Source organism: Salvelinus namaycush, chromosome 1 (genome assembly GCF_016432855.1).
Source record: "Salvelinus namaycush isolate Seneca chromosome 1, SaNama_1.0, whole genome shotgun sequence".
Lineage (NCBI taxonomy): Eukaryota > Metazoa > Chordata > Actinopteri > Salmoniformes > Salmonidae > Salvelinus > Salvelinus namaycush.
In genome coordinates this window covers 68,562,573-68,705,750 of record NC_052307.1, presented here as the reverse complement: position 1 = coordinate 68,705,750, position 143,178 = coordinate 68,562,573, and the positions used below count along the sequence as shown (strand labels likewise).

Sequence of the window (143,178 nt, the reverse complement as noted above, 5' to 3'; positions counted from 1 at the left end):
GATTTCTCTGGAACCTCCCCTGTCACATCAACAACACCTTCAACACTGCAACGATGCAGATATCTGACCATTGATGAGATCTTGTTATGTGGTGGACCACCAGAGGTTTTGGTAGCTGTCATAAAAAATAATCTCTCTTTCAAGTTTCTAGTACAGTTGTAGTATTCCTTTGCTGTTTGACTTTCAGGCAGAGGTGAATGCTCAGAAGGCGACCAACGATGCTCACCGCAGCACCAGACAACTGGAGGAGACCATCAGTGACTTCCAGAGACAGAAACTGGAGGACATCAAGGTTGGTCTTAAACCACAACACACATATGAACACAACACACACACACTCACTCGCACGTGTTCCAGCCATCCCCAGGCATGTCCATCCTCTTACAGTGACAATAATACTAGGTCTTCTTCCAGAGGATCTTCACAGACTTCATCACAGTGGAGATGGTGTTCCATGCCAAGGCTCTTGAGGTCTACACACACACCTTCCAGAACCTGGACAGCATGGACATAGACAAGGACCTGGAGGTTAGACACACACACACACGCACACGCACACACCTTCCAGAACCTGGACAGCATGACTGAGAGGTGAGAGTTCCAGTTATGGGGCTACAGGGCTGATCATCTCCCCGGTCTCAACAGCTGTTCACTGGGAGGATCAGGGTGTCTGAAGGTCCTCTGGACAACCAGACCCTGCTGCCCTCCTCTATGGCCCACCAGCCTAGTCCCACCCTGGGCTCCAGCCTCAAACACACTGCTGAATCAGCCAAGAAGGTAAGATTGCATCTGCTGCTAGCATTACAGACAAAAACATAGACCCCCACAATAATGAATGAAAGAGAGAAACATACACTGATAAAGTTAACAGTCATTACTGTCCTGTACAGACAGGTATATTTAGTTTCCTTTACAAGACTGTTCCAAGTCTTTAACCCATCTCCTGTTCACAGTCCCGTAGCAGCATCCTACAGCGCCAGAGGGTTGTAGAGGAGGAGGAGGAGGATGAAGAGGAGGAGTATGAGTCAGAGATAGAGGCTCAGCAGAGCAGGCAATCCTACGCCTCTCAATACACCCAAATACTCAGACAGAAGAACTGATAGATTGGGGGTACACAATAGATCTGTTGATGACTGTGCAGACGTGTTCCTATACAGGGTTTGCAGTAAATTGTTCTGCAAATAATGCTTTGTCAATGGAGGCATTTGGCACTTAAGACAGACTGCAATCATTTGTAATCAGCCATATCTGAGGTATAGCTGAGGAGTGATAATGTGTTCACATTTTATAATGAAAAACACATCCATGTTCAGTAATGGTTGTTATTTCCGTTGTGTTAGAAAGGGAAAGTGAAGGATACATTCTATTCCTAGATATAAATGTAGACATATGAAATAAATTGACCCATTTGCATTAAACCTGAATGAGAACTCTCATCATCATCTTGTTTCCATGGAAATGAGCTCATTGGTAATAGCCTACTGACTTCCATTGACTGTGAACAATATTGTTTTCTCAGATGAATGCAATAACAGCTTGGCAGTGGGATCACACTCTGCAAGCCCAATGAAGGATTACTGCTGTGCACCCTGCAGCTAAACCACTGACATGCTAGATAGGATAACACTGTTGGGCTTTCACCAATGGGTTTCTTTATCACACTCAGGCATTCTGTTGTGTTCAGGCTGTTGAGTTTGTCATAAAGCATGGCCCTGGTTCATTTACCTCTGTGCTGACTGAGATTGACTCTCACAGGAGTTATACGCTTGATAAACTGTTGGGGGGTGAATACAGTTGGAAGCAACCAATCATTGGGCTTGGTTGGTTGGATAACAGACATGAATGCTTGAGATATCAATGTCGCCTGGGTAGTTTGCCTGTGGAATCAGGAAGATGGTGAAACTACGTTTAGAGAGCTGCAGTTATGAATGAGCAGCTGTTTGGTGATGTTGAGGTTATTCACTGTAAGCTAAAGGGTCAAACAGGGAGTGGGGGAGAAGACATGGTTTTTCCATTTGCAGATGTAACTCAGAGTCTCTGTTTCACAACAGTGTGACAGAGCAGCATGCCGGGCAATGAGCTCAGGGTGAAACCTCCCCTTACCCCCCCAGAATAATTGATGCAGTCCATTGTACACTATACTCAAACACAAACACACATGAGGACAGGGCAGAGGCATCACCTGCACCTCCTCGTGAGCTTTGTGCAGCTTGGGCATCACTCTGAGATACACACACTCTATCATATTCTTTGGAGGAAATTGGCATCATGAAGCACATTGATGCCACTGTTGCAATATTACATCTGCTTCTACTGGTCACAGCATACTTATCAAGTACCTAGTGATGCTGTCACAGCAATTACAATTATTACTGCCACTCACAGTACTCTGCTATACCTCAGAACAGTTATCAGATGTAACATTCGTAAACATCAAAGATCTGCAGTTACCACCATTAACACTCACTGTTCTAAGATCAGTGGTACTCTGCAAAGAGCTAGACCAAGGCTGTGGTGTTCTGTCACTCTCTGCACCATGATATATCTGGAGCCCCCTGTCTGCCAGTCTTAGCCTCTGGGCTCAGGTGCTGGGTGTGATTACAGAGATATCCTCCTGTCTGATCTGTCTGTTCCCTCCCTAGGGCAGGCCAGCTGAAATAACACTGTACACAGACCACGCTATAGCCATCCTGTATCCCCATAAAGACACCGGGGCCAAAATCAGAAGCTCAGCATTCATCTCTAGCCAAAGACCATTCCCAAGTACTTCTAGCTCACATATAAGGTTCTAGGAACTACATTTTGTATTTTGTGAATTTGATAAGGCTATGCAGATAAGTAATACCATGCACATAATACTCTCACTGGCTAAAAGTGTAGCATTGCATGTGCTATTTAAAATGCCCAGGCTGTATCCCATCTGCTCCTTGTGATGGAGAGGTGACGGGCATTACATAACCAGATAGTATGAGAGCTAAGCTGCCAGCATGACCCTCCATTGACCCTCTTACTGAATATAGATTCATAGATATGGAGGAGGTTACCATAGCAACAGTGTCATGCATTTAGCGAGAGAGAGAAAGAGTGAGAGAAAGAGCGAGAGAGGGAGATTATCTGTGTGTGTTCGCGTGTGCGTGACCGTTCATGTATGACATGAGTGTGTATGTGTATTGGTATCAAAGATGTGACACCACTGTGGCTGTTGCCATTGGAGATGCACCTGGGGACCTCTCGGGTTCAGTCCCCACAGTGAGAGGGAGAGACAGCAGTGCTCTGATTGTAAAAGACACCTGACCTGTGGACGTCTGTGTGATCTCTCCATGTACTGTGAATATCAGAGGACTAATCATCATATCTCTGACCTCTAGCAGGTAAGTGTCTCTGCAGTATTGCTATTATGGTCATCATGTCCTACTGTTCATTGCTGCTCAATCAAGGACAAATGAGCATCAAAAGGTTTACCAAAAATAAATACAGAAATGGGTTTTATAGTTTTATATGACCAGGGAAACTAACCAGGGAAACTGACCGGGGAAACTGACCAGGGAAACTGACCGGGGAAACTGACCAGGGAAACTGACCAGGGAAACCTCAGAGTCCTAGTGATCTGGCAGCTCAGGTGTTGTACAGTAAGTGTGAAGTTGGATGTGTGATGTGTTCAGGGACATAAACCTATCTCTATGGTGATGTCACCACCATTCACAGCCCTGCCCCACAAGACTTGTTAAGTTTGAAGAGAACAGAGAGGAAATGGAGCCACAGTAGGCAGGGAGAGAGAGAGAGGAGAGAGAGAGAGAAGGGTGGGGAAAAAAGAGGTTCGGAGAAGACATTTGGTGGCAGTGATGACTAAGCCCAAGAGACCAGGGCTCTCGCCTGCTCCTCTCCCGCCCTCAGGCACACATTCCTGGCTATAATGTTCTCCAATCCACTGACTGCTTAAGCATCTGAGACCCAAGGTACATTGCCACACTGGTGTGACATACAGTGCCTTCAGAAAGTATTCACACCCCTTCACTTTTTCCACATTTTGTTGTGTTACATTCTGAATTTAAAATGTAGATTTTTGGGGGTCACTGGCCTGCACACAATACCTGATAATGTCAAAGTGGAATTATGTTTTTTGCAATTTTTATAAATTATTTAAACATTTTAAGCTGAAATGTCTTGAGTTAATAAGTATTCAACCCCTTTGTAAGGGCAAGCCTAAATAAGTTCAGGAGTAAAAATGTGCATAACAAGTCACATAATAAGTTGCATGGACTCACTCTGTGTGCAATAATAGTATTTAACATGATTTTTGAATGACTACCTCATCTCTGTAACCCACACATATCTGTAAGGTCCCTCAGTCGAGCAGTGAATTTCAAACACAGATTGAACCACAAAGACCAGGGAGGTTTTCCAATGCCTCGCAAAGAAGGGAACCTATTGGTAGATGGGTAAAAAAACAAAAGTCACTACAAAGATACAGGCGTCCCTCCTAAAGTTGCCGGAGAGGAAGGGAACCGCTGAGGGATTGTCACGCCCTGACCTTAGAGAGCCGTTTTATTTCTCTATTTGGTTAGGTCAGGGTGTGATGTGGGGTGGGCATTCTATGTTTTGGCCGGGTATGGTTCTCAATCAGGGACAGCTGTCTATCGTTGTCTCTGATTGGGAATCATACTTAGGCAGCCTTTTTTCCTTTGTATTTTGTGGGTAGTTGTCTGTGTTAGTGGCCTGTATAGCCCTAGTAAGCTTCACATTTGTTTTTGTTGTTTCTTGTTTTGTTGGCGACATTTATAACATTAAAAGAATATGTACGCTCACCATGCTGCACCTTGGTCCGGTCATTTCCCTGACGACGTTAGTGACAGGGATTTCATCATGAAACAGTTACAGAGTTTAATGGCTGTGATAGGAGAAAACTAAGGATGGATCAACAACATTGCAGCTACTCCACAATACTAACTTAATTGACAGAGTGAAAAGAAGGAAGGCTGTACAGAATGAAAAATATTCCAAAACATGCATCTAGTTTGCAAAAAGACACTAAAGTAATACTGCAAAAAAATGTGGCAAAGCTTTTTGTGTTATGCTTGGGGCAAATCTAATACAACACATTACTGAGTACCACTCTCCATATTTTCAAGCATAGTGGTGGCTGTAATCTTGTAATCGTTAAGGACTAGGAAGTTTTTCAGGATGAAAATGAAACGGAATGGCGCTAAGCAAAGGCTAAATCCTAGAGGGAAACCTGGTTCAGTCCATTTTCCACCAGACACTGGGAGATGAATTCAGAACAATAATCCAAAACACAAGGCCAAATCTACACTGGAGTTGCTTACCAAGAAGACAGTGAATGTTCCTGAGTGTCCGAGTTCCAATTTCGACTTAAATCTACTGTCAAGACAAATCTATGTCAAGACTTGAAATGGTTGTCTAGCAATGATTGACAACCAATTTGACAGAGCATGAAAAATTCTGGAAATAATAATATGCAAATATTGTAGAAACCAAGTGTGCAAATCTCTTAGAGACTTACCCAGAAAGACTCACAGCTGTAGTCGCTGCTAAAGGTGATTCTAACATGTATTGACTCGGGGGAGTGAATACTTATCTAAATGAGATATTTATGTATTTCATTTTTAAATAAATGTGCAAACATTTCTAAAAACATGTTTTTACTTTGTCTTTATGGGCTGTAGATGGGTGACAAAAACATGTATTTAATCCATCTTGAATTCAGGCTGTAACATAACAAAATGTTGAATAAGTCAAGGGGTATGAATACTTTCTGAAGGCACTGTATGAACAATGGTGACATTTTTTTTATTTAACCTTTATTTAACTAGGCAAGTCAGTTAAGAACAAATTCTTATTTACAATGACGGCCTACCAAAAGGCAAAAGGCCTCCTGCGGGGACGGGGGTCTGGGATTGAAAATTTTTAAAACAATATAGATATAGGACAAAACACACATCACAACAAGAGAGACACAACACTACATAAAGAGAGACCTAATAAGCTAGCATTCTCAGGCTAACATTCTTCAAGAGTCATCCACAGGAGGTTGGCGGCACTTTAATTGGAGAGGACGGGCTTGTGGTAATGGCTGGAGCAGAATAGGTTAAATGGTATCAAATACATCAAACACGTGTTTTTTATATATTTGATGCCATTCCATTTGCTCCATTACAGCCATTATTATGAGTTGTCCTCCACTGAAGTCATCACAGGGACCTTAGAAGGACAGGATCTACATCCGAATGACATTTGACACATTAAAAAGAAAGAAGTTTAAGTTGCTTGCCACTCTAATACTGTATATTTGGTTTTTCTTTGAATCAGGTAAACAACATCTACTAGCCATTCACATTGAACCCCAGTGAACAGAGTGGATTGTGAATGAACATATTTTACCAGGAGAGGGCAGCAGAGAGTCAACATCAGCATGTTAACCCTGGAGAATACTGTGACACACACGTGCAGGAACACACACTCACATTGACATACGTTTCATACTGACACAGACTTGTACTCACACGCACCTAAAGCAACAGAGAGTCTCAGACCAATGAGTCGCTCTTTCCCTTTTAATAGATTACATCCTTTACCTGAACAGATGGCATCAGGTTAACCATCTGATCTGCAGCCAAGTCAGTATTCACCATCCATGTCTGAGGACGTCGGGAGATGATGTTGAAACCTGTCACTAGGGGCAACAGTGAGCGCTGTTACCTTCAAGTAGGTTTCGGGTTTGCTAGGGCGTTGTGAACGGGGATGGGGGATGGGCGTTAGCATCTGCCTCTGATTCCAAAGGTTGCAAGTTTGAATGCAAAGTTGACGTTTGGAATAACTTCGTAATGTTAGATTTGTGAAACAAGGATGACTGTCTAACTCTTACGTGAGACTGTGAGAGCTGGTAGCTGTTTCATTACTGTTTCATGAGAACTGTTCTGAGTGCTCTGGACCTCAAGGCAACATGGGTCTCACAGATCACTGCCTTCCAGCATAGGAGTGATACCAATAACACATGCAAGCACACAAACACACACAATGAAATGCATGCATACACAAGTACACACACGTGCGCACCATCAAACATTCTCACACGCTAAGTCACACCAAGTACTTTCCATGTTCTTCACGCACTGTTAGTGATCAGCGCATGATGAATAATTTCATGAGCATCAAGATGGAGGAGGGAATAAAGATATGAGTGTCCGTGGTGACAGCAGTCACGTTTTGCTGAGTCACTCACGACTCATGCCCCAGACAGAAGATGGGGGGGGGGGGGGGGGGGCACTGGAGATTATGTCATCAACAAGATCTAGACTGAAGCAGACGTCTCAGACTCACACGCACACTCACGTGCGCACACACACGCAAAACACACACAAACACCACAGGAGACGTATAGCGTCAGGCCAGATGGTGTGCTCTGTTACAGTATGCAGAATACAGCAGGCAACGCCAACACAGCAAGCAGAGAACTGCCGAGAACTGGAACACCCCAGAGCCCAATGCCTAGTCTGCAACATCAGCACAGAGAGGGAGAGCAAGGTTATCTGTGTGATCTGTCATACTCACACACTCAGACAAACATGGTCACATTGTCTCACCTTCACACCAACACACACCTATGCCTTGACCTTAGTGACATTTCATCACAGCACAGCAACTGAGGAGTCAGAGAAACACACCGAAACACATGATGATGAACTGTTGTTGTTGTACACTTTCAAATTAAATCAATCAAATCAAAGGGGGTAATGTAAATAGTCCGGGTGGCCATTTGAAGCTCATCCAGAAGTGGAGCTCCTATTGGCCGGGGACTTTACAGCAGGCAAACTTGCAGGCAAAATTAGTTTAACCTAATTTCTACCAGGATGTCACATGTGCAACCAGTGGGGAAAAAAACCTAGCCCACCTTTACTCCACACACAGAGACGCATACAAAGCTCTCCACCGCCCTCCATTTGGCAAATCTGACGATAATTATATCCTCCTGATTCCTGCTTACAAGCAAAAACTAAAGCAGGAAGTACCAGTGACTCACTCAATACGGAAGAGGTCAGTACGTGTATAAGTGCACTCAACTACGTACCTATGTGCAGGCGTACGTGTGTCTGGAAGGACCAGGAGGATGTGAGAATAGTCTGGATCAATTCATTATTTATGAGTGTGACTCCAGCACTGTTCCTCCAGTGCAGTGTGCCAGGCCCAGTTATTTACAACGTCTGCTGATGTCTGGATACACAGTCGCACTGGAGAGTTCTACCAACACTGAGGGATAGGAAGAGAGAGAGAGAGAGAGTGAGAGAGAGAGAGAGAGAGAGAGAGAGAGAGAGAGAGAGAGAGAGAGAAATGGAAAGACAAAGACAAAGAGAGAGCGAGAGAGAGAGAGAGAGTGTGAGAGAGAGAGAGAGAGAGAGAGAGATAAATGGAAAGACAAAGAGAGAGTGTGAGAGAGAGAGAGAGAGAGAGAGAGAGAGAGAGAGAGAGAGAGACAGAGAGAGAGAGATCTATAACAAAGAACAAACAGCAAAAATATATACATGATCAATTACAAATCTTAGAATCAGCTATTAAAGACTACCAGAACCCACTGGATTCTCCAATTACATTGAATGAACTACAGGACAAAATACAACCTTCCAACCCAAAAAGGCCTGTGGTGTTGATGGTATCCTACATGAAATTATATAATATACAGACCACAAATTCCAATTGGCTATACATAAACTCTTTAACTTCATCCTCAGCCCTGGCATCTTCCCCAATATTTGGAACCAAGGACTGATAACCCCAATCTACAAAAGTGGACACAAATTTGACCCCAATAACTGCCAAATTGTCTTTTTACCAAATTACCGTAGGACAGACCACATATTCACCCTGCACACCCTAATTGACAAACAAACCAAAACAAAGGCAATGTCCACATGCTTTGTTGACTTCAAAAAAGCTTTTGAATCAATTTGGCATGAGGGTCTGCTATACAAATTGATGGAAAGTGGTGTTGGGGGAAAAAAAGGACACATTTCTTTCCGGAGGGCCGTGGGGTGAGACATGGTTGCAGCTTAAGCCCCACCCTCTTCAACCTATATTTCAACAAATTGGCGAGGGCAATAGAACAGTCTGCAGCACCCGGCCTCACCCTACTAGAATCTAAAGTCAAATGTCTACTATTTGCTGATGATCTGGTGCTTCTGTCCCCGACCAAGGAGGGCCTACAGCAGCACCTAGATCTTCTGCACAGATTCTGTCAGACCTGGGCCCTGACAGTAAATCTCAGTAAGACAAAAATAATGGTTTTCCAAAAAAGGTCCAGTCACCAAGACCACAAATACAAATTCCATCTAGACACCGTTGCCCTAGAGCACACAAAAAACGATACATACTGTACCTCGGCCTAAACATCAGCGCCACAGCTAACTTCCACAAAGATGTGAACGATCTGAGAAACAAGACAAGAAGGGCCTTCTATGCCATCAAAAGGAACACAAAATTTGACATACCAATTAGGATCTGCCTAAAAATACTTAAATCAGTTATAAAACCCATTGTCCTTTATGGTTGTGAGGACTGGGTTGCGCTCAACAACCAAGAATTCACAAAATGGTACAAACACCAAATTGAGACTCTGCATGCAGAATTCCGCAAAGGTATCCTCCGTGTACAACGTAAAACAACAAATAATATATGCAGAGCAGAATTAGGCCGATTCCCAATAATGATCAAAATCCAGAAAAGAGACGTTAAATTATACAATCACCTAAAAGGAAGCGATTCCCAAACCTTCCATAACAAAGCCATAACCTACAGAGAGATGAACCTGGCGAAGAGTCCCCTAAGCAAGCTGGTCCTGGGGCTCTGTTCACAAACAAAAACAGACCCCACAGAGCCCCAGGACAGCAACATAATTAGACCCAACCAAATCATGAGAAAACAGATTCAGTGAGCATAGCCTTGCTATTGAGAAAGGTCGCCGTAGTCAGACCTGGCTTTCAAGAGAAGACAGGCTATGTGCACACAGCCCACAAAATGAGGTGGATACTAAGCTGCACTTCCTAACCTTCCAAATGTATGACAATATTAGAGACACATATTTCCCTCAGATTACACAGAGCCACAAAGAATTTGAAAACAAACCCAATTTTGATCAACTCCCATATCTACTGGGTGAAATACCACAGTGTGCCATCACAGCAGCAATATTTGTGACATGTTGCCACAAGAAAATGCAACCAGTGAAGAACAAACACCATTGTAAATAAAACCCATATTTATGTTTATTTATTTTCCCTTTAGTACTTTAACTATTTGCACATCGTTACAACATGTGTGTGTGTGTGTGTGTGTGTGTGTGTGTGTGTGTGTGTGTGTGTGTGTGTGTGTGTGTGTGTGTGTGTGTGTGTGTGTGTGTGTGTGTGTGTGTGTGTGTGTGTGTGTGTGTGTGTGTGTGTGTGTGTGTGTGCGTCCATACGTGCGTGCGTGTTGGTCGAGACAGGAGGAATACCAAGTAGTGGTAAAGTCATGGTACCACAATGTCTACTGCTCTAATCCAGTTCTCCACGACAACAGTCTACATAGTTAACTGTCTACACACAGTGCCAAGCGAACTCTGACCCCAGTAGAAGACATAATGATTCATAGCCATACCACAGACCTAATATGATTGTTACGTGTCCTGACTTTGCAAGTGTTTGCATTATATTAGTAGAATTGCTTCTCTTTGTTATTGCTTGAATGAGAGAGTATTACTGACACACACAAATCACACAAGGCATTTCCTCTGGTATGAAACCATTTCCTTTCCTCTGGTATGAAACCATTTCCTTTCTTCTGGTATGAAACCATTTCCTTTCCTCTGGTATGAAACCATTTCCTTTCTTCTGGTATGAAACCATTTCCTTTCCTCTGGTATGAAACAATTTCCTTTCCTCTGGTATGAAACCATTTCCTTTCCTCTGGTATGAAACCATTTCCTTTACTCTGGTATGGAACCATTTCCTTTACTCTGGTATGGAACCATTTCCTTTCCTCTGGTATGGAACCATTTCCTTTCCTCTGGTATGAAACCATTTCCTTTCCTCTGGTATGAAACCATTTCCTTTCCTCTGGTATGAAACCATTTCCTTTCCTCTGGTATGAAACCATTTCCTTTCCTCTGGTATGAAACCATTTATTTTCCTCTGGTATGAAACCATTTCCTTTCCTCTGGTATGAAACCATTTCCTTTCCTCTGGTATGAAACCATTTCTTTTCCTCTGGTATGAAACCATTTCCTTTCCTCTGGTATGGAACCATTTCCTTTCCTCTGGTATGAAACCATTTCCTTTCCTCTGGTATGGAACCATTTCCTTTCCTCTGGTATGGAACCATTTCCTTTCTTCTGGTATGAAACCATTTCCTTTCCTCTGGTATGGAACCATTTCCTTTCCTCTGGTATGAAACCATTTCCTTTCCTCTGGTATGAAACCATTTCCTTTCCTCTGGTATGAAACCATTTCCTTTCCTCTGGTATGAAACCATTTCCTTTCCTCTGGTATGAAACCATTTCATTTCCATCTCATAACACTGACCCTGAATTTCACACTAATGGACATCCTGTCCTTTTTACCTGTGAATGTGGTGTTGACAACACCAGAGTTGTGAGTTTGATTCCCACATGGACCATTATTACTTCAGATTACAAACATCTAAATGGCCACAAGTTGAGAAACCTTTAATGATTGCAATGACAAGCCTGCTTCCTCATGTCTTGTTGTTCTCATTACAGGGGAGGTTTCACTGGCTTCAGAACTGGGTCTTTCCATAAATAGAGTACTGGAATTGAATCCTGATGAGGGGAGGATGCCTGGAATCACTAAAGGCTTAGAGTACAATGGGAACAGGAGGCATGTGTTCTCCCCTCTTCACTGAATAAGTGTGTGTGTGTGTGTGTGTGTGTGTGTGTGTGTGTGTGTGTGTGTGTGTGTGTGTGTGTGTGTGTGTGTGTGTGTGTGTGTGTGTGTGTGTGTGCGTGTGCGTGTGTGTGGGACAATAATGGAGCGCCACACAGAGGGCAGGCAGACACTCCCACTCCCCAAATAAATCAAATCAAATCAAACTTTATTTGCCACATGCGCCGAATACAAGTGTAGACTTTACCGTGAAATACTTAGTTACAAGCCCTTAACCAACAGTGCAGATCAAGAAGATGAAAATATTTACCAAGTAGAATAAAATAAAAAAGTAATAATAAAAAGTAACACAATAAAAAAAACAATAACCAGGCTATATACAGGGGGCACCGGTACTGAGTCAGTGTGCGGGGGTACAGGTTAGTTGAGGTAATCTGTACATGTAGGTAGGGGTGATGTGACTATGCATACATAATACAGCTCTGACTCACTCCTCGTGATACACTTGCCACTTGCCTTTACAGTAAAATTATATGAATATACAATTACTTTCAGCACCATTCTACGTATTGCTTAGCTGACATTCATAAATAAACAGTGTGCTTGTTCACATCCGGCAGCAATGAAACTCAGGAGAGTTAGTCACCTCTTGCACCTTGAATAACTGTGGTAAACTGCTGTTGGCAGAGGTTTACTGTAAACACTTTGGGGTATTCTAAAAAAGTTACCAAGGAAGGAGAATAATTAAATGCGATGTCAGAGGCTGAGAAGTAGCACAACTGATCACAATTACCAAGAGAGAGGCGCGATGCAGAGAAGGAGGGATGACGAGACCAGACGGAGAGAGCGTGTGAGAATGATTCGGTTTGACTGCCGTCACTCCTTATATCCATCTGTGTGTGTGTGTGTGTGTGTGTGTGTGTGTGTGTGTGTGTGTGTGTGTGTGTGTGTGTGTGTGTGTGTGTGTGTGTGTGTGTGTGTGTGTGTGTGTGTGTGTGTGTGTGTGTGCTTGTGGCGAGATGGCGAGACAGAGAGTGGGCATCATTAGGAATGGTAAGAGAACAGCTGAGGTATAAAGCGAGAGGGAGAGAGGGATGAGAGAGAGGGAGAGATGGATGGAGAGAGAGAGATGGAGAGAGAGTGAGAGATAGAGAGAGAGGGAGACAGAGGGGGCATCATTAGGAATGGTAAGAGAACAGCTGAGGTATATTGCGGGTGAAGTGAAATGCTTGCGCTTCTAGTTCCGACAGTGCAGCAATACCTAACAAGTAATATCTAACAATTTCACAACATATACCCAATACACACAAATCTAAGTAAAGGAATGGAATTAAGAATATATAAATATATGGACGAGCAATATCAGAGCGGCATAGAGTAATATACAGTAGATAGTATAGAATACAGTATACACATATGAGATGAGTAATGCAAGATATGTAAACATTATTAAAGTGACATTATTAAAGTGACTAGTGATCCATTTATTAAAGTGGCCAATGATTTCAAGTCTGGGTATATAGGCAGCAGCCTGTCTGTAACGATATGCGCTGAGAGTCGGGAAGCAAGTTCAGGGAGTGAGTGTTTTAATAAAATAAACATAATCCAAAACAAGAAACACTAACAGCACACAGACATGAAACAGAAACAGAAACAATGACGCCTGGGGAAGGAACCAAAGGGAGTGACATATATAGGGAAGGTAATCAGGGAAGTGATGGAGTCCAGGTGAGTGCAGGTGCGCGTAACGATGGTGACAGGTGTGCGCCATAATGAGCAGCCTGGTGACCTAGAGGCCGGAGAGGGAGCACACGTGACACTCTCTGTGCTAGTGATGGCTATTTAACAGGCTGATGGCCTTGAGATAGAAGCTGTTTTTCAGTCTCTCTGTCCCAGCTTTGATGCACCCGTACTGACCCTGCCTTCTGGATGATAGTGGGGTGGACAGGCAGTGGCTCGGGTGGTTGTTGTCCTTGATGATCTTTTTGGCCTTCCTGTGACATCGGGTGTCCTGGAGGGCAGGTAGTTTGCCCCCGGTGATGCATTGTGCAGACCGCACCACTCTTTGGAGAGCCCTGCGGTTGTGGGCAGTTTCCATACCAGGCATGATACAGCACAACAGAATGCTCTCAATTGTGCAAGTTTGTGAGGGTTTTAGGTGACAAGCCAAATGTCTTGAACAGCAGACTGCCAACATACACTATATATACAAAAGTATGTGGACACCCCTTCAAATGAGTGGATCCGGCTATTTCAGCCACACCCGTTGCTGACAGGTGTATAAAATCATGCACACAGCCATGCAATCTCCATAGACAAGCATTGGCTGTAGAATGGCCTTACTGAAGAGCTCAGTGACTTATACATAATATAAATACTGAGCTATATTGTATGAAAAAGAAAATGGGGAAATTATATTATTTTTTTCTAATACAGTTTCACAGCACTGGTATGCGTGGCCAAAGAGCTCTATTTTCAAGTCTGACCTAATCCAAGTGTCAATCCCGTTTAGCAAACTCCAGGCGTTTACATTTGTTGGATGACATGAAAATAGAGCCCTTTGGCCACGCACACCAGTGGTGGGTTTGGTGTTGAAATGAGAATGCATGAGCAGAACATAACCCAATACCTACTGTAAAATATGGCTTTGATGAAATGGGGCTATTTTGCTTCAACTGGTCCTGGGGCCCTTGTTAAGGTCAACGGCATCATGAACTTTACCAAGTACCAGGACATTTTAGCCAAAAACCTGTTTGCCTCTGTCAGGAGGCTGAAACTTGGCCGCAAGTGGATCTTCCAGCAAGACAACAACCCCAAGCACACATCAATATCCACAAAGAAATGGTTAATTGCACACAATGCAAATAGTCTGGGTAGCCATTTGATTCCCTGTTCAAGAGTCTTGTGGCTTGAGGATAAACTGAGAAGCCTTTTTGTCCTAGACTTGGTACTCAAGGAACAGCTTGCCATGCGGTATTAGAGAACAGTCTATGACTGGGGTGGGTGGGGTCTTTGACAATTTTTAGGGCCTTCCTCTGACACCACCTGGTGTAGAGGTCCTGGATGGCAGGCAGAGGACAGTCCATACGCGCAGACGAAGGATATCAAGGATCGGGATGGATTCTGTATGGAGGAATGGTCTAAGATCCTTCCCAGTGGGTTCTCCAACTAATAAAACATTTTAGAAAAAGGCTCAATGCCGTTATCCTTGCAAGGGGAGGTATTGAAAGATATTGAAAACAGGGGTGTCAATAATTTTGACCCCTACCTTTTTGAGAAAAACATTTGTATTAGTAATTGTATTAGTATAAATTCATATTTTTTTGCATACAATAGACATCAGCTCAGTATTTCAATCATTTATACAGTTTTTTGTAATATCTTTAAGTGTGTCAATAATTTCAGACTCCACTGTATATGCATCTGTGTTCTGCATGTTTTAGCAGTAAAGGCCTGCGAGTAACATTTGCATAACCATCTTTCAAGATAAACACTGAGTATACCAAACATTAATAACAAGCTGTCTAGCATCTAAATATAGCACTGAGGCTGTGGTGATGTGATAACATCCCAGGGCAGGGAGGCACAATCATCAGATGGGCACATTAACACAGTGGTTATGTCACACAGCACATGAATTTACGTCTGATTACCACCCCATGATGAGAGACTGATAAATGAGCGCATACGCATGCAAGCATGAACGTACACACACAAGCACACACACAAGTCACACACACATGTGTCACCCACACAAGTCACATGTGTCACACAAACACACACACATATATGTGTCACACATCCATACACCCACCCACCCACCCACCCACCCACGCACGCACGCACGTACGCACGTACACACACACACACACACACACACACACACACACACACACACACACACACACACACACACACACACACACACACACACACACACACACACACACACACACACACACAGACTGATATAGTACTACATTTGAGCATTCTATCTTGGTTTAGGGCGATGTGTAATGTTTTATAAATGAAGCTATATCATTTCCAGAGCCTTTTATAATGTATGACAAATAAATGCCACGTAAATTCATGTCACACACCAGAACCAGGATTGGAAACACCTAGAATAAGGTATGCAAAGTGACCTGCTGGGCCTGTTGTGCAGCTATAAACATGACATGACCATCAACATGACCATGCCTAAGCACCACTCCACACTCCCCTTCCCATCTAACTGTGAGCCAGCACAGGTCACTCACCACTCTGGGGAGAAGCACAGCCTAACTAAGCATGGGGGGGAGCACAAGGGAACGTGACACGAATGTGACACATACATGATACCTTAACATACAGTAACGTTACAGACCAGGCCTAGATAATGTGTCATACTGTAGGATTACTCAGGATAACCTTGTTCTTCTGACACCCTGAAGGTTCAATAACACAGTCACTATACAGTGTATACCAACACAATCCAATAGTGCACATTCACACCTTCAATTAGTTATGTTTAATTAAGAATGATAGATGTTGACATTGAGGTTTTGGATTGAACCAATATTGTCAATCAATGGTTCAATTGTTTTAATTAAATCCTTGGGCTCCCGAGTGGTGCAACGGTCGAAGGCACTGCATGTCAGTGCTAGAGGTGTCACTACAGACCCCAGGCTGTATCACAACCGATTCCAGGCTGTATCACAACTGATTCCAGGCTGTATCACAACCGATTCCAGGCTATATCACAACCGGCCGTGATTGGGAGTCCCATAGTGCGGCACACAATTGGCCCAGCGCCGTCAGGGTTTGGCCGGGGTAGGCCGTCATTGTAAATAAGAATTTGTTCTTAACTGACTTGTCTAGTTAAATAAAGTTTAAATAAAAAATACAAATTATTGATCCCATCTCCTTCTCATGTGATTAACCACATAGAACTATGACTGTAACACTGCCAGGGTTAGAGGTAGGGTTAGGATCAACCCATTTGGTGATATTCATATAGTGGAAAGACACCTTACTGTACTTCATGCTCTGGTTCTACATCAGCTCTCTAAAAAGCTTGTTGCCAAGATGTTCAAAAGAAGAACTTGAATCTGTAATGACATAGTGCCCATAAAGTCAATGGGTGATTTTGGACGGCAGGCTCCCTGCTGCTGACTCAACGAGATTTTCTTTTGTGATTTCTATTCGGATCCCCATTAGATGTTGAAGAAGCAGCAGCTATTCTTCCTGAGGTCCACACAAAACATAGACCATGACAAAATACAAAACACTAATGGACAAGAACAGCAACACACATTTAAACTAAGAACAATAACAAATGATGGTCAATAATATCAAAGGCTGCACTGAAATCTAACAGTACAGCTCCCACAATCGTGTTATTATCAATTTCTTTCAGCCAATCATCAGTACTTTGTGTCAGTTCAGAACATGTTTTGTGTCCTTCCCTATAAGTGTGCCTTCTTGCCACTAGGGGGGTGCCATTTCGACATAGCACAAATTCGTATCCAAATTAAACTGCCTCGTACTCAATTCTTGCTCGTACAATATGCATATTATTATTACTATTGGATAGAAAACACTCTCTAGTTTCTAAAACCGTTTGAATTATGTCTGTGGGTGAAACAGAACTCTTTCTGCAGCGAAATCCATGACAGGAACTGCGAAGGTCTGAAAACGAAGCTCTGTTCTCAGATCAGTTTAAAGCTCTGTATGTATCCTATGGGTCGACATGAACTGCACCCGCCTTCCCCTGGATGTCAGTAACCAATGAGAAGTGGAATGGAGTGTCTACGTAGTTCTCAGAGTTTATAAAAGGCCAAGGAACGAGGGGAGCTCTCTTTTCGACGTTCGTCTTTACGCAAAGCAGGACCTCAGGATGGCATTTTGAAACGCTCAGTTATCGACCTTAGATATATCCGTCTGTAATTTAATTCGATATGGGTGTTAGAAACATCATAACGAAGTTATTTTAAACCGAGTTATATCAGTTTATGCGAGTATATTGCTATTTTCGGAATTTCCTTAGTATTGAGTTTTGAGGATTTGGGCATGTTGAAGCCACATAGCTATTGGTAGCTGCTAATTCCGAAGTTGAAGACGACGTTTTACAACCAAGCAAAGATTCTTTTGGACAAAGGACCACTTGGCCAAGATTCTGATGGAAGCTCGTCCAAAAGTAAGAGCTATTTATGATGTTATTCCGTATTTATGTGGAAAAATGTAAACGGATTTGTCCGCCATTATTGCGGCACTAGTCTGGCTGTAACGCACACTGTATGTCTAGTAACGTTAATTTTAAAAATCTAACTCAGCGGTTGCATTAATAACTAATGCATCTTTCATTTGATGTCCAACCTGTATTTTTTAGTCAAGTTTACGATTATTTATTGATTAGATTAGGTGCCTTTCCAAGATGGCGCCGGCCAGAATGCATGACCTGTTGCCACTGATCACATTGTATAACCACGATTTGTGCTGCTAAATATGCACATTTTCGAACAAAACCTATATGGATTGTGTAATATGATGTTACAGGACTGTCATCTGAAGAATTCTGAGAAGGTTAGTGAAAAATTAATTTATTTTGGTGGTGAATACGTTATCGCTATGTTTGGCTGGAATCAATGCTGTTGTCTGGTTTGCTATTGTGGTAAGCTAATATAACGATATATTGTGTTTTCGCTGTAAAACACTTAGAAAATCTGAAATATTGTCTTGATTCACAAGATCTGTGTCTTTCAATTGCTGTACGCTGTGTATTTTTAAGAAATGTTTTATGATGAGTAATTAGCTAATACACGATGGTCTCTGTAGTTATTCTAGTCATTTTAGTGAGAGTTGTGATGGGGGCTGCAATTGTAAACTATGATTTATACCTGAAATATGCACATTTTTCTAACAAAACCTATGCTATACAATAAATATGTTATCAGACTGTCATCTGATGAGGTTGTTTCTTGGTTAGTGGCTATTTATATCTTTATTTGGTCGAATTTGTGATAGCTACTGATGCAGTAAGAAAATGGTGGAGTATGGGAGTGGTGTCTTTTGCTAACGTGGTTAGCTAATAGATTTACATATTTTGTCTTCCCTGTAAAACATTTTAAAAATCAGAAATGATGGCTTTATTCACAAGATGTGTATCTTTCATTTGATGTCTTGGACTTGTGATTTCATGAACATTTTATTATATGATATCCCTGTGGCTTTAGGCTAGGCTATGCTAGTCAGCTTTTGTGATGGGGGGGATCCCGGATCCGGGTTTGGGAGGTGTTAGAGGTTTTAAAGTCAGTTGTTTAATTGTTCACAGAGAAATAGCATTGTATCTGGTCAAACACAATCTTTTCCATAAGTTTGCTAAGAACTGGCAGCAAGCTGATTGGTCGGCTGTTAGAACCAGCAAAAGGAGCTTTACCGTTTTTTGGTAGCAGAATGACTTTTGCTTCCCTCCAGGTCTGTGGAAAAACACTCTACAGACTCAGATTAAAGACGTGGCAAATAGAAGTGGCAATATACAGTAGTTAAAAAAATTAAATAATATTTCACCTTTATTTAACCAGGTAGGCTAGTTGAGAACAAGTTCTCATTTGCAACTGTGACCTGGCCAAGATAAAGCATAGCAATTCGACACATACAACAACACAGAGTTACACATGGAATAAACAAAACATAGTCAATAATACAGTAGAACAAAAGAAAACAAATAGTCTATATACAGTGAGTGCAAATGAGGTAAGATAAGGGAGTTAAGGCAATAAATAGGCCACGGTGGCGAAATAATTACAATATAGCAATTAAACACTGGAATGGTAGATGTGCAGAAGATGAATGTGCAAGTAGAGATACTGGGGTGCAAAGGAGCAAGATAAATAAATAAATACTGTATGGGGATGAGGTAGGTAGATAGATAGGCTGTTTACAGATGGGCTATGTACAGGTGCAGTGATCTGTGAGCTGCTCTGACAGCTGGTGCTTAAAGCTAGTGAGGGAGATACGAGTCTCCAGCTTCAGATTTTTGCAGTTCGTTCCAGTCATTGGCAGCAGAGAACTGGAAGTAAAGACGACCAAAGGAGGAATTGGCTTTGGGGGTGACCAGTGAGATATACCTGCTGTAGCGCGTGCTACGAGTGGGTGCTGCTATGGTGACCATTGAGTTGAGATAAGGCAGGGCTTTACCTAGCAGAGACTTGTAGATGACCTGTAGCCAGTGGGTTTGGCGACGAGTGTGAAGCGAGGGCCAGCCAACGAGAGCGTACAGGTCGCAATGGTGGGTAGTGTATGGGGCTTTGGTGACAAAACGGATGGCACTGTGATAGACTGCATCCAGTTTGTTGAGTAGAGTGTTGGAGGCTATTTTATAGATGACATCACCGAAGTCGAGGATCGGTAGGATGGTCAGTTTTACGAGGGTATGTGTAACGCCCGTCGTCAGAAGGAGTGGACCAAAGCGCAGCGTGGTAAGTGTTCATGATTTTATTTATTATCAAAAACACTCGGACAAAGTAACAAAACGAAAGCGCACAGTTCTGTCAGGTAACACCAGCTTCCGGGTTGGAGCGAGTAGTCGCACTTCGCTTCGCTCCACAGGCAATATTACATTTCATTACAGTACAACGGTTTGATTTGTTTGATCTGAGCAATTTTTCTTAGCTAGCTACATAGCCGTCTTTGTATCAAAGATAATTGTGTAGTTTAGAGTAATTATCGAGGTTAGCTAGCCAGCTATTTTCGTCCTTCTTACGTAGTCAACACTGCTAGCTAGCCAGCTAGCCAACTTCTACCGAATAGCAGCACTGTAGAAACTATTACATTACAACGGAACGACTTGATTAGTGTAGTGTTAGCTAGCTACATAGTTGTCTTTGCTGTCTTTGTATCTAAGATAATTGTGTAGTTTATAGTAATTATCGAGGTTAGCTAGCCAGCTATTTTCGTCCGCCGCGCCGCGCCACCGTTCTCCAACATAGTCAACAACTGCTAGCTAGCTAGTCAACTTCTACCGACTAGCAGCACTGTAGAAACTAATACATTACAACGGAACGATTTGATTAGTGTAGTGTTAGCTAGCTACATAGTTGTCTTTGCTGTCTTTGTATCTAAGATAATTGTGTAGTTTAGAGTAATTATCGAGGTTAGCTAGCCAGCTATTTTCGTCGCCGCGCCACCGTTCTCCTACCTAGTCAACAACTGCTAGCTAGCTAGTCAACTTCTACCGACTAGCAGCACTGTAGAAACTATAATACATTACAACGATTTGATTAGTGTAGTGTTAGCTAGATACATAGTTGTCTTTGCTGTCTTTGTATCTAAGATAATTGTGTAGTTTAGAGTAATTATCGAGGTTATCGAGGTTACCTAGCCAGTTATCGAGGTTACCTAGCCAGCTACACTTTCAAACAAAGTCAACAACGCAGCCACTGCTAGCTAGCCTACTTCACCAGCCAGCAGTACTGTATCATTTTAATCATTTTAGTCAATAAGATTTTTGCAACGTAAGCTTAACTTTCTGAACATTCGAGACGTGTAGTCCACTTGTCATTCCAATCTCCTTTGCATTAGCGTAGCCTCTTCTGTAGCCTGTCAACTATGTGTCTGTCTATCCCTGTTCTCTCCTCTCTGCACAGACCATATAAACGCTTCACACCGCGTGGCCGCTGCCACTCTAACCTGGTGGTCCCAGCGCGCACGACCCACGTGGAGTTCCAGGTCTCCGACAGCCTCTGGAACTGCCGATCTGCGGCCAACAAGGCAGAGTTCATCTCAGCCTATGCTTCCCTCCAGTCCCTCGACTTCTTGGCACTGACGGAAACATGGATTACCACAGATAACACTGCTACTCCTACTGCTCTCTCCTCGTCTGCCCACGTGTTCTCGCACACCCCGAGAGCTTCTGGTCAGCGGGGTGGTGGCACTGGGATCCTCATCTCTCCCAAGTGGACATTCTCTCTTTCTCCCCTGACCCATCTGTCTATCGCCTCCTTTGGATTCCATGCTGTCACAGTTACCAGCCCTTTCAAGCTTAACATCCTTATCATTTATCGCCCTCCAGGTTCCCTTGGAGAGTTCATCAATGAGCTTGACGCCTTGATAAGTTCCTTTCCTGAGGATGGCTCACCTCTCACAGTTCTGGGTGACTTTAACCTCCCCACGTCTACCTTTGACTCATTCCTCTCTGCCTCCTTCTTTCCACTCCTCTCCTCTTTTGACCTCACCCTCTCACCTTCCCCCCCTACTCACAAGGCAGGCAAATCGCTTGACCTCATCTTTACTAGATGCTGTTCTTCCACTAATTTCATTGCAACTCCCCTCCAAGTCTCCGACCACTACCTTGTATCCTTTTCCCTCTCGCTCTCATCCAACACTTCCCACTCTGCCCCTACTCGGATGGTATCGCGCCGTCCCAACCTTCGCTCTCTCTCCCCCGCTACTCTCTCCTCTTCCATCCTATCATCTCTTCCCTCTGCTCAAACCTTCTCCAACCTATCTCCTGATTCTGCCTCCTCAACCCTCCTCTCCTCCCTTTCTGCATCCTTTGACTCTCTATGTCCCCTATCCTCCAGGCCGGCTCGGTCCTCCCCTCCTGCTCCGTGGCTCGACGACTCATTGTGAGCTCACAGAACAGGGCTCCGGGCAGCCGAGTGGAAATGGAGGAAAACTCGCCTCCCTGCGGACCTGGCATCCTTTCACTCCCTCCTCTCTACATTTTCCTCTTCTGTCTCTGCTGCTAAAGCCACTTTCTACCACTCTAAATTCCAAGCATCTGCCTCTAACCCTAGGAAGCTCTTTGCCACCTTCTCCTCCCTCCTGAATCCTCCTCCCCCTGCCCCCCTCCTCCCTCTCTGCGGATGACTTCGTCAACCATTTTGAAAAGAAGGTCGACGACATCCGATCCTCGTTTGCTAAGTCAAACGACACCGCTGGTTCTGCTCACACTGCCCTACCCTGTGCTTTGACCTCTTTCTCCCCTCTCTCTCCAGATGAAATCTCGCGTCTTGTGACGGCCGGCCGCCCAACAACCTGCCCGCTTGACCCTATCCCCTCCTCTCTTCTCCAGACCATTTCCGGAGACCTCCTCCCTTACCTCACCTCGCTCATCAACTCATCCTTGACCGCTGGCTACGTCCCTTCCGTCTTCAAGAGAGCGAGAGTTGCACCCCTTCTGAAAAAACCTACACTCGATCCCTCCGATGTCAACAACTACAGACCAGTATCCCTTCTTTCTTTTCTCTCCAAAACTCTTGAACGTGCCGTCCTTGGCCAGCTCTCCTGCTATCTCTCTCAGAATGACCTTCTTGATCCAAATCAGTCAGGTTTCAAGACTAGTCATTCAACTGAGACTGCTCTTCTCTGTGTCACGGAGGCGCTCCGCACTGCTAAAGCTAACTCTCTCTCCTCTGCTCTCATCCTTCTAGACCTATCGGCTGCCTTTGATACTGTGAACCATCAGATCCTCCTCTCCACCCTCTCCGAGTTGGGCATCTCCGGCGCGGCCCACGCTTGGATTGCGTCCTACCTGACAGGTCGCTCCTACCAGGTGGCGTGGCGAGAATCTGTCTCCGCACCACGTGCTCTCACCACTGGTGTCCCCCAGGGCTCTGTTCTAGGCCCTCTCGTATTCTCGCTATACACCAAGTCACTTGGCTCTGTCATATCCTCACATGGTCTCTCCTATCATTGCTATGCAGACGACACACAATTAATCTTCTCCTTTCCCCCTTCTGATAACCAGGTGGCGAATCGCATCTCTGCATGTCTGGCAGACATATCAGTGTGGATGACGGATCACCACCTCAAGCTGAACCTCGGCAAGACGGAGCTGCTCTTCCTCCCGGTGAAGGACTGCCCGTTCCATGATCTCGCCATCACGGTTGACAACTCCATTGTGTCCTCCTCCCAGAGTGCTAAGAACCTTGGCGTGATCCTGGACAACACCCTGTCGTTCTCAACTAACATCAAGGCGGTGACCCGTTCCTGTAGGTTCATGCTCTACAACATTCGCAGAGCACGACCCTGCCTCACACAGGAAGCGGCGCAGGTCCTAATCCAGGCACTTGTCATCTCCCGTCTGGATTACTGCAACTCGCTGTTGGCTGGGCTCCCTGCCTGTGCCATTAAACCCCTACAACTCATCCAGAACGCCGCAGCCCGTCTGGTGTTCAACCTTCCCAAGTTCTCTCACGTCACCCCGCTCCTCCGCTCTCTCCACTGGCTTCCAGTTGAAGCTCGCATCCGCTACAAGACCATGGTGCTTGCCTACGGAGCTGTGAGGGGAACGGCACCTCCGTACCTTCAGGCTCTGATCAGGCCCTACACCCAAACAAGGGCACTGCGTTCATCCACCTCTGGCCTGCTCGCCTCCCTACCTCTGAGGAAGTACAGTTCCCGCTCAGCCCAGTCAAAACTGTTCGCTGCTCTGGCACCCCAATGGTGGAACAAACTCCCTCACGACGCCAGGTCAGCGGAGTCAATCACCACCTTCCGGAGACACCTGAAACCCCACCTCTTTAAGGAATACCTAGGATAGGATAAAGTAATCCTTCTAACCCCCCCCCCCCCCCCTTAAAAGATTTAGATGCACTATTGTAAAGTGGTTGTTCCACTGGATATCATAAGGTGAATGCACCAATTTGTAAGTCGCTCTGGATAAGAGCGTCTGCTAAATGACTTAAATGTAATGTAAATGTAACAGAGACTAAACAGAAAATAACTACCCACAAAACACAGGTGGGAAAAAGGCTGCCTAAGTATGATTCCCAATCAGAGACGATAGACAGCTGCCTCTGATTGGGAACCACACTCTGCCAAAAACAAAGAAATAGAAAACATAGAAATAAAGAAACTAGAATGCCCACCCTAGTCACACCCTGGCCTAGCCAAAATAGAGAATAAAAACCTCTCTATGGCCAGGGCATGACAGTATGTTTTGCAGCATGAGTGAAGGATGCTTTGTTGCGGTATAGGAAGCCAATTCTAGATTTCATTTTGGATTGGAGATGCTTAATGTGAGTGTGGAAGGAGAGTTTACAGTCTAACCAGACACCTAGGTATTTGTAGTTGTCCACGTATTCTAAGTCAGAGCCGTCCAGAGTAGTGATGCTGGACTGGCGAGCAGGTGCGAGCAGTGATCGGTTGAATAGCATGCATTTAGTTTTACTTGCGTTTAAGAGCAGTTGGAGGCCACGGAAGGAGAGTTGTATGGCATTGAAGCTCTTCTGGAGGTTAATTAACACAGTGTCCAAAGAGGGGCCAGAAGTATGCAGAATGGTCTCGTCTGCGTAGAGGTGTACCAGAGAATCACCAGCAGCAAGAGCAACATCATTGATGTATACAGAGAAGAGAGTCGGCCTGAGGATTGAACCCTGTGGCACCCCCATAGAGACTGCCTGTAGTCTGCTAGCATCCTCTGTTGAGGATAGAGGGCGCTATTTTCACTTTGGGGAAAAATCGTGCCCAATTTAAACGGCCTCGTACTCTATTCTTGCTCGTACAATATGCATATTATTATTACTATTGGATAGAAAACACTCAAGTTTCTAAAACCGTTTGAATTATATCTGTGAGTAAAACAGAACTCATTTTGCAGCAAACTTCCTGTCAGAAAGTGAAAAATCTGAAATCGAGGCTCTGTTCCAGGGCCTCCCTATCAATTTGCTTGAAATTTATGACTATACATGCACTTCATACGCCTTCCACTAGATGTCAATAGGCTGTGAGAGGTGAAATGGGGTTTCTAGGTATTTCTATGGTCAAAAGAGAGAGCTTGGAATGACATGACCCCCGAATTCCTTTGTTCAGGAAGCGCATAAAGGTCATCAGTATTGGCTTCTGAAAAGCATTCACTATAGACGTCTAATATCTCCGGCTTTGATTTTATTTGATAAATGTGATAATATCATCGTAAAGTATGTTTTTTCAATATAGTTTTATCCGATTATTGAAATTTTTTCGGGAGTTTAGGCGTGTTGCGTTCTTTGCGTTTGGTGACGATGGACAGCTTAGCGCCACTTGGCTAGTTTTGCTTGCTAATTCGAGAGGGAAAAAGGCCATTCTAAAACCAAACAACGATTGTTCTGGACAAAGGACCCCTTGTACAACATTCTGATGGAAGATCATCAAAAGTCGGACCCATTTATGATGTTATTTCATATATCTGTCGAACATGTTTACTATTAGTTTGCGCCCAGATTTTGGGCGCTCTCTCGCTATAACGTAAGCTGCATGTCGTAATGAAGTTATTTTTAGAATTCTAACACGGCGATTGCATTAAGAACTAGTGTATCTATCATTTCCTATACAACATGTATTTTTTAGTAAAGTTTATGAATAGTTATTTGGTCAGAATAGGTGAGTGTCAGAAATATATCCGGACATTCTGGGAAAAAGATGCTAAGTTTTCACAATGTATAACCACGGATTTCAGCTCTAAATATGCACATTTTCGAACAAACCATATATGTATTGTGTAATATGATGTTATAGGACTGTCATCTGATGAAGTTTATGAAGGTTAGTGAAAAAATTAATATCTTTTGCTGGTTTATTCGCTATCGCTAACGTGCCTATCGCTATCGCTAATGTGCCTTGAATGAATGAATGCGGTTGTGTGGTTGGCTATTGTAGTAAGCTAATATAATGCTATATTGTGTTTTCGCTGTAAAACACTTAAAAAATCGGAAATATTGGCTGGATTCACAAGATGTTTGTCTTTCATTTGCTGTACACCATGCATTTTTCAGAAATGTTTTATGATGAGTATTTAGGTATTTCACGTTGGTCTCTATAATTACTCTGGCTGCTTCGGTGCTATTTCTGATGGTAGCTGTGATGGTAGCTGCAATGTAAAACTGATTTATACCTCAAATATGCAAATTTTTCGAACAAAACATAGATTTATTGTATAACATGTTATAAGACTGTCATCTGATGAAGTTGTTTCTTGGTTAGTTTGGTTGGTTCTTGGTTCGTTTGGTTGGTTATGTGCAAGCTACCTGTGCTGTGAAAAATGTCTGTGCTTTTTTGTATTTGGTGGTGAGCTAACATAAATATACGTGGTGTTTTCGCTGTAAAACATTTTAAAAATCGGACATGTTGACTGGATTCACAAGATGTTTATCTTTCATTTGCTGTATTGGACTTGTTAATGTGTGAAAGTTAAATATTTCTAAAAAATATTTTTTGAATTTCGCGCTCTGCCTTTTCAGTGGAATGTGGGAGGAGTTCCGCTAGCGGAACCCCGCGGCTAGACAGGTTAATCTAGGTTGTCAATGTAGCCCCAATTGTTTGGCTGCGCTGTTTGTCTGGTTCTCTGACTACTTGTGTTCTGATGCTGTCCACCAGACACTGCTGACTGATACACACTGAGTCAGAGCAGGCTAGGTTGGAGTATAATAACATTATCAATCATATTCACTGGTGATGAATGTTTGGCTTGGTGGACGATTGTTATAAAACAACGGTCTAAACTCAGTTTATTCACATCAACTCAAAGGGGTGAGCTGGAGGTTACCTGTGACAAATTCAACTAATGTTGTTGTGTTTTTAAACCCAGAAGGTATTTCAAAAGGGGACTATGTACCCAAAACGACCTCTACACCCATTCCACACAGACTCTTGGATGACATCTAGAATCAGAACTGAGATTTTCTAACTGCCCCTTTACATTTAGGAGAGGCAACTGCACGCACGCACGCACGCACGCACGCACGCACGCACGCACGCACGCACGCACGCACGCACACACACACACACACACACACAGGTAGAGTTGTCATCTGGCGAGAAGCAAAACAGCTTGACTGTTTCCTCAGGGTATACCCCTTCTACCACCCTTCTCTCTTATCCTCCCTCAGCCCTCATCGTTGGTTTGTGAATAGCAAAAATAACAGGGGCTGAGGCCTCAGTTCAATATGTCCTCATTCATATCTAACTGGGTCAGAGTCAAGGGAATCAATGATGGATATGGTGCCTGATTTCATGGCATAATTACTACTGCATTAAGTACAGTCAAGATTGGACATATTCTTTCACCATTAAGATTCCATCCTATAGTCTTTCACTATTAAGATTCCATCCTATAGAAGTGTGCTCCAGAACAATCAATCTTTTGAGAGGAAACTAGTCAATGGAGAGCTCAATGCAATCTATTGAACAGATCAATGACTAGCTAATGAAATGTCATGGTAATATCATACGGCTGTAACTGGAACTCTGTGTGCCCTTGCATATAAAATAGATACCCTATACCATGAAGACATTATAAGAATATGCCCATCCATCAGAATGGAAAAAGTCAAGGACACCAAGAGTACCTGTTCTCTGATATACAGCCTACATGTCAGAGACAAAATTGTGTCTGAAGCCAACCCTCCTGATGACAAGAGATCCCTCAGCCTGTCCTCCTGCCCTCCAAAACCACCCATGCAACCCCACCCATGCAACACTGAGGGGCGTGCCGACAAAGCTGATCAAATCAAGGACATGTGTCTCGTTATGACTGCGGCGAGTGGCTGGGTAGCTGGCATCCGCAGCGCAGCAAGACATTTTATGGCCTACAGGACTAGGGCCCTGTGTGGATTAGACGGTCGTCTGATAAATGAGCCAGTCAGCTCAGAGCAGACAGACAGCAGTGGAGCATTCAGAGGAGAAAATGAGATTTCTCATAATACAATCAAAATCACACCCTGCAGGGAAATTAATCTGTAGAGTTTTGTATTAAACCTGTTTCATCTCAGAGGATACTGTGACATTGATTCTAATTGAGTTAATAAAGCTATTGTAATGAAAGGTTAAGGTAAAGGTTATTATAAACTGGGTGGTTTGAGCACTGAATGCTGATTGGCTGACAGCCGTGGTATATCAAACCATATACCACGAGTATGACAAAACAGTTATTTTTAATGATCTAATTACATTGGTAACCAGTTTATAATAGCAGTAAGGCACCTTGGGGGTTTGTGGTATATGGCCAATATATGACGGCTAAGGGCTGTGTCCAGGCACTCCGCGATGCGTCGTGGTTAAAAACAGCCCTTATCTGTGGTATATTGGCCATATACCACACCCCCTCGTGCCTTATTGCTTAAATATACCATGCTGCTGACTGTAGCGTGATAAAGGAAATGGACAAAACTAAAACACGTTTCAATTTCCCATCACAAAGGCCTTTATTGCCGTTGTTTCAATAAAATATAGGCTAGATTACAAACTCACCATAAAAATAACAGGGGTACTTCCGCCGTGCATGCAAACAGCCAGAATACAGTGATAAACATTAGCTCCAAACAATACGTCAGACACCAAGACACATCAACACAGACAGATGATGGATTGCAGTACTAAGGTTTGCATAGGTTCAAAAGAAGAATACTGATAACTATATAGGTCAAACCAATTCACTTCCTCCACTCCACATATGAGTAAAATGAACTTGAATTAAACTATTTCAGAAGTATAACATTTCACAGTGAGAGAGAAAGCTGTGTATCAAACATGACTGGGGATGGAGAACATCTTAGTTAGTAGCAATTCACAGGAATACATGTAAAGTCAGAAGAGGCATACCAAACCAAACCATGCCTCTTTTCCTAGCTTACCTACTCAAAGTGCACTATGCACTTTGAGTAGCTCAATATTACAATCATTAGTCACCCCTTTCAGACGTTTCAGATACTCCAAAGTGTATGTCGTCTTTAGTGGCATGTATGCAACTCTTTAGCCTAAAGACCCCCTCAGCTTAGTCCCAGTACATACTGTCCAGTATGATTTGACTGCTCGAGACTGTTAGCACATGTTGATCAACCTACCATAACATCCCTTCACAGCTTAGACCTCTTATGTGCTAATTTCAGTATGAACTCTAAACATAAGGCAATGGAACCATCTTTAGTTACACCTTATACAATAACCCTATCATTCCTGGGACCCAGCCCGCATTTTGGCATAAGGTTCAGTGGCGTACCGCAGTTTTAAAGGAAATTTCCTGAAATTCTATTTTGTTCAGATTGTTTTTAGTTTACTTTCTAGTTCTGAGTTGGGTATCCATCCACCGCTTGCAATCCTGTTTTTGAAATGCTATTATACGACATAATATGATAGCAGAAAGACATTCAATATGCGACACATAAAAACAGATAAACATCAGCGAGTGATCATAAAATGTGGTTATATTTCCCTATATTGGATCCCTCCAATTTACTGGTATCACTCCACGGCGGAGGGATACATCCGAGGTGAGGATTTACAGATTTACTCCTGTGTACACCTGTGTCACGGCTGGGGTCCACCCCTATATATAGACCCCATGGCCGTGACAAGTTCTCTTTCATTTTCTTGGCGGACGTCCGTATGGTTTGAGGTACAAACTTTCTGAACTTCGCTTGGTAATTCACTGGTAAGTGTAATATCTTGCGCGGAAGTATACTCACTGGCTGTTTTGCAGCCTGGAGCAGCTGGCCACATGGCCAGCCCCTCTTGAGTGCTCCACTTGCTGCACACGGTTGATCTGTATCTTCCGCCCGCGGTTTGTTGTGCTTGTGTTTTGTTAGCTTTACACTACGACTCCATGGCCCTGCGGTCTTTCCTTCCACATCTGAAAGGAAGACATGTCTTGGTGAGAACGGATAACACCACATTGGTGGCTTACATCAACCATCAGGGTGGACTGAGGTCCCACTGGTTCAATCTTATAGCATGGGAGCTCTGGGCTGTCTAGCATCTCTACGCGCAGCGCATGTACCTAACATCCTGAGTGTGTCAGTGGATATGCTCTCGAGGGAGGGTCCGTCATCTTGGGACTGGAGCCTACATCCCCAGGTGGTGCAGCACCTGTGGGACAAGTTCGGGAGGGTGCAGGTGGACCTGTTTGCCTCCCTGGACAATGCACACTGCCCCCTGTGGTACTCCATGTCGGAGTCACCAGGGCCTCTGGGCTTGGATGCTCTGGCTCACGATTGGCCAGGGCTGGAGCTTTACGCATTCCCCCCTTTTCCCCTGATCCAGGCTGCGCTGGACAGGACCAGGTTGGCAGAGCATCGTCTGCTTCTGGTGGCCCCATACTGGCCCAGATGACCCTGGTTCAGCCTTCTCCTGTCTCTGTTGTCTGGGACATCTTGGCAACTTCCCCTGAGACCGGACTTGCTGTCTCAGGCCAGGGGAACTCTGTGGCATCCGAGACCGCACCGCCTCAGTCTGTGGGCTTGGCCACTAAACGGCACCAATGATCCATGTTAGGACTACAGGAGGGTGTAATGAACACCATGCAGAGCGCAAGGGCGCCGGCTACAACCGCGGCATACCAGTTGCACTGGCGGATGTTCTGCTCTTGGCGCACTGGTATTGAGGTTGTGCCCGAGTCATGCGGGGTGCAGTATGTCCTCCAATACCTGCAGTCTCGATTGGATGAGGGCTTGGCAGCCTCTACACTGAGTGGGTATGTAGCCGCTATATCTGCCTGCCATGTGGGGTGGATGGACAGGCCAGTGGGGCGCAATACCTTGGTCTCCAGGTTTATGAAGGGTGTTCGTCGCCTGCGTCCAGCTAGGACCCGCTCAATGGCGAGCTGGGATCTGGATGTGGTCTTGGCAGCTTTGGCAAAGCCGCCTTTCGAACCGTTGGAGTCTGCCTCTCTGAAACACCTCTTTATGAAGGTGGCTTTCTTGAAGAGGTGTGAGCTCCATGCTCTTTCGGTAAGTTCTAAGTACTACCGGATGGACCCCGGGGGGAGGAGTATATCTCTCTGCCCCAACCCTTCATTCCCCCTGAAGGTTCTGTCAGACAGCCATGTGAACACCCTTTTTATCCTGTCTGCTTACGGCCCCCCGGCAGTGGTGGGGGAGTCTGGGCCTCCCTCTGGCATGCTGTGCACTGGCTGCCTGTGTGGAGCGAACATGGTCAGTGAGAACAACAGACCAGCTCTTTGTCTGCTATGGTGAGAGAGTCCCGGGGGCTGGGCAATCAAAGCAGAGGCTCTCTCACTGGATCGTGGACACGATTACGACAGCATACCGCCTGGCTGGCATGCCAGTGCTGGGATCTGTGGTAGCACATTCAACACGAGGTGTGGCTGCGTCCTGGGCTCTACTGAGAGCCCCTCGCTGAGATCTGTGTTACGGCCAGCTGGGCTTCTTCTTGCACATTTGCTAGGTACTATCGGGTAAATGTGGCACCTCCCTCTGCGGTTGGTTCAGCGGTCCTGGGCGTCGCCTCCCCTTCCGGGGACAGGGCCGGGACCCCGTTCCACATTTACGACCCCTGCGTCTCGGTCCCGCACTGGGACTTCGCCACTGGCTGGCCATGTCCCTCTAGCACTGACTAATCTGGAATATGTATAGCAATATATTGGAGTGATCCAATATAGTGAAACATAACGAAGGTTACGTATGTAACCACGGTTATGTGAGCTATATGGATCATTCCAATCCTCTACGGTGCTAGAGGCGCCTCAAAAATGATGTAGAGAAGGTGTCGCGGCCATGGGGTCTATATATAGGGGCGGACCCCAGCTGTGACACAGGTGTACACGGGAGTAAATCTATAAATCGTCACCTCGGATGTATCCCTCCGGCGCAGAGTGATACAATATATTGGAGTGATTCATATAGCTCACATTGTGTTAACAAACCCTATACTGTCTGTTTCTGGAAGCCTTTCATCCTTCCCATATAAAACATCTTTACCTCCATCACATATTCACAAAGTGAAATGTTTTGATTGAAACAATTCATGATTGAAATCATACTGTACTACATGTACACTTATTGAGATAATATTTACAGTTAACAGAAATCATAAGCAAAAAGCTACATGAGGAAAAATACCCATTATATTTAATCAGACTTAAGAACATAAAACAATCTCTGACAAGGCGTGACATCTTGTTGACCACAGTAGTCTTTGTGGAGATACAGCTGCCGTGTGTGGAACTCACTGACTGCACAGACTAGCATGCTTCTGAACACAGTGAGGCCAACCAGTGTCAACCAATGGTCATGTCTCAACTCAAGAGTGGGCTGCACAATTAATCGAATTCACATCAAAATCACATATTGACATGTGCAATATCCATATCGTAAAAGATCCATATCATAAGCAATATTTTTTAAACGCATCTCAGCCTTGAGTAACTTTAGGTTTTAGAGTTAACTCCGTTTTTTTCTCCTCTTGCGGCTGCTTCGCACACACACTAAGCCTCGCCCCCTGTCACTCAAGCAGCGCAGTTCCTCCCCCTCGCTGTTAGATGATTGACTATACATGTGCATGTTGTTCCGTCAGGTCAATGCAGTCAACAAATTGTTCCAAACAAGAACGATGCTGCTTTCCACTTAGCTATAATTCAGTCTATTTCTATAATTCCAACAGTTCACCCAAATATTTTGATATTTATTGCACGTCAAATCGCAATAACCATATTTGTTAAAAATAAAAATCGCTATTACATTTGTTTGCCCATATCGTGCAGCCCTAGAGGTCGGTTGATGTCATGGTGGACGTGAGACCATGAGTGAGGTTATTTTGGTCCAACCAGGCTCTACAGATTTCCCATGGAGATATTAGAAAGAGCCAACCGCTGGACTCTGGAAACCAAACAACTCTGCTATAAGCCAAACAACTCTGCTAAATTGTTTGAGTCATTTGGACATGCTCAGTGGTCACATGAGTAGTCTATTTTCCATTTTCAATCTCAAGGGTTGAATTATCTGACCAAGCTCCCTCCAAGTCCTGGATCATGTAAACACAGGCTTTTCTTACTGACCACCATAGCCAGTCAACAGTAACTAACTATATTATATAACTACATCTGTTAGTCTCAGAGATGCATTCCATTTTCTAAACAGATACATCTCCAAGTTGCTGATCTCTCAGAGGCGTCCTACTCAAAACAAAATATTGATACATTCCAAGCATTCATGTCATAGAAAACTCTCACAAATTATAACAACCCAAATAAATACAAACTCGAATGTAAACATGCTGTACATCCAGTACACATGTAGACAAACCGTTTGTGTAATGTGGGCTGTTGCGTTACATAACCTAAGTTTAGTTTGACATCCATCCATAATGAGGTCACTCACCTCATGTCAGGGGTGTCAAATACAACCAGGTGAGAGGAGTTCCTTACTAATTGTTGACCTAAATTCATCAATCAAGTACAAGGGTGGAGCAAAAACCCGCCGACACTCAGCCCTCAGTGGAAGGAGTTTGACACATGCATTATGTGATGCCAATGTGTCAACAAATGATTTCAGCATGAAGCACCAGTGCAATAGCATCAACTGTACAATATGTAGTCCTACCAAACAAACACGGCTCTTTTCTATATCATCAGCCAAGTCGAACATTACAACTTTGAAATCAGTAAAAGTAGTTTAGATGCTGTCATCACCATAGTCCTACTGTAAAATACAACATTGCACAGTGGAAGTTATTTACAAAATACTGACAATGAATGCTACTGTTTTACTGGACTGGATGTGTTTTAAAAATGGCGTGAGTTTGACTATTTTGGTTCTACTGTACTTCATAAAAAAATAATGTTTTGTTTTGTTCAACCTGAATAAAAGGAGAGAAACCTGGAATTTTTGGAAGATCGTCAGGTCCGCACTCTAGAAACGATCTGAGGTAAATGCATAATTTTCCACAGGAACAGTTGCATTTCAGGTCCAACAAGGAACAGAAACAAAAGTCCAACAGTATCTGTCTCTGTAATTTATCATTGTGTAATAACAGTTATAAAAATGGAGTGATATGCCTGTGGATTTTGTCATTAAAGCTCAACCTTGAAGAAGGTAGAGATACTGTATGGGTGAGGCAGTGGTGACTGACTCTGCAGTGGACCTTAGGGTTAGAGCTATCCTCAACTATTGTTTACAAGACACCTGGTGAAATATTGTGACTGGTTGAGATCAAGAGTCACAACAGGAGTGTTGTAAAATATCACCTGTCAGATACATGCAGGCTGCACTGCAGAGAAAGATCTAGCATAAGATCCTGTACAAAATGTTCTGTACAATAGTTTTTTTTGTTGTCAAATATACATGTCCTCTAGTTTAAAATAATGCATATAGCAAATGCATTATTTGGCATTTGAGAGTGGTAAAGATCCACATATTATTATGTAACATGTTTGGGGTCATACCAGAGCATCCTAATAGGCTAGCATACTGCTAGACTGTAGGGCTCCACTCTGACACAGTCTACTCTCCTGCTATTGGTTACCATCCTCTGGAGAAAACATTCTGGTGCATTTATAACCAGCGAACAAGGCTCGTGAGATGATTTCCTTTTTCTAACATCATCTCGTGGAGCAGTGCTATAGAGAGGGTTTAAACATTTCCCCAACATTGAAATATTCATGTTCAAATAGTTATAAAACTGAATACACCCAATATTGATCAAGATAAAAGCACAGCAGCGTTCCCCTTTAGTTATAAGGCAGATCCAAGAAGATGAAAAGATGAGGAATTGGTAAAACAAATGACAATTTGATATTTCCTTTGTTGATCCAGTGCGAATATTGTTGTGACTGAGCTTCGGCCTGCCCCATCCGCTGGAGTTTTCAGAGGAGAGAATAGGATTGAAATCCGGCATGACAGGTACACAGGGGGATGCACGTGAGCACAGTCCCATGCTATCGGAAATAAACAGAGAGAAGACTGTCTTAGTGTTTTTCATAACCATTTTCTTCAGTTTTGTATAAGCAGTCGTTGACAGTTAAGACATCGCACAAGATGTTTAATGAAATAGTCAAAAGTGGGGATTGAAGAGAGCATCGCTGCGTTTTAGAGAGGGACAGTGACGCTTAAATGGGGTATATTCCTGGCACGTTTTCAATGGCACATGTCCCTGCATTACATAAGAGTATAGTCGTGCCACACCAAAGGGCACAGGACTACAAAGTCCCCAACACCAAGGCTAATTATCATACAGCAGATTTACCTCTCACGGCGGACACCTAATGAAGGGCTTGTCTTTCAATTCTGTCAAATCTGTCAAACATAATGACATGAAACAAAATCAATGTGACGGTGGTGAAAAAAACAATGTAAAAAATTACTGAGTGTACAGCTGGACACGGCGGTTGGACCATTAACACAATGTGTAGAGGCTATAGCCTATGGTAGCCCTATTCTTTATTATGGTAAAGCCGTGCCCGTTGTGAGATTGCGTGCTTTACACACACAGTGCGCCGGTGAGAACGCCAAGGACGCATGCAGGTTAGATGAAGTGAATCCAGCCATCCTCCCACTCACGGGGTGGGGAAATCTTAAACCTGTGGCGTCGCACTTTGTAGTTGACCCCGTTATTATTGTCCCAATACTCATCTCCACCAACGCAGTATCTAATGGCAAACTGGAATGTGCCTCCGCTCTCCAGAAACGTTGTTGGGGTGATTATCTTAAAGGAGAATTTGTCTGTCACACCGTCGCTTGATTCTGGGACATATGATGTCAGACTGTCCATGAAGGTTATCCAGTTGTTGATTGAGAACCTCAAATAGACACTTTTCTCGAAAGCCATGTTCAAAACCCGCACGAAGCCCGACAGACTGAACTCGTCGGCTTCAGCACACTCCAACAACACTTTCACTTCTTTCACTTTCTCAGTAAAGCCTGGCAGGGTCCCGGGGTTCTTGAATTGCAGCTCCATAAAACTTGACTGGTTGGTCGGTGCCCTGGGGAACTTGTCAAAGGGGTTCAGATGGAGGGGACCCCTGTCGAATCTGGCCATTATGCGCTCCGGCACATCGGGCATGTCTGTGTCATTGAAGTGCTTCACAGAGGTGAGCTCCAGACCCAGAGAGTCGGCGAAACGGACCTTTTTCTGGCTGCAGGGACTCCGGCGGCGGGAGATCTCAAGCTTCGCTCTCTCTATGGGGGTCGGCAGAGACTTGCACCTCCGGCGCAGGTTCGGACTCTGCGGGGGTTTGAGGAAGGATTCCCGGCCTCTTGGTCTCTCATCCACCACATGGTGCATCTCGATGGTCTCGCTTGTTCCGTTCAGCTCCATCCCCTCTTCGTCTTCTAGTCTCGGGTCTGCTGTCAAGCTCCCGAACAACCCAGCTATGCAGCTGTAGTTCCTCGGGAGGCAGTTCTTGGGAGGCAGCATGAACACAACAGAACGCACAGCCTCGGTTTCCATAAAGCGGGAGAGTCGCTGGTCTGCAGTCGAAGTGGTCGTGATCAGGGGCACGGAGAAAGGAACACGCCGTCAGGTGTCAGATATAAACACACGGATAGGCGCGGTAGTACCACGTCAGACTGTGACACTGCGCATTTCTGAACCAATAAGCCAAGCTTCTGCAAGTGCAGCTAGAACAACGCACCACAAATAACAGACATGCCTACCTAACGTCATTTTAGATTTCATTCACAGGCATTCAAATTCGTTCATTATTAAAGAATATGAAATATGGGATTCCCTTATCTTTGTGCGCGTTTCCAGCAGCATGCCCCAGTCAAGGTGTGTGTGTGGCTGAGCTTTTTATTTATTTAACCTTTATTTAACTAGGCAAGTCAGTTAAGAACACATTCTTATTGACAATGACGGCCTACCAAAAGGCCTTTGGCGGGGACGGGGCCTGGGATTATTTAAAAAGTAAATAAATACAATATAAGAAAACAACATAGCAAGGCAGAAACACATGACAACACAACACGGAAGCAACACAACATAGTAGCAGCACAAAACATGGTACAAACATTATTGGGCACAGTCAACAGCACAAATGTCAAGGAGGTAGAGACAACAATACAGCACACAAAACAGCCACAGTGCACATAAAATTGCACAGAGCTAGGGGGAACCAGTGAGAGGCATGACATTACAGTCATAAGGTTTGTGCCTGGCTGGACCACGACGTGCTGAACAGCACGTCTCATTTCTTGCCTGACGACTCATCCTGAATTTAATTCCGCTGCTATACCGATTGCTACACAGAGAAGAAACGTTAGTGGGCGTGGCGTTTGGCCGGAGCGATGTGGATGGGCAGCTAGGCAATCTCATTTCGGCCATGAGCTAAAAACACACAACTTCCTTTCTCAGTTTTTTTTATACCGAAACAGAGGTGGGTGGCCACTTTGTTATTGTTTCAACAAGGACTCTAGCTTTGAGAGTATATTCTAGATACCTGTAAATAATTTACATAATGTAAAATTGTAGGCCTATGTAAAGGACGTCACGCCGCTTGCGAGTACCACCGCCACCGAGAAGCGACAGTCGATGCCACTCGAAAAGCTAACTATTCGCTGGCGCAAGTGGGGACAGTTCAGGCTGAGGAGTTTCATACATCGCCATGTGCTACACCTACTGTAGCCAAGATATGAAGCATTGGCCAATCTGAATCAGTGCTTGACTTGGGTAGGAGCTCCATCACCTCAAATGTTTTACTGCTTGAGCTCCTGTTCATCTTATACAATGTTAGCTCAAAAGTGTCGTGGAGCTCCTGCACCTAAATATAAACAGTACTGCCACCTAAATGAGTACCGGAACCTATTTCAATCTAAGTCAAGCACTGATCTGAATCAAATTAACATAGGCCCATGCCCACTATTTTATAGCCTTACGTTATAGTATGCATATTATAATACTGTTATAATGGGCTATTTGAGATTATATTGTATTTGACATCTTACTATAGATTACATAAATGTTAGGGTTAGTCTTAATTATAGATATTGAATGAAATAGTCAGCAACATAGTGGACACACCATGCTGTAAATCACGAATTGTAACAAGCAGCAAATCCAGGTCTAGAAATTGTTACAATTTCTTAGATAACATGGAAATTAGCAACAACCTGTCAACTGCAATTTGTTCTCACGCCCCCTCCCGTTTTCTCTCTACATTTCCACCACGTCACTTCTGAGCGCCCTGTTGTAGCGGAGTTGTCATGGCAACGACGTTCTATCTCCACTCCAAACACTTCGTGGGCCAAGCACGTCTTTGACTTTGTTTGGGGTTGTCTCCTGATAGCTGCAAAACTGTAATAAATATTTGATGACTATTCTATGTTACTGCCTATTAAGTTGAATGTAAAACCCCCAGGGAGCAAATGCTTGTATGGTATTGCTGAGGAAAATGTCGAACTCGACCCCCTTTAATGGTAAGTTGTCTCTTTTACAGCCTTGCTTATGGCTTCAGCTAACGTTCGATCAAGTTTCCTACTTAAGTTGCCAGTGTTTACCTAACGTTAACGTTAGTAGATAGGGAGAAATGTGAGGTTCTCTTGCTAGCTAGCGAGAATGTTTATGAATAATTTTAATGGACAGGTTTTGTAAACAGGGTTAACAAGTTTGTTAACACTGAGTTAACATGTCATAAAGTTGACGTCAAAGGCTACATGTCTTCAGATATCTTACAAATAGTTTTGCAACGCTTACAATTAATTATAGGTTGCTTGCTGTTTGTGTACATTTATCTCCACTCTTACCAACGAGCCTACATGATGAGTGCCTAATTAGAGATGTTTTTTCACTCTCAACAGATTTCACCCTGAAAGGCTCATCTTAGAATGGACAAATTCAAGGAATGGGATCAGGCGCCTGTAGAAGTGGCTGAAGACAGAAGTGTGGCAGTCGAGTACACAGGATGGGACCAGAGTTGCCAACTACCCAACAGGGGCCATGTTGATTCCCTTTTGGATATCAGTGATGAAACCTCATCCAAAGAGCAGGAGCCATTTGAGTTTCTCTGTCTCTCCGGATGGGAGGAAGCTGTGAGTAATACACTGCGGTTACTCTTTTATTTTTGGCTAGATTGTGAATGATATTCAGCCAGTGTCACATTATTACGTAGGCACCAGATACACACTTCAATTTCATGTGAGTTAAGACAAAGTGAAACAGTGTTAGTATGTTTATTCACTGTTTATAACTACATTCAATCTCAGAAATCATCTTAAAAGGTGAAACTTAATTTTCTCTTAATTGCGATACACTGATTAAAATGTAATTACGTTTCCCTTAATGCTGTTGTGTTTGTTGTTGAGACAGATCCGGGGCTGGGGCAGAACTACTCCACTTGGCTGCCTGGTTCAGACCCAGAGGAGAGGAAAGAGGGTCAAGACTGGAGACACAGACCACCACTGCCACCTGTGTGTGGACCTCGTGAAGCTCTCGGACCCCCCTGACTCTGAATTCAGCTTAACCCACTCCCCTGAGTCCTTCTGGGATTCCACCGTGGACCCATGGGAGAAACCCCCCCCCACAACCCTGGGAGACTTCCTGAACAGACCCTACAGTCAAACCTCTAGCATCTCTTCAGAGGAGTCCCCACCAGAGTCCTTCAGGGACCTTCAGAAAGCCACACAGCAACTGACACTCCGAGACAAGATGGTGGAGGACAAGGCTGAGGTGTGTGAGATCAGTGACTCACTGCTGGGCTCGGCCCCCTCCCAGGGTCACCACCACTCAGCCTCAGAGTGTCCCATGACGCTGATCATCAACAGCTTCGCCGTCCTACCGCCCGTGAAGACCTCCCAGCCCAGACACCCTAAGGTCACCAGCCAGCTCCGGAGGGGGGACGCTGGACCGGGACGCAGCGCCTCAGACGGGGAGACCGCAGAGGCTGGGTCAGACGGTGTCACACCTGCCGGGGAGAGTGGAGGAGGTGTGGAGAGCCAGCAGAGCCGCCACCTGTTATCTGCTTTCAGCATCCCCATCCTCAAGAGATGTGACATGCCCCTCAGCACACTGTCAGATCCTCTACCCCGCGCCACCTACCCCCTGGACAGACACCTCAGACAGGATCCCCGGACCAGCAGTGCTCATAGACTCTACTTTGGACTGAAGACCAAGAGCCTGAAGCGTGCAGAGCCCCAGCTGCCCATTCTGTTTGGAACCAGGGTGCCCATCCCAGCCTCTGCACAGAGACTACTCTGAACAGAGACTGTTACTTTGCACTCCATACTCTCTCCCAACCCAAAAGCTCAGCCTTTGTGGGTTTGTGATTAAAAAGAAAATTTCTGTGAAATTTCTTCATATTTTTTGTATGACACTGATGACTGTATAAAAAAAAAAAAGCTGTGACGAATTCAACTTGGTCGTATTAAACTACATGGAATTGGCATATGAGTTTCCAGATTTGTTAGTTCTATGTGATTTATAGGCTATACTACCTCAGCCTCATTGTATAACCAGTTTATTAATGCGTTACATGAGTATCAAAAGATAGAATTTGGTCCATCATCACTGTGATAATATGCCATCAATCTAGCATCAGCAATGCAAAGTAGTCCAGATTGCTAGAATACATTGTGTAGACATGGTATGCTAATTTGTTACCACTGATTATTCAGAGTGAAATAATTTAACTGTTACATGAGCCTTCCTTAATTACAAACACTCCACGCACCTGGACATGAGTGAATCATTTTAAATGGAGTGATAAATGTATGTATGCATGTGTGATTTCAGTCCTACATTTTGCATGAGCTTTTATTGTGGTGCTCACACTTGAGCTTTTAGTTTCTCAGCAACTATGCTACCTACTCTACAATGCTGAGGTCTAGGTCGGTTTCTTGGATTCCTGAATGTTAAACTGCAGACATTCTTAAGTCAGAACTCCTCATTAAGACAAAACATGATCTGAGCCATTGCCAAAGCATGCTAGTGCACTCTAATGGAATGAGCAGTCAGTGATTGTAGTGTTCCAACCCATGTGAAGATGTCTGTGGTAGCCTATTGAATTACATGCTAGAAGTGAACCACACTGTGATTCTCAGGGGCTGTGACAGCATAGGTGTGTGGGCGGAGGGATTAGTATCGTATTCCAAATGACTTACACAATTACAATATTGTATTCAAACTGACTGAGCATAATACATGTACATAGTAAACTAACTTGTACTGCCACACAACCCAGGTGAAAACTGTGACTGACATTTACCGAAAAAGAGCACATTGAGTGTGTACAATATTGAGTATGGTGTTGAAACTCAAAAGTAGTGTGTGCTTTAACCAGTAACAAAATATTTGACTTGGCTTTATACAGCACTGTATTACTGTCCTTTGATTTGAAGTGAACTGAAACGAAGCTAGTACAAACAACCAGCTACTACATCAACTCAAACAATCAACCCTTTTTGAACAGTTTATTTTTTAGCATCTACTGAATAGCATCAACAACCAAACAAATAGCGAGAGGCAACCTTTATCGACCTTCTACACATTCAGGCAACTGAAATACAACAGATAATGCTGCAAACAGAAAAGCAACTGAAATAAATTATATTGGCACCAAAGACTGCATGCACTCCCTACTGAGAAAAACCAAAGCGCTGAGTTGACATCCCCATGTAGCATGGTTAGGATCAATTCCATTTAATTCAGGAAGTACATTGAAATTCCAGTTCTCTTCAAAATGAGGAAAATTCAGAATTGGAATTTGGTTTATTTTACTTTCTCAATTGCCTGGAATACAAATGGAATTGACTTCAACCCTGCCATGTAGTCTAATGTACATGTTTTTTAAGCAAGGCAGTTTCTCCCCTCAACGCTATTATAATCAAGTTCAAGAACGCTAAATTAAATAGAAGTAGTGTTTTCAGTACAGCACAAAACATTGTTATGAAATGTGGTTGAGTATGAAAGTCTGTTATAAACTGGAATGAAACAGTCCTGTTTCGATTACTTTAAGATGCAGTGCAAAAACTAAGCCATGTTGTGTAGTATGGGCACAGTGTCATGTAGGCTACATTCTGCAGTTTCTGGGTACAATTCTATACATATTGATAGTGTACCACAGTAGGACAAATGCTGCCTTGGAAAAGAATACTGCATTGCATTCTTAGAACATGGATGTATAATACAAAACAGCTTTTTCCAAATACAACTCATAGAAGGCATTCAAACATATTCAACATGCAAATTAAAGACACTCAAGTATTTGAAGTATTCTTCCAATACACCCTCCACAAATAAATAAATGTAAATGTTAAATACATTTTGATCCTGAACTTCTTCCTACCTAATAAAGCTGCTTAGAGCATCACTGACCAATGGAAACATAACAAAATACATCATGAAAAAAAACATGTTTTAAGGCACCAACAGATCGAAATCTAACATGGAGAAATACTCAAAACTTGGAGCTATTTTTATTGAATGTGAACTTCAAAAGGTCTCAACAAATGTCTGTTTCTTGAAATTTGAATGGGATGCATGTGCAAATGAGGTAAAATATTGTAATGATACCAACAGCTAGCGTTGACTAATATGGTAGACTTTAGAGTATAGTTCAAGAAAATGTTGATAGAAATTGTAATATTTCATCAGTTTATGTTCAGTAACATTTAGTGGGGTCGTTATACAGTACCTTCAGAAAGTATTCACACCCATTGCCTTTCCCCCCCCAAAAAATTGTGTTACAGCCTGAATTTAAACTTAATTCAATTAAGATTTGTTTTGTCACTGGCCTTATCACAATACCCCATAATGTCAAAGTGGAATTACGTTTTAGGAAATTGTACAAATGAATGTAAAATGAAAAGCTGAAATGGCTGGTGTCAGTAAGTATTCAACACCTTTGTTATGGCAAGCCTAAATAAATTCAGGAGTAAAAATAACAAGTTGCATGGACTCACACTGTGTACACTAAGTGTTTAACATAGTCATAAAAATAAAATAAAAATCTAATCTCTGTACCCGCCACACACAATTATCTGTAAGGTCCCTCAGCCAAGCAGTGAATTTCAAACACAGATTCAACCACAAAGACCAGGGAGGTTTTCCAATGCCTCGCAAAGAAGGGCACCTATTGGTAGATGGGTAAAAATAAAGAAATCAGACATTGAATAACCCTTTGTGCATGGTGAGGTTATTAATTACACTTTGGATGGTGTATTCCTAACTCAGTTGCAGGAGAGGAAGGAAACTGCACAGGTTTGAGGTCAATGGTGACTTTAAAACAGTTAAGAGTTTAATGGCTGTGATAGGAGAAAATGGAGGATGGATCAACATTGTATTTACTCCACAATACAAAAAATGTGGCAAAGCGATACACCTTATGTCCTGAATACAAAGTATTATGTTTGGGGTACCACTCTCCATATTTTCAAGCATAGTGGTGGCTGCATCATGTTATGGGTATGCTTGTAATCATTAAGGACTGGGTAGTTTTTCAGGATAAAAAAGAAACGTAATGGAGCTAAGCACAGGGAAAATCCTAGAGGAAAACCTGGTCCAGTCTGCTTTCCACCAGACACGGAGATGAATTCCCCTTTCAGCAGGACAATAACCTACAACACAAGGCCAAATCTACACTGGAGTTGCTTACCAAGAAGACAGTGAATGTTCCCGAATGTTCGAGTTACAGTTTTGACTTAAATCTACTTGAAAATCTATGGCAAGACCCCAAAAAGGTTGTCTAGCAATGATCAACAACCAATTCATCAGAGTTTGAATAATTCAGAAAATAATAATGGGCAAATGTTGCACAATCCAGGTGTGGAAAGCTCTTAAAGACTTACCCAGAAAGACTCACAGTTGTAATTGAAAGGTGCTTCTAACATGCATTTACTCAGGGGGTTGAATACTTATTTAATGAAGATATATTCGTTATATTTTCCATTTTTTGTTCCACTTAATCCCACTTTGTCACAACAAAATGTGGAAAAAGTCAAGGGGTGTGAATACTTTAAGGCACTGTATATGGTGGTGGTGGACATACACAATCACAATGTAATCACAGTGACTAGTGAGTAGCTAGATCCTCATAGTGTTTCTCTACAGTGTTGTATCACTTCAGCACACTGTGCTGCTATATACTTACAGCCAGCTAATAAATAAGTCAAAGACCATGACAGGCTAGTCTGCTAACGTGGTGACCCAGTTTATAGGTGAGTGGCCCTGTAACAATGGGGCAATTCTACAAGACTGTACTTCACAATCACATGTCAACAATGGGAGTGCGGCAACTATTTTAGAATTTCACTAGTATGTTTGTGCCACATCAAATCTGCCGGAAGCCATTCAATAGCAGTATGATTAAGGAAAGGCTCAACAGGCATTACATACTCTCTTACAGCAAAGTGTTAAAACTTTGAAAACGGACTAAACTGGCTTTTCAGACAAAATATATATTTAAGTAGTAAGACGTGCAAATAAACATGTAAACAAGAATAGGAAATCATATCCATGAACTGATAATAAAGTGCTTTAGAGCTAGCATGAGGGAGATGTCTGGACATGTTATCCTAGACATGCTACCCTTCTGTAGAATGTCCTAAGACTTCTTAAGGCGGCTCACTTCTACACCTAAACCTTCAGTAGTAGAGGGACATAGACTGTAGAGGATGATGAGTAGGAGCCCAGGACCTCCTTGACGGAAACCAGAAACCCATTGTGTGGGCTGAGGTGGTAGCCCTGTGTGTGTGTGGGGGGGGGGTTCAGCTGATGGGCTTCTCAGAGTGCTGAAAGAGCAAACAGCTCCTCACACGTCTGCGTTTCCACCGAGCTGAAGTGGGACTCCATGTTCCAGGCCATGTCAGCTGACAGGAAGTCATCCATGACTGTCTGGGTCTCGTTGCTGGTCAGGAAGAGGTTTCCGAGGCCCTCAGAAGATGCGTCGGTCACCGTCTGAGTCTCCGTGCTGCTCAAGAGCCTGGCCTGGTCACCCTGGGACACGGAGGGAAGGGTGTTGGAGTTTGGTGTTGGTGTCAGCGATCGGCGGAGGTCGGTCTGTGTCTCAGTGTCAGAGGACTCTGTGCTCATGGAGAAGCTGGACTGGCGCGGAATGTTGCCCAGTGGCATGTGGCATCCGGCTTTCAGCAGGAAGTTGAGGTCCGTCTGGGTCTGGGTGTCAAACATCTCCAGTTCCAGGTCGCTGGCCTGGCTCCGACCCGGCCCCTCACCGTTTCCCAGGCCCTCCAGGAGGAGGAAGTCTGTCTGGGTTTGGATGTCCAGGACCTCCAGGGGCGTGTCAGCCCCCAGACCGCTCAGCTCGCTCTCCTCCGTCTGGGTCTGGATGTGGGCTGCGTTCAGGAATTCCTCAAAGTCAAAGTCAATGCCCGTGTGCTGTTCCTGAACAGAGCCCAGACCTGACCCACAGCCTGTTGAAGAATCCATCTGTGTCTGGTGACCGGACAGAGAGTGACCTGACAAGATATTCTCCAGGTCGTTGAACAGAGCCAAGGTGGTCTGGGTTTGGTTGTCCGCCACGCTGCCCGACTGGAGATCGTCTGTCTGTACGCCAAAACACATGCCTCCTGCTGACTTGTCGTCGTCATAGAGACCGTTACCGACGCCGGAGAGGGGGTCATCTACACCGTGGGTTCTGAAGCGTCCGTCTGTCAGTGCAGTCTGTGTTGAGACACTGAGGGAGTAACTGTCGAAGAGGTCTGAGCACATGATGGCCTGGTCCATCTGAGCCCTCTCTTCTGACCCAGCCAGGGCGAGTCTGGTCTGAGTCTGCTTGGTAATGTAGGGGGACTGGGATGGGGAGGAATAGGGGCATGGCAGCTGGCTGAGGGTGTGGGTGTCTGTCTGCGCCCCGATGGTGGTGGTGGCTTTGGCCTTAGAAGGGAACGTCTGGGTCTCTACACTGACCGGCAGCAGGATCTGAGCACTCACACTAATATCTGTCTGAGAACACGATGAGACTGACGACTCACCAACGGGGCACACCTCCGTCCCCACCCCGACAGGCATCCTGGACAAGTATGAGATGTCTGTCTGGATGTTGGTGGAGGTATTGCTCCCCCTGGTTCCTCCTAGGTCATCGCCAGAGCCCAATGACTCCAGACTTACCTGCACCCCCATGCTGACAAGCCCCAGACTGGAGCGGGAGGCAGGCATGCTGCCCCTGAAGCCCAGGGTCTTAGGGTCCAGGTGGGGCATCACGGACCCCATGGACTGGGGCATGAGGTGGAGGGTGCTGAAGGAGCCCTGGCTGTCCATGGCCAGCACCACAGACCTCAGAACCCCACTCTCTGTGGAGGGGAGGAGGACGGGGAGATGGGCCAGCTGCATCACAGGGAAATTCACCAGAGCCACTTCGGGCTTGGGTAGGAGGAGTTTGTGGAGGTGTTTAGGGGGGATGTTGTGGCAGACCCTGTCTGGAGGGAGGGAGTCCTCTGAAAGTTCTCTGTCTGTTTTTATGATCTGACACATGAATTCAGTGGGCTTGACTTTTTCTGCTCCACTTATCTGTCTCTCCATCTTCCGCTTTTTCACTGGTGGATACCTGCAAACACAGGGCAGAGGAGAGAATACGTCAAGCAGACAAAACAGCAGTAGGTAGTTATAAAGCTTTGACAAACACTAATAAAAGCAAGGTGCAGTGGCAGCACTCTCATTTAATCGTTGTGCAGTCATATTCAAGGTCTGTTCTCAAGCCACGTTGTGCATGCAGGCGTTTGACCCAACATGATCTGTTATTGAATAATTACATGGTTTACTGGATAAACTGCATGACACTTGAAGACTTTGAGCCTCTCTGCCACCACGTGTCCACACCATCTTTAAATCCCCTCCAACAGCATGTCCAACCAAATACAAGACTTATTTAATAGAAACCCATTTGAATGTCATGTGTAGAATAATGCTTTTAGGAGCACCCACTGCCGAGTCAATGACACCACATGGAAGTGACTGCAATATGCAAGTAGGAAGGATAGCCTACCAAGTGAACGTTGGCTCCTTGCACAATGCATGTCTCAATCTGTCCATCTGGCTTGTCAAAATCCTTTGTTCCAGTGTCTATTTGTCCACTTGTCTGTACCTCCATCCTTGGTTCAGTAGCTAGACAAGTATTTTTGAGTTAACTACACAAACAGGCAGTAGATAAGAGGAAGAGTAGGGAAGCACGATTATTTAATATCCTATATTCCTCCTAGGTGGATATTACTGTAAATTCTATTTTAGGGAGATTCATGTAGCATAAAATCATCCTTCTCCCTTGAGTCATGTGCATGCAGCGGTGTGTCACAGACTGGCATGTGAACATTTTGTGGGCCAGTTCCAGTTATACAATGCTAATTTTCTAGTGAGAGCATGAGCTCAAGACAGACAGGCAGGCAGTTAAACAAGCAAAGTAGAGAGATCATTGAAAGACGACGTGAACCAACCTCCATGTGTAGCTAATGTGATTTATGGAGGATGTTTTTTGCTGGACAATGTCTCCGGCAATGCTTATATTTTATGCCTTTTGTGTATTTAATATATATTTTTTAATTATTATTATTTTTTAAATTGGCCAAAACCCGTCAATAACCTGCTAATGGAAACACTGCCCTCCAGTATGATATCCAGTATACACCGAGTGAACAAAACATTACTAATATTGATTTGCATACCCCCCCCCCCCCCCTCCCCCTTGAGCATGACAAACCCAGCAACGTTGCAGTTCTTGACACAAACCGGTGTGCCTGGCATCTACTACCATAGCCCGTTCAAAAGCATTTAAATATTTTGTACTGCCCAGTCACCCTCTGAATAGCACACATACACGTCTCAATTGTCTCAAACCTTACAAATATTTATTTAACCTGTCTCCTCCCCTTCATCTACACTGAAGTGGATTTAACAAGTGACATCAATAAGGGATCATAGACTGACCAGGTGAAAGCTATGTCATGGAAAGAGCACATGGTTCTTATGTTTTGTACATTCTGTGTCTACCTGTGTTCTGTGGGGACCTCGTGGCCGGTCCTGTAGATATGTGACAGTAGCGCTGCTCTGCTGGCGTAGGGACAGCCACACGTGCAGCGGTAGGTCCTCCCACAGTCCTCTATGTGGCGCCTCAGGTCCCACTCTGTGCTGTAGCCGTTGTTGCACTTGGAACACTTGTGCTTCTTCTCTGCGTGCATCTTCATAAAGTGCTGGATAGAGCAGAATATACAGTTGAAGTCGGAAGTTAACATACACCTTAGCCAAATACATTTAAACACAGTTTTTCACAATTCCTGACATTTAATCCTAGTAAAATTTCCCTGTCCTAGGTCTGTTAGGATCACCACTTGATTTTAAGAATGTGAAATGTCAGAATAATAGTAGAGAGAATGATTTATTTCAGCTTTTATTTCTTTCATCACATTCCCAGTGGGTCAGAAGTTTACATACACTCAATTAGTATTTGTAACATTGCCTTTAAATTGTTTAACTTCGGTCAAACGTTTCAGGTAGCCTTCCACAAGCTTCCCACAATAAGTTGGGTGAATTTTGGCCCATTCCTCCTGACGGAGCTGGTGTAACTGAGTCAGGTTTGTAGGCCTCCTTGCTCGCACACGCTTCTTCAGTTCTGCCCACAAATTTTCTATGGGATTAAGGTCAGGGCTTTGTGATGGCCACTCCAATACCGTGACTTTGTTGTCCTGAAGCCATTTTGCCACAACTTTGGAAGTATGTTTGGAGTCATTGTCCATTTGGAAGACTCATTTGCGACCAAGCTTTAACTTCCTGATTGACATCTTGAGATGTTGCTTCAATATATCCACAAGAAATGTCTTCCTCATGGTGCCATCTATTTTGTGAATTGCACCAGTCCCTCCTGCAGCAAAGTACCCCCACAACATGATGCTGCCACCCCTGTGTTTACCGGTTGGGATGGTTTTCTTTGGCTTGCAAGTCTCCCCCTTTTACCTCCAAACATAACGATGGTCATTACGGCCAAACAGTTATATTTTTGTTTCAGCAGAACAGAGGACATTTCTCCCAAAAAGTACGATCTTTGTCCCCATGTGCAGTTGCAAACCGTAGTCTGGCTTTTTATGGCGGTTTTGGAGCAGTGGCTTCTTCCTTGCTGAGTGGCCTTTCAGGTTATGTCGCTATAGGACTCGTTTTCCTATGGATATAGATACTTTTGTACCTGTTCCCTCCAGCATCTTCACAAGGTCCTTTGCTGTTGTTCTGGGATTGATTTGCACTTTCGCACCAAAGTACGTTCATCTCTAGGAGACAGAATGCGTCTCCTTCCCGAGTGGTATGACGGCTGCGTAGCCCCATGGTGTTTATACTTGCATACTATTGTTTGTACAGATGAACGTGGTACCTTCAGGCGTTTGGAAATAGTTCCCAAGGATGAACCAGACTTGTGGAGGTCCACTATTTTTTTTTCCTGAGGTCTTGACTGATTTCCCCATGATGTCAAGCAAAGAGGCTCTGAGTTTGAAGGTAGGCCTTAAAATACATCCACAGGTACACCTCCAAATGAGTCAAATGATGTCAATTAGCCTTTCAGAAGCTTCTAAAGCCATGACATCATTTTCTGGAATTTTCCAAGCTGTTTAAAGGCACAGTCAACTTAGTGTATGTAAACTTCTGACTCATTGTGTTGTGTATTGAAATTCTAGTTTTGTCCCTTTAGGGTACCTGTAACCCCCCCCCCCCCGTTGAAATGCTTGGAATGTTCTTCCTGTGAAACGCATTAAACAATGCCCACGTTAATTTCTACTCCCGTCTCATGTCCTGTCCTTATATTAGTTGTATAAGTAATACAGTGTGCTATACAACACATTGGAATTGTGATACAGTGAATTATAAGTGAAATAATCTGTCTTTAAACAATTGTTGGAAAAATTGTGTCATGCAGAAAGTAGATGTCCTAACCGACTTGCCAAAACTATAGTTTGTTAACAATACATTTGTGGAGTGGTTGAAAAACGAGTTTTAATGACTCCAACCTAAGTATGTAAACTTCCGACTTCAACTGTACATAGGGCTATGAGAGGAGGTTACTCGTTACATGAACTGGAAAAAAGCAATAAAGGAATGTATTATTCCCTTGTTCACTAATTCCAATTTCCTAGTTATACTTCAAAAGCCTCTCTATTGAGACATAATTATTAGACACACTTTGCTGTCATTTACAATTCCCATCCACCATGAGGATCTCAGGGGAGAGCCAAAGCAGGACTGGAAAGTGATTAAGGGAAAACCAGGAGGTAATGTCTGTCTCAGTCTTTCCATTCATTAGACAATCTGCATGAGTCTATGATAACGGAATTAAATAATTCCTCTATGTACTCATTAATTAAAATCAATCTGTCTATTTTTAAGAACTTGTAAGATACTTATTAACATAAAATAGACAGGATACAGTCTTATTAAAATTAGATAATAGTATTTATTCTCGGAGCACGCTACCATTTGACCATAAACAACAGTTTATATACAAGATATGACGTCATAGGTTACAGAATAAATCTCCTCCTCCTGACCAATATAAAACAGGTTCAAAAGTTCATTCCAACTCCCCAGCGCACACACATGACACACAATATAATCTATTCTCCTGAAGGCTCACTATAATTTATTACCACTTTAGCAGACAACTCAAGATAATGGAAGACCTAAAAAGTTACTCACTGCCTTATCTAAACATCTCAGGGCTAAGTTGGGTCAGTTCAACCATAGTTTAATGACCCTTTTTGCTTACTTTATAACCCACAGCACAAATCTCTTTCACTAGGCGTGCAGAGTTCAATTAGTTATAGTTTTATCTAAATCTAGAAATTGTTTTAGTTATTAACAAAATTCCTAACAGTCTAACTCGTGTGGTTTCAGTCAGGCTATCTCTGGCATTATACAGATCTTAGACTGACTGTAGGGATGTGGTACCTGTTTAACCAGGGAAAACTGGGAGAAGGGTCTGTTGGGGCCTCGCGGACAGCCCTCTATGGGACAACAGTAGAGCTTCTGAGAACCCTTCATGACCTTCCTGATGGTGGGGTTAACAAGACCGTCCTATGGAGAGAGAGAGAGGATGAATGATTAGATTGTGATATTATAGGCTTAAGATTTAGTGTCATCTATCAGCACTGAAATAATGTAGGCTAACCAACAACAAGTAGAAAGGTAGGCCATCAGCACAACTCTCAAGACTGCTGAGCTAAAGGCTAGGCCTAGTTATACTTTAGTTAGTGATGATTTTAGCCTCTGAGTACCATTACAATGAAAACATCCAGCGGATGGACACGCCAATTATCCTTTGTGGAAAACCATACGAATGGCAAATACACAGACGAAGGTGGTCCAGATGGAGGGTCCACATCTATGACTTTAAAGAGGTTGAGATGAAAGTTATTAGTTTAACAGCACATCGAGTTTGTGCTTTCCAGTGTGCTACATCACTCCACACTCCTGGCAGTCTACAGACAGCCGTGCCGAAGCAGCTGTCAGCAGCACATTGTATTAACTCAATGAACAGCAGCATGATGCTTATGTAAGAGTACAGCACACACTCACAGGCCACAGATAGACCTCAGCATCGACCCGTGTGTACAGCCTAACCATCATTATTAGCATTGCAATATTTCACTGGCCAAGGTCACCTAGCAGGCTACATCTACTGTGTCATTGGTTTTTATTAAACCTTCATTTAACTAGGCAAGTCAACTAAGAACAAATTCTTATTGACAATGACGGCCTACCCCGGCCAAAACCGGACGACGCTGGGCCAATTGTGCACCGCCTTATGGGACTCCCAATCACAGCCGGATGTGATGAAGCCTGGGTTTGAACCAGGGACTGCAGTGATGCCTCTTGCACTGAGATGCAGTGTCTTAGACCGTTACACCACTCGGGAGTCCAAAGTTGGTACAGTACAAGTAAAAGAGACATTTCGATGGAAGTTAGGCTAATATACATAAACATCCTGCATAGTGCTAAAATGATCTGTCTTCACAGTAAACAGACACAGTGTATCTTATATTATTGTAAAGGTTACGTCAGAGGCATACAGTTCTGCATAGGCTACTTGCAGCAGCAGATGGACTCACTGGTGTTGTGCAGCAGCAGATGAGCAGGTTAACATTCAGACGGTCTGTTCTAGGCCAGAGCACAGTCCCTGAGCTGCTCTCCATGACACTATTATGTCCCTTCCCAGCAGACAGACCAGGCACAGTGCATCGCCAGACGGTGATACAGGCAGGCAGGGCAGAGATAGCTTTGTTTCTGTCTGCTACAAGACAGCTTGGGTAGGGTCTGCTGAGCAGCATCGCAGCTAGGAAATACAAACTGAAAATCTGTCAGTAGGCTACTTCAAGAAGTCAGGTCATCAAAGGTGTTTAATATGCAAAGTGTGACTAGTCTACACTACTGCCTGCTTAGTACAGTAGGCTAATATTTGAGTACCCGTTGTAATGTTCAGAAGTGTGTGAAATTAAATTGATTGTCCTGTTACACACACATCCAGCAGTTGGCCAGCAAATGTGATATGGCAGTTCAGCCGAGCTAAGGCACAGTGAGTGTCCAGCGACAACCGTGGTATAACCCAAATCATAGCGACAACCGTGTTATAACACAAATCACATCTCTTTCTGCATCCCTTAATAAAACATAACAAGCCTGGCCAGTGCGTAACAGCGGAGGCACAGTAAGCAGCCTGTGCTTTCCTGGCCTGATGACTCCGGTTGAGTAGCGTTAGCCCATAACTACCTTTAGTGTCTATTTATGAAGGTATCTTCTGGCCGGGGGAGTTCTGTTATGAGCCCCGACGCCAATTCTGAATGTTAAACACGCACTGCTTGCGATACGGTTTTGGAAACGTAATAAGTAACACGTCTTTAATATCAGTGAGATATAAATATTTTTAAACGAAATGTTAAATTACTACACACCTTTAAATGGTTAGTGTTCCCACGCGGCCATAGCTCCATGTTACAGCGGTTTTATACGGAAGACAGAGGCGACCACCTGTGCTAACTAGCTATCTAGCGTGCTCGAACACCTGTGTGTAAGCGTAACCGGGGAGGATGTGTCGTGTGTGGCTGGAGGCACACAGCCGTATGGATCTGTGCAAACCTGCTACAGTAAATGTATTTTATTGAAAGATTATTTCTCCTTGAAATGAAAGTTAAGTTCTATATGTTTCGAAAACCGTATCGCAAGCGATAATTGACGTTTCCAAACGTTAAAACAGAGCGTTGGGATTGTAGTCACATGGTCCCAGCGGTAAACGGTGCTTTTAGCGGAGAACCTGATAAGGAAGAATGCCTTGCCTCCACTGTCAGCCCTTTCACACAGTCATAGACATCTAAGACTATGCTCACTTGACACAATTTTGTTCAGATTGACATTGTTTCCTTCTGGAACTGCTGCACCATGCATTTTCTCCTCCATCTCTCATTCTCCTGCATTAGGCCCAGTTTAATTAGTTCAATATTGAGAACAGTTAGCACTTATGTGGGGAAATGAGGAACATGAAGTGCTTTTCAGACCTAATTCAAATTCAAACATTCACATTTTCTTTTTTTTCAACGAACTCCGTCTGTAGAAAGCCAAAGGATTGCTAGATCCCAGCAGAGAACAGCATTCATTTGGGGGAAACTGGAATCACTAGGACTCCCACGGGGCAGCAAGACTAGGCGAGGACATTGCATACATTTCAGTTAAGAGGAGGACCAATGTCTCCAAGACTTTCCCTAACTATAACTAGTTTTCATATTTAGCCTAAAGACAGTGTGACAGTTGGTTGTATGACCAGACTGATTTCATTGCACATCTCAGGCTTAGCCCATCTTCTTCAGCCATTTAAACATTAATTCACTGAGGGTTATTTTAAATTGCTTGAATTTCCAGAAACTTCTTGAGAACGCAGTTAGGCTATGTGGGCATGGAGACATGTATGTTTACATGCACACTAATAATTCGATATTAAACTGAGTATGGCATTAGTCATGTAAACACCTTACACTGCTTATCATCGAAGTAAACATAAACCGATTAAAACACCTGGTTTTCGGAGCAACCTTCGAATTATGGCATGTAAACAGTTTAATTGGCGTTCCAGCGGTGTATTTGATCTGGGCATGTGCTAGCACCCGTAGCGCAAGCCTCCCTCATGCGTGAGTTCGGAAAAACTGAAAGTATGCATCTTTTCACTTACAAACATATGTCCTAACGCAGAATCAGATCGTCTTCTCAAATATAACATGGTCAATGTGGTAGAACGTTTATTTTGATTGGCGATTTTCGGCATTTATCAAAAGTCCCATCAGTAGCCTAATTTCAGATGTCTATATAAAACAGGATTATTAGTGAAATCGTTGTTCTTGCAAAGCATGTAAACGTTTTAAACGTACTATTATATTAATCTGAATATCCAAAATATTCGTATTATTGTGCACATCTAACCGTGTGGATTTTAACAGATAATATATTTGTATGGCTGACATGTAAAGGCAGTACAAGAAAGCTAGTTAACGTAACATTAGCGCGGATAATCAGTCTCATACAGCTATGATCCTAGCCTAGGATGATTGTAACACAATAGTAAGAAAGTAACGTTGTCAGCAATATACAGTTGTAGCTAGCCAACTTCAAAGAACTGGCCTCAAACAGTGCACAATGACTTGCCGTTTTCCCAATAAGCATGCCTCTAACGAGCTCGCGTTAGTGATACAAGCATCATGAATTGAAAAATAGAAAGACGACGTGTTGGAATATGTCAGTAGCCCCTTTGATTAACTTGCAAATAGGCTAACAAGCTAGCTACCTTTACTCTGTGGGACTTCACGAGATGCATGTTCAGGGCTGGCGTGTTCGGTAGAATCTTGCCACATCCTTCCACCGTACATAGGATATTGGTCCGCACTTCTTTGGTGAGCTCCATGATTGACGGTTTGATAATCTCCCGCGTCGGTGCGGGGGGCTCTTCGATGCATTTTTGACTGCCCATGGAAGCGTTATCGTTTCGGTATGCTTTCCCGGACGCAGAGGCAGCCATGTTTCTGTTGACAAGTCACCAAACCAACTGCTCCTCAAGCAGCAGAAACGCTGCTGCAAACAAGCCAGGAAAATATGGTCCGGAAAATACGAGGACGGGTCCACTTCCGGGAGACCTTTCTTAGCAACAGATAGCCACTCCCACACAAGCGTCCTGGCAACATCAGAGGGCTGGGCAAGTGGCAATACTGTAGCTACTTCTATGACATATTACATGTGCAAAAATGTAAAACAGGCAAACCATGACCCTTTGCTGTACACTACTCAAGTAACAAAGTAAAAAAATCCATCCAATAACATTTATTCGAGTACAGATTGTAGTATATTAATTGAGAAACAATACGATTATTATTGTTAACACTTGGGCGAAGGACAGAGTGAATGGGTAAACAAGGTGTTCTAAAAAATATATGTTAAACCCCATAAAATGTTAACACATTTAATACAAAATATACACTACTTGTTCTGGTAGTTCTTATAGTTAAATTTGATTTAAACTCCTTTGTCTGTGATAACAAAATAGTTTCTCCCTTTCTGTGTGATGGATGAGAGAAGAGGGGTGACTGGGGTTGACGCCATACCTGTAAAACACAAGCAATTACTGAGGGGATTAATTTTTACCCACCCTGTTCACAGGGTAGGCTGAGTTTGCACAGGGTTAAAAGTGATTGATTTTGTTTTTTAAATCTGTGCGTCTTCTCTGGGATGAGCCGGGTGCCCCGCACGCAACAAAAGTGATGTAACACATGGAGTAATGAGTTAGGATTTCATTGATATATCACTATCTACTGTCCAAAAGAAAACTAGTTTGAAAATGTGAACATACATTTTTATGGAAAAGACATGTTGTATTTTTCTGAATGATCCATCACGCTGCCATGTTGACAATATGGCCAGGTTGAGCATATTACTGTTCAATTTGAGCAGGGTACTCCGCCCTCACCGGTTTTAGCCGGTCATGTGACTGGCCATTGCCTGATTCACCCCAGTTCAGTCTAATCGAATCCACTCACTTATTAGCAGACCCTCCAAAAAGCATCAAACAACTCAGCACATTATATCTGGAGAATGAGAAGGACACAATGAAAGTCTGTCATGGTTCCTCTGCCCCCTTGTGGCCATGGACAGAATTGAATAAAGAAGCGGAGCCATATATATGAGCAGTTAACTAACTATAACCACATCAAATAAAACGTTATAACGCTGAGCATCACCTGGAAGACGTGACTTCTAAACCTGAGGGTATGGAACAAAGTGCAGAAAGAGAGAGCTATTGTTCATAATTTGTTGTCTCTGCAGCTCTAATGGGGCACCCGAGTGGCGCAACGTTCTAAGGCACTGCATTTCAGTGCTAGAGGCGTGGTTCGATTCCAGGCTGTATCAGAACCGGCCGTGATTGGGAGTCCCATAGGACGGCTCACAATTGGCCCAGCGTTGTTAGGGTTTGGCTTGGGTAGGCCGTCATTGTAAATAAAAAATTGTTCTTAACTGACTTGCCAAGTTAAATAAAGATTTAAAAAACTAGAAGATGTGGCTCTTCCCATTGACAGAGATTAAAGGGGATATTAAACAAAGCCCAGCCCCAGACTTATAGATACTGTACCTGAGGACACACAGTGCCTGAGTGACTCTAGGAGGTTGGTGCTGGCAAACTCCACCACTCCTCTGAAGGGCTCTTCTCTGCCTGTCAACGTTTTGTTAGAGTTATCTCGGAACTTGGTCTCCAGCTGAAAATAGAGCAGAATACATTGTCACACACAGCATAGCAGGCACACGAGGAGAAAGCTTTTTGTAAACAACCCATAGTTCAACTTCGTGCACCTTGTAGACAGCTTTTTGCATTTGAGGTAGTGTCCCATCGCCGAAGGCCTCACAGGCCATCTGAAGACGGTTCTCTGTATTCTCAGCCTGTTCTTTCTCTATATTGGGGTCTAAAATTAGAAAATAGAATGTCAGTGAAACATAAACTATGTCAATATTCTATTGATATCTAATTAGATGTGGTTGTCACCATGATTATGTTCATCTATACATTACAATTGTATTTTATAAGCAGACAACAAAACATACTTCTAGGGACAGGATTCTTTTCCTGAAGAGGTTTTGGATGTTTGGTGGGGAACACCTATGAATGAATGAAAAGGTGCAGAACACAGAATCTCTATAGTTAGTTCTATAGGTTTTACTTGTTTATAGTAAGCAGTGGGATGGTCATGATAAAGGCTTTTATATGGCCCGTGTCCCCTCATAGGGGACAGGGCCAAGGCCTACCTGTTGGTACTGCCTCATCAGTAGGTCTCTGATGGCGGTGAGGTTCCGTCCACTGAGGTGAGCGTCCTTCATAGAGCCATATCTGGTGGCCAGAACCAAGGCCTGTATGACAGAACTCAGTCTGTTTAACAGGCGATACAGACCATAGAAACAGAATTCAAAGCATTGCAATATGACATTATGAATCCCCCCAGGGGCAATTTAAAAAGCATCCTTGCCTGGTTTAAAAGAGGCTTATGCTTTGAAGTCACGCCGGTCACAAAGACATAAGGGGTCTGAAGATGGTGGACAACGTATGTGGGTTTAAGGTGGTAAGGCTTTGTGAAGTTGTCCCCCCAGGCAACACGTATCCATATGGCCTCATCTGTGTGTTTCTTTATTTTAATAGACACCTTGGAAGGAAAGACAAACACAGGCATTGACAGAGATGGCACATGCAAACACAGCAATTGAGGGACATTACAAGCCAATGTCCATTTTAATGAATGTTAGTTCTGTCTTTTCTACCAAGCATATAAAAGCTGGAAGTCATACATACATGGCTGATGAGCTCTGTGAGGTTGGCCTTGAACTGTTCCTTGAACTGTGTCAGCTCAATGGATGGTGCATCCTCTGTGAAGAAAAATATACTTGAAATGAACAGTAATGCTGATTAGGCTACCTCTAATACCTTGGAACTCTAATATTGATTAGGGTCCATTTTCAAATGGAACTTTGTGAGTGTCAGTGAAAGCACCAGATACTAAATGTAGACTTTCATTTTACCCTCTGCATCAAGGAGCTGGAAGCCATGCCACATTCCCTGATTCGGATTCTCAATGATATCTGGAAAGCATTGGTGAAATGTATTATCTATTACTGACAACTAAGTAGACCATTGGCTACTGAGGGGGAAATTAGTTAATTCACACTGTCAGATAACACTTACAGATCATTTCGAGTTCTGTGATGTGTTTCACTGTCAAGCCCTTCTCCTGGGAAAGATAAAAGTAGTGTATCAGAAAGGTTGAAAGTATAACAAAAAATGTTGATTACACTTAGCCCACGATGAACTGTTAAGGTGAGCTAGATTAAATGAACAAGTTAGCTAAAGAGAACATCACATCACTAGAAAGCTACTTAGATAGGTAACGTTAACTATATAGTCAAGCAGCTACATCTACCTCACAGAGAGCCAGTAGATGTTCTGTCAACACCCATTTTGGTTGTGTGAAGTCCAGCGAATGCAGGTCCTCCCTTGATAGATGAGCCCACTTGCCAAACATTGTCTGGAGCATTTGATAAGGGATTCGTCGTATCAAACGTTGCAATATACGATTTGTAGAGTCACCCATGCTTAAAATGTATGTTTTAACCAAGTAAACTCTTAAAACGCATTAGATAGCAAGCTAACAGCAGACACGCAAATACAAAACAAACCGCCGAACGAGAGTCAACCAATCGGAATTATTTGGTGGGTCGCACTTCCTGTTTCGTAATTTCCCCTTCAAATAACGTTTACCACATATTCACATGCTTTAGAGATGCTTTAGAGATGTTTAGAGGTTATGTTGGGTTAAATGGGGTTTAATATTGTCCTAAATTATACAAAAAACGTGTAAAAACAAAATAAATAGAAAACTGAGCTCTGGGAGCTCTTTTGTTTCGTAAAAATGTATTCGTCTTTCCACTGCCATATGCGATGGCGCCGTCTGCTGGAGAGGCATAGATGCACCGTGTTTAGGATTAATTACATTTGATGATATAGCTATAATGCATACATATTACAATCGTACATAAATATGTAATAAAATGTGTTTTATGTTCCAGTCGTGCAATGACTGGAGTTATTTGCTGTGTGCCCGTTGAGGGAGTGCCCGCCCACATGTGATCAACAATTAATGTGATTGGACCACCATCCAACGGTAGCAGGTGTCTGATTTGCTACTGTAATGTCAATCAGGTTATCATTTTCCACTGAGTGTACTGTCTTTGCTGTTACGAAAGAGTGAGAGAAGTGTAGCTAGCTAGCTAGCATGTTACCAGCATGTCCTCCTTTTATCAAATACATTATTAGGTTTACAATTGAATGCTATGTCAGAATTGTTAAACACATTTTTCAAGATTTGTACAGTAGCTAGTTAGATGTAAATACATCGACAGTAACCTGGCAGTAATAGGAGTTAAAACAAGGGGTTGAAAGAACGTTGCATTTGCCCTTAAGGGGTTATTTCTCGCTACTAGGCATTGGCAGCTATCTACATTTGGTCAACTTGCTATCTACGATATATTCTATTCCTGGAAGATAGATATCTCAATGATATCCCAACTGAACTGGTAATATCTTTATTTAACTAGCTACCTTATTCTATTCACAGCTTTTAAGGTAATTCCAGTCTATTTTGGTAGCTACAGTACTAGCTACCAGTCTGTGAGTTGTACTGTAGCTAGAACAGTCTGTAACTAACTAGCTAGCTAGCATCATTCAATTTCACAACTTGGCCCCTTTGCTGCATACAGATTTGAGTCTATTTCAACCGGTCTCTGAATATGTAACAAAGTCCATCTCTATACAACCACAACTTTATGACTGCTTATAACAACGCTGCCAACTGCTAGCCTACTTGTTACAGTAGAGGCTGAAATCACTTTTCGGGTAATCACAGTTTTGAGATTAATCAGGATGAAAGGATGGGCTTGTATGACAATTGCCACTCCTCATTGTGTCTGGTACTCTGTCCTTCATTAACCCACACAGGCAATGCTATCCATATCTTTACCTAGACTTGTATTAGTTTTAACCTGCCCACCTGTGTTTTACACCTGTTTTCTCTTTCATTGCAGGTAAGTGTAAACAGAAAACGGATCATCCCCATGAGTTTGCAGGATGGAGAGGGACTGGGTGGATGGAGTATCCTTTAGAGTAGACACACATTACAGAAACCCAAATAGTCAAATAGTAATTTTCATTATGCATTGTAGTCACAAACATGGTTGGTATTGTTTGTCTTTCCAGTATTGTTGGAGTGGTAAGCCCTTAACTCAGAATGCACCCTGATCTGTCGCCTCACCTGCACACGGACGAGTGCAACATACTGATAAACCTGCTGAAGCAGTGCCACACGGAGGTAAGTTATTTTATACTTGCCTGAGAACCATAGACTGGGTCATTTCATTCCATGTCATTTCAGCAAGCCTTTACACCCACCATCTCAGATTGTTCGGAAATCGTTTCTCTAGTTAGAACCAGATAAGATTAGCATTCCTGAAACATTATTTTGTTGAAATTTTATTTCTGAGAAATTAAGCTCATTGATTGCTCCTGAATAGGCCCTTTTAATTTATAGGATTCACATAATATTCAACAAATATAGTACCCAACATCCGATTTGGATCAAACTTCTTCCTACCATTGCATAAGGCATAAGAAATCCAAGAAAATGGTCAAAAGCCACCCACGGACCCACCACACCCCAGGCCAATCCCACCCCAACAACCAGTATACAGTATCAGTTTTCTGTGTCTCAGAAGTAGTATGGAGCTGTGAGGCTTGGAGTATTGCTTCTTCACCCTTTTTTTATTGTATTCTCTGGGAATCTGGTGATGGTTTTTCCCCGTTTAGAGAAGTTATCCATTGAAGTCTCTTGCATTATTTACCATAAATTAGTGTGAAAGTACCAGGTTTTGCCCACTAGATGCCGCTGTTCTGGCTACTGCCACCACACACTTATCCATTTTGCTGGTCTCTTGTGGTTCTTATCAAAGGCCCAGTGCAGTCAAATATGTGATTTCCCTGTGTTTTATTTATATTTCCAATTAAATAATGATGATAATGAAATGAATATAATGAAATAATGATCATGCCCTTTTAGTGTAAGAGCTTTTTGAAAAGACTGCCTAATATTCCAGCTTGTTTTGGCGGTATGGAGTTTTAAGAAAGAGTTCCAAAACTCTCTGCCAGTAACAGCTAGTTTTCAGGTGTGTGGGGGTGGGGGGTCTAAGTTTTCCCCTCCCCACTTAGACCACTTCCAGACAGTCCTAGCTAAATTCTTGCTTGAGAAGTTGCTTTTTGCTAAGAAGCTATTTTTGTTTAATTTGGACAATTTTAATGGAAAACAACCACAGTAAGTTGCTTAATTGGTACCCAGAAGTTATTTGATATTGATGTAAAAATGGCTGCATTGGGACCTTTAAGTTATTGACGTTTGTTTATCCCATGTGTAACTCTGTGTTGTTGTTTTTGTCGCACTGCTTTGCTTTATCTTGGCCAGGTCGCAGTTGTAAATGAGAACCTATTCTCAACTGGCCTACCTGGTTAAATAAAGGTGGAAAAATAATAATAATTTTAAAAAATGGATCACAGTGTTTTCTTTGAAACTTAGGGTTGAAAACCAATAGCTTTTGCTCATGGTGAAAATAAATAGTGTGGTCAAGCCAGTCCTCCATGAAAGCAATTCAGTTTGTCCTTCTTTTAACAACCTAATGCTTCAACCCAACTTCCCATGAATAGTCCAACAAATGGCAGCTTTCTGAGAGGGCTATACGTATGTAGCAATTCCCATATGAACACTTTTCCTACAAGCCCAAAACTTTGCCTAGTAACTAAAATGTTATGACAACCCTAATAAAATTATACAATTATAAACCATTGCATGGCATTCCATGTTTTTCAATAAAATGATTAGAAAACATCTCTGTATGTAGTGTGATTAGTGACATGTACCATTAAACCCAACCCAAAACCATTACCAATGCAAAAACACTATACAGTGTGTGTTTGGGACTTTTACCATTGAAACAGTTAGAACTGCTATAGCCTAATGGTTTGCTTGTTCGCCAGGAATGGCCTAACTAACCCAGACCATTTTTGAAGGGATATAAATCACACACACAGAGGTGCCGTTTCCTGAACACAAATTAGGCCTAAAAGAAGGACAAACGGAATTGCTTTCATGGAGGACTGGCTTTAATTGTGAGGATGACCATACAATTTATTTTCATCATGAGCAAAAGATATTGGTTTTCTACCCAAAGTTGCAAAGAAAATGTTTTGATATTTAATAAACACAAGAGACCAGCGAAATGGATAAAAGGTTGTGGTGGCAGTAGCAGAAACAGCAGCATCTAGTAGGCAAAACCTGGTACTTTCACACTAATTTATGGTAAATAACATCACAGGGAATACATGACAAAGGATGAAGACGCAATACTCCAAGCAGCAGCTCCATACTACTTGTCAGACATTTTATTTTTATTTGACCTTTATTTAACTAGGCAAGTCAGTTAAGAACAAATTGTTATTTTCAATGACAGCCTAGGAACAGTGGGTTAACTGCCTTGTTCAGGGGCAGAACGACACATTTTTACCTTGTCAGCTCGGGGATTCGATCTTGCAACCTTTCGGTTACTAGTCCAACGCTCTAACCACTAGGCTACCTGCCGCTCTAACCACTAGGCTACCTGCCACATAGAGTACTATATCCTAGTTGTTAAGGTGGGATTGGTGGGGAGGTCTGGGTGGCTTTTGATTTTTGGATTTCTCATGCTAGGAAGAATTATGGTCAAAAAAATATATAAAAACGCAACATGCAACAATTTCAACGATTTTACAGTTACAGTTCATATAAAGAAATCATTAAATTGAAATAAATTAATTTGGCCCAATCTATGTATTTCACATGACTTGGCAGGGGCACCACTGGGGAACCAGGCCCAGCCAATCAGAATGAATTTTTCACCACAAAAGGGCTTTATTACAGACAGAAATACTCCTCAGTTTCATCAACTGTCCAGATGGCTGGCTTCAGATGATGCCGCAGGCGAAGAAGCCTGGGTTGGTGTGGTTACACGTGGTCTGCAGTTGTGAGGCTGGTTTGACATACTACCAAATTCTCTAAAACGACGTTTGAGGCAGCTTATGGTAGAGAAATGAAGATTGAATTCTCTGGCAACAGCTTTGGTGGACATTCCTGCACTCTGCATGCCAATTGCACAAAGCCTCAAAACTTGATATCTGTGGCATTGTGTTGTGTGACAAAACTGCACATTTTAGTGGCCTTTTATTGTCCCCAGCACAAGGTACACCTGTGTAATGATCACGCTGTTTAATCCGCTTCTTGATATGCAACACCTGTCAGGTGGATGGATTATCTTGCCTAAGGAGAAATTCTGACTAACAGGGATGTAAACAAATGTGTGTGAAAATACGCTTTTTATGCTTATGGAGATGTCAGTGATCTTTTATTTCACCTCATGAAACATGGGACCAACACTTTACACCTTGCGTTTATATTTTTGTTCAGTATATATTTATTAAAGATAATATGAATCCTAGAAATTAAAATGGCCAATTAGGGTGCAATCAATTAGCTTAATTTCTCAGCGATCAAATTATATTTAAACAAATTAATGTTTCAGGAGTGCTAATCTAATATGTTTAACTACAGAAACGATTTCAGAACAATCTGAGATGGTGGGTGTAAAAATCCTATTCTTTGTGCTTTTTGAGGTGGAACGACTCAACAGCGTCTAAGAACATGTCCAACATAGACCTCCACCTGAAAGATCTACTGTATTGCTCTACACTGTAGCTGTTCTAAACTAATGTGTAGGAGCAGTCAAGTACAGCTACACTCTTACCTGTCAAAAACATGTTGTAATGTCTCATCCTCAGCACAATGTCAAGAAGTTCTTTGGCCATTGCAATGATATGGACCGTGCCATGAGAGCTTGTTTGAAGGACGAGGTGAGGACTACCAGCAATTTGGTTTTAATTCGAAAGGGATGCCTCACCAGATGACTACTTTTGTCATATTTCATTGATGGGAGCACTTTGGTATTTTCAACAATGTGTGTGTGTTTCTCTTTCTGATCAACAGCGAATTGGAAAGAGGGAGAAAAGCAAACAGCATGCTAAAGAGATGAGACAGAGGCTGAAAGACGGCCCTAAGGAAGACTTCTGAATGGCAGTACTGGCTGAGCCGATGCTCCAGGAAGGGGCACAGGAACTGGGTATTGGAGGACTTGAGACTTACGGGGGCCTACCATGAGAAGCCTACCTTACTGCCTGGACATCTGGCCACAAGAGGTCTCTCATAGTGTCGGTTTCAGTATGTGTGTTGAATAGTGTTGGGTGGATTGTCATAGACAGTGGTGGATGATCATTTCGCTACTCAGGGATCAGAGCTCATATGGGGGTCTGTTTCGAGGACTGCTACCCAACACCCATGCAATCATGGTTGATTGCATATTTAAAGTACTTAACAAAATAATTGTTTTAAATTGTCTGCGTATCTGACTGGGGATGATGAATGAACACTGGATTTCTATTGAATAAAGTGTATCAAAACACAGAATTGCCTTGTTATTTTCTTATGGGTAGTCAACAGATGCTTTACTTATATGTGAAACCTCCAAGCTCACAGGACATTTAATTCATTTACAAATGTGTCAGTGTCATATTCACAGCCTTATTCTGTTAAGGCTAGGGCTGATTTCAAGGTTTTACTGCTAACCTACAAAGCATTACATGGGCTTGCTCCCTACCTATCTTTCACGATTTGGTCCTGCTGTACATACGTACACGTACGCTACGGTTACAAGACGCAGGCCTCCTTACTGTCCCTAGAATTTCTAAGTAAACAGCTGGAGGCAGGGCTTTCTCCTACAGAGCTCCATTTTAATGGAATGGTCTCTCTATCCATGTGAGAGAGGCAGACTCGGTCTCAACCTATAAGTCTTTATTGAAGACTCATCTCTTCAGTAGGTGCTATGATTGAGTGTAGTCTGGCCCAGGGGTGTGAAGGTGAACGGAAAGGCACTGGAGAGACGAACCGCCCTTGCTGTCTCAACCTGGCCGGTTCCCCTCTCTCCACTGGGATTCTCTGCCTCTAACCCTATTAGGCTGAGTCACTGGCTTACTGGTGCTCTTCCATGCTGTCCCTAGGAGGGGTGTGTCACTTGAGTGGGTTGAGTCACTGACGTGATCTTCCTGTCTCGGATGGCGCCCCTCTCAGGTTCGTGCCGTGGTGGAGATTTCCGTGGGCTATACTCGGCCTTGTCTCAGGGTAGTAGGTTGGTGGTTGAAGATATCCCATAGTGGTGTGGGGGCTGTGCTTTGGCAAAGTGGGTGGGGTTATATCCTGCCTCTCTATTTCTCTCTTTTTCTTTTTCGCTCTCTTTCTCTTCTCTCGGAGGACCTGAGCCCTAGGACCATGCCTCAGAACTACCTGGCCTGATGACTCCTTGCTGTCCCAAGTCCATCTGGTCATGCTGCTGCTCCAGTTTCAACTGTTCTGCCTGCGGCTATGGAACACTGACGTGCTACCTTGTCCCGGACCTGCTGTTTTGGACTCTCTCTACCGCACCTGCTGTCTCTAACTCTGAATGATCGGCTATGAAAAGCCAACTGACATTTACTCCTGAGGTGCTGACCTGTTGCACCCTCTACAACCACTATGATTATTATCTGACCCTGCTGGTCATCTATGAACGTTTGAACATCTTGGCCATGTTCTGTTATAATCTCTCTCACAGCCAGAAGAGGACTGGCCACCCCTCAGAGCCTGGTTCCTCTCTAGGTGTCTTCCTAGGTTCTGGCCTTTCTAGGGAGTTTTTCCTAGCCACCGTGCTTCTACATCTGCATTGCTTGCTGTTTGGGGTTTTAGGCTGGGTTTCTGTACAGCACTTTGTGACATCAGCTGATGTAAAAATGGCTTTATAAATACATTTGATTGATTAATGGATTCACTCAAGTCCTCATCGGATGCTTGTTCATATCCAGCTTCCATTCATCCTGAACAATCCACTGTATTTGTTATCACCAGCCTAATCTCGGGAGTTGATAGGCTTGAATTCATAAACAGCAGAGCTGCTGGCAAAAAGCACGAAAGTGCTGTTTGAATGAATGCTTACGAGCCTGCTGGTGCCCACCATCGCTCAGTCAGACTGCTCTATCAAATCATAGACTTAATTATAACATAATAACACACAGAAATACGAGCCTTAGGTCGTTAATATGGTCGAATCCAGAAACTATCATCTCGAAAACAAAACATTTATTCTTTCAGTGAAATACCGTTCCGTATTTTATCTAACGGGTGGCATCCATCAGTCTAAATATTCCTGTTACATTGCACAACCTTCAATGTTATGTCATAATTACGTAAAATTCTGGCAAATTAGTTCGCAATGAGCCAGGCGGCCCAAACTGTTGCATATACCCTGACTCTACGTGCAATGAACGCAAGAGAAGTGACACAATTAATGGTTAATATTGCCTGCTAACCTGGATTTCTTTTAGCTAAATATGCAGATTTAAAAATATATACTTCTGTGCATTGATTTTAGGAAAGGCATTGATGTTGATGGTTAGGTACACGTTGGAGCAACGACAGTCCTTTTTCGCGAATGCGCACTGCATCGATTATATGCCACGCAGGACACGCTAGATAAACTAGTAATATCATCAACCATGTGTAGTTATAACTAGTGATTATGATTGATTGATTGATTGTTTTTATAAGATACGTTTAATGCTAGCTAGCAACTTACCTTGGCTTCTTACTGCATTCGCGTAACAGGCGGGCTCCTTGTGAGGCAGGTGGTTAGAGCGTTGGACTAGTTAAGGTTGCAAGATTGAATCACTGAGCTGACAAGGTAAAAGTCTGTCGTTCTGCCCCTGAACAAGGTAGTTAACCCACCGTTCCTAGGCCGTCATTGAAAATAAGAATGTGTTCTTAACTGACTTGCCTAGTTAAATAAAGGTGGAAAAAGAAAAATCGGCAAAATCGGCATCCAAAATGACCGATTTCCGATTGTTATGAAAACTTGAAATCGGCCCTAATTAATTGGCCATTCCGATTAATCGGTCGACCTCTAATCTGGACATCCATAAGGTTAGTGGATCTTCCAGAGAAACATAATACAATGACCATCTATACAGCAGTTAGCACTAGGAATACCATGCACTTTGTAAATGTTAAGTGATGATCATCTTAATTATGCAGAATGAAATGCTACAGAGACAGCCATGGTTGGTATTGCCTAAATCCTGAACGAATGCCACTAGGTAATTGTGTGCAACATTGTAATATTTCATTCAGAGCAAAAATCCTCCTCCTCTTCCTGTCCAGATGACTCACAGCGGTTTAGCATTAGGCCCCCAGTCATTTCTGGAAAGCAGAGTGACGGTGAAAAAAATGCTGAAGAGGGTTATAGTGAGTGCCATAGAGGAGCAACCCATTCATGTTTATTTTAAGTGGCGTGTTTCAATGGAGAGGATCCCAAGGACAGATGGATGCTCTTTTAGTTTGTATTTATCTGATCCAAATTATGTGTGCTTTTATCCAAACAAGGACATTGGTACTATACAAATGGAGCAAACAAAAATAAAGTTTGTAGGAGTGATGACTAAGTAGGAACAAAACAGTTTTTAAACACACAACAAAAACACCATGTTTAAATTAATGTCATAGTTTATTCAAAGCAGCTCGACCCCCAAAACTCACAACGTATGGATACAGCATCCTACAGACAAAAGATACAACTTCTAAGGCACCCCGAGGTGTGATTTTAGATTAGAGAAAGGAGTAGAAACTCAACATGTAATAGGTTTGTAAATGCTTGGAAGATGCATAGAAACATCATATGGAGATAGGAGTTTACAAACTAAACCTAAACACATGGCTTACAGGGCCGGTCATAATTTTCAAGGGTAAGTCCTCAAATGAATTATAACGGTTTTACTTCAAATTATTCAAATGCATCATTCAAACACAATGTTACTCTATTTGGGTCCTGGGAGAGCAGCCTTGTCTCATACTATACGTAACAAAGTAAATGTAAACCGAGAGACAAATTTGTATGATATGTTACGTTTGGTTAGATAAGACAGATGTTAACTTAAGCCAAAAATGAGTTGGTTTGGTGTGGATGGGTTGGTGTATAACGTGAACGTCTAGCAACCTAAAGGTTGGTTCGAATCTCATCACGACCAAGTTTAGCATTTTAGCTAATTAGTAACTTTTCCTCTACTTGCTACTTTTTAGCTAGTTTTCAACTACTTAGCATGTTAGCTAACCCTTCCCTAACTTTAATACTAACCCCTAACCTCAGCTAATGTTAGCCAGCTAGCTAATGTTAACCACCTAGCTAGAATTCGTAACATATCATACGTTTAGCAAATCGTAATATAATTGTATATTTTTCAAATTCGTAACATATCATACGAAACGGTTGATGGACATCCACAAATGAATACATACCATACAGAAGTAACATCGCATACTAAATGGAGTGTATGGGTTTACGTACAGAATAATACAAAATGCTCTGAGACCAGGTTGGAGAGAGGTACAGGCAAAACTCAAATATATTAATATACATTTAATCTTACACTATACTTTAGCAATACACTGATCAACACGCAAATAATAAATCAATTGGGGAAATTCAGGGAAAGTGTTATTCAAATATAATTGGGAATGGTTGATTAGAAATTGATAGAGCTTTGATTTGTCAGAGCTGTTAATAGCAATATTACTTTAAATGTTTTAAAGTTTTGCATAAAGTGGTTATCAACAGCCTTTAAACATAATTATGCTACATGTAACCATTTTTTTGTGTGTGTTTGTTGTGTCACTACTATCACACAGTGCAGATCTAGGGAAAAAAGCAATTTACTGAGAATATCTGGAACAGAAGATAAGAGAGAAAGATGCCTCTTGGGAAAGGGAAACATTATGGCACTGCAGCCCCAAGGGGAACTTGAGCACTAACTTTAAATAAATACAAATAATAATTGTGCAAGATTTCTAACATTGCTTACTATGGCAATACAAAACATACCCTGAAATGTAAAGTATTTTGACAGGCAACACACGTATCTACAATATTGTACATGCATATAGTTACACCATATAACACCTACATGGTTCATATATGTGTACAACTGCAAAAACCCACCATTTCCTGAATGATACAAAACAATTTCCACAAAACTACATTTCATTATTGGGTAAACCAAAAATAGATATCCATACATACAATATATGTAGATATATATTTCCCATTTCCTGAAGCCATCATCACATGCAGGTATTATCTGCACTACTACTGCATCTTCACAACACAGACAGCCAACAGACGAAAAGTGCAGTGATTACTTTGGGACAAAACTTCTTTCTGTGGTTACAAAAATACACAATGTCTCACTAATAACCGATTGCAAGGTAATATCAAAATAATTATCTGTCCAAATATCATAGTTACACTCTTCACAATGTAATATACATGCCTTTATAATCAACGGGGTATCAAACCCTGGTCGTCTTCACGATTCAAGACTGCAGTAGCCCACTGAGCTAAAGGCAGGGCATTAGCTCTGGGAGCCAAAAGAAGTCTTCAGGTCTCAGGCAAGGTTAGTCAACACAGAAGAGTAGTTAAGCAAACCACCCCCGCTACACCTTTGTACTGTAATACATGTCATATATGTACCTTGATGATAATGATGACGCTGCACATATTGCTGCTGATATAATAATGATGATGACGTATGTCTCACCCTCTTTCTCTCATTCTCTCTCTTTCCTCCCTTTCCCAGGGAGAGGTCTCCTTTTAATCTATCGACAGTCTCCACATTCTAATGAAAAGATGCCATCAGACAGCTCTGGTTCTCTATGGGAGTGCTGGTCGTGGTCAAAGAGGGCCCTTCTATATATTCACATTCAATCAGAGGTCAAACACACCCTTACTGACAAACCAAATACAAGCAATTGAATAAACACTTCCAAAAGAGCATCGCAAAACGGCCTATATAAATCCAGAAAGAGTTCACTGTCAACACTGCCCATTCACATTGACTTCCCAATTATGGGTGTGTATCATTGGGCATGACCTAGCTCTAACTCTTCCCCAGTGGCCCTCCTATTACACCACACCTAATTCAATGGACAGGTTTCACTTAAATTATTATTTACTTCTTTGGCCAGGGTTACTGCTATGTAAGGTGAGAAAATCTATGTTCCACTCTGACCTCAAGCATAGCTTTGATTTTCACTACACCTCAGAGCCCAGGAGGACACTTCACCTCAAAACAGAAAGACTAAAGCACGATACAAAAAAAACAGCAGCAGACTAATAGAAGATATATACACGTGGTATGCTTTTTTTCTATTTAGGATCAAATCTAAATACATTTTCAAATAAATAATTGAACAATGACATTAGCCATCAGATGAGCTCTTTTGGCTCCACGCACTCCCACAACGTTCTGCTGCTGTGCATCCGTTTCCTGAAGAGCCTTGTTCACGGTCACTGGACTCCCAGCAGGCCATTATGAACGCAGACTGAAACCTACAGATGAATCCTCTCCAGAAGTTGATGCTTTGCAGATCCCCTCTTACAGGCAGGGAAGTTGAGGGATGACCAAAGTAAAAAAAAAAAATTGATGGTGGTGCTCTGCAGACCCAGATGTTGATGTGCGGAGATAAGGCCTCAGAGACTGGCAAACTACGCTCTGCTGGTTGTTAAAGAAGACTGTTGGTAACTGAAGATCAAAGCCCTATATCTTCAGGGATGTTGCTCAGTAGGTAACTGAAGACCAGATCTCGTGGCCCATAGATAGTTCTGCAGGTGTGTAGAGGTCAGTTATCATACACCTTGCTCTGCAGGTAGCTGAAGAGCGCCTCCAGTCCCTTGGTGGAGCACCACAGCTGTTTGAGCATCTGACACTCTTTCTCATTCACCTCCTCCAGGACCGACTTCAGGATGCTCCGCACCAGGCATTTAGACTCTTCCAGAACCTTCCACACACAGGGTCAAACAGAGAGTAAGAGGCAGCCTGCGTCATAGATCGAGGCCCTTCATTTTTACACTTGATCTGGCAGCATTGTACTGTATTAGTTACAGAACCCATGCACACACACATATATATATACACATACACATATATATACACATACACACACACACACACACACACACACACACACACACACACACACACACACACACACACACACACACACACACATATATATATATATATATATATATATATATATATATATATATATATATATATATATATATTTCCCTTATTTGTGGTTTCTGTTTGTGGTTAGATAATATTATCTGAGAGTTATATTCAATTTATAGACCAATGCTCCTGGCAGGCTCCTAGCGCAAGGCCTGGGATATAGCATTTCAGCTCTACATGACTATCTCTATGTCAGAAAAGCCTACCATAGCACTGCAGGTGGACATCTCCTTCACGCGCAGCATCACTTCCTGGTTGAACGTGGTTGGCCAGAATACCTGTGACACCAGGCCCCGGCTGCAGGCTTCCTGTGCCGTGAGCTTCCTCCCGCAGAACAGCATCTCATTGGTCTGTCAGGGTGAGAGGCGGTGACAGGGAGATAATTTAAAAAAAATGTACAACAAGGTAATATAGATGTAAAATTTTGAATAATTAGTTGAATCGTGTTTTACTGCAGAGCTTGAACAAAAACCTGCACAGTGGACCAGGCAACCAGACTCACCAAAGCAACTCCCAGGATCTGGGGGAAGGTGTAGGAGGAGCAGCCGGAGGGGGTGAGGCGGAGGGCGGCACAGGGTGTTTGGAACCAGGCCCGTTCACTGGCCCACACCACGTCACATAGAGGCAGGATAGCTGCCCCCAGGCCCAGGGCAGGCCCGTTGATGGCCACCACGATGGGCTTCTTAAAGTGGATAAACGCCAGCACAAAGTCCCTGGGAGAGGAGACACAAAACAGTGAGTATAAACTATACAGTACAATATGACTGTGTCTTTGTGTTTATTCGTGCTTATCCTGCTTTAGGCGAATCAGGGCAAGCAGACTTCGTTTTTAGTATGAAAAATTATTTGCCAGTGCACTAAGATAATGAGATGTCTTACTAAGACAAATTAAGATCAAATATCTTTAAATAAGATCATTTATCTTACCCACTTGTATCAAGCCTTTTTTAGGTTAAAATAAGCAAAATGATCTTCCAGTGCGCTAAGATAATTTACCTTGGTAAGACGTCAAGTCAATGCACTAACGGTAAGAGATGTCTAGGTAAGTGTGTAGGTGTGTGTGCATGTGTATGTGTGCGGTGTTCTCTGTTCCTGCTGTAGCCTTCTTTAGGTGGATAACTGCAATTGTGTGTTACTTCTGCGCGTGTGTGTGTGTGTGTGTGGCTATAGCTTATGTTCCTCTCTTACCGTACAGCGTCAGCAATGCGGCTGCTCTCTTTCCTTCGGTCTGTAGAGAGGCGTCCTATCAGGTAGGACGGGTCCAGGCCACTGCAGAAGACACTCCCCACAGCACTGAGCAGCAACAGCTTACTGTCATCAGCTGCTGCGTTCCCCAGAGCCCGACACACCTCCTTCATTATCTACACAGAGAGAGAGGGAGGAGAGAAAGTGAGAAAGAGAGTTAGGGTGGGGAGAGAGAGAGATAGAGGGAGGGGGGAGGAAGAGAGAGGGAAGATTGAACTATCAGATCAGAGCCCTGCTGTACATTACCCCCATGATCTACAGACAAGATGAGAGTGTACACACTACAGGAAATGCAAGCGTAGCTGTAGGATACCTTCTTTATCTATAGCTAGAGACAGGTAAAACAGGTTATACAGTTGATGTCGGAAGTTTACATACTTTGAGTCATTAAAACTCGTTTTTCAACCACTCCACACATTTCTTGTCAACAAACTATAGTTTTGGCAAGTCGGTTAGGACATCTACTTTGTGCATGACACAAGTAATTTTTCCAACAATTGTTTACAGACAGATTATTTCACTGTTTCACAATTCCAGTGGGCCAGAAGTTTACATACACTAAGTTGACTGTGCCTTTAAACAGCTTGGAAAATTCCAGAAAATTATGTCATGGCTTTAGAAGCTTCTGATAGGCTAAATTACATCATTTGAGTCAATTGGAGGTGTACCTGAGGATGTATTTCAAGGCCTACCTTCAAACTCTGTGGCTCTTTGCTTGACATCATGGGAAAATCAAAATAAATCAGCAAAGACCTCAGAAAAAAAATTGTAGACCTCCACAAGTCTGGTTCATCCTTGGGAGCAATTTACAAATGCCTAAAGGTACCACGTTCATCTGTACAAACAATAGTACGCAAGTATAAACACCATGGGACCACGCAGCCGTCATACCGCTCAGGACGGAGACGCGTTCTGTCTCCTAGAGATGAACGTACTTTGGTGCGAAAAGGGACAATCAATCCCAGAACAACAGCAAAGGACCTTGTGAAGATGCTGGAGGATACCGGTACAAAAGTATCTATATCCACAGTAAAACGAGTCCTATATCGACATAACCTGAAAGGCCACTCAGCAAGGAAAAAGCCACTGCTCCAAAACTGCCATAAAAAAGCCAGACTACAGTTTGCAACTGCACATGGGGACAAAGATCGTACTTTTTGGAGAAATGTCCTCTGGACTGATGAAACAAAAATAGAACTGTTGGGCCATAATGACCTTCGTTATGTTAGGAGGAAAAAGGGGAAGGCTCGCAAGTCGAAGAACACCATCCCAACCGTGAAGCACAGGGGTGGCAGCATCATGTTGTGGGGGTGCTTTGCTGCAGGAGGGACTGGTACACTTCACAAAATAGATGGCATCAGGATGAAGAAAATATTTGTGGATATATTGAAGCAACATCTCAAGACATCAGTCAGGAAGTTAAAGCTTGGTTGCAAATGGGTCTTCCAAATGGACAATGACCCCAAGCATACTTCCAAATTTGTGGCAAATGGCGTAAGGACAACAAAGTCAAGGTATCACAAAGCCCTGACCTCAATCCTATAGAATATTTGTGGGCAGAACTGAAGAAGCGTGTGCGAGCAAGGAGGCCTACAAACCTGACTCAGTTACACCAGCTCTGTCAGGAGGAATGGGCCAAAATTCACCCAACTTATTGTGGGAAGCTTGTGAAAGGCTACCCGAAACATTTGACCCAAGTTAAACAATTTAAAGACAATGCTACCAAATACTAATTGAGTGTATGTAAACTTCTGACCCACTGGGAATGTGATGAAAGAAATACAAGCTGAAATAAATCATTCTCTACTATTATTCTGACATTTCATATTCTTAAAATAAAGTGGTGATCCTAACTGACCTAAGACAGGGAATTTTGACTAGGATTAAATGTCAGGAATTGTGAAAAACTGAGTTTAAATGTATTTGGCTAACGTGTATGTAAACGTCCGACTTAAATGTATCTAACTGAGCAATCAGATCAATATTTAATGAACAAAAATAAACGCAACATGAAACAATTTCAAAGATTTTATTGAGTTACAGTTCATATAAGGAAATCAGTCAATTGAAATAAATTCATTCGGCCCTAATCTATGGATTTCACATGACTGGGAATACAGATACGCATCTGTTGGTCACAGACACTTTAAAACCTCTCTAGGATATGTGGGACGCTAGCGTCCCACCTGGCCAACATCCGGTAAAATTGCAGAGCGCCAAATTCAAAATACAGGAATACACATAATAAGCATTCATAAAATATACAAGTGTTATACAAAAAGGCTTTACAGCAAAAGCATACCATGCAATTATCTGAGGACAGCGCCCCGTGTAAAAAAAGCATACAAACATTTACCAGCCAAGTAGAGGAGTCACTAAAGTCAGAAATAGCGATAACATTAATCACTTACCTTTGATGATCTTCATATGGTTGCACTCACAAGACTCCCAGTTACACAGCAAATGTTCGTTTTGTTTGATTAAGTCCCTCTTTATGTCCCAAAAACTCAGTTTTGGTGGCGCGTTTTGTTCAGTTATCCAATGGCTCCAAGGCGGTCACAACAGGCAGACGAATACATACTAAAATACCAGTAAAGTTCGTCGAAACATGTCAAATAATGTCTATTATTAATCCTCAGGTTGTTTATTGTCTTTATAATCAATAATATTTCAACCGAACAATACCGTTTAATAGAAAGGAAAAATAACAAACGGCGCGCTCACGGGAGTGCGCCGAATCAGGTCTGCAAAGTTCCTCTGTCCTCTGACCAAAATGTCTGTTTACTCGTCGTTTTTCCAAAATAAAAGCCTGATACCATGTCTAAAGACTGTTGACATCTAGTGGAAGCCATAGGAACTGCAATCTGATTCCTAACCCATTGGATTCTCTATAAGCACTGAGTTGAAAAACAGCCACATGAAAATAATTCCACTTCCTGGATGGATTTTTCTCAGGTTTCGCCTGCCCATATCAGTTCTGTTATACTCACAGACATTATTCTAACAGTTTTGGGAACTTTAGATTGTTTTCTATCCAAATGTACCAATTATATGCATATCCTAGCTTCTGGGCCTGAGTAACAGGCAGTTTACTTTGGGCACGCTTTTCATCCGGAGGTGAAAATACTGCTCCCTACCCAAGAGAGGTTAAAAGAAAACTAGGGGCATTGATCAGAAAATCAGTCAGTCATCATGTAACAGAGTAGATCAGGCTGTTGATTGTGGCTTGTGGAAAGTTGTCCCACTCCTCTTCAATTGCTGTGACGAAGTTGCGGGAACTGGAACATGCTGTCGAGCACATCAATCCAGAGCATCCCAGGAATTGTGTACAGATCTTTGTGACATGGGGCTGTGCATTATCATGCTGAAACATGAGGTGATGGTGGCGGATGAATGGCACGACAAATGGGCCTCAGGTTCTCGTCACGCTAACTCAGTGCATTCAAATTGCCATCGATTAAATGCAATGGTGTTGGTTTGGCCGTAGCTTATGCCTGCTCATACCATAACCCCACCGTCACAATGGAACACTCTGTTCACAATGTCACATCAGCAAACCACTCGCCCACAAGTCGCCGTGGTCTGCAGTTGTGAGGCCGGTTTATCTAAAATTAGATTTGGTGGACATTCCTGTAGTCAGCATACCAATTGCACACTCCCTCAAAACTTGACATCTGTGGCATTGTGTTGTGTGACAAAACCGCACATTTTAGAGTAGCCTTTTATTGTCCCCAGCACAAGCTGCACCTGTGTAATGATTATTCTGTTTAATCAGATTCTTGATATGCAACACCTGTCAGGTGGATTGATTATCTTGGCAAAGGAGAAATACTCACTAACAGGAATGTAAAAACAAATGTGTGCACAACATTTGAGAGAAATAAGCATTTTGTGTGTATGGAACATTTCAGGGATCTTTTATTTCAGATCATGAAACATGGCACCAACACTTTACACCTTGCGTTTATATTTTTGTTCAGTGTAATTCTTCACACCTGTCCAAAGAAACTGAGGCTACAGACAGAGCCATCAGTGTGCATGGCTCTAGATCCCAGCATAAATCTTCCCCTTAATTACAGAGAAGGCAGAATCCTAACTTGACATAGCAGCAGCAATCAAACCTCTCTACAGTGCCTTCGGAAAGTATTCAGACCCCTTCACTATTTCCACATTTTGTTACGTTACAGCCTTATTCTAAAATTTATTAAATATTTGTTTCCCCTCAATCTACACACAATACCCCATAATGACAAAGTGAAGACAGGTTTTTATTTTTCTGCAACAAAATAAAAAAACACCTTATTTACATAAAGATTCAGACACTTTGCTATGAGACTCAAAATTTAGCTCAGATGCATCCTGTTTCCATTGATCATCCTTGAGATGTTTCTACAACTTGATTGGAGTCCACCTGGGGTAAATTCAATTGACTGGAAAGTATTTGGAAAGGCACACACCTGTCTATATAAGATCCCAACGTTGACAGAGCATGTCAGAGCAAAAACCAAGCCATGAGGTCGAAGGAATTGTCCGTAGAGCTCCGAGACAGGATTGTGTCGCAGCACAGGTCTGGGGAAGGGTACCGAAAATGTCTGCAGCATTGAAGGTCCCCAAGAACACAGTGGCCTACATCATTCTTAAATGGAAGAAGTTTGGAACAACCAAGACTCTTCCTAGAGCTGGCTGCCTAGCCCAACTGAGCAATCGGGGTAGAAGGGCCTTGGTCAGGGAGGTGACCAAGAACCCGATGGTCACTCTGACAGAGCTCCAGAGTTCCTCTGTGGAGAAAGACAACCATCTCTGCAGCACTCCACCAATCATGCCTTTATGGAGAGTGGCCAGACAAAAGCCACTCCTCAGTAAAAGGCACATGACAGCTCGCTTGGAGTTTGCCAATAGGCACCTAAAGGACTCTGACCATGAGAAACAAGATTATCTGGTGTGATGAAACCAAGATTGAACTCTTTGGCCTGAATGCCAAGGGTAATTTCTGGAGGAAACCTGGCACCATCCCTACGGTGAAGCATGGTGGTGGCAGCATCATGCTGTGGGGATGTTTTTCAGCGGCAGGGACTGGGAGACCAGTCAGGATCGAGGGAAAGCTGAACGGAGTACAGAGAGATCCTTGATGAAAACCTGCACCAGTGCGCTCAGGACCTCAGACTGGGGGGTGAAGGTTCACCTTCCAACAGGACAACGACCCAAAGCACACAGCCAAGACCATGCATGAGTGGCTTCCGGACAAGTCTCAATGTCCTTGAGTGGCCTAGCCAGAGCCCGGACTTAAACCCGATCAAACATCTCTGGAGAGACCGGAAAATAGATGTGCAGCAACGCATCCAACCTGCCAGAGCTAGAGAGGATCTGCAGAGAACAATGTGAGAAACTCCCCAAATACAGGTGTGCCAATCTTGTAGCGTCATACCCAAAAAGACTTGAGGCTGTAATCGCTGCCAAAGGAGCTTCAACAAAGTACTGAGTAAAGGGTCTGAATACTTATGTAAATGTCATATTTCAGTTTTTTATTTATTTATACATTTTGCAGAAATGTCTAAACTGTTTTTGCTTTGTCATTATGGGTTATTGTGTGTAGATTGATGGGGGGGAAAAAACAATTTAATCCATTTTAGAATAAGGCTGTAAAATAACAAAATATGGAATAAGTCAAGTGGTCTGAATACCTTCCCGAATGCACTGTATGTATCCTGATGATTCAACCCTATACACAATCACTGCAACCCTAAATAAAGAGTTGCAGTCAGCTTTAGAATGGGTGGCCAGTAACAAACTATTCCTGAACATCTCTAAAACTAAGATTAAGACATTTTATTTGGTACAAATCATTCCCTAAATTCTAGGCCTCAACTGAATCTGAATACATGGGGCTGTTGAGCAAGACTAAATTACTTGGTTTTACCTTAGATTGTAAACTGTCATGGTCAAAACATTTTGGTTCAATGGTTGTAAAGATGGGGAGAGGTCTGTCAGTGATAAACCGATGCTCTGCTTTTTTGGACACCCCACTCCACAAAGCTAGCCCTGCCGGCTCTAGTTTAATCTTATCTTCATTATTGCTCAGTCATATGGTCAGGTGCTGCAAAGAATGACCTAGAAAAACTGCAGCTGCCCAGAACAGAGCGGCACATCTTGTTCCTGACTGTAATTAGAGGACTAATATCAATACTATGCATGCCAGTCTCTCTTGGCTAAAAGTAGAGGAGAGACTGACTGCAACACTTCTTTTTTATAAGAAACACTATTTAAATATTCCTAATTGTTTGCATAGTCAACCTACACACTGCTCTGAAACACACACTTACCCCACCAGACATGCCACTAGGGGTCTTTTCACAGTCCCCAAATCCAGAACAAATGCAAGAAAACATACAGTATTATATAGAATCATGATTGCATGGAACTCCCATCTCAGATTGCTCAAATAAACAGCAAACCTGGTTTAAAAAACAGATAAAGCAACACTTCACGGCACAACGCCTCTCCCCTATTTGACCTAGATATTGTGTGGGTATGTACTGATATGTATGATGTTTTAAATGTATGTAGTTCTGTCCTTGAGCTGTTCTGTTTATTAATGTCTTTATTATGACATGTTTTGTTTGGACCCCAGGAAGAGTGCTGCTTTCGCAACAGCTAATGGGAATCCTAATTAAATACCAAAGAAGTGGTTAGCTTGTATGAAGAGTTGAGGAAGGGCTGAAAGGGAGTTGTCACAAACAGAAATCATAAAAAAGACTGCTTTATTAGATGTCAAAGGGGTTTCCTTTGTAGCAGCTATAGTGAGTTCCCATTTCTAGTATTATTTCTTTCATAAATCCTATATCCCTCTGAGGGAGTTAAGTTGTACTAGCAGGAGTGTTACCTGCCTTTAGCATGCTAACGCTGTTTCCCCTGGTGGATAGCTCTCTGTGGAGGGATGCTTAGCCCGCTGACCTCAATCCACATAGATGCTGCATGGAGTGGAAAGACACACGGCCCAGAAGCCAAGCCTAGGGCAGCACGCACACACACACATAGTGCAAAGACAAGCCCAGTGCGAACACACATGCACAAGCACACGCAAAGGACACACAAGCACACGCTGACAAATTAACACACACGTATTGCATACACATGCATTTTGCTTTTAGAATATATATGCATGGTTCACCTTTACACTATTAATTCTACACCACACACACACACACACACAGCTTTTGGCTGTCTGTCCCTGATGTGGTGTAATTTCCCTTCTCAGGGAGCTGACACGTAATATGGTTCTAGTCCAATTTGTTGTGGATGCCCCCCGCTGCTTCCTGGAAATGGCTCCCAGGCAGGGCCTGTGTACAGGGCTGGCTTCTGAATGACACTGTTTGGCTGAAGTGTCTTCACCACCGCTACAGACAGCCTACCATAAAAGCCCCACCCCTTCCAGTTGTGTCAGTATCACTCTCCTACCCTGTCTGTCTGTCCCCAGGTTGAATTGAGCCGGATTAATTAATCTGACATCGACACACACACAGGAGCAGGCATGCACACACAAACACACACCACATCCGGCTGAAGTTCAGGAGGGATTATGCAGTGTGTAGGAGATGTTGAATTGAGTTGACTGGTTAATTTGGGTCAGGGGGTAATCAGTAGGACTGGACTATACCAGTATCGCGATAATCGTTAGTGTCGTGGCAAGGAAACAAAACACGAAGCGGACTTAACTTCTTTAGGAAAACAGCCCTAATATTGGAAACAAACATTATTGTGTTGTCATCCAGAGCCACATCTATTTATTTTCCAAACTATAGCACACTATTTAACATACAGCAGGTTTTGAAAAAGGACCAAAGACTTGCTTCGTGCTTTCATTTTTGCCATGGGAAAAATATTGAGATACCGGTATTGTCCCTGCCCTAGTAACCAGATTACATGGGTTAAGGTCAGTGAGTGGGGTGATGGCAGGGTTATGGAGGCTCCAGACGACCTCGGGGTTCATGGAATAATGGTCTCACCCAGTGGGGGTTCCACAAATACTGCATAGACTGAGACTAAAATAAACGCAATACAGAATGACTGATTGACTGCTGCTCTATGACATCAATACATGCATGACATACCGTGCATTCGGAAAGTATTCAGACCCCTTGACTTTACACATTTTGTTACGTTACAGCCTTATTCTAAAATTGACACTTTTTTTCTTCCCAATCAATCAAAACACAATACCCCATAATGACAAAAAAAAAAGTTTTGACATTTTTACAAATGTATTACAAATAAACTGAAGTATCACATTTACATAAATATTCAGACTCAGTACATTGTTGAAGCTCCTTTGGCAGTGTTTACAGCCTTGAGTCTTCTTTGGTATGACGCTACAACCTAGGCACACCCACACTACCGTTTCAAAGTTTGGGGTCACTTAGAAATGTCCTTGTTTTTGAAAGAAAAGCAAATATTTTGTCCATTAAAATAACATCAAATTGATCAGAAATAGAGTGTAGACATTGTTAATGTTGTAAATGACTATTGTAGCTGGAAACGGCTGATTTTTTATGTAATATCTACATATGCCCATTATCAGCAACCATCACTCCTGTGTTCCAATGGCATGTTGTGTTAGCTAATCCAAGTTTATAATTTTAAAAGGCTAATTGATCATTAGAAAACCCTTTTGCAATTATGTTAGCACAGCTGAAAACTGTTGTCCAGATTTTAAAGAAGCAATAAAACTGGCCTTCTTTAGACTAGTTGAATATCTGGAGCATCAGCATTTGTGGGTTCGATTACAGGCTCAAAATGGCCAGAAACAAATAACTTTCTTCTGAAACTCGTCAGTCTATTCTTGTTCTAAGAAATGAAGGCTATTCTATGTGAGAAATTGCCAAGAAACTGAAGATCTCGTACAACGCTGTGTACAACAGCACAAACTCATTCTAACCAGAATAGATCTAAGCTAGATGCCCTCAATCTCACAAATTATCATGGAACCTACCAGGTACAACCCTAAATCCGTAAACACGGGCACCCTCATAGATATCATCCTGACCAACCTGCCCTCTAAACACACCTCTGCTGTCTTCAACCAGGATCTCAGCGATCACTGCCTCATTGTCTGCGTCCGTAATAGGTCCGCGGTCAAACGACCACCCCTCATCACTGTCAAACGCTCCCTAAAACACTTCAGCGAGCAGGCCTTTCTAATCGACCTGGCCCGGGTATCCTGGAAGGACATTGACCTCATCCCATCAGTAGAGGATGCCTGTTTATTCTTTAAAAGTGCTTTCCTCACATCTTAAATAAGCATGCCCCATTCATAAATGTAGAACTAAGAACAGATATAGCCCATGGTTCACTCCAGACTTGACTGCCCTTGACCAGCACAAAAAACATCCTGTGGCGTACTGCATTAGCATCGAATAGCCCCCGCGATGTGCAACTTTTCAGGGAAGTTAGGAACCAATATACACAGTCAGTTAGGAAAGCAAAGGCTAGCTTTTTCAAACAGAAATTTGCATTCTGTTGCACAAACTCCAAAACGTTTTGGGACACTGTAAAGTCCATGGAGAATAAGAGCACCTCCTCCCAGCTGCCCACTGCACTGAGGCTAGGAAACACTGTCACCACTGATAAATCTACGATGATCGAGAATGTCAATAAGCATTTTTCTACAGCTGGCCATGCTTTCCACCTGGCTACCCCTACCCCGGCCAACAGCTCTGCACCCCCCACAGCAACTTGCCCAAGTCCCCCCGCTTCTCCTTCACCCAAATCCAGATAGCTGATATTCTGAAAGAGCTGCAAAATCTGGACCCCTACAAATCAGCTGGGCTAGACAATCTGGACCCTCTCTTTCTAAAAGTATCCACCGCAATTGTTGCAACCCCTATTACTAGCCTGTTCAACCTCTCTTTCGTATCGTCCGAGATCACTAAAGATTGGAAGGCTGCCGTGGTCATCCCCCTCTTCAAAGGGGGAGACACTCTAGACCCAAACTGTTACAGACCTATATCTATCCTGCCCTGCCTTTCTAAAGCTAAGTTAGCAAACAGATCACCGATCATTTCGAATCCCACCATACCTTCTCTGCTATGCAATCTGGTTTCCGAGCTGGTCATGGGTGCACCTCAGCCACGCTCAAGGTCCTAAACGATATCATAACCGCCATCGATAAAAGACAGTACTGTGCAGCCGTCTTCATCGACCTGGCCAAGGCTTTCGACTCTGTCAATCACCGCATTTTTAAATCGGCAGACTCAACAGCCTTGGTTTCTCAAATGATTGTCTCGCCTGGTTCACCAACTACTTCTCAGAGTTCAGTGTGTCAGACCTCTGGCAGTCTCTTTTCTCTGTATATATCAATGATATCGCTCTTGCTGCTGGTGATTCTCTGACCCACCTCTACGCAGATGACACCATTCTGTATACTTCTGGCCCTTCTTTGGACACTGTGTTAACAAACCTCCAGACGAGCTTCAATGCCATACAACACTCCTTCCGTGGCCTCCAACTGCTCTTAAATGCAAGTAAAAATAAATGCATGCTCTTCAACCGATTTCTGCCCGCACTCGCCCGCCGGACTAGCATCACTACTCTGGTCGGTTCTGACTTAGAATATGTGGACAACTACAAATATCTAGGTGTCTGGTTAGACTGTAAACTCTCCTTCCAGACTCACATTAAGCATCTCCAATCCAAAATTAAATCTAGAATCGGCTTCCTATTTCGCAACATAGCCTCCTTCACTTATGCTGCTAAACATACCCTCGTAAAACTGACTATCCTACCGATCCTTGACTTCGGCGATGTCATTTACAAAATAGCCTCCAACACTGGCAGCTTCATTAAATAGTACCCGCAAAACACCAGTCTCAACATCAATAGTGAGGAGGCGACTCTGTCTAGTGTTTGTGTTCTTTTGCCCATCTGAATCTTTTCTCTTTATTGGCCAGTCTGAGATATGGCTTTTTTTTTGCAACTCTGCCTAGAAGGCCAGCATCCCGTAGTCGCCTCCTCACTGTTGATGTTGCGACTGGTGTTTTGCAGGTACTATTTAATGAAGCTGCCAGTTGAGGACATCTGTTTCTCAAACTAGACACTAATGTACTTGTCCTCTTGCTCAGTTGTGCACCGGGGCCTCCCACTCCTCTTTATATTCTGGTTAGGGCCAGTTTGCGCTGTTTTGTGAAGGGAGTAGGACACAGCGTTGTACGATATCTTCAGTTTCTTGGCAATTTCTCACATGGAATAGCCTTAATTTCTCAGAACAAGAATAGACTGACGAGTTTCAGAAGAAAGTTATTTGTTTCTGGCCATTTTGAGCCTGTAATCGAACCCACAAATGCTTATGCTATAGATACTCAACTAGTCTAAAGAAGGCCAGTTTTATTGCTTTTTTAAAATCAGGACAACAGTTTTCAGCTGTGCTAACATGATTGCAAAAGGGTTTTCTAATGATACATTAGCCTTTTAAAATGATAAACTTGGATTAGCTAACACGTGCCATTGGAACACATGAGTGATGGTTGCTGATAATGGGCCTTCTGTACGCCTATGTAGATATTCCATAAAATAAAAAAAATCTGCAGTTTCCAGCTACAATAGTCATTTACAACATTAACAATATCTACACTGTATTTCTGATCAATTTAATGTTATTTCAATAGACACATTTTTTTTGCTATTCTTTAAAAAATAAGGACATTTCTAAGTGACCACAAACTTTTGAATGGTAGTGTATATTTGGGGAGTTTCTCCCATTCTAGTCTGCAGCTCCTTTCAAGCTCTGTCAGGTTGGATGCGTAGCATCGCTGCACAGCTATTTTCAGGTCTCTCCAGAGATGTTCGATCGGGTTCAAGTCTGGGCTTTGGCTGGGCCACTCAAGGACATTCAGAGACTTGTCCCGAAGCGACTCCTGCATTGTCTTGGCTGTGTACTCAGGATCGTTGTCCTGTTGGCAGGTGAACCTTTGCCCCAGTCTGAGGTCCTAAGTGCTCTGGAGCAGGTTTCCATCAAGGATCTCTCTGGTCTTTGCTCCGTTCATCTTTCCCTCAATCCTGACTAGTCTCCCAGTCCCTGCCGCTGAAAAACATCACCACAGCATGATGCTGCCACCACCATGCTTCACCGTAGGGATGGTGCCAGGTTTCCTCCAGATGTGACGCTTGGCATTCAGGCCAAAGAGATAAATCTTGGTAACATCAGACCAGAGAATCTTGTTTCTCATGGTCATAGTCCTTTTGGTGCCTCTTGGCAAACTCCAAGCAGGCTGTCGTGCCTTTTACTGAGGAGTGGCTTCCGTCTGGCCACTCTACCTTAAAGTAATTGGCAACATCAAAAGGTTGTGTGACAAACGAGGCATTTGATTCAATGAAAGACTAAGTTGAATTAGTCTTTCTGCCGATAATTTCATTTAAAGTATTCAAAACTTGTATCCATCATACTTTGTCATTTATCTTGGTTTCATAATACAATTTATTCTTATTTTTGTTCAGTTTAGTCACATAATTTCTCAATTTACAGTAAGTTTGCCAAATCAGATGTGCAGCCAGACTTTTTAAACATAATTCCAAATTGACATTATGGGGTATTGTGTGTAGGCCAGTGACCAAACAAATCTCAATATAATCCATTTTAAATTCAGGCTGTAACAACTAAATTTGGAAAATATCAAGGGGTGTGATGACTTTGAAGGCACTGTTTGAATGTTAACTGATTTTAGCAATTTATTGATTTCATAAACCTTATTTCTCAGGCTAAATATATTAATATGGGCTATTTGTTGCCCTTTCCTGGGTAGCTTATCGGAAATAGACATAATATGAAGAAAAAAAGACAAAGCATGAGTGATTCCACAGACTGAAGGTTTTCACCCACAATGATCCCTAATTTATCTGGCACAACTGGAGGAACATACAGCAGAGGGCAAATGTTCCATGAAAAATACTGGGTTGCATATGACCTTGTATAAGATCACGTCAAGCACACTCCAGAGCCAGTTAAATATGCATTTCCATATACAGAGTAATGGTCATATACAGGCTTGGTAAAAGGAAAGAAAGTGTCCAAAGGTGGAAAGAGGGTAAGAGAGTGATTGAGGGAGCGAGCACATTAACATGGAGAAGACGAGAGGTGGTAAGAGTGAGACCGCTGTCGCTAAGTAACATCTGCTCGCAATAACATCTGCATGTGACCAATAACATTTGATTTGCCTGCGGCTATGGAACCCTGACCTGTCCCAGACCTGCTGTTTTCAACTCTCCAGAGACAGCAGGAGCGGTAGAGCTCTTAATGATCGGCTATGAAAAGCCAACTGACATTTACTCCTGAGGTGCTGACTTGCTGCACCCTCGACAACTACTGTGATTATTATTATTTGACCATGCTGGTCATTTGTGAACATTTTGGCCATGTTCTGTTATAATCTCCACCTGGCACAGCCAGAAGAGGACTGGACCCCTCATAGCCTGGTTCCTCTCTAGGTTTCTTCCTAGGTTTTGGCCTTTCTAGGGAGTTTTCCTAGCCACCGTGCTTCTACACCTGCATTGCTTGCTGTTTGTGGTTTTAGGCTGGGTTTCTGTACAGCACTTTAAGATATCAGCTGATGTAAGAAGGGTTATATAAATACATTTGATTTGATTTACAATACAAACATATAATTATGTCATGGCCTACTGGGATGCACAGGGAAGTGTCAGACTCATACATGACAGCATACAGCTTTTTATTTTACTTAACTAGGCAAGTCAGTCTGTCAGGGGTAGAACGACAGATTTTTACCTTGTCAGCTCGGGGATTTGATCTTGCAACCTATCGGTTACTAGTCCAACGCTCTAACCACTAGGCTACCTGCCACCCCATTAATAGCTTGATGCCTGGGGAAATAAGCAGTCAGCTGTCAGTCAAACACACACATAGACAGATACACATCTGACTCGCTGATAACTAGGCACCAGTGTCATTTGAGAGGCAGTGGGTTTTCTCCTGTATCAAGACTCCCCCCCCAAAATTTGCCGTCGCTAATCTTCCTATTGAGATATCCTTAGAAATTACATCAAACAATAGTCTGCGATGGGCCGTAATTCAGTCGAGTCACATTTTTACTCATTTAAAATGTGAGCCAATGCATAGTGACATATACATTATGTAGTGCTCCAGTACATACATGGGAAAAAACACTAGGTACTGAATTATTCAAAAAGGTAATGCACAGCTTGAGTCCAATTTCTGTGTCAAAGCTTTTACCTATGGTGTTAGTGCATTGTTGTTGTGTGTGTGCGTGCATTCATGAGTGTGTGTGTGTATCGTATCCCCTACCTCTGGTGTTAGTGCGTTGTTGTGTGTGTGTATCGTATCCCCTACCTCTGGTGTTAGTGCGTTGTTGTTGTTGTGTGTGTGTGTATCGTATCCCCTACCTCTGGTGTTAGTGCGTTGTTGTTGTTGTTGTGTGTGTGTGTATCGTATCCCCTACCTCTGGTGTTAGTGCGTTGTTGTTGTTGTGTGTGTGTGTATCGTATCCCCTACCTCTGGTGTTAGTGCGTTGTTGTTGTTGTGTGTGTGTATCGTATCCCCTACCTCTGGTGTTAGTGCGTTGTTGTTGTTGTGTGTGTGTATCGTATCCCCTACCTCTGGTGTTAGTGCGTTGTTGTTGTGTGTGTGTATCGTATCCCCTACCTCTGGTGTTAGTGCGTTGTTGTTGTGTGTGTGTGTGTATCGTATCCCCTACCTCTGGTGTTAGTGCGTTGTTGTTGTGTGTGTGTGTGTATCGTATCCCCTACCTCTGGTGTTAGTGCGTTGTTGTTGTTGTGTGTGTGTATCGTATCCCCTACCTCTGGTGTTAGTGCGTTGTTGTTGTGTGTGTGTATCGTATCCCCTACCTCTGGTGTTAGTGCGTTGTTGTTGTGTGTGTGTGTGTATCGTATCCCCTACCTCTGGTGTTAGTGCGTTGTTGTTGTGTGTGTGTGTGTATCGTATCCCCTACCTCTGGTGTTAGTGCGTTGTTGTTGTGTGTGTGTGTGTATCGTATCCCCTACCTCTGGTGTTAGTGCGTTGTTGTTGTTGTGTGTGTGTGTATCGTATCCCCTACCTCTGGTGTTAGTGCGTTGTTGTTGTGTGTGTGTGTGTGTATCGTATCCCCTACCTCTGGTGTTAGTGCGTTGTTGTTGTGTGTGTGTATCGTATCCCCTACCTCTGGTGTTAGTGCGTTGTTGTTATGTGTGTGTATCGTATCCCCTACCTCTGGTGTTAGTGCGTTGTTGTTGTGTGTGTGTGTATCGTATCCCCTACCTCTGGTGTTAGTGCGTTGTTGTTGTGTGTGTGTGTATCGTATCCCCTACCTCTGGTGTTAGTGCGTTGTTGTTGTTGTGTGTGTGTGTATCGTATCCCCTACCTCTGGTGTTAGTGCGTTGTTGTTGTGTGTGTGTGTATCGTATCCCCTACCTCTGGTGTTAGTGCGTTGTTGTTGTGTGTGTGTGTATCGTATCCCCTACCTCTGGTGTTAGTGCGTCGTTGTTGTTGTGTGTGTGTGTGTGTATCGTATCCCCTACCTCTGGTGTTAGTGCGTTGTTGTTGTGTGTGTGTATCGTATCCCCTACCTCTGGTGTTAGTGCGTTGTTGTTGTTGTGTGTGTGTGTGTGTATCGTATCCCCTACCTCTGGTGTTAGTGCGTTGTTGTTGTTGTGTGTGTGTGTGTGTATCGTATCCCCTACCTCTGGTGTTAGTGCGTTGTTGTTGTTGTGTGTGTGTGTGTGTGTATCGTATCCCCTACCTCTGGTGTTAGTGCGTTGTTGTTGTTGTGTGTGTGTGTGTGTGTATCGTATCCCCTACCTCTGGTGTTAGTGCGTCGTTGTTGTTGTGTGTGTGTGTGTATCGTATCCCCTACCTCTGGTGTTAGTGCGTTGTTGTTGTGTGTGTGTGTATCGTATCCCCTACCTCTGGTGTTAGTGCGTTGTTGTTGTGTGTGTGTGTATCGTATCCCCTACCTCTGGTGTTAGTGCGTTGTTGTTGTGTGTGTGTGTGTGTATCGTATCCCCTACCTCTGGTGTTAGTGCGTTGTTGTTGTGTGTGTGTGTGTATCGTATCCCCTACCTCTGGTGTTAGTGCGTTGTTGTTGTTGTGTGTGTGTGTGTATCGTATCCCCTACCTCTGGTGTTAGTGCGTTGTTGTTGTTGTGTGTGTGTGTATCGTATCCCCTACCTCTGGTGTTAGTGCGTTGTTGTTGTGTGTGTGTGTGTGTATCGTATCCCCTACCTCTGGTGTTAGTGCGTTGTTGTTGTGTGTGTGTATCGTATCCCCTACCTCTGGTGTTAGTGCGTTGTTGTTGTGTGTGTGTATCGTATCCCCTACCTCTGGTGTTAGTGCGTTGTTGTTGTTGTTGTGTGTGTGTATCGTATCCCCTACCTCTGGTGTTAGTGCGTTGTTGTTGTTGTGTGTGTGTATCGTATCCCCTACCTCTGGTGTTAGTGCGTTGTTGTTGTTGTGTGTGTGTGTATCGTATCCCCTACCTCTGGTGTTAGTGCGTTGTTGTTGTTGTGTGTGTGTATCGTATCCCCTACCTCTGGTGTTAGTGCGTTGTTGTTGTTGTGTGTGTGTATCGTATCCCCTACCTCTGGTGTTAGTGCGTTGTTGTTGTTGTGTGTGTGTGTGTATCGTATCCCCTACCTCTGGTGTTAGTGCGTTGTTGTTGTGTGTGTGTGTATCGTATCCCCTACCTCTGGTGTTAGTGCGTTGTTGTGTGTGTGTGTGTATCGTATCCCCTACCTCTGGTGTTAGTGCGTTGTTGTTGTTGTGTGTGTGTGTGTATCGTATCCCCTACCTCTGGTGTTAGTGCGTTGTTGTTGTGTGTGTGTGTGTATCGTATCCCCTACCTCTGGTGTTAGTGCGTTGTTGTTGTGTGTGTGTATCGTATCCCCTACCTCTGGTGTTAGTGCGTTGTTGTTGTTGTTGTGTGTGTGTGTATCGTATCCCCTACCTCTGGTGTTAGTGCGTTGTTGTTGTTGTTGTGTGTGTGTATCGTATCCCCTACCTCTGGTGTTAGTGCGTTGTTGTTGTGTGTGTGTGTATCGTATCCCCTACCTCTGGTGTTAGTGCGTTGTTGTTGTGTGTGTGTGTATCGTATCCCCTACCTCTGGTGTTAGTGCGTTGTTGTTGTGTGTGTGTATCGTATCCCCTACCTCTGGTGTTAGTGCGTTGTTGTTGTTGTGTGTGTGTATCGTATCCCCTACCTCTGGTGTTAGTGCGTTGTTGTTGTTGTGTGTGTGTATCGTATCCCCTACCTCTGGTGTTAGTGCGTTGTTGTTGTTGTGTGTGTGTATCGTATCCCCTACCTCTGGTGTTAGTGCGTTGTTGTTGTTGTGTGTGTATCGTATCCCCTACCTCTGGTGTTAGTGCGTTGTTGTTGTGTGTGTGTGTATCGTATCCCCTACCTCTGGTGTTAGTGCGTTGTTGTTGTGTGTGTGTGTATCGTATCCCCTACCTCTGGTGTTAGTGCGTTGTTGTTGTGTGTGTGTGTATCGTATCCCCTACCTCTGGTGTTAGTGCGTTGTTGTTGTGTGTGTGTGTATCGTATCCCCTACCTCTGGTGTTAGTGCGTTGTTGTTGTGTGTGTGTGTATCGTATCCCCTACCTCTGGTGTTAGTGCGTTGTTGTTGTGTGTGTGTGTGTATCGTATCCCCTACCTCTGGTGTTAGTGCGTTGTTGTTGTGTGTGTGTGTGTGTATCGTATCCCCTACCTCTGGTGTTAGTGCGTTGTTGTTGTGTGTGTGTATCGTATCCCCTACCTCTGGTGTTAGTGCGTTGTTGTTGTTGTGTGTGTATCGTATCCCCTACCTCTGGTGTTAGTGCGTTGTTGTTGTTGTGTGTGTATCGTATCCCCTACCTCTGGTGTTAGTGCGTTGTTGTTGTGTGTGTATCGTATCCCCTACCTCTGGTGTTAGTGCGTTGTTGTTGTGTGTGTGTGTGTATCGTATCCCCTACCTCTGGTGTTAGTGCGTTGTTGTTGTGTGTGTGTATCGTATCCCCTACCTCTGGTGTTAGTGCGTTGTTGTTGTTGTGTGTGTATCGTATCCCCTACCTCTGGTGTTAGTGCGTTGTTGTTGTTGTGTGTGTATCGTATCCCCTACCTCTGGTGTTAGTGCGTTGTTGTTGTGTGTGTATCGTATCCCCTACCTCTGGTGTTAGTGCGTTGTTGTTGTTGTGTGTGTGTATCGTATCCCCTACCTCTGGTGTTAGTGCGTTGTTGTTGTTGTTGTGTGTGTGTGTATCGTATCCCCTACCTCTGGTGTTAGTGCGTTGTTGTTGTTGTTGTTGTGTGTGTGTATCGTATCCCCTACCTCTGGTGTTAGTGCGTTGTTGTTGTGTGTGTGTATCGTATCCCCTACCTCTGGTGTTAGTGCGTTGTTGTTGTGTGTGTGTATCGTATCCCCTACCTCTGGTGTTAGTGCGTTGTTGTTGTTGTGTGTGTGTGTATCGTATCCCCTACCTCTGGTGTTAGTGCGTTGTTGTTGTTGTGTGTGTGTGTATCGTATCCCCTACCTCTGGTGTTAGTGCGTTGTTGTTGTTGTTGTTGTTGTGTGTGTGTATCGTATCCCCTACCTCTGGTGTTAGTGCGTTGTTGTTGTGTGTGTGTGTGTATCGTATCCCCTACCTCTGGTGTTAGTGCGTTGTTGTTGTGTGTGTGTGTATCGTATCCCCTACCTCTGGTGTTAGTGCGTTGTTGTTGTTGTTGTGTGTGTGTGTGTATCGTATCCCCTACCTCTGGTGTTAGTGCGTTGTTGTTGTTGTTGTTGTGTGTGTATCGTATCCCCTACCTCTGGTGTTAGTGCGTTGTTGTTGTGTGTGTGTATCGTATCCCCTACCTCTGGTGTTAGTGCGTTGTTGTTGTGTGTGTGTATCGTATCCCCTACCTCTGGTGTTAGTGCGTTGTTGTTGTTGTGTGTGTGTGTATCGTATCCCCTACCTCTGGTGTTAGTGCGTTGTTGTTGTTGTGTGTGTGTGTATCGTATCCCCTACCTCTGGTGTTAGTGCGTTGTTGTTGTTGTGTGTGTGTGTGTATCGTATCCCCTACCTCTGGTGTTAGTGCGTTGTTGTTGTGTGTGTGTATCGTATCCCCTACCTCTGGTGTTAGTGCGTTGTTGTTGTTGTTGTGTGTGTGTATCGTATCCCCTACCTCTGGTGTTAGTGCGTTGTTGTTGTTGTGTGTGTGTGTATCGTATCCCCTACCTCTGGTGTTAGTGCGTTGTTGTTGTTGTGTGTGTATCGTATCCCCTACCTCTGGTGTTAGTGCGTTGTTGTTGTTGTGTGTGTATCGTATCCCCTACCTCTGGTGTTAGTACGTTGTTGTGTGTGTGTGTGTATCGTATCCCCTACCTCTGGTGTTAGTGCGTTGTTGTTGTTGTGTGTGTATCGTATCCCCTACCTCTGGTGTTAGTACGTTGTTGTGTGTGTGTGTGTATCGTATCCCCTACCTCTGGTGTTAGTGCGTTGTTGTTGTGTGTGTGTGTGTGTATCGTATCCCCTACCTCTGGTGTTAGTGCGTTGTTGTTGTGTGTGTGTATCGTATCCCCTACCTCTGGTGTTAGTGCGTTGTTGTTGTTGTGTGTGTGTGTGTGTGTGTATCGTATCCCCTACCTCTGGTGTTAGTGCGTTGTTGTTGTTGTGTGTGTGTGTATCGTATCCCCTACCTCTGGTGTTAGTGCGTTGTTGTTGTTTGTGTGTGTATCGTATCCCCTACCTCTGGTGTTAGTGCGTTGTTGTTGTTGTGTGTGTGTATCGTATCCCCTACCTCTGGTGTTAGTGCGTTGTTGTTGTGTGTGTGTGTGTATCGTATCCCCTACCTCTGGTGTTAGTGCGTTGTTGTTGTGTGTGTGTGTGTGTATCGTATCCCCTACCTCTGGTGTTAGTGCGTGTGTTGTTGTGTGTGTGTGTATCGTATCCCCTACCTCTGGTGTTAGTGCGTTGTTGTTGTTGTGTGTGTGTATCGTATCCCCTACCTCTGGTGTTAGTGCGTTGTTGTTGTTGTGTGTGTGTGTGTATCGTATCCCCTACCTCTGGTGTTAGTGCGTTGTTGTTGTGTGTGTGTGTATCGTATCCCCTACCTCTGGTGTTAGTGCGTTGTTGTTGTTGTGTGTGTGTATCGTATCCCCTACCTCTGGTGTTAGTGCGTTGTTGTTGTTGTGTGTGTGTGTGTATCGTATCCCCTACCTCTGGTGTTAGTGCGTTGTTGTTGTTGTGTGTGTGTGTATCGTCCCCTACCTCTGGTGTTAGTGCGTTGTTGTTGTTGTTGTGTGTGTGTGTGTATCGTATCCCTACCTCTGGTGTTAGTGCGTTGTTGTTGTTGTGTGTGTGTGTGTATCGTATCCCCTACCTCTGGTGTTAGTGCGTTGTTGTTGTGTGTGTGTATCGTATCCCCTACCTCTGGTGTTAGTGCGTTGTTGTTGTGTGTGTGTGTGTATCGTATCCCCTACCTCTGGTGTTAGTGCGTTGTTGTTGTTTGTGTGTATCGTATCCCCTACCTCTGGTGTTAGTGCGTTGTTGTTGTTGTGTGTGTATCGTATCCCCTACCTCTGGTGTTAGTGCGTTGTTGTTGTGTGTGTGTGTGTGTGTATCGTATCCCCCTACCTCTTGGTGTTAGTGCGTTGTTGTTGTTGTTGTTGTGTGTGCTATCGTATACCTCTACCTCTGGTGTTAGTGCGTTGTTGTTGTTGTGTTGTTATCATTATCCCTACCTCTGGTGTTAGTGCGTTGTTGTTGTTTTGTTGTGTGTGTATCGTTTATCCCCTACCTCTGGTTGTTTAGTGCGTTGTTGTTGTTGTTGTTGTGGTGTGTATCGTATCCCTACCTTCTGGTGTTAGTGCGTTCGTTGTGTATGTTGTTGTGTGTGTTATCGTTATTTTATTCCCCTACCTCTGGTGTTAGTGCGTTGTTGTTGTTGTTGTGTGTGTATCGTATCCCCTACCTCTGGTGTTAGTGCGTTGTTGTTGTGTTGTTGTGTGTGTGTATCGTATCCCCTACCTCTGGTGTTAGTGCGTTGTTGTTGTTGTTGTGGTGTATCGTATCCCCTACCTCTGGTGTTAGTGCGTATGTTGTTGTTGTTGTTGTGTGTGTATCGTATCCCCTACCTCTGGTGTTAGTGCGTTGTTGTTGTTGTGTGTGTGTATCGTATCCCCTACCTCTGGTGTTAGTGCGTTGTTGTTGTTGTTGTGTTGTATCGTATCCCCTACCTCTGGTGTTAGTGCGTTGTTGTTGTTGTGTTGTGTGTATCGTATCCCCTACCTCTGGTGTTAGTGCGTTGTTGTTGTGTGTGTGTGTGTATCGTATCCCCTACCTCTGGTGTTAGTGCGTGTTGTGTTTGTGTGTGTATCGTATCCCCTACCTCTGGTGTATAGTGCTTGTTGTTGTTGTGTGTGTAATCGTATCCCCTACCTCTGGTGTTAGTGCGTTGTTGTTGTTGGTGTGTGTGTATCGTATCCCCTACCTCTGGTGTTAGTGCGTTGTTGTTGTGTTGTGGTGTGTATCGTATCCCCTACCTCTGGGGTAGTGCGTTGTTTGTGGTGTGTGTGTGTGTATCGTATCCCCTACCTCTGGTGTTAGTGCGTTGTTGTTGTTGTGTGTTGTGTGTATCGTATCCCCTACCTCTGGTGTTAGTGCGTTGTTTGTTGTTGTTGTTGTGTGTGTGTATCGTATCCCCTACCTCTGGTGTTAGTGCGTTGTTGTGTTGTGTGTGTATCGTATCCCCTACCTCTGGTGTTAGTGCGTTGTTGTTGTTTGTGTGTGTATCGTATCCCCTACCTCTGGTGTTAGTGCGTTGTTGTTGTTGTTGTGTGTGTGTATCGTATCCCCTACCTCTGGTGTTAGTGCGTTGTTGTTGTTGTGTGTGTGTGTGTGTATCGTATCCCCTACCTCTGGTGTTAGTGCGTTGTTTGTTGTTGTGTGTGTGTATCGTATCCCCTACCTCTGGTGTTAGTGCGTTGTTGTTGTTGTGTGTGTGTGTATCGTATCCCCTACCTCTGGTGTTAGTGCGTTGTTGTTGTTGTGTGTGTGTATCGTATCCCCTACCTCTGGTGTTAGTGCGTTGTTGTTGTTGTGTGTGTGTATCGTATCCCCTACCTCTGGTTGTTAGTGCGTTGTTTTGTTGTGTGTGTGTTATCGTATCCCCTACCTCTGGTGTTAGTGCGTTGTTGTTGTTGTTGTTGTGTGTGTGTATCGTATCCCCTACCTCTGGTGTTAGTGCGTTGTTGTTGTTGTTGTTGTGTGTGGTATCGTATCCCCTACCTCTGGTGTTAGTGCGTTGTTGTTGTTGTTGTTGTTGTGTGTGTATCGTATCCCCTACCTCTGGTGTTAGTGCGTGTTGTTGTGTTGTTGTGTGTGTATCGTATCCCCTACCTCTGGTGTTAGTGCGTTGTTGTTGTTGTTGTTGTGTGTGTGTATCGTATCCCCTACCTCTGGTGTTAGTGCGTTGTTGTTGTTGTTGTGTGTGTGTATCGTATCCCCTACCTCTGGTGTTAGTGCGTTGTTGTTGTTGTGGTGTGTGTGTATCGTATCCCCTACCTCTGGTGTTAGTGCGTTGTTGTTGTTGTGTGTGTGTGTATCGTATCCCCTACCTCTGGTGTAGTGCGTTGTTGTTGTTGTGTGTGTGTTGTATCGTATCCCCTACCTCTGGTGTTAGTGCGTTGTTGTTGTTGTTGTGTGTGTGTATCGTATCCCCTACCTTCTGGTGTTAGTGCGTTGTTGTTGTTGTTGTGTGTGTGTATCGTATCCCCTACCTCTGGTGTTAGTGCGTTGTTGTTGTTGTTGTGTGTGTATCGTATCCCCTACCTCTGGTGTTAGTGCGTTGTTGTTGTTGTTGTTGTGTGTGTATCGTATCCCCTACCTCTGGTGTTAGTGCGTTGTTGTTGTTGTTGTTGTTGTGTGTATCATATCCCCTACCTCTGGTGTTAGTGCGTTGTTGTTGTTGTGTGTGTGTATCGTATCCCCTACCTCTGGTGTTAGTGCGTTGTTGTTGTTGTTGTTGTGTGTGTGTATCGTATCCCCTACCTCTGGTGTTAGTGCGTTGTTGTTGTTGTTGTTGTTGTGTGTATCATATCCCCTACCTCTGGTGTTAGTGCGTTGTTGTTGTTGTTGTGTGTGTGTATCGTATCCCCTACCTCTGGTGTTAGTGCGTTGTTGTTTGTGTGTGTGTATCGTATCCCCTACCTCTGGTGTTAGTGCGTTGTTGTTGTTGTGTGTGTATCGTATCCCCTACCTCTGTGTTTAGTGCGTTGTTGTTGTGTGTGTGTGTGTGTATCGTATCCCCTACCTCTGGTGTTAGTGCGTTGTTGTTGTTGTGTGTGTGTGTGTGTGTATCGTATCCCCTACCTCTGGTGTTAGTGCGTTGTTGTTGTTGTTATGTGTGTGTATCGTATCCCCTACCTCTGGTGTTAGTGCGTTGTTGTTGTTGTTGTTGTGTGTGTGTATCGTATCCCCTACCTCTGGTGTTAGTGCGTTGTTGTTGTGTGTGTGTGTATCGTATCCCCTACCTCTGGTGTTAGTGCGTTGTTGTTGTTGTGTGTGTATCGTATCCCCTACCTCTGGTGTTAGTGCGTTGTTGTTGTGTGTGTGTATCGTATCCCCTACCTCTGGTGTTAGTGCGTTGTTGTTGTTGTTGTGTGTGTGTGTGTATCGTATCCCCTACCTCTGGTGTTAGTGCGTTGTTGTTGTTGTTGTTGTTGTGTGTGTGTATCGTATCCCCTACCTCTGGTGTTAGTGCGTTGTTGTTGTTGTTGTTATGTGTGTGTATCGTATCCCCTACCTCTGGTGTTAGTGCGTTGTTGTTGTTGTTGTGTGTGTGTATCGTATCCCCTACCTCTGGTGTTAGTGCGTTGTTGTTGTTGTTGTTGTGTGTGTGTATCGTATCCCCTACCTCTGGTGTTAGTGCGTTGTTGTTGTTGTTGTTGTGTGTGTGTATCGTATCCCCTACCTCTGGTGTTAGTGCGTTGTTGTTGTTGTTGTTGTGTGTGTGTATCGTATCCCCTACCTCTGGTGTTAGTGCGTTGTTGTTGTTGTGTGTGTGTATCGTATCCCCTACCTCTGGTGTTAGTGCGTTGTTGTTGTGTGTGTGTGTGTATCGTATCCCCTACCTCTGGTGTTAGTGCGTTGTTGTTGTGTGTGTGTGTGTATCGTATCCCCTACCTCTGGTGTTAGTGCGTTGTTGTTGTTGTTGTTGTGTGTGTATCGTATCCCCTACCTCTGGTGTTAGTGCGTTGTTGTTGTTGTTGTTGTTGTGTGTGTGTATCGTATCCCCTACCTCTGGTGTTAGTGCGTTGTTGTTGTTGTTGTTGTTGTGTGTGTATCGTATCCCCTACCTCTGGTGTTAGTGCGTTGTTGTTGTTATGTGTGTGTATCGTATCCCCTACCTCTGGTGTTAGTGCGTTGTTGTTGTGTGTGTGTATCGTATCCCCTACCTCTGGTGTTAGTGCGTTGTTGTTGTTGTTGTTGTTGTGTGTGTATCGTATCCCCTACCTCTGGTGTTAGTGCGTTGTTGTTGTTATGTGTGTGTATCGTATCCCCTACCTCTGGTGTTAGTGCGTTGTTGTTGTGTGTGTGTGTATCGTATCCCCTACCTCTGGTGTTAGTGCGTTGTTGTTGTGTGTGTGTGTATCGTATCCCCTACCTCTGGTGTTAGTGCGTTGTTGTTGTTGTGTGTGTGTGTATCGTATCCCCTACCTCTGGTGTTAGTGCGTTGTTGTTGTTGTGTGTGTGTGTATCGTATCCCCTACCTCTGGTGTTAGTGCGTTGTTGTTGTGTGTGTATCGTATCCCCTACCTCTGGTGTTAGTGCGTTGTTGTTGTTGTGTGTGTGTATCGTATCCCCTACCTCTGGTGTTAGTGCGTTGTTGTTGTTGTTGTGTGTGTATCGTATCCCCTACCTCTGGTGTTAGTGCGTTGTTGTTGTTGTTGTGTGTGTGTATCGTATCCCCTACCTCTGGTGTTAGTGCGTTGTTGTTGTGTGTGTGTGTGTGTGTGTATCGTATCCCCTACCTCTGGTGTTAGTGCGTTGTTGTTGTTGTGTGTGTGTGTATCGTATCCCCTACCTCTGGTGTTAGTGCATTGTTGTTGTGTGTGTGTGTGTATCGTATCCCCTACCTCTGGTGTTAGTGCGTTGTTGTTGTGTGTGTGTATCGTATCCCCTACCTCTGGTGTTAGTGCGTTGTTGTTGTTGTGTGTGTGTATCGTATCCCCTACCTCTGGTGTTAGTGCGTTGTTGTTGTTGTGTGTGTGTGTGTGTGTATCGTATCCCCTACCTCTGGTGTTAGTGCGTTGTTGTTGTTGTGTGTGTGTATCGTATCCCCTACCTCTGGTGTTAGTGCGTTGTTGTTGTTGTTGTTGTGTGTGTGTATCGTATCCCCTACCTCTGGTGTTAGTGCGTTGTTGTTGTTGTGTGTGTGTATCGTATCCCCTACCTCTGGTGTTAGTGCGTTGTTGTTGTGTGTGTGTATCGTATCCCCTACCTCTGGTGTTAGTGCGTTGTTGTTGTTGTTGTTGTGTGTGTGTATCGTATCCCCTACCTCTGGTGTTAGTGCGTTGTTGTTGTTGTGTGTGTGTATCGTATCCCCTACCTCTGGTGTTAGTGCGTTGTTGTTGTTGTTGTTGTTGTGTGTGTATCGTATCCCCTACCTCTGGTGTTAGTGCGTTGTTGTTGTTGTTGTTGTTGTGTGTGTGTATCGTATCCCCTACCTCTGGTGTTAGTGCGTTGTTGTTGTTGTGTGTGTGTATCGTATCCCCTACCTCTGGTGTTAGTGCGTTGTTGTTGTTGTTGTGTGTGTATCGTATCCCCTACCTCTGGTGTTAGTGCGTTGTTGTTGTTGTTGTGTGTATCGTATCCCCTACCTCTGGTGTTAGTGCGTTGTTGTTGTGTGTGTGTGTGTATCGTATCCCCTACCTCTGGTGTTAGTGCGTTGTTGTTGTGTGTGTGTGTGTATCGTATCGCCTACCTCTGGTGTTAGTGCGTTGTTGTTGTGTGTGTGTGTATCGTATCCCCTACCTCTGGTGTTAGTGCGTTGTTGTTGTTGTTGTGTGTGTATCGTATCCCCTACCTCTGGTGTTAGTGCGTTGTTGTTGTTGTTGTGTGTATCATATCCCCTACCTCTGGTGTTAGTGCGTTGTTGTTGTTGTTGTTGTGTGTGTATCGTATCCCCTACCTCTGGTGTTAGTGCGTTGTTGTTGTGTGTGTGTATCGTATCCCCTACCTCTGGTGTTAGTGCGTCGTTGTTGTTGTTGTTGTGTGTGTATCGTATCCCCTACCTCTGGTGTTAGTGCGTTGTTGTTGTTGTTGTGTGTGTATCGTATCCCCTACCTCTGGTGTTAGTGCGTTGTTGTTGTTGTTGTTGTGTGTGTGTATCGTATCCCCTACCTCTGGTGTTAGTGCGTTGTTGTTGTGTGTGTGTATCGTATCCCCTACCTCTGGTGTTAGTGCGTCGTTGTTGTTGTTGTTGTGTGTGTATCGTATCCCCTACCTCTGGTGTTAGTGCGTTGTTGTTGTTGTTGTGTGTGTATCGTATCCCCTACCTCTGGTGTTAGTGCGTTGTTGTTGTTGTTGTTGTGTGTGTGTATCGTATCCCCTACCTCTGGTGTTAGTGCGTTGTTGTTGTTGTGTGTGTGTATCGTATCCCCTACCTCTGGTGTTAGTGCGTTGTTGTTGTTGTTGTGTGTGTATCGTATCCCCTACCTCTGGTGTTAGTGCGTTGTTGTTGTTGTTGTTGTGTGTGTATCGTATCCCCTACCTCTGGTGTTAGTGCGTTGTTGTTGTGTGTGTGTGTATCGTATCCCCTACCTCTGGTGTTAGTGCGTTGTTGTTGTTGTGTGTGTATCGTATCCCCTACCTCTGGTGTTAGTGCGTTGTTGTTGTTGTTTGTGTGTGTGTGTGTGTGTATCGTATCCCCTACCTCTGGTGTTAGTGCGTTGTTGTGTGTGTGTGTGTGTATCGTATCCCCTACCTCTGGTGTTAGTGCGTTGTTGTGTGTGTGTGTGTGTGTATCGTATCCCCTACCTCTGGTGTTAGTGCGTTGTTGTTGTGTGTGTGTGTATCGTATCCCCTACCTCTGGTGTTAGTGCGTTGTTGTTGTTGTGTGTGTGTGTATCGTATCCCCTACCTCTGGTGTTAGTGCGTTGTTGTGTGTGTGTGTGTGTATCGTATCCCCTACCTCTGGTGTTAGTGCGTTGTTGTGTGTGTGTGTGTGTATCGTATCCCCTACCTCTGGTGTTAGTGCGTTGTTGTTGTTGTTGTGTGTGTGTGTGTATCGTATCCCCTACCTCTGGTGTTAGTGCGTTGTTGTTGTTGTTGTGTGTGTGTGTGTATCGTATCCCCTACCTCTGGTGTTAGTGCGTTGTTGTTGTTGTGTGTGTGTGTGTATCGTATCCCCTACCTCTGGTGTTAGTGCGTTGTTGTTGTGTGTGTGTGTATCGTATCCCCTACCTCTGGTGTTAGTGCGTTGTTGTTGTGTGTGTATCGTATCCCCTACCTCTGGTGTTAGTGCGTTGTTGTTGTTGTTGTGTGTGTATCGTATCCCCTACCTCTGGTGTTAGTGCGTTGTTGTTGTTGTTGTGTGTGTGTGTGTATCGTATCCCCTACCTCTGGTGTTAGTGCGTTGTTGTTGTTGTTGTGTGTGTATCGTATCCCCTACCTCTGGTGTTAGTGCGTTGTTGTTGTTGTGTGTGTGTGTATCGTATCCCCTACCTCTGGTGTTAGTGCGTTGTTGTTGTTGTTATGTGTGTGTATCGTATCCCCTACCTCTGGTGTTAGTGCGTTGTTGTTGTTGTGTGTGTGTGTATCGTATCCCCTACCTCTGGTGTTAGTGCATTGTTGTTGTGTGTGTGTGTGTATCGTATCCCCTACCTCTGGTGTTAGTGCGTTGTTGTTGTTGTTGTTATGTGTGTGTGTATCGTATCCCCTACCTGAGGGGCCTGTTGCACAAAAGTAGAATTAAGACATCCGGGATAAATGACTCAGCTGAGCTCAATGAAGCCAAAACATGTGCGTCCAGGCTTAATTGGTTGCACAAAGACCAAGCCAGGATGAGCAGACACGGATTCATTAAGCCAGGTGAAACCAATCCTGGATAGGTGCGCGCTCACGGCTCACTCAAATAGACCCCGCCACAGATCACAGATTAACTGATTTACCATGGCAACTAGAGCCGCGTACTTTTCCCCGTCGGAAGCACAAATCCTCATGGAGGCATACGAGGAGGTAAAAGATATAATTAAGAAGAAAGGCAACACCGCCACAGTGATAAAGCAAAGAGAAAAAGCGTGGCAAAGTATTGCAGACCGCCTGAATGCGTAAGTAGTGCACAATTACACACTCACCGCTCCGCTGAAACATCACAATTACAATTCAAATATTTAATTCACATCTCCAAAAATGCAGTTGTACTGTAATTATGAAACGGTTAAATTTTTAATTGAAATGCACTGCAGATATGAGTGAAATTGTGTAAAGTAACTCCATCACACTGTATAAAGCTATGATACATTTTTTGATATTTTTACTGAAAACAAGACAAAAATACCAAGTAATTTTTTGCAGTGTGACTCCATTAAATGTGTGTGTGTGTGTGTGTGTGTGTGTGTGTGTGTGTAGATTAAACATGAACGGGCCAAAACGGACATGGCAGCAGGTCAAAATCAAATACAAGAACATTCTGCAGAATGGTATGGTCCCTGACTAATATTTAACAAAGCACAAGCATATATTGTACCCAGAAGGTGCCTGCTCACACATTGTCTGTACTGTTTTAGCAGTGAAAAAGAATACCCACAGACAAGGCACGGGTGGTGGGTCACCAAAGGCTGACCTTACCCCAGCAGAGGACATGGCCTTGGAGCTAAATAAAGGCAGGCCCGTCTTAGAGGGGATCCCTGGGGGGAAAGAGACGAGCATAGGTTCCTCCCAAGATGCCACCCGCTTCATTCAAGGTATGTCCTTCCATCTCTACATGGGATACAACCACATTCATATTGAATCAATTTGGACTGTCTGACTTTGGTTTACCTATTGCCTTGCAGTGTCTGGCAGCACTGTGTTCCTGTTAGAGCCACCAGCACAAGCACCAGACGATGCTGATCCAGTGAGTACTCCATCAAAGGCATACTGTAGGCCTGGCATGTCTTGTCTACTAGCTTCAATATGAATCCGATTAAATGTGATAGGGTGAAGGCCCCAGTGCAGCAGCAACAGCACATGATGGAGACGATGATGAGGAGGAGACCATCTCTCTGGATTCCAGAAGGCATGAGGTATCATGTTAAGACTGTGAAAGTACTATTTACTCTACAATGGTGAGGAGTCCTCATCAAAATCAAAAAATCTAATTTCTTTTACAGGACCCAGATGCTTTACAGTGGGAAAACCAGCCTGGCAACATAGTGCGTATTAATAAAAGGACACCACATCCTGCCAAATTCCAGCTGCGCTAATTGTATTGTGTTCACAGAGCTCACAAGCTATCAGAAAGTTGTATGGCAACCACCTCCGGCGCCAAATAGAACTGGCAGACATAGACATTCAGTACAAGAAGAAAAAGATGGAAAATCTTGCACTGGAGTCCGAAATAAAAAAGAGGACAATTAGGAAACTGGACCTTGAAATAAAAAAACTTGAGAGGGAGGTGAGATATGCCTTCAATGTACACTGTATGCTAACTGTAACACAAATGTATTAATCATTATTTTTCTTTCCTCCCCCAGCTCCAAGAAGATGACACAGCTCAAAATAAAAATTAGGTATATTCTCGTAAAGTCATGTGAGCCATGACATGAGCTCTTATTGTGAGCACACAGGACGGTGGCATCTTTCTAAGGTTTTTTTTATTTTCCCAGCAATCAGTACAACCAAGTCATCGTTATAAGGCATCGCCCTCTTTTGCCCACCCCCCCAGCACCAGGTGTGGCCACTAGCCTATATGAAGGCCCAAAATTGTGTGTTCCTTTCTGCTCTGACAATGGCATGCCCATTCGTGCGAGATGTGGTGGATGAAGAAGCACTTGTGCTGAGGAGAGCCTTCAGGCGAGAAAGGGTCTTCAGGGACCGGTTGGACCCACTGGCCTTCCCTGATAACCTGTATCTTTCATATAGATGGTCTTCTGCAGATGGCATCAGGTATCTATGCAGACTACTGGGTCCCAGGATTAAGCACCGCACTGCACGGAGCCATGCACTGAGTGTGGAGCAAATGGTTTGTGTGGCCTTGCGCTTTTTTGCTAGTGGAGCCTTCCTGTACTCAGTGGGGGATGCAGAACAGCTGAACAAGGCCACAATTTGCCGCACAATAAGGAGTGTGTGTCTGGCTATCAAAGCATTAGCAGATGTCTTCATCTCCTTCCCTGGCCACAGAAGACTCTGTGACATCAAAGAGGAGTTCTATAGGATTGCAGGTAAGAGGATCTACAAATTACAGGACAACTGTTAACACATAGTAGGATACTCATTACTTTGTGTGACAGGTTTCCCCAATGTCATTGGTGCAGTGGACTGCACACACATAAGGATAAAAGCCCCCTCAGGTGCCCATGAGGCCGATTTTGTGAATAGGAAATGTGATGTGCATTGATTGGTGTAATATTCCTCATCTTATGATTTCAGATGGTCTGCAATGCTGACTGTGTGATCAGCAATGTTGTGGCAAAATGGCCTGGCTCAGTCCATGACTCCAGAATCTTTCGGGCCTCTGAAATCTATCAGTGCCTATCACAAGGTAAGCCACACAACCCCTATTTATAACCATCATGGCTGTGTCAAGAATATCACTGTGTTTATGAGGTAGTAATGATGAGATTTTGTGTTGACAGGTGAATTCTCTGGTGTGTTGCTGGGAGACAGGGGGTATGGCTGCCAGCCTTTTCTCCTGACACCTTTCACAGACCCCCCAGGAAGCACAGCAGGCCTACAACCATGCCCATGCCAGGACCAGGGCCAGAGTTGAAATGACCTTTGGCCTCCTGAAGGCACGCTTTCACTGCCTTCACAAATTAAGGGTCAGCCCTGTTAGGGCATGTGATATTACTGTGGCTTGTGCTGTCCTCCACAATGTGGCCTGCCTGAGGAAGGAGAGGGCCCCCAGAGTGCCACCAGCCATGGACTGGGACAATCCGGCAATCTTCCCTGATGACGACAGTGGTCGGCTGCTGAGGGACCAATATGTGTTGAATTATTTTAGTTAGTATGTGTGCTTTCAATTTTGGTTAAATATGTCCTGCGGTGGCAGAGGAATTTGGGTTTTTTTGGGTTCGTTTTTTTACGAATTTGGCCTCTTATGTTTGTGCGGTATACTGTGTGTAATACAAGGCTGCAGGGAGGCTACTGCATCCATTCATTTGTCTGTTCAGTTGATGTGTATGGATTTGTCCTGCATTTATTTTAGTGTGCAGACATGCAGGGTGTGTTATATACAGACCTTTGAATGTGTATGTATCATTTTGTATAATATGCTTGGATTCTGTGCTTTCCATCTTGTAGAGTCACTGTGACTTCAGTTTCGAAAGGAGCTGATGGTTTACCTGCTTTGTTTTGTCCTTATTCAATAAAGGAACATAATGTTACACATTGTGTTTTTATATTCATATGGAATGTGTATTTGTTTATATGACAGAGTACTAGGGCCACACTGAAGAAAAAGGATAAAGTCATAAATTTATGAGGCTGGTTCTTTCTGCAGAAAAGCTACATATTGTTTTTACAGTTTTGATACTTATGACAATGTGATACTTAATAGTCTGGCACATCAGCATGTCTTTGTTTATGAAACCATACTGAAGTACAATTTCACGAAATGCCCCACATCTGTCATTAACAACTGTCCTCCTTTAAAACAACTGGTTACAATATTATGACTTGTGTTTTTTTCCCCTCTGTGGCCCTAATATTCTATCATTTTATATATAGCCTTATAGTCTATGGGAAACTGTAAATTATCTAATGATAGCAACATCATCTAAAAATCATTTTTTATCCAAAATCATTGAAATTAATGATCACAAACGTTTAAATAATGACAGTGGGTCTAGTTATATGTGATAACAATGTATAGTGAGCAGTGAAATAACTATTGGTTTCCATTTGTGGTGACTGCTGACTGACATTAGGGATGAGATTAAATAGATCCTGGAATTTAGCCTGGTCTGGAGCAGGCTAGCTCCACAGAATAAATCTCCATGGTAATTTATACCATAACATATCCTCCTGCCCCCTATCCATCTTTAGTGCAACCGGATTACGGATCAATTGAGCCAGGATCACCAAGATATCCTGGCTTAATCCCTTATCCTAGTTTTGTGCAACAGGCCCCTGGTGTTAGTGCGTTGTTGTTGTTGTTGTGTGTGTGTGTGTATCGTATCCCCTACCTCTGGTGTTAGTGCGTTGTTGTTGTTGTTGTTGTGTGTGTGTATCATATCCCCTACCTCTGGTGTTAGTGCGTTGTTGTTGTTGTTGTTGTGTGTGTATCGTATCCCCTACCTCTGGTGTTAGTGCGTTGTTGTTGTTGTTGTGTGTGTGTGTGTATCGTATCCCCTACCTCTGGTGTTAGTGCGTTGTTGTTGTTGTTGTTGTGTGTGTGTATCATATCCCCTACCTCTGGTGTTAGTGCGTTGTTGTTGTTGTTGTTGTGTGTGTATCGTATCCCCTACCTCTGGTGTTAGTGCGTTGTTGTTGTTGTTGTTGTTGTGTGTGTGTATCGTATCCCCTACCTCTGGTGTTAGTGCGTTGTTGTTGTTGTTGTTGTGTGTGTGTATCGTATCCCTACCTCTGGTGTTAGTGCGTTGTTGTTGTTGTTGTTGTGTGTGTGTATCGTATCCCCTACCTCTGGTGTTAGTGCGTTGTTGTTGTTGTGTGTGTGTATCGTATCCCCTACCTCTGGTGTTAGTGCGTTGTTGTTGTTGTGTGTGTATCGTATCCCCTACCTCTGGTGTTAGTGCGTTGTTGTTGTGTGTGTGTGTATCGTATCCCCTACCTCTGGTGTTAGTGCGTTGTTGTTGTTGTGTGTGTGTATCGTATCCCCTACCTCTGGTGTTAGTGCGTTGTTGTTGTTGTGTGTGTATCGTATCCCCTACCTCTGGTGTTAGTGCGTTGTTGTTGTGTGTGTGTGTATCGTATCCCCTACCTCTGGTGTTAGTGCGTTGTTGTTGTTGTGTGTGTGTATCGTATCCCCTACCTCTGGTGTTAGTGCGTTGTTGTTGTTGTTGTGTGTGTGTATCGTATCCCCTACCTCTGGTGTTAGTGCGTTGTTGTGTGTGTGTGTATCGTATCCCCTACCTCTGGTGTTAGTGCGTTGTTGTTGTTGTGTGTGTGTGTGTGTATCGTATCCCCTACCTCTGGTGTTAGTGCGTTGTTGTTGTTGTGTGTGTGTGTGTATCGTATCCCCTACCTCTGGTGTTAGTGCGTTGTTGTTGTGTGTGTGTGTGTATCGTATCCCCTACCTCTGGTGTTAGTGCGTTGTTGTTGTTGTGTGTGTATCGTATCCCCTACCTCTGGTGTTAGTGCGTTGTTGTTGTTGTGTGTGTATCGTATCCCCTACCTCTGGTGTTAGTGCGTTGTTGTTGTTGTGTGTGTATCGTATCCCCTACCTCTGGTGTTAGTGCGTTGTTGTTGTTGTGTGTGTATCGTATCCCCTACCTCTGGTGTTAGTGCGTTGTTGTTGTTGTGTGTGTATCGTATCCCCTACCTCTGGTGTTAGTGCGTTGTTGTTGTTGTGTGTGTATCGTATCCCCTACCTCTGGTGTTAGTGCGTTGTTGTTGTTGTGTGTGTATCGTATCCCCTACCTCTGGTGTTAGTGCGTTGTTGTTGTTGTGTGTGTGTGTATCGTATCCCCTACCTCTGGTGTTAGTGCGTTGTTGTTGTTGTGTGTGTATCGTATCCCCTACCTCTGGTGTTAGTGCGTTGTTGCTGTGTGTGTGTGTGTATCGTATCCCCTACCTCTGGTGTTAGTGCGTTGTTGTTGTTGTTGTTGTGTGTGTGTATCGTATCCCCTACCTCTGGTGTTAGTGCGTTGTTGTTGTTGTTGTTGTTGTGTGTGTGTATCGTATCCCCTACCTCTGGTGTTAGTGCGTTGTTGTTGTTGTTGTTGTTGTGTGTGTGTATCGTATCCCCTACCTCTGGTGTTAGTGCGTTGTTGTTGTTGTGTGTGTATCGTATCCCCTACCTCTGGTGTTAGTGCGTTGTTGTGTGTGTGTGTGTGTGTGTGTATCGTATCCCCTACCTCTGGTGTTAGTGCGTTGTTGTTGTTGTGTGTGTGTGTATCGTATCCCCTACCTCTGGTGTTAGTGCGTTGTTGTTGTTGTGTGTGTATCGTATCCCCTACCTCTGGTGTTAGTGCGTTGTTGTTGTTGTGTGTGTGTGTGTATCGTATCCCCTACCTCTGGTGTTAGTGCGTTGTTGTTGTTGTGTGTGTGTGTGTGTATCGTATCCCCTACCTCTGGTGTTAGTGCGTTGTTGTTGTTGTGTGTGTATCGTATCCCCTACCTCTGGTGTTAGTGCGTTGTTGTTGTTGTGTGTGTATCGTATCCCCTACCTCTGGTGTTAGTGCGTTGTTGTTGTTGTTGTTGTGTGTGTGTATCGTATCCCCTACCTCTGGTGTTAGTGCGTTGTTGTTGTTATGTGTGTGTATCGTATCCCCTACCTCTGGTGTTAGTGCGTTGTTGTTGTTGTGTGTGTATCGTATCCCCTACCTCTGGTGTTAGTGCGTTGTTGTTGTTGTGTGTGTATCGTATCCCCTACCTCTGGTGTTAGTGCGTTGTTGTTGTTGTTGTGTGTGTGTATCGTATCCCCTACCTCTGGTGTTAGTGCGTTGTTGTTGTGTGTGTGTGTATCGTATCCCCTACCTCTGGTGTTAGTGCGTTGTTGTTGTTGTTGTTGTGTGTGTGTATCGTATCCCCTACCTCTGGTGTTAGTGCGTTGTTGTTGTGTGTGTGTGTGTGTATCGTATCCCCTACCTCTGGTGTTAGTGCGTTGTTGTTGTTGTGTGTGTGTGTATCGTATCCCCTACCTCTGGTGTTAGTGCGTTGTTGTTGTTGTGTGTGTGTGTATCGTATCCCCTACCTCTGGTGTTAGTGCGTTGTTGTTGTTGTGTGTGTGTATCGTATCCCCTACCTCTGGTGTTAGTGCGTTGTTGTTGTGTGTGTGTGTATCGTATCCCCTACCTCTGGTGTTAGTGCGTTGTTGTTGTTGTTGTTGTGTGTGTGTATCGTATCCCCTACCTCTGGTGTTAGTGCGTTGTTGTTGTGTGTGTGTGTATCGTATCCCCTACCTCTGGTGTTAGTGCGTTGTTGTTGTTGTTGTGTGTGTGTATCGTATCCCCTACCTCTGGTGTTAGTGCGTTGTTGTTGTTGTGTGTGTGTGTATCGTATCCCCTACCTCTGGTGTTAGTGCGTTGTTGTTGTTGTGTGTGTGTGTGTATCGTATCCCCTACCTCTGGTGTTAGTGCGTTGTTGTTGTTGTGTGTGTGTATCGTATCCCCTACCTCTGGTGTTAGTGCGTTGTTGTTGTTGTTGTGTGTGTGTGTGTATCGTATCCCCTACCTCTGGTGTTAGTGCGTTGTTGTTGTTGTGTGTGTGTGTGTATCGTATCCCCTACCTCTGGTGTTAGTGCGTTGTTGTTGTTGTGTGTGTGTGTATCGTATCCCCTACCTCTGGTGTTAGTGCGTTGTTGTTGTTGTGTGTGTGTGTGTATCGTATCCCCTACCTCTGGTGTTAGTGCGTTGTTGTTGTTATGTGTGTGTATCGTATCCCCTACCTCTGGTGTTAGTGCGTTGTTGTTGTTGTGTGTGTATCGTATCCCCTACCTCTGGTGTTAGTGCGTTGTTGTTGTGTGTGTGTGTATCGTATCCCCTACCTCTGGTGTTAGTGCGTTGTTGTTGTTTTTGTTGTGTGTGTGTATCGTATCCCCTACCTCTGGTGTTAGTGCGTTGTTGTTGTTGTTGTTGTGTGTGTGTGTATCATATCCCCTACCTCTGGTGTTAGTGCGTTGTTGTTGTTGTGTGTGTGTGTATCATATCCCCTACCTCTGGTGTTAGTGCGTTGTTGTTGTGTGTGTGTGTGTATCGTATCCCCTACCTCTGGTGTTAGTGCGTTGTTGTTGTGTGTGTGTATCGTATCCCCTACCTCTGGTGTTAGTGCGTTGTTGTTGTGTGTGTGTATCGTATCCCCTACCTCTGGTGTTAGTGCGTTGTTGTTGTGTGTGTGTATCGTATCCCCTACCTCTGGTGTTAGTGCGTTGTTGTTGTTGTGTGTGTGTGTGTGTATCGTATCCCCTACCTCTGGTGTTAGTGCGTTGTTGTTGTGTGTGTGTGTATCGTATCCCCTACCTCTGGTGTTAGTGCGTTGTTGTTGTTGTGTGTGTGTATCGTATCCCCTACCTCTGGTGTTAGTGCGTTGTTGTTGTGTGTGTGTGTGTGTATCGTATCCCCTACCTCTGGTGTTAGTGCGTTGTTGTTGTGTGTGTGTGTGTGTGTGTGTATCGTATCCCCTACCTCTGGTGTTAGTGCGTTGTTGTTGTTGTTGTTGTTGTGTGTGTGTATTGTATCCCCTACCTCTGGTGTTAGTGCGTTGTTGTTGTGTGTGTGTGTGTATCGTATCCCCTACCTCTGGTGTTAGTGCGTTGTTGTTGTGTGTGTGTGTGTGTATCGTATCCCCTACCTCTGGTGTTAGTGCGTTGTTGTTGTTGTGTGTGTGTGTGTATCGTATCCCCTACCTCTGGTGTTAGTGCGTTGTTGTTGTGTGTGTGTATCGTATCCCCTACCTCTGGTGTTAGTGCGTTGTTGTTGTTGTTGTGTGTGTGTGTGTATCGTATCCCCTACCTCTGGTGTTAGTGCGTTGTTGTTGTTGTTGTTGTGTGTGTGTATCGTATCCCCTACCTCTGGTGTTAGTGCGTTGTTGTTGTTATGTGTGTGTATCGTATCCCCTACCTCTGGTGTTAGTGCGTTGTTGTTGTTGTTGTTGTGTGTGTGTATCGTATCCCCTACCTCTGGTGTTAGTGCGTTGTTGTTGTGTGTGTGTGTATCGTATCCCCTACCTCTGGTGTTAGTGCGTTGTTGTTGTTGTGTGTGTGTGTGTATCGTATCCCCTACCTCTGGTGTTAGTGCGTTGTTGTTGTGTGTGTGTATCGTATCCCCTACCTCTGGTGTTAGTGCGTTGTTGTTGTTGTGTGTGTGTATCGTATCCCCTACCTCTGGTGTTAGTGCGTTGTTGTTGTGTGTGTGTGTGTATCGTATCCCCTACCTCTGGTGTTAGTGCGTTGTTGTTGTTGTGTGTGTGTGTGTATCGTATCCCCTACCTCTGGTGTTAGTGCGTTGTTGTTGTGTGTGTGTATCGTATCCCCTACCTCTGGTGTTAGTGCGTTGTTGTTGTTGTGTGTGTGTATCGTATCCCCTACCTCTGGTGTTAGTGCGTTGTTGTTGTGTGTGTGTATCGTATCCCCTACCTCTGGTGTTAGTGCGTTGTTGTTGTTGTGTGTGTGTATCGTATCCCCTACCTCTGGTGTTAGTGCGTTGTTGTTGTTGTGTGTGTGTGTGTGTGTATCGTATCCCCTACCTCTGGTGTTAGTGCGTTGTTGTTGTGTGTGTGTATCGTATCCCCTACCTCTGGTGTTAGTGCGTTGTTGTTGTTGTGTGTGTGTATCGTATCCCCTACCTCTGGTGTTAGTGCGTTGTTGTTGTTGTGTGTGTGTGTATCGTATCCCCTACCTCTGGTGTTAGTGCGTTGTTGTTGTTGTTGTGTGTATCGTATCCCCTACCTCTGGTGTTAGTGCGTTGTTGTTGTGTGTGTGTGTGTGTATCGTATCCCCTACCTCTGGTGTTAGTGCGTTGTTGTTGTGTGTGTGTGTGTATCGTATCCCCTACCTCTGGTGTTAGTGCGTTGTTGTTGTGTGTGTGTGTGTATCGTATCCCCTACCTCTGGTGTTAGTGCGTTGTTGTTGTGTGTGTGTGTGTATCGTATCCCCTACCTCTGGTGTTAGTGCGTTGTTGTTGTGTGTGTGTGTGTGTATCGTATCCCCTACCTCTGGTGTTAGTGCGTTGTTGTTGTGTGTGTGTGTGTATCGTATCCCCTACCTCTGGTGTTAGTGCGTTGTTGTTGTTGTGTGTGTGTATCGTATCCCCTACCTCTGGTGTTAGTGCGTTGTTGTTGTTGTTGTGTGTGTGTATCGTATCCCCTACCTCTGGTGTTAGTGCGTTGTTGTTGTGTGTGTGTATCGTATCCCCTACCTCTGGTGTTAGTGCGTTGTTGTTGTTGTTGTGTGTGTGTATCGTATCCCCTACCTCTGGTGTTAGTGCGTTGTTGTTGTGTGTGTGTATCGTATCCCCTACCTCTGGTGTTAGTGCGTTGTTGTTGTGTGTGTGTGTATCGTATCCCCTACCTCTGGTGTTAGTGCGTTGTTGTTGTGTGTGTGTGTGTGTGTATCGTATCCCCTACCTCTGGTGTTAGTGCGTTGTTGTTGTTGTTGTGTGTGTGTGTGTATCGTATCCCCTACCTCTGGTGTTAGTGCGTTGTTGTTGTTGTTGTGTGTGTGTGTGTATCGTATCCCCTACCTCTGGTGTTAGTGCGTTGTTGTTGTTGTTGTGTGTGTGTGTGTATCGTATCCCCTACCTCTGGTGTTAGTGCGTTGTTGTTGTGTGTGTGTGTGTGTATCGTATCCCCTACCTCTGGTGTTAGTGCGTTGTTGTTGTGTGTGTGTGTGTGTGTATCGTATCCCCTACCTCTGGTGTTAGTGCGTTGTTGTTGTTGTGTGTGTGTATCGTATCCCCTACCTCTGGTGTTAGTGCGTTGTTGTTGTTGTGTGTGTGTATCGTATCCCCTACCTCTGGTGTTAGTGCGTTGTTGTTGTTGTGTGTGTGTATCGTATCCCCTACCTCTGGTGTTAGTGCGTTGTTGTTGTTGTTGTTGTGTGTGTATCGTATCCCCTACCTCTGGTGTTAGTGCGTTGTTGTTGTTGTTGTGTGTGTATCGTATCCCCTACCTCTGGTGTTAGTGCGTTGTTGTTGTTGTGTGTGTGTATCGTATCCCCTACCTCTGGTGTTAGTGCGTTGTTGTTGTGTGTGTGTATCGTATCCCCTACCTCTGGTGTTAGTGCGTTGTTGTTGTTGTTGTGTGTGTGTATCGTATCCCCTACCTCTGGTGTTAGTGCGTTGTTGTTGTTGTGTGTGTGTATCGTATCCCCTACCTCTGGTGTTAGTGCGTTGTTGTTGTTGTGTGTGTGTGTGTATCGTATCCCCTACCTCTGGTGTTAGTGCGTTGTTGTTGTTGTTGTTGTGTGTATCGTATCCCCTACCTCTGGTGTTAGTGCGTTGTTGTTGTTGTTGTTGTGTGTGTATCGTATCCCCTACCTCTGGTGTTAGTGCGTTGTTGTTGTTGTGTGTGTGTGTATCGTATCCCCTACCTCTGGTGTTAGTGCGTTGTTGTTGTTGTTGTTATGTGTGTGTGTATCGTATCCCCTACCTCTGGTGTTAGTGCGTTGTTGTTGTTGTGTGTGTGTATCGTATCCCCTACCTCTGGTGTTAGTGCGTTGTTGTTGTTGTTGTTATGTGTGTGTGTATCGTATCCCCTACCTCTGGTGTTAGTGCGTTGTTGTTGTTGTTGTTATGTGTGTGTGTATCGTATCCCCTACCTCTGGTGTTAGTGCGTTGTTGTTGTTGTTGTTATGTGTGTGTGTATCGTATCCCCTACCTCTGGTGTTAGTGCGTTGTTGTTGTGTGTGTATCGTATCCCCTACCTCTGGTGTTAGTGCGTTGTTGTTGTGTGTGTGTATCGTATCCCCTACCTCTGGTGTTAGTGCGTTGTTGTTGTTGTGTGTGTGTATCGTATCCCCTACCTCTGGTGTTAGTGCGTTGTTGTTGTTGTTGTGTGTGTGTATCGTATCCCCTACCTCTGGTGTTAGTGCGTTGTTGTTGTGTGTGTGTGTATCGTATCCCCTACCTCTGGTGTTAGTGCGTTGTTGTTGTTGTGTGTGTGTGTATCGTATCCCCTACCTCTGGTGTTAGTGCGTTGTTGTTGTTGTTGTGTGTGTATCGTATCCCCTACCTCTGGTGTTAGTGCGTTGTTGTTGTTGTTGTTATGTGTGTGTGTATCGTATCCCCTACCTCTGGTGTTAGTGCGTTGTTGTTGTTGTTGTGTGTGTATCGTATCCCCTACCTCTGGTGTTAGTGCGTTGTTGTTGTGTGTGTGTATCGTATCCCCTACCTCTGGTGTTAGTGCGTTGTTGTTGTGTGTGTGTATCGTATCCCCTACCTCTGGTGTTAGTGCGTTGTTGTTGTTGTGTGTGTGTGTATCGTATCCCCTACCTCTGGTGTTAGTGCGTTGTTGTTGTTGTTGTGTGTGTATCGTATCCCCTACCTCTGGTGTTAGTGCGTTGTTGTTGTTGTGTGTATCGTATCCCCTACCTCTGGTGTTAGTGCGTTGTTGTTGTGTGTGTGTATCGTATCCCCTACCTCTGGTGTTAGTGCGTTGTTGTTGTGTGTGTGTATCGTATCCCCTACCTCTGGTGTTAGTGCGTTGTTGTTGTTGTTGTGTGTGTGTATCGTATCCCCTACCTCTGGTGTTAGTGCGTTGTTGTTGTTGTGTGTATCGTATCCCCTACCTCTGGTGTTAGTGCGTTGTTGTTGTTGTGTGTGTGTATCGTATCCCCTACCTCTGGTGTTAGTGCGTTGTTGTTGTTGTTGTTGTGTGTGTGTATCGTATCCCCTACCTCTGGTGTTAGTGCGTTGTTGTTGTGTGTGTGTATCGTATCCCCTACCTCTGGTGTTAGTGCGTTGTTGTTGTGTGTGTGTATCGTATCCCCTACCTCTGGTGTTAGTGCGTTGTTGTTGTTGTGTGTGTGTGTGTGTATCGTATCCCCTACCTCTGGTGTTAGTGCGTTGTTGTTGTTGTGTGTGTGTATCGTATCCCCTACCTCTGGTGTTAGTGCGTTGTTGTTGTTGTGTGTGTGTGTGTGTATCGTATCCCCTACCTCTGGTGTTAGTGCGTTGTTGTTGTTGTGTGTGTGTATCGTATCCCCTACCTCTGGTGTTAGTGCGTTGTTGTCAGACGTCTGGCTGGAGAGCAGCACGTGCGTGAAGCCCTCCTCCTTCCTGACAACAATGTCACGGAATCGACAGTTGGTCTCGTTCTGCCGCACGTTGTACCTCAGCCGCTTGTGGAACACGTAGCCTTTGTCCTCTCCAAGCTTCCTCTTCACAGAGCTGTGCAGATTCACCTCACCGTTGGAGAGTGTGGAGCCTGTTGGAACATATGGAGCAGAATGAATGATGGGCAGAGTGCATGATGGGCAGAGTGCATGATGGGCTGAGGATCCATCAGGAGTCAGAGCAGTGTACCCTACTTTAAGAGAGACTTTCCTGGAAAACGACATGGTGCATCTCAAGGGGTGTACTTGAGCCTCTTCACTGGAAGACATATTCAGAGACAGCGTTTGTGCACACAGTAGTACTGCAAGTGCCAGCTCAGCTAGTGACACAATAGACATGCAAATAATATTTTAACTTCTGTAGAGCTGGGATGTGCATTACTGATATCGAAGAAAAAAAATAAAATCAACTATATTGCTCTGTTTGCATGTCAATAGTTGTCTATTCACACTTTCTTAAAATACTCCCTTGAAAGAGTGAGAAGGCTATATCAATTTTTATCATCAGGAAACATCATCCTCATTTTGCATGCTGCTCCTGTCAACGTATCATAACTACTGAATCAGACCCCATCTTGATTCTATTCGTTTCTAAGACAATGAAAGAGGCATGACTGCAAATGAGCACAGCGAATGGATTCACACCAATTCCCCAGTCTGGGGTAAACTGTGGCTGTGACAACATTCAAATGCAAGACTAGGATCCTCAGAGAGACACAAAGTGACTCATTTTTGTTTACAGGTCAAGTTACTGAGCACAGAAGACCAAACAGGGACCAACATTCAGTTACTGACCAAGGAAAACATAACTTGACCCATTGAGACATTACCAACTACAATGATAATTTATTCTATTTCTACAAATATATTTCATCACAACAAATGTTTCAGCACAAGTATTCTATGATCTGATTTGACCATGGGAAAAAGAGCTAGATCGTAAATGCTGGAAAACCGTGTCCAAACCTTGGTTTGATCCCTCAGGGGTAGGTAGGCCTTTCAGAGTCCCCAGACCCCAGCCAGATGTTAGAATCCAAGGCTCTGTCATCCTCTGTCATCTCGTGACATTAGACATCGTAGGTCAATGTTATCACCCAACCAATAAACTATTACACTCGTTGCGATGGGACCATAGAGGCAAATGTTTCTATGAAGGTAAACCAAAGATTTCAAGACTAAAAGTGGTGAATGTAGTAGCTTACAATAAGGAAAAACTCCAGGTAACAATACACTATGTAGTCCTTTGCCTATATACTAAATCTGCCTTTGGTGCAGGCAATGTTGTTGTTCACATTATATATCAAACAAAATCAAAGTTTTTTTTGTCACATGCACAGGATACAAAAGGTGTAAATGGTACAGTGAAATGGTTACTTGTATATTTCCATAGTAGGAATATCAAAATAGAAAGTGTTCAGATAGAAATGTTGTACAAATATGTTATAATTATTAGATGATGCTTACCGAGACACACTTGTCTAAATTGATGGGTCATGTGAAAGAAATGCTATAGCCCCAGCCACATCTAGATATGTGGATGAGTCACTATTGTCTAGACATGTACACATGTTCATGAAATACAATAGATGGCCGTATTCACCCCCAGACACACCTGGCTAACTTGATGGGTCATGTAATCTGGTGAATTGGAGTCTTTTGTTTAGACATGTAGCTAGCTAGGTAAACAATTAATCATAGTCCCCAACCCATACTACTAGCAATACAAACTGATTGTCATAGCTAGCCACCATGCATGAAATTCTGTAGTATGTTTCTGCAGGTAGCTAAAGCTAACCAACTAGGTTCATTGTTAGCTATTTAGCTAACATTAGGCTATAACTAGCAATGCAAAAGGCATTCTGAGATACAAATAATATTACTACACAGATCACACGCAACAGTAGCTAGCGAGCCAGCAAGCTAACGGTTGCTAGGTTACAGTACATTTTAACTTGCAATGAAAACGACTTTCTGACTAAATTAGAAATGTATAATATCTGAAAGTGTAGCTAGACTCTTACCCGTAAACATGGATGGATGCTTCAAAGCAGCCTGGAACCCCTTTAGCTGACTAAATAAGACGTCCCGTGTTTCTGTTTTGTTTGTACAACTTGTTTGGCCTGCGTTGTGTCAAGTCACTCCAGTTCACACTGACCGTGTGCAGAAAGTAGTCCACAACTTTTCCCCACTTTGTCAATAGCACCTGCTAAATTCAGGGAAGCAATGTTGTTTCGAGCAGTAGCAACACTTCTGCAGTTCTCCATGGCTAACGTTAAATCTTTCAAAAAAATCTGCGGTAGGAAGGCTTCTGTTATTGACAGAAGCATGCTATATGGCAGACCAATCCAAACTCATCTCTCGGCAAGTCCAGCCCAGCAATTATCTCAGCCAATCATGGCTAGCGGGAAGGTTCCTGGCTTTTTCCGTGGCTAAACCAACTAGGCTCGTAATTTAACAATTGTATTTCTATTTACACATGGCATACAAGTTTGTTATTAAGACAGATGAACGTTCACATATTCCAGAAGGCATTTCTGCCCAAAAAACACATTTTTATAAAAATAAAACAATTACGTTCAAATGCCTCTCCTGTGAAGTACGACATAAGCCTAGCTTCTTGAAACAGGTCACATTTATGAGCCCATTGCTGTGCCTTTCAGCTGGGGTCTACTGATTCTGGATAGGAAAACAATAATTGTCTGTGGAAACACACAGATTGTTTATGCTTTTTACAAGGGTAATACAAGCATGCCTGCTTTTGGCTTTTCTTCGTAGTTTGACGCAAATAAATGCAGTGACTTTCCATGTCTTGTTCTAGTCAGATAACCAAACATTATTCAACATCTTCACAGCTCTACCGTGGCCTAGGGCTCCAGCTTATCCTGAGTGATAATAGAGAACAGCAACAATTAAATGCTTTACAGAACATGATTCACACCTAACACAAATATGAGGTGTACAATAGTATTGTGTTTCAAGTTGTAAAGTGTAACACACTGTGGTAATGTGGCCATTAACTGCCTTCAGTATATCATCAGTATGCTGTAATGTGTTAAATTTGCCACATGGCACTGATTTGCTTGGGTATGAGATTGTACTAAAACAAAATCATAATAAGAGTGCAAAATACTACCACTATCAATGTGATGACAAACAGCCAGTCTATCCAGACAAATGTAGAAGAATCTAACTATCAATGTGATGACAAACAGCCCCCACACATTGTGATTTGACCCTGACATAGGTGGAAAGGACTTTATAAATATAATCATTAACTCAATGAGACTAGTCTTGGACTGTGACCCGGGACTGAAATTCACTGTCCTTATCACCACTCTCAGTAGTACAATACTGAACCATAAGGACCTCACAGAGCATGCATTCAACTATAGGCTACGGAGGCATCCTCTGGCTGTCTCATCTACATCTTATACATCTGGTACAATGCTGAGATACAACCTGGTTTACCAAATCCACTATGGCATGTAGCTAACTGTCCAGGATACAATGCGTTTCCATTTCAAATATTCCCATCCCGCTGGAATCACTGTAATTCAATAGAGAACAAAACTACATTGAATCGGAATTGAGTGAAAACGAAAATGACAACAACAATATAACAATGTAATTTCCACTGGGCTATTATGTAAGCTAACATTGGCAAGATAGCAAGCTGACTGAGCAAACCAGCATCACCTCAAGCTGTGATGTAAATGTTCCGTCTATCCCTCTGTCTATCAATCCTACTAGAAATCCTAGAGTTCTCTGCACATGTTCATTCAATCAATAGCTAGGGGCCCGAATGTTTCCTGGCCAGGTCACTTGGCCAGGACAAACTCATGGTCCAACTATCTATAATAAAGGTATATATACACCATCCAGAGTGCGTCACTTACCTAGTTCATTGACCAGCGGTGTCCCGGAGGTTTCCATGCCCCCCATCACCCTCTCCGTGTCATGGGTCAGTCTGTGTGTCCCGGCTGCTGCCCGGTACAGGACAGGGTCCATCTCTCCATTCTGTAGTCCGTTATGAGGGGCCCTTACCGGGGGCACAAACTGCAGTCCCCCCGGAGGAGCCTTGTACGGCATAGCTTTGGTCATCCTGTGTGGAGAGACATGCTTCCCCCCCCCTCCTCCTCCAGCTCCTCCTCCGCTCACCTTCTTCTGCTTCTGAGAAGCTCCAGTACCAACCCCCAAACCCATGCCCTCCCTTACTCCTGCCTCAGGATTAACCCCGGCCCCTGGACTAACACTAGTCCTTTTCTTCTTACGTGCCTCTGCTCGTGCTCTCGGGGTGTCTGGGGCGGGAGGACGGGCGGATAGGAGGTGTGGTCCAACCCCCCCTGGGGGCCCTCCCGGCCTCCATGGTCCCCCTGCCGTCCCGGGGGGCAGCTTGGGGGGTTTGGGTCGTTTGTGTTGGGTGTGCAGATGCAGGCCGTCGATGAACTCCTCACAGTGCAGCAGGTGGTGCTCGGGCTCCCAGGTGTCCTCCTTGCTGCCGTAACCCTTCCACCGGATCAGGTACTCCCACTTGCCCTTCTTGTTGCGCCGCTTGTCCATGATCCGCTCCACCTAGAGGGAGAAAATCAAGAAAGAGAGTCAGACATGATCACAATTCAATGACATTATCCTTACCTAATAAATACCTATCAGTTTCTTGGCGATTCATTCATAAATTTGCACACGATACCATTTGTAATGATTTCAAATCAGATTAAAAAAATACCACCTGTCACCATGACATTCTCTAGTAAGCATGTGTAATAGGGATGTAAATCAAATCTGACCAGGTTAGAGCTCCACTTTGAATCTCTCCTCTTTAATGTTAGCATAACCAGTGATTCTGTTCTGGAATTGCTGTGCTGATAGGCAAGCTCTCACCATGCATTAGAGAGAGCGGTTATGGGAGATGTAGGAGAGGAACAATGGGAGCAGCACTGTGATCACACCATACAGATGAACCAGATATCTGTTCTGTGGATGATGATAGAGGATTGATCAGCAAGTCAGAGTGGTACATTTCAAGTTTGTAACTTCAATAATGTCAAATGTGGAGCTGACAGACTGAGTATTTTGGCATACGGGTAGTTCTATATGGATTCAATCACTTTCTGACTGCCCCACTTTGGATTTGAACGAAACCTTCCATGCATGTTTGCCCATGGTAGAAGTGGTCAGAAAGTGACTTGCTTGACATAATTGCCAAAACATTCAGGAGATAAAGGTGCTCAAAGTTGACCCCTTTTGCATACCCACCCTACCATGAGACATCCATGTTTCATCACTGAAAAAAGATAAACAGTTGGGTTTGATATCATTTGAAAGCTTACAAACAGGGTTGTCAAAGTATTTAATAATCACTTCGAGGTGAAAGCCATGTCGTGCCTATAAACAAGTGAGAAGCGTGACTCCAAACTGCTGTCTGAAAGCAATGGGTACTTTCTCATTCACTTGAGAGATTTCATTGTTTTAGAAACATGAAATGAAATGGGTGATTATAATGCCTACACTACAGTCTAGTTTGTCCATTGTGTAACAGACAGGCAGGGTGTTTTTGACATATTCTCAAATGCACAATAACTAGACTCAGGAGAGCTGGTAATGATGAAGACAATGTTTGGTAGCACCGAACAAGTCCATTACCAACGAGGAAGCGTTCAATGTTCAGCGACTATATCTGGAATACTCTTATTGAGTCTGTCTGTGTCAGTGTAGACTGACACAGACAGACTCAATAAGAACAGCACACACACAAACAGAAAGACCAACAATAGAAGCAATTCCATCCTGGCTCCAACACAGAAGGACTGGCAGAGGAACACAAATGTACTGATAAAGAGTAGAAGTCAGTGGAATAGTACACACACACACACACACACACACACACACACCCCTGACTAAACAGAAGGATCTCTGAAGGGGAAGAATCTGTTTCAAAGCTGACCAAATAATTTGGTTTTGACATATAGACACTTACAGTATAAGCTACAGACACAAGCACAAAGCACTTCTTCTTCCTAAACTCTATATTAACACTACTCAAGCCGGCCAATAGTACCAACTCCAGAGAGCTGGGAACTTCAGGGCAGCATATCTCATCTCCATTCAAAATTAGAGTAAAACTTAACATCTCAGACTATTCTAGCACAGATAACTTCATGAATTACTTAGACATATGCAAATGTATGCGGACACCTCTTCAAATGAGTGGATTTGGCTATTTCAGCCACACCCGTTGTTGACAGGTGTATACAATCTAGAACACAGCCATGCAATCTGCATAGACAAACATTGGCAGAAGAATGGCCTTGCTGAAGAGCTCAGTGACTTTCAATGTGGCACCGTCATAGCATGCCACCTTTCCCAACAAGTCAGTTTGTCAAATTTCTGCCCTGCTAGAGCTGCCCCGGTCAACTGTAAGTGCTGTTATTGTGAAGGGAAAATGTTTAAGAGCAACAACGGCTCAGCCGTGAAGTGGTAGGCCACACAAGCTCACAGAACAGGACTGGCGAGTGCTGGAGCGCACAGCTCGCAAAAATTGTCTGTCCTCAGTGGCAACACTCACTACAGAGTTCCAAACTGCCTCTGGAACCAACGTCAGCACAAGAACTGTTCGTCGGGAGCTTCATGAAATGGGTTTCCATGGCCGAGCAGCCGTACACAAGCCTAAGATCACCATGCGCAATGCCAAGTCTCGGCTGGAGTGGTGTAAAGATTGCCGCTATTGGACTCTGGGGCAGTGGAAATGCGTTCTCCGGAGTGATGAATAACACTTCACCATCTGGCAGTCTGACGGATTAATCTGAGTTTGGCGGATGCCAGGAGAATATGCTCCAATGCATAGTGCCAACTGTAAAGTTTGGTGGAGGAGGAATAATGTTTTTTATGGTTCGGGCTAGGCCCCTTAGTTCCAGTGAAGGGAAATCTTAACGCTACAGCATACAATGACATTCTAGACAATTCTTTGCCTCTAACTTTGTGGCAACAGTTTGGGGAAGGCCCTTTCCTGTTTCAGCATGACAATGCCCACGTGTACAAAGCGAGGTCCATACAGAAATGATTTCTCGAGATCAGTGTGGAAGAACTTGACTGGCCTGCACAGAGCCCTGGCCTCAACCCCATTGAACACATTTGGGATGAATTGAAACGCCGACTGCGAGTCAGGCCTAATCTCCCAACATCTGTAACCGGCCTCACTAATGCTCGTGGCTGAATGGAAGCAAGTCCCTGCAGCAATGTTCCAGCATCTAGTGGAAAGCCTTCCCAGAAGAGTGGAGGCTGATATAGCAGCAAAGGAGGGACCAACTCCCATGTTAATGCCCATGATTCTGGAATGAGATGTCCAACAAGCAGGTGTCCACATACTTTTGTAGTGGTGTCATGTAGTGTATGTCTCTCGGCTTCCGGGGATAGTTGATTCCTAAAAGTACATTTGTAACGTCTTGCTGGTGGCAGATACAGTAGGACCCACTGCGGGAAGGAGATAAGAACCCATAGGCTGACATGTAGGCTGCTATCATGGAGAACCCTTAAATATGACTGTGGATATTCATGGTCACACACACACAGGTTGAACATGACATTTGACAGAGCCATTATGAATGACCACAGAATACAAATAGTCAAGGGGGAGCTTTCTCCATTCTACACACAGACACCCGGATGCATAATAAAGGTTATGTTCTCTGGGTCATGGGTCATGACCCTTTCAGGGGTCTATATTATTCTGTATAACATTCTGTTTTCGGAGTATGTTCATGTGTGTATAGATGTGCGTGTAGTACAGGTGTTCTCCTGTTTGCCTGTTGCATGTCCTCCCCCAGAGACCAAGCAGACAGAAACAAGCCTAATTGGTTGACAGCAGCTCTCTCACGCCCTCCACCACATCATCTCAGGAGGGACCTTCCCCCTAGATCTCCTGTTCTCATGGAGGAAGTTGATAATGGCACTGGAGAAACTAGCAGCAGACCGTGATGCTTCAGGGACCTCACTGAGGTTCTCTGTTGCCATTCATGCTTTATTCCAATAACCATCATTACATGCTGCAGAAAAGCAATAATAGGCTCATTCAATCTTTATTATCACATTTAGGAAGCCACACACTGTAGAATTCAAGTGTGTTATTAGACAACTCGATATCTATGATCTCCTCTTTCAATAATCTGTGATGGGCTCTTAGTTTGCAAATGAATATACAGTACACTGATTGTCAGCTACTAACGTGAACTGTTGACCTAGGTTGTTCTCTGACAGTACAACAAAGATAGAAACCAAATTAGTTTTGGAAAGGGGGCGTTTTATAGAGAACAGAGTCTGTTTTATACTGCAATCCATTTCTTGATCCAGTCCTCCATTCATCACACAACCTCACATCTTGCCAAGAGTTGTTTTTCTTCAGCAGTTGACCTTGTACCAGATGGAAGTGCCCTGCCATTTAGCCCCAGCATTTCCTTGGTGTTTAGTGGTCTCATACACAATGCTGCAGATGACATGCTGTGGGAAGACAAGCAGACTCCCACACGAAGGAGCATGCAGACATCAGTCTGGCTACTATACTTTACCCTCCCAACTAGCTATGTAGCTGCCTGCCTCCAGTTCAAATGCTTTTCTCCTTTCCTTTAGAAAACATCCTCCCACCCACATGACTTCAATGGAGCTTGACTTAGCCCTCGCATCGAAGGTGGGAGGGGCAGTGTGTGTGTGTGTGTGTGTGTGTGTGTGTGTGTGTGTGTGTGTGTGTATACAGAGGAGAGTGTAATGAAATGCCTTTTTAAAAGAAAAAAGGAGTAACAAAAAGTAGTAATTTACTCCCACACAGGAGAGAGCGAGCAGAGCTCAACACGACATACACATCTGTGTAACACACAAACACAGAAAGCCGGAATGGCCGTCTGCCTCCCAGCAAGCCCATTAACACATAGTAGGACACTGAGCCCAAATGGCCATCTGCCCATTACCAGACAGTGATGGGATGAGCAACAGGTACATATAAATACAGAGCCGCTCCACATTGATATTATGCTGGCCTGTGTATAACAGTTACAGTGCATTCAGAAAGTATTCAGACCCCACTTTTTCCACAATTTGTTACATTACAGCCTTATTCTAAAATGGATTAAACACCCCCCCAATCTACACACCATACCCCATAATGACAAAGCAAAAACAGTTTTTTTGAAATGTTGGCAAATTTACAAAATAAATAAACAAATAAATATGACATTTACATAAGCATTCAGACCCTTTACTCGGTACTTTGTTGAAGCACCTATGGCAGCGATTACAGCCTTGATTATTGGGTATGACGCTACAAGCTTGGCACACCTGTATTTGGGGAGTGTCACCCATTCTTCTCTGCAGATCCTCTCAAGCTCTGCAGAGCTATTTTCAGGTCTCTCCAGAGATGTTCGATCAGGTTCAAGTCCGGGCGCTGGCTGGGCCACTCAAGGACATTCAGAGACTTGTCCCGAATCCACTCCTCCATTGTCTTGGCTGTGTGCTTTGGGTCGTTGTCCTGTTGGAAGGTGAACCCCAGTCTGAGGTCCTGAGTGCTCTGGAGCAGGTTTTCATCAAGGATATCTCTACTTTGCTCAGTTCATCTTTCCCTCGATCCTGACTAGTCTCCCAGTCCCTGCCGCTGAAAAACATCCCCACAGCATGATGCTGCCATCACCATGCTTCACCGTAGGGATGGTATTGGCCAGGTGATGAGCTGTGCCTGGTTTCCTCCATATGTGACACTTGGCATTCAGGCCAAAGAATTCAATCTTGGTTTCATCAGACCAGAGAATCTTGTTTCTCATGGTCTGAGAGTCCTTTAAGTGCCTTTTGGCAAACTCCAAGCGGACTGTCATGTGCCTTTTATTGAGGAGTGGCTCCTGCCTGGCCAATCTACCATAAAGGCCTAATTGGTGGTGCTGCACAGATGGTTGTCCTTCTGGAAGGTTCTCCCATCTCCACAGATGAGGTCTGTCAGAGTGGCCATCGTGTTCTTGGTCACCTCCCTGACCAAGGCCCTTCTCCCCCGATTGCTCAGTTTGACCAGGAGGACAGTTCTAGAAATAGTCTTGGTGGTTCCAAACTTCTTCCATTTAAGAATGATGGAGGCCACTGTGTTCTTGAGTACCTTCAATGCCACAGAACATTTTTTGGTACCCTTCCCCATATCTGTGGCTCGACACAATTCTGTCTCTGAGCTCTACGGACAATTTCTTCGACTTCATGGCTTGTTTTTTTGCTCTGACATGCACTGTCAACTGTGGGACATTATATAGACAGGTGTGTGCCTTTCCAAATCATGTCCAATCAATTTAATTTACCACAGGTGGACTCCAATCAAGTTGTAGAAACATCTGAAGGATGATCAATTTAGAGTCTCATAACAAAGAGTCTGAATACTTATGTAAATAAGGTATTTTTTTAATAAATTTGCTAAAATGTCTAAACCTGTTTTCGCTTTGTCATTCTGGGAAATTGTGTGTCGATTGATGAGGATTTTTATTTATTTAATACATTTTAGAATTAGGCTGTAACGTAACAAAATGTGGAAATAGTGAAGGGGTCTGAATACTTTCCAAATGCACTGTACACAGTGTATCATATTGAGCCTGAATGGTGGTTTGTGCCCAGCTTGCTCATTACCAGAGAGAGGAGATATATTAAAGAGACTTGTGCTGTGGAGTCTTCACCTCATTCCCTGGAGCCAGCTGCTTCTTACAGCACCATGGTGGCCCTGGCCAGTCTGCTCCTTCTGACAATGACCACCCCCAAGGGGGACAATCAGCAGGGGGCAGACGTTCAATCTCAGTAGCACACACACACACACACACACACACACACACACACACACACACACACACACACACACACACACACACCCGTGCATGCATATACACAGACACACACACAGTTGGGCTGGTGTAATGAGACCGTAGCATCCTCTTTCTCACTCTGACATAAGGGCCATTGTTAGTGGCCGGACCTGACATGTCACCCTGCTGGGTTCTTACTTCCAAATTGATTATTTCTGTATGCCTGTTCACCAACTATTCAATAGGAGTCACAAGACAAGAAACACTGATTACGTGCACATTTGCAGACAAGTGGACATAAACACGAGAAACAAAAAATAAATACACACACACCTCCTCTATTCCCTCTGCATTCCAACTAGTCTATCAGGAGAATGTTTAATGTTAAAGGCTTTAGGTGTGGATGTGGAGCTGTTGAGCTCCAGCAGTGACAAATGCTCCTGCCACCCAAGGTGCTGTGCACATTAGTATGACTAAACAACCTAAGATGGGCGAGCAGCAGGGATGTCATGAAGAGACGATTATGATGCTTACCGCCCCGCGCACTGTCACACAAACCAGATCAAAGCTGACTTCAGAGAGAGAAAACACTCTCCTTCCTCAGGTTAGTAAAACAGACAAGGGGAGTGAGTTGGAGAGGGGTTCAACAACACACACAATACATGACTATGAGCTGGCAGGGAATCAGTGGAGGGGGAGATGCCTGTCCTGAGCATCCTGTTCACAGTACCCAGAGCCTAGGTATAGCAGGAACACACTGAGGTCTTCCAGGGATGAGTACTGCAGTTTAAAGGTTGTCATAGGGGTTAATTTAGTCCTTCTACAATTAAATTGACATTTATGTTTGTTGGTGAACACCGAATTCATGAAAGAAGCCAAATCTCAAATTAAGCAATGGGCTTGAAGACTCAAAGAACACATTGTGAGTATACTGTCTCTGAGACAGCTTCAGTGTATTTGGCGACCCATTAAGTGTTGTATATCTCCCATGCAATGCATAGTTTATTGCCCTCATGTTTCCCCCTGCGAGGCCAACCCATTTCCTCCAGTCTCTCTCCACCGCTCCCAATGGCCAGTTACAACTACGTTTGTTTTGAACAAGAACTTGTGGTCGTGTGTTGTGTCTTTCAATTGTGCTGATAAAGGCTGCATGTTGATGGTTAACAACTTGATTACTTTATGAATTTTAAATGAAGAGAATAATGAACTGATGATTATTTCAGCTGCACCTTGACAGCTCATCAAGTTGAACAATATTTATATCACTTGCTGACTATTTAAAAGGTTCTAATTTAGCTCACTCCATGACCACTTTTATGACATTTTCTGGAGGCGTACAAATGTGATTTATTTCTATAACAGAATATTCATATTTCCCTACATCATATCATGCATTTCTTGATAACATAACACAAACTCCTAAATATAGCCTATCTATTGCTAATCCATAGGATTACTGCTGCTCAGTCACACAGCAGAGGATTTAGCAGAACTGCAGGTGTTCTGAGACATTGGAGCATCTAGTGTAGGTGGCCATTTGAATAGACCAGACCATCTCAATCAATATGAGATATGGAGAGGGAGAACATAAAATGAGTGTGTGTGTGTGAGAGCGAGAGAGAGAGTGTGTGTGTGTGTGTGTGTGTGTGTGGACAGAGAGAAGCAGAAAGAGAAGCAGAGAGAGAGAAACAGAGAGATTAATGTTTGAGTGATGGTGCATAAGAAAGTAGCATAATTGTACAATCATAGGCCTATTATATTTCAAAGATATTCCTCTGAAAACTTTGTGAAATTAAGTTGAGACATGATCTTGAAATATCAATAATTCTGAGCTCTTCAATGTTTCAAATTTGATTCAGATCATTTTGATTCAACTTGCATGGCATTTAACTGGGTGTATAGGCCTAGATGTTGTAGTTCCTAATTGGAAAGTAAAAACTACAGTTCAAATTCCTCTTCTGCAAATCATAGCTTCTTAATTCTTCTAAACGAAGTGTATCATAGTTCTACAGTTTGTTAGGTAGCCTAAACACACCTTCACATGTAACACACTTACAGGCCTACATTTCCTGAATCCAATTCATGAGTCATACAGAGGGACACTATTGATAGTGAAGTCTTCCTCTCATACTTGTATTACCACATGTGATTGAACCAGTTTACCTCGCTTACTGGAATACACAGATCTATGTGCAAAAAAGGCACCTCCAGAAGGAACATGTGCTAACTGTCAATTTCAATAAGTGATCGTTTTGACCGTCAGAAATTGCACATTTACATTGTAGCCAATTAATATGCCATATGAAATGTGACCTGGGCTTGTTAGGTTATACAGAGCAACAGACCTCCCATCATTTAAGTGCATTTCTCATTACTGCATTGTTTTTTTAATGTCAACTGTTTACGGTGCAACGATTAAAATTAATATGGATTCAAACACCTGAAGAGGAGTATTTGGTGGAAAGTGGACATGCACATTTTCCAACTATGTCAGCAAACACAGGAAATGTAGGACTTATGACAATGTTATTCCTAATGACTAAAAATGACTTGTTATTACTAATGGCTCAATTGGTAGAGCATGGCGGTTGCTACACCAGGGTTGTGGGTTCGATTCCCAAGGGGGGCCAGTATGAATATGTACGCACTCACTCCTGTAAGTCGCTCTGGATAAGAGCGTCTGCTAAATGACTCAAATGTAAATGTAATGAATAAGAATTATAATAAATCACTACAGCCTAAGGAAAACAGTCAGACGGGGATAATTTCAGAAGCCATTTCAACTGACTAAACCATTTCTCAAAGCAATAGTGAAACAATGTCACAGAGAATTCCTAGCCAATAAATCAGAGGAAAGCACACATTTTAGTTATGACAACAAACCGCAGGAAATAGCTCACAGCTGAGAACAAGCACTAATGTCAACCTGGTCAACAGTTGATGGTGACATGCCACACAATAGGTCAAGTGCAAGGCAACTTATTTACCTATCTGGTGATGACCAGGCAATCCAACTAGTTGATGACCTTGTAGTGCAACTGGTATAGGCCATGGTGAAAAGAAACTGAAACAAGGTCGCATGACACCACTCCTCCAATAAAGAAGAGTTGGAGTCAGCAACATTGTCAACAATAGGCCTACAATAAGCACAATACAAGCATGGAAGACTGTATTTATTGCTGCCAACATCTTGGTCAATCTATCACCATAAAAGTCATGCCACCCCCATTGGGCCAAAACTGGTTGAATCAACGTTGTTTCCACATAATTTCCACCCCCGAAAAGCAATGTGATGACGTTGAATCAACGTGGAAAACTGGATTTGCAAAAAGTCATCAACATAAGGGCATCTTTATTCACCCAACTTTTAACCTAAATCCAACAAAAAAATGCACCATGTCATTGATTTTACGTTGAATTCACGTTGGTTGAAAACTCAACCAAATCTAGGCCTAAATCAAAACTAGACGTTGAACTGACGTATGTGCCCAGTGGGATGTGCGCGTAATCATCGAGACCTTCTAGGCTATTCCATCCATCCATCACCCAACATGTAGCAAACTTTTCGCCCCGGAATTGTTGAGGCGCACATTCTGGCATGACACATGCATCATCTAGTTAAACCACAATAACTCCATCGAAGCTTCTCCACTACATTGTTGTCACCTCCACTAAATGTTTGCTAGGCTAATAATACATTGCCTATCCTCTGGCATGCGCACCTTCCTAACCAACACCAGTCTGGAGCAATTTAACGTGTCCCTTTAGTGCTCTTGTCACTTTATCATGACTTTCAACAAGCGCGACCGATAGGGAGTTTATATTTTATGATCTTATCGCTTACGCGAACACTCACAACTCTATACAATTCACCCCATACAAAAGTCGCCGAGGCACATCGAAAAAAAGACGAGCCTCATCTTCTCGAGAGGGTTGGTTAGTTACGCCTGTTAAAGGGTTTAGGACTTCGTTTTTTCACCATAAACGAGGACCTCCCCTTACTTCCTAATTCCAGTATTCGTCAATACTACAGAGTATGTCGCTTAGACATGGTTTCACAGTACCTCGTAAAGGTCTCCCGAAGCCATCCTGTGGTGCGGACTTCGGCGGCGCGGCGTTCTTGCTTGCCTTGTTGGCTTTTTTGGATCCTATTCGCTCGGTGTTTTGGCGAAAGCCCCGATACACAGGTATTAGCGAGCAGCCTTGTTATTCTGAGCCAGCCGCAGTAGCAGATCATCAGACAGTGTCAATCGAGCCCGGCGCTCTGCGATGGATCGCTCTTCACTTAAAACAAACAACCAAGGGGAGATTGGGGCGGTGCTGTTTATTCAGTGCGGAGTGGATGACCGAAATTAGTCAACGTATGAACGTAATCATGTGTGAAATGTGCTCCAGTCCCCTGCGCTGTCTGCGCTGTAGAGGTAGCCCAATCTCCATGAACCAAATGGCTGATGAATAGACGTCTTCCGTTGAGGGACACCAAATGAGTCCAATTTGCTTTCCTGTCTGTCCAGTTGAATTGAGACGATCATTTGAAGAACTAATTGGTTTTAGAATCAATTTCACTTAGCACATGTGTTATTGGGATGTATGCAATGTAGTACATTTTATTAAAGAACTGTCATTGCACATTATAGTAAACATATTGCCTTCTTCCATTTTACTGCAATTTTTTCACATTAAATGTTAAAATGACACGATGACCCTGACACTCACTGTAATGACTGTTCTCCATGTAATAACATAGTTGTTAACATTTATTTACCTTAAATGAGATAGGCCTACTTTTCCAATAATGAATGGGTTACATTTACTCACCAGGTGTAAATTAAATGCAGAATAAAATAGGCGTGCTCCTCTGAATACCTTTGTGTTTTAGTTGGTGGCTAAACTCAACTGGTTATTCATTTAATTAAGAATAGGATTATCACTGCTTTTTCAATACTGACATAGTGTGGACTCACATTTGTTTATTTACATTTTAAAACATAATCCTTCAGAACCTGTTGCATTCCACATCCAGGGTTGCCCAGCCTTGACTTGACAAATGGGCAATAGCCATAATGCAATGCAAAGAAGACTGAAGACAGTGATAAGCAACAGTATGGTACTTTAAACAGTTGTGTATGTCACATCGGCAATTATTGACAGTTTACAGTTTAGTGGAAAGTGTATGAGGGAAATAGATAGATAATTTAGATTTTATTGCTCTCTATATTATAGTCATGTGATACCCCTTTAATTGGCTGTGGTTTGCTTTCATATTAAACTCTTAAATGCTCAACACACATTTAGCCCCTACTCACCAGATATTTAGAGATACTTGGTTTATCTCCACAGAGACATACAGTAGGGGTTATTTGTGTTCCAGTAAGGCTACGTGTGTGTGTGTGTGTGTGTGTGTGTGTGTGTGTGTGTGTGTGTGTGTGTGTGTGTGTGTGTGTGTGTGTGTGTGTGTGTGTGTGTGTGAGAAGGCATCAACAATGAACAGTGTATGATATCCTATCAACCCTATAGGCCAACAGATGATTGGGCAGAATCCCAACATTGACCTCCAATCACACGAACTAGGAGAATGTCCCCTCTACTTTTATTACATCCAGTTCCAGGCTCTTCAACCAAGGTAGAGAGGAAGGGGGTATGCACCATTCCATCCCTGATACCTCAGTTCTGAAGCAGGGGACAGGGCTGGCCCTAGCCTTTTGGGGGTCCTAAGCACTCACACCCATAGACAGGTTGAAATGGCAGATTTGGGCACTGATAAGTGCCTAAAATGGAACGCATTGGCTGCACAGTAACATGCTATAAATTAAGTCAGGGTTTTGACTGACAGTTGTTCTGAACATGCACACATTTGCGACAAGAAGTTGCCCCCATCCCTCCCGGTAATTGTCTGAGTGAGAGAAATGCTGTAAATTAAGAGGACTCAATGTATTTTGAAAGACGAGACATTGACGATTCAAGTACAGTTGATGTCGGAAGTTTACATACACCTTAGCCAAATACATTTAAACTCAGTTTTTCACAATTCCTGACATTTAATCCTAGTAAAAATTCAATGTCTTAGGTCAGTTAGGATCACCACTTTATTTTAAGAGTGTGAAATGTCAGAATAATAGTAGAGAGAATGATTTATTTCAGCTTTTATTTCTTTCATCACATTCCCAGTGGTTCAGAAGTTTACATACACTCAATTAGTATTTGGTAGCATTGTCTTTAAATTGTTTAACTTGGGTCAAATGTTTCGGGTAGCCTTTCACAAGCTTCCCACAATAAGTTGGCTGAATTTTGGCCCATTCTTCCTGACAGAGCTGGTGTAACTGAGTCAGGTTTGTAGGCCTCCTTGCACGTACATGCTTTTTCAGTTCTGCCCACAAATTTTCTATAGGATTGAGGTCAGGGCTTTGTGATGGCCACTCCAATACCTTGACTTTGTTGTCCTCAAGCCATTTTGCCACAACTTTGGAAGTATGCTTGGGGTCATTGTCCATTTGGAAGACCCATTTCTTCAACCGTTCGCTGCCCGCACCTGCCCGCTCGTCCAGTATCAATACTCTGGACGGTTCTGACTTAGAATATGTGGACAACTACAAATACCTAGATGTCTGGTTAGACTGTAAACTCTCCTTCCAGACTCACATTAAACATCTCCAATCCAAAATTAAATCTAGAATCGGCTTCCTATTTCACAACAAAGCATCCTTCACTCATGCTGTCAAACATACCCTCGTAAAACTGACCATCCTACCAATCCTCGACTTCGGCGATGTCATTTACAAAATAGCCTCCAACACTCTACTCAACAAATTGGATGCAGTCTATCACAGTGCCATCCGTTCTGTCACCAAAGCCCCATATACTACTCACCACTGCGACTTGTATGCTCTCGTTGGCTGGCCCTCGCTTCATACTCGTTGCCAAAACCACTGGCTCCAGGTCTTCTACAAGTCTCTGCTAGGTAAAGCCCCGCCTTATCTCAGCTCACTGGTCACCATAGCAACACCCACCCGTAGCACGCGCTCCAGCAGGTATATCTCACTGGTCACCCCCAAAGCCAATCCTTCCTTTGGCCTCCTCTCCTTCCAGTTCTCTGCTGCCAATGACTGGAACGAACTGCAAAAATCTCTGAAGCTGGAGACTCTTACCTCCCTCACTAGCTTTAAGCACCAGCTGTCAGAGCAGCTCACAGATCACTGCACCTGTACATAGCCGATCTGTAAATAGCCCATCCAATCTACCTCATCCCCATACTGTTATTTATTTATTTATCTTGCTCCTTTGAACCCCAGTATCTCTACTTACATATTCATCTTCTGCACATCTATCACTCCAATGTTTAATGGTATATTGTAATTACTTCGCCACCATGGCCTATTTATTGCCTTACCTCTCTTATCCTACCTCATTTGCACATGCTGTATATAGATTTTTCTACTGTATTATTCGATTGTGTGTTTGTTTATTCCATGTGTAACTCTGTGATGTTGTATGTGAGAACTTGTTCTCAACTAGCCTACCTGGTTAAATAAAGGTGAAAAAAAATAAAACATTTATGACCAAGCTTTAACTTCCTGACTGATGTCTTGAGATGTTGCTTCAATATATCCACGTAATTTTCCTCCCTCATGATGCCATCTATTTTGTGAAGTGCACCAGTCCCTCTTGCAGCAAAGCACCCCCACAACATGATGCTGCCACCCCGTGCTTCACAGTTGGGATGGTGTTCTTCGGCTTGCAAGCCTCCCCCTTTTTCCTCCAAACATAACGATGGTCATTATGGCCAAACTGTTCTATTTTTGTTTCAGCAGACCAGAGGACATTTCTCCAAAAAGTACGATCTTTGTCCCCATGTGCAGTTGCAAACCATAGTCTGGCTTTTTTATGGCGGGTTTGGAGCAGTGGCTTCTTCCTTGCTGAGTGGCCTTTCAGGTTATGTCGATATAGGACTCATTTGACTGTGGATATAGATACTTTTGTACCGGTTTCCTCCAGCATCTTCACAAGGTCCTTTGCTGTTGTTCTGGGATTGATTTGCACTTTCGCACCAAAGTACGTTCATCTCTAGGAGACAGAACGCATCTTCTTCCTGGGCGGTATGACGGTTGCGTGGTCCCATGGTGTTTATACTTGCGTACTATTGTTTGTACAGATGAACATGGTACCTTCAGGCATTTGGAAACTGCTCCCAAGGATGAACCAGACTTGTGGAGGTCTACAATTTTTTTCTGAGGTCTTTGCTGATTTCTTTTGATTTCCCGTTATGTCAAGCAAAGTGGCACTGAGCTTGAAGGTAGGCCTTGAAATACATCCACAGGTACACCTCCAATTGACTCAAATGATATCAATTAGCCTATCAGAAGCTTCTAAAGCCATGACATAATTTTCTGGAATTTTCCAAGCTGTTTAAAGGCACAGTCAACTTAGCGTATGTAAACTTCTGACCCACTGGAATTGTGATACAGTGAATTATAAGTGAAATAATCTGTCTGTAAACAATTGTTGGAAAAATGACTTGTTTCATGCAGAAAGTAGATGTCCTAACCGACTTGCCAAAACTATAGTTTGTTAACAAGAAATTTGTGGAGTGGTTGAAAACGAGTTTTAATGACTCCAACGTAAGTGTATGTAAACTTACCACTTCAACTGTAAATACCGCTTTGATGTCATACAAGCAAGCCAAATGTTCACTTCACATTTCGTCAACATAAAACTAATGTCATGTACAGTGTCACCGTTTATAATCGCTATGTTTGATGTACGGTTACAAGATGACATAGCGTCATACCCTGGGTTGTTCTGAACAGAATGAGCCTATCTTTGTCTATTGTTAAGAAAACAGACAAACGTGGCATGTGTAACTCCTTTCTATACGCACCAACATTATGATCTGTTTCTCTGAATTGCCCTGTGAAAGCCTAACATTGTAAGATCATATTTTATAACTTAGCAAGTCATGTTGGCAATAGAACAACCTTTCAAATGATGCCCACCTGACCCAGATTGTCATTTATAATGGACGTTTTTGGATTGCGTAAACAACAGTAATTGTGTGTTGGCGGGGATGCAGGGCTGTGTTCCAAACAAAACAACTACAAGTGTTCTTGCTCTAGTTCCTCAACAGCACAGCTAGGAGAGGTCAAAAAAGCACCTTATAGTTGAAGACTCTTCTTTGAGTCATACAAGTGCATTGAAATTACTTAGGAACTGTCAACACTTTGGAGAGATGTGTGGCTACTTGGAGACACCAGTTTCCTCTTACTCAAACCCTTATCACTGTCGTTGTCTTATGTTGCACCTACCCCACATTTTAAAGAATATTCTTATCATTTTACTGAACGTATCCAGAGTATTTTCACATTTCGTTATCATACAAATGTGGCAAATGTGTACAGTAAATGTAAAATTCACAGTGTAATCAACAGTGTAATGTTTGGAGTCGGTCTTGTGTTAGGTGAACTGTTGTGTCCTCAACTGGTCTAATAATATTCCCATAATCTCCAAACGGTTCCCTTTCAATTGCTACCATGCTTATGCATTAAAAGCAAGTTAAAAGAAGGTTTGCTGCAATTCTACACATTTTTCCATGGGGTGGAGAGAAGATTTTGCAGTTTTATAGCTAATTTTCTGCAATTATATAGATTCTTCCAAGACTTATGCCTTGTTAATATGATATCTGAGTGAGAGTGACGAACAAAATCAATGGGGGCCCCCTGTAGGTCAGGGCACCTGGGCACATGCCCTGCGTGCCCGGTCGGTTATTTGACCATGATTACTACAAGTTTAGACAGCTGGGTAGACTAACTTACCAATACCAAAATAAATAGCTGTCAAGGGATAATTGAGTGACAGTCAGTGACTGACATAACAAGAGAAAAACTGCTGATGCACAATCACATTTTGAAATTGCTATTCTAATTCTCAACAGTAAGTTGAGACTCAGACTTAGTTCCTAAAAAAGTATGTATTTCTTGCGGTCGGGGGTTGCTAATGTCTAGGGCCGGCCCTGACACGGGGTAATGTGTTTCAGCTCTAACAGGGTCAAACCATAGTCATGTGGCAGGTAGCCAGGAGAGAGGAGCAGGGACCACTGCATATGAATAAATAAAGCCTTCTAGAGAGAGAGGAAGAGTGTGAGTTAGTGAGGAAGAGAAAGAGAGAGAAAGACAGAGAGAGTAAGCAATAGAGACAATGACAGATAGGGAGAAATAGAAAGAAATAGACGGAGAAAGACAGAAAGAGTGAGAGTGAGACAAATGATTAGAGGACAAATAAAAAATGGCTGCCACGAGCAATGTTCCAGAATTTGGGTTAAACAACATCCTGATGCTGAGTTGATATCGTCAATTGTGTGAGAAATGGAACATGCACCACACCAAATGCTTTTTAGAGAGCTGAATATTTCCTTCTGCACCACAGAACAGGCAGTGTGGTTACACAGTAACAGTTTGTGAATCCTTGACCAGAGAAAGAGGAACCATTCCACTCTATCACAGTAGCCATTCCTCCTCGCAGCAGCCCCATGCTCTACATAGCTTATTCATTTCTCTCCTGGTGGCCCGCAAAGGATTCAGTCAAAAACAGTCATGAGGCATCAGACAAAAGTAATACGTACCTTCAGGCTTTATCGCCTTGTGTGAGACTCCCCAGAACTTTGATTTATTTTGCTCCTCAAGTGGCTGTTCGTTCTGGAGCAGCCTTTGCTGGGGAATTACTTTTATTCCTCATTGCCAATGTCTGGGGTAGGGATGTTCTCATTGCAGAAGAGCAGATTTAGGTTTCTTTCTAAAGCAATGCATTGGGCGGGGGCAAAATGAAAACATAGAGCTGTCCCATTTCAATGCATTAGGAGAAAAAGGAAACTGGATTGGGTGAGCCAAGCTCACATAATGATCTCCCTTGTTTGAGACCTGCAGACTTGCATTTGCAAATGCCCCGACTTTAGCTAGCATGCTAACACAGCCATATGGCAAATATACAACATGGTTTCAAACCTGACTGTTCACATACATTTTTGTTAACATCGCCAAATATGCTCTGTGTGTTTGACAGCAGCCACACAGCACCATGTAAACACAGTTGGATAAACTAGCCCTTAACACTGATCTTAGGTCAGTGTTTGTATTTTCCCCTTTCCTCAAAGTTTACAATTCAAAGAGTGTAAGCTGACCCAGATCCTACATCAGTTCCTAAGGGCAACATCTAGTTGGAGTTATGTAAACACTACCAGGAAATGCCCACTTCCTCATTGAGTGTAGGAGTGTGTGTTGTGTACACACAGTCTCTGAACAGTATATGGGGCTATGTCACAAAGCAGCATCAATGAATTAGCCAGCTTTAACCACTTTATATATCTGATTATCTAGATTCTCTAAATGTCCCATATTCAAATATTTTTATCCAACCTTTTATTCAACATTCATCTGGGAATTAAAATCCAGGTTCATGGACCCTGATGAAGCCAACTCCTGGACCAAAAAAATCAGTATTTTTGGAGAGTCTCTATTCAAAGTTTATAAAAGTTAGATTGCTAACGTATTGATCCTATTGTGCAACATAGAAATACAACCCCTTTGGTCCCATTGGTGCAGAAATACAATCTTTGTCACAGCCCAGAGCACAACACACTCAGCACTGCACACTCTGGAGTCGACGTTGTGATCTTTAGCCAGGGGAGGATAATGTGCAGGAACAGAAAGAGACCACAAGAGCATCTAGCTGGATCAGATGAAAATGGACAATTAGGAAAAATGTACATCAGTTCTAAGGTGTTCAGTGGAACTCCAGAGTCTATTTGAAGTTTGTATACATGTTTGGTAGGAAACCTAATTGTACACTGGATACTTGTGTTCATGCAGGGTTCTGAAAACACAGGGACTGGACATAATACAGGAATGTACATATGTACATATTTTACCATATTCATTTTACTATGTGAGTTCAAATCCCAGGTGAAGAGATGTTGAATACTAATTACTGTATGAAGGAACATTCACAATGTAATCATGTATGTCAATGCGTGTCAAATATGTACATTTAAAACGTATGTTAAAAGCACTGTGTGCGTGTAACTAGTTTTAGGTAAGATAATAAAAAATAAAAAAAATTCTAGTTGAATGAACATATGAAGCAAATTGAGCAAACACATCATTTTAAGTTGACAGAATTTTTACCTACGTTTTTCTCATGTTGGAGCTAAGTTTGGGCAAACTAAAAATGTCAAGTTCAGGTGACACTTTGACTGAAGAGTTGAGTAAAGAAAAAAAGGCTGTGGAACCAGTTACTTAATTACCTCGACAAACCGGTGCCCCCGCAAATTGACTCTATACCGGTACCCCCTGTATAGAGCCTCACTATTGTGATTTTACTGCTACTCTTTAATTATTTGTTACTTTTATTTCTTATTTGATTAGGTATTTTTCTTAAAACTGCATTGTTGGTTAAGGGCTTGTAAGTAAGCATTTCACTGTAAGGTTGTTGTACTTGGTGCATTTTTAAATAGTGTGGTCACGCTGCAATATCTAGTATGAGAACCTTTATTACAGTGAGGATAGGAAAATATTGCCTGGCTACCCAGACTCCATTCTCCGGCTGAACTCTACGCCACACCTACAGACGTTAGTTTCTTCTCCACAGTGAGTCTGGATCTGAGTACCTCCCCGACCCTTCACTGAATGCAAACACATTCAGGACGGTGTGATTTGTTCAGAATTCGGTGGGTTGGGCTAGAGCCAGAACACACGTGGGTAAAGCGGCATTTGATACGCTGATTGGTTAGAGACAATCCAATAGCTGATTACTTTGTTTCGTACAACGCCCCTCGTCACCACAAACGACTTCAATGATCAGTCACAGACTAACGTACAGTGCATTCGGAAGTATTCAGACCCCTTGACTTTTTCCACATTTTGTTACGTTATAGCCTTATTCTAAAATGGTTTAAATTGTTTTTTTTCCCCTCATCAATTTACACACAATACCCCATAATGACAAAACAAAAACAGATTTTTTTTACATTTTTGCAAATGTATAATTTTTTTTAAACAGAAATATCTTATTTACACAAGTATTCAGACCCTTTGCTATGAGACTCAAAATTAAGCTCAGGTGCATCCTGTTTCCATTGATCATCCTTGAGATGTTTCTACAACTTGATTGAAGTCCACCTGTGGTAAATTCAATTGATTGGATATGATTTGGAAAGGCACACACCTGTCTATATAAGGTTCCACAGTTAGTGCCTGTAAGAGCAAAAACCAAGCCATGAGGTCGAAGGAATTGTCAGGGGAGAAGGGCCTTGGTCAGGGAGGTGACCAAAAACCCGATGACGTTTCACCTTTCAGGGTGCATGTGCTCAAAATATAAATTAAATACTTTCATAAATCATATCTCGAAATTCATAACATAATACCTTTTTTTGTTGTTGCATATGCCTATTTATTTCTGCAACAACACACTCACTCATCATCACAAATTGTAAGCAAGCTAGTAAGAGTGCCACCTAAAGACGACTGACATCAGGAAAAGAGGGTGGTGTCACGCCCTGGCCATAGAGAGGTTTTTATTCTCTATTTTGGTTAGGCCAGGGTGTGACTAGGGTGGGCATTGTAGTTTCTTTATTTCTATGTTTTCTTTGTGTTTGGGAACCCCACCCGGGTGTGGCAGCTGTCATTCGTTGTCTCTGATTGGGAACCATACTTAGGTAGCTCTTTTTCCCACCTGTGTTGGTGGGAAGTTGACTTTGTTTAGGGCACATAGCCTTTGAGCTTCACGGTTTGTCTTTTGTAGTGTTTATTGTTTTGTTCGGCGTCATTTTGATTAAAATAAAGAAAATGTACGCTCACGACGCTGCACCTTGGTCCTCTCCTTTCAACAGCCGTGACAGAACTTCCCACCACCACCAAAGGACCAAGCAGCGTGGTAGAGAGGACTCCTGGACATGGGAAGAGATCCTGGATGGTAAGGGACCCTGGAGGCAGGCTGGGGTGTATCGCCGTCCAAGGGAGGAACTGGAGGCAGCTAAGGCGGAGCGGCAGCGTTATGAGGGAACACGGCTGGCAAGGAAGTGTGGCTGAGTCAGGTTGGAGACCTGAGCCAACTCCCCGTGCTTACCGTGGCGAGCATGTGACTGGTCAGGCCCCGTGCTATGGGGTGATGCTCACTGTGACTCGGTTGAGTATTCACAGGCCGGTGTGCTCGGTGCCAGCGTCCCGCATTTGCCGGGTGGAAGTGGGCATCCAGCCAGAACCCGGGGCCTCCAGAAACGGTTTCCAACCCGGAGCCTCCAGAGACGGCCTCCAGTCCGGGGCCCGCAGCGAGGGTGCCCAGTCCGGGGACCGCAGCAATGGTGCCCAGTCCGTGGCCCGCAGCGAGGGTGCCCAGTCCGGGGCCCGCAACGAGGGTGCCCAGTCCGGAGCCCGCTACGAGGGTTCCCAGTCCGGGGTCGGCGGCGAGGGTCCCCGCACCAGAGGCGCTACCAAAGTGGGGGGAGCCAGAGGCGGAGGGGGGTCTACGTCCCGCACCAGAGCCGCCGCCGTAAAGGAGGTCCACCCGGAACCTCCCCTTTAGAGAGGGGGGGGGGGGGGGGGTACTGTCACGCCCTGGCCATAGACTGGTTTTTATTCTCTATTTTGGTTAGGCCAGGGTGTGACTAGGGTGGGCATTCTAGTTTCTTTATGTCTATGTTTTCTTTTTCTTTGGCCGGGTGTGGTTCTCAATCAGAGGCAGCTGTCTATCGTTGTCTCTGATTGGGAACCATACTTAGGTAGCTCTTTTTCCCACCTGTGTTGGTGGGAAGTTGACTTTGTTTAGGGCACTTTGCCTTTAGCTTCACAGTTTGTTTTGTAGTGTTTATTATTTTGTTCGGTGTCATTTTGATTAAAATAAAGAAAATGTACGCTCACCACGCTGCACCTTGGTCCTCTCCTTTCAACAGCTGTGACAGGTGGGCTATCAGCTGATCATTGATGATGATAATTGATGTAAATCTGCTAGTTAGCTAGCTCCATTTCTTTTACTGATTGTATTTGAGGCCTACCTCTATGTCTTTCTGCCTCTCTCTACTCTGTATCAGCCAACCAGACCGAATATTGATGGTGGTGTAGGCTAAATCAAGTGTTATAAAGTGTTAATGAAGTGTAATACTGCTGTGGCAGTATTGTTGATATTTAAACTAGCAAGCTACACACACTCGACCGGTAACCGCATCTCTCAAGCCATGTTCGTTTGGATACCAGGCGCAACTGGGCGCACACGAGCTCTGTAGGCTACAGGTTAGATCAACAGGTGGAACCAACGAACAGGGTGTGGGTGTGGCGAACTTGATGATGACATGCGGGCAGTCGGTTCCGAACAAAAATGACAAAAACAATATTTAAAAAAATGAATAATAATTATACCATCACCCAAAAGTACACTTTGGAGACTGGAAGGGCAAAGGGGCATGTGCTTTGCACAGGTAGAGCCCTATCTCTGCACCTGCCTGCAACACAATACACTCTCCCCTAGGGTTAGCGACAAGGCCTAGCATCACCCAAACCACATGATAATTGCCGCTTCTGAATACCGCTTTGTTTTTAAATTATTATTACTTTTTTTTACTAGGCAAGTCAGTTAAGAACAAATTGTTATTTACAATGACGGCCTAGGAACAGTGGGTTAACTGCCTTGTTCAGGGGCAGAACGACAGATTTTTACCTTATCAGCTTGGGGATTTGATCTAGCAACCTTTCAGTTACTGGCTCAGTGCTCTAACCACTAGTCTACTTGCTGTTTGAGTCACCTACCTGCAAGCAAGACAGAAATAAATTCCCAAAATGTCACCTCTTCAGCTAGAAAGAATGCAGGTAGGTCTAAGTTCTAAACACGATCTCTCGTGATCTCATTACCCCAAAACATGTGTACTTGTTAGTGATAACATTTAAATTAACAAAAGGCATGATAAGACAAATTAACCTAGCGGAGCAACAAACAAATGTTTGGCGCCAAAACCAATTGAACGACTGTGTCAGAGTACAAACTTAGAAAATATTGTCTTTGTATTTAGAGTTCTCTGACATCGTCCTACATACTGTCATCGGCAGCTAGCTGTTCAATGGTTTGGCCACAATGAGACACAGATAGAGACTTGACATGTCTTCCCTTGAACAAACACAGTGGTTTGCTGAATACAAAATATAACTTATATTCTCCCTTTAACTGAATAAATATGAAATCAATAATTAATCTCTTTATTGATTTATTTTATTGCTCGTGTCTGCACCTTGACATGTAAGCGGATTGGCTTCATGACGTCTGTATGGTTGCTCTGCTGTAGTTAAGGTAGCTCTGGAGAACCCAAGGCCATATAACCACATGTTCTCATTTGAACAATTGACCACAGCAGGGTCAATGTGTACAGCGGTCCCGACCCTCCGTCTAACCGTAAATAATCATCGCCAGGGCCGGCCCTACGGCCGTGATTAACTACACAGCGATACTTTGCCTAGCCACGCTAGTTTCACCCATCATGTGGGTGCTAGTAAGCCGACAGCATTGTACGTAGTGCTAGGTATCAACAGCCAATCCAGTAGGGTCTGGAAGCTATGGTGAGCTTCGATTGGTTAATTGCGCCGCAATATTGCTGAGCATTTGTATAAAGTTCAGCTTTCCCCAACTTCAGTCCCGCCCTGTTCATGCTCTCTTGATCCTGCTCGCCTTCACCCAACGCTCCCCCGCCCACTCAGCGTCTCATCGCTTTCCCTCCATTGAAAATGAATGTTTCATCGCATGACGTCGTCCCTAGTCAATATGGGTCGCTAGCATAGAGAATGATAAAGGACTCTTCTTTGTATATGTCCCTTTATGGCATCTGTGAGTGCACAGACTGTGTTATTGAGGTCATCTATGATTGGTAAACAAACTGAAAGGAGGCATACTGCCACCAGGAGTGTGTTTCTGAACAGGTATAAAGCCAAGGTTGGGGATTCAATGCCACCTGCAGTTATTGAATGTTTGCTCACGAGCATAATTCATTGGCTGATCCCTCCTGATGCCCCGATTTAATTACTTGAGCCTTCCTTAACCCATAGGAAGTCCCACCCAGTTGACTACTTCAAAATTGGGAAAGTCCTCAATGGCACTGCCCATGATGAAACAGGCTTTTAAATCCTCTATCTAGCCGCTAGCCACTAAGCCACATACGCAACCGCTTAGGGTCCCGTGGTCGCTAAGGGGCACCCCACCCCAATTAAATTGTTTTACTTACTGTTGAGAGTTAGAATACTAGAATACACAAGGTGCTATTTAAACATGTGGTTGTCCATCAGCACTTTTTCTCTTGTTATGTTATGTAAACATGTTATACATATATTTTTTATTTATTTATTTTATTGGTAAGTTAGTCTAGCCAGCTATCTAAACTTGTAGTAATCATGGTCGAATTATCGGCCGGGCACACAGAGCACTTGTCCAGAGGTCCTGACTTCCAGGGGGCCCACATAGATTTCATTAGTCACTCATATCATATTAACATAGCATAAGTCATGACAAAATGTGTAGAATTGCAGCAAACTTGCTTTAAAACTTCAAAAGAAAATCTACGCCGAATGGCAAAAAATTTAGTATTGCAGGAAAAATTATTCTCCACCATCAAGTTGGGGCCACTAAAACATTTAGCCTAAGCAACAAAATGTTGCTTAGGGCCCCCAAAAGACTAGGACTGGCCCTGATCACTGCACACAATATTGTTTTGGAAAACTCAGAAACTCAACTTTCATATCATATTTTTACATTGTAAAAAATATTTTGGCTCAAAACTGTTACAAAAAAAATCGGTGGAAAAAACGGCCAAAAATAAGTGCATATTTTGTATTTGTACATTTATTTTTCGATAATATTTAAGTGTTCAAGGTTTCCAATCACAATCAAATAACAATTGTTTCTAGATATGCGTTTCACAGTTGACCGAATCACCTCAGCTAATCAAAAGGGATGTGGAATGACTCTTGAGAAGGCCTATAGTTACGGCTAATGTTAGCAGAGGCAATGTAAGACAGGGCTTGTCCTGCAGTGCTGGTCAAATGCAGGCCATATCACTAATTTTACCCCAAGGATACTACTTGCTGAATAAAATGTGACTTTGGGCAGACAATGTCCTTCAGCTCAAATGTGTGCCTGAT

The 143,178-nt window shown here is 43.6% G+C and overlaps 7 protein-coding genes across 11 annotated transcripts in view; 3 read left to right on the top strand and 4 right to left on the bottom strand.

Annotated features, from left to right (window-relative positions):
• Positions 1-1,100, top strand: part of LOC120052739 (CBY1-interacting BAR domain-containing protein 2-like) — a 3,414-nt gene extending 2,314 nt beyond the window's left edge. Inside the window, exons 6-9 of the mRNA XM_038999830.1 lie at positions 188-292; positions 415-528; positions 646-777; positions 954-1,100. Of these exons, the coding sequence (XP_038855758.1) occupies positions 188-292; positions 415-528; positions 646-777; positions 954-1,100 (498 nt within the window). The remainder of the gene's footprint in view (positions 1-187; positions 293-414; positions 529-645; positions 778-953) is intronic.
• Positions 1,101-32,686: 31,586 nt separating this feature from the next.
• Positions 32,687-37,270, bottom strand: LOC120047942 (protein phosphatase 1 regulatory subunit 3E). 2 transcript variants are annotated; one of them, XR_005476951.1, is made up of 3 exons: positions 36,068-37,270; positions 35,826-35,875; positions 32,687-35,517 (listed from the first exon to the last, which is right to left on the bottom strand). XR_005476951.1 is itself a non-coding variant. In XM_038993572.1 (2 exons), exon 1 carries the CDS (start codon positions 37,026-37,028, stop codon positions 36,105-36,107), a length of 924 nt encoding a protein of 307 aa, XP_038849500.1. In that variant the 5' UTR covers positions 37,029-37,270; the 3' UTR covers positions 32,687-35,875; positions 36,068-36,104. The 2 variants fall into 2 exon arrangements, 1 of the variants encoding a protein (XP_038849500.1); XM_038993572.1 differs by having other exon boundaries at positions 32,687-35,875.
• A 413-nt stretch (positions 37,271-37,683) lies between these two features.
• On the top strand, positions 37,684-40,920 carry si:ch73-103b9.2 (uncharacterized protein LOC100150067 homolog). 3 transcript variants are annotated; one of them, XM_038993562.1, is made up of 4 exons: positions 37,684-37,953; positions 38,935-38,992; positions 39,374-39,604; positions 39,882-40,920. In XM_038993562.1, exons 3-4 carry the CDS (start codon positions 39,401-39,403, stop codon positions 40,767-40,769), a joined length of 1,092 nt encoding a protein of 363 aa, XP_038849490.1. In that variant the 5' UTR covers positions 37,684-37,953; positions 38,935-38,992; positions 39,374-39,400; the 3' UTR covers positions 40,770-40,920. The 3 variants fall into 3 exon arrangements, with proteins under 3 accessions (XP_038849490.1, XP_038849481.1, XP_038849473.1); XM_038993553.1 differs by having other exon boundaries at positions 38,935-39,604; XM_038993545.1 differs by having other exon boundaries at positions 37,684-38,992.
• Positions 40,921-44,178: 3,258 nt separating this feature from the next.
• Positions 44,179-55,614, bottom strand: LOC120047918 (ATM interactor-like). Its single transcript, XM_038993532.1, has 4 exons — positions 55,321-55,614; positions 51,444-51,569; positions 48,507-48,706; positions 44,179-47,070 (listed from the first exon to the last, which is right to left on the bottom strand). Exons 1-4 carry the CDS (start codon positions 55,549-55,551, stop codon positions 45,291-45,293), a joined length of 2,337 nt encoding a protein of 778 aa, XP_038849460.1. The 5' UTR covers positions 55,552-55,614; the 3' UTR covers positions 44,179-45,290.
• A 221-nt stretch (positions 55,615-55,835) lies between these two features.
• LOC120056495 (centromere protein N-like) lies at positions 55,836-59,268 on the bottom strand. Its single transcript, XM_039004673.1, has 10 exons — positions 58,985-59,268; positions 58,750-58,795; positions 58,587-58,646; positions 58,360-58,433; positions 58,040-58,213; positions 57,822-57,923; positions 57,621-57,675; positions 57,372-57,481; positions 57,154-57,277; positions 55,836-56,131 (listed from the first exon to the last, which is right to left on the bottom strand). Exons 1-10 carry the CDS (start codon positions 59,153-59,155, stop codon positions 56,043-56,045), a joined length of 1,005 nt encoding a protein of 334 aa, XP_038860601.1. The 5' UTR covers positions 59,156-59,268; the 3' UTR covers positions 55,836-56,042.
• A 519-nt stretch (positions 59,269-59,787) lies between these two features.
• cmc2 (C-x(9)-C motif containing 2) lies at positions 59,788-65,150 on the top strand. Of its 2 annotated transcripts, XM_038993509.1 has the most exons (5): positions 59,788-60,137; positions 60,645-60,711; positions 60,858-60,928; positions 64,474-64,545; positions 64,679-65,150. In XM_038993509.1, exons 2-5 carry the CDS (start codon positions 60,675-60,677, stop codon positions 64,760-64,762), a joined length of 264 nt encoding a protein of 87 aa, XP_038849437.1. In that variant the 5' UTR covers positions 59,788-60,137; positions 60,645-60,674; the 3' UTR covers positions 64,763-65,150. The 2 variants fall into 2 exon arrangements, with proteins under 2 accessions (XP_038849437.1, XP_038849447.1); XM_038993519.1 differs by lacking the exon at positions 60,645-60,711 and having other exon boundaries at positions 60,817-60,928.
• A 3,107-nt stretch (positions 65,151-68,257) lies between these two features.
• On the bottom strand, positions 68,258-129,348 carry LOC120047902 (chromodomain Y-like protein 2). Its single transcript, XM_038993497.1, has 7 exons — positions 129,088-129,348; positions 118,109-118,784; positions 114,087-114,304; positions 73,027-73,199; positions 72,341-72,551; positions 72,045-72,188; positions 68,258-71,602 (listed from the first exon to the last, which is right to left on the bottom strand). Exons 1-7 carry the CDS (start codon positions 129,109-129,111, stop codon positions 71,444-71,446), a joined length of 1,605 nt encoding a protein of 534 aa, XP_038849425.1. The 5' UTR covers positions 129,112-129,348; the 3' UTR covers positions 68,258-71,443.
• Between the last annotated feature and the right edge of the window lie 13,830 nt (positions 129,349-143,178).

What these genes read in the sequence shown, in the direction of transcription:
- LOC120047942 (XM_038993572.1), bottom strand. Translation starts at nt 37,028, where the DNA reads ATGGAAACCGAGGCTGTGCGTTCTGTTGTGTTCATGCTGCCTCCCAAG.
- si:ch73-103b9.2 (XM_038993562.1), top strand. Translation starts at nt 39,401, where the DNA reads ATGGACAAATTCAAGGAATGGGATCAGGCGCCTGTAGAAGTGGCTGAA. An exon ending in TCTCCGGATGGGAGGAAGCT is followed by an intron (nt 39,605 to 39,881) that starts GTGAGTAATACA and finishes TTGTTGAGACAG; the next exon opens with ATCCGGGGCTGGGGCAGAAC.
- LOC120047918 (XM_038993532.1), bottom strand. Translation starts at nt 55,551, where the DNA reads ATGGCTGCCTCTGCGTCCGGGAAAGCATACCGAAACGATAACGCTTCC. An exon ending in AGTTTTCCCTGGTTAAACAG is followed by an intron (nt 48,707 to 51,443) that starts GTACCACATCCC and finishes TGCTCTATCCAG; the next exon opens with CACTTTATGAAGATGCACGC. An exon ending in GAGGTCCCCACAGAACACAG is followed by an intron (nt 47,071 to 48,506) that starts GTAGACACAGAA and finishes CTGTGTTTGCAG; the next exon opens with GTATCCACCAGTGAAAAAGC.
- LOC120056495 (XM_039004673.1), bottom strand. Translation starts at nt 59,155, where the DNA reads ATGGGTGACTCTACAAATCGTATATTGCAACGTTTGATACGACGAATC. An exon ending in CCAGCTCCTTGATGCAGAGG is followed by an intron (nt 58,434 to 58,586) that starts GTAAAATGAAAG and finishes TTTTCTTCACAG; the next exon opens with AGGATGCACCATCCATTGAG. An exon ending in TGCAAAAAGCTGTCTACAAG is followed by an intron (nt 57,278 to 57,371) that starts GTGCACGAAGTT and finishes CTCTATTTTCAG; the next exon opens with CTGGAGACCAAGTTCCGAGA.
- cmc2 (XM_038993509.1), top strand. Translation starts at nt 60,675, where the DNA reads ATGAGTTTGCAGGATGGAGAGGGACTGGGTGGATGGA. An exon ending in TGAAGCAGTGCCACACGGAG is followed by an intron (nt 60,929 to 64,473) that starts GTAAGTTATTTT and finishes TCTCATCCTCAG; the next exon opens with CACAATGTCAAGAAGTTCTT. An exon ending in GAGCTTGTTTGAAGGACGAG is followed by an intron (nt 64,546 to 64,678) that starts GTGAGGACTACC and finishes TCTGATCAACAG; the next exon opens with CGAATTGGAAAGAGGGAGAA.
- LOC120047902 (XM_038993497.1), bottom strand. Translation starts at nt 129,111, where the DNA reads ATGGCTTCGGGAGACCTTTACGAG. An exon ending in ACAACGCACTAACACCAGAG is followed by an intron (nt 73,200 to 114,086) that starts GTAGGGGATACG and finishes CTCTCTGTGTAG; the next exon opens with ATAATGAAGGAGGTGTGTCG. An exon ending in TGTCCACCTGCAGTGCTATG is followed by an intron (nt 71,603 to 72,044) that starts GTAGGCTTTTCT and finishes TGTGTGTGGAAG; the next exon opens with GTTCTGGAAGAGTCTAAATG.